Here is a 106642-nt window from a genome sequence, read left to right as displayed (position 1 = left end):
ATGCCTGGCCCCCCAGCCTGAGGTGGGGTGCAGAGAGGAGGAGGGAGCTGGTCTGCAACAGCCACAAGACTTTCATGGTTCCTCTCTGTCATCTCTGTGTCTCACAACCTCTTTGCCCGGAGCTGAGCCCACCCACAGTGCCCTTAGCCCCAAGCCGCAGTGCCCAGGACCCCCTGGCACCACCTCCCCTTCTCTGTTCTCAGTCTCCTACCCTCTGAGATGCTGTCAAGGTCCATTTTTCCTAAGGTGGGATTCCAGGACTCTGGATTCGACTCTGTGGAACAACTCATCAAAATGATAATTTCTGATCCCTTACCCCCAACCACTGAATCAAAATCTCTGAGGGGGAAACTTGGAACCTACATTTTCAACAACCCCCCTCTCCTCCCAGGGATTTTTCTATGTACTGAAATTTGGAGCCACTGTGACCTCTATGTCCCAGGTGAACTCACTAACTTGATCAGCTCACCTGGGCCATGGGGGAGGATTAACAAGCTTCCATCCCAGGGTGCACAGCCCCGGCTGCACATCAGAGCCACCTGGAGAGTTTTTAAACGCTGATGCCTGGGTTGTCCCAGAGGTGAGTCTGGGGCAGCCTGGGCAGTGGGAGTTTTCAAAGCTCCTGGGTGATGCAGGACATCCAAGCAGCAGTCGGCGCTCACATCCCTCCCCAGAGCCTGGGGCAGCTTTGTGTATTGGAGCCACCCAAGTCCCTACCAGGGGAAGGTATTTCTGGCCCTAAACGTCATCACTCAGGAAAGATCAACTTTACCTCCGCCTCTGTTCTCCTGAGGGATGGTGTAGGGTCCCCTCAAAGACTGAAAGAGGAATAGAAGTGGAGTTTAAGTGTGGGTGACGCACGCCCCCTGCTGGCACCATATGGTTTGACCTCCGTGGTTAATTATGCATTCGGTTCTTCAGGCTGGAGACCTTAAAAGATTACTGGGAAATCACTAGGGAAATAACATTTTTCATGAGGATCCATTCAGAGAAAAAAATGAAATAGAGTGTTCATTTTACATGCGGACCCATTCAGAGAAAAAATAATTTAAATTTTTATTGGAATTTTTTCAAAAAACTGAAACCAAAATATTTTTAGAGAATCCCATGGCCTTAGAACACAATGATTAAGAGAGCAGAGTCTGAAACCATACCAAGTGTTGATGGGGACGTGGAGCAACTAGAACTCTCACACCGCTGGTGGCAGTGCAAAATGGTACCACCACTTTGCAAAAGAGTTCGTCACTTTCTTATAAAGGCCCTTCCCACACAACCCATAATTTCCACTCCTGGGTATCTACCTAAGAGGAGTGAAAATATATGTCCATACAAAAGCTGCATTTGAATGTTCACAGAAGCTTTATTCACAATAGCCACAAACTAGAAACAACTCAGATGCCCATTGACTGGCCAAGACTATTCAGCCATAAAAAACGGAAGAAGAGGTGATACACGCCCAAACACGGATGAGTCCCGAAAGCATTATTCGTAGAGAAAGAAACCAGTCAGAATAAACTACATGCTGTCTGATCACATGTATCTGACATTCTAGAAGTGGTGAAACTAGCCTAGTGGTTGTAGGGGCTAGGCACGTGGGGAGAGGATTGACTGGAAGGGAGCATGAGAAGGCAGTGCTGGGCCTCGGGCTCTGCCCTGTCTCTCACTGGCCTGCCTCACCTGCTGTCTTCCACTATGAAAGTTTATCTGGGCCAGACCCCCGGTGCAGTCCTGGCTGCTGACCCGATCCCCAACCCAGGCTCTTTGGTGTGAGGACCCTGCACATGTTTGACTTGGGAAAAGGTGCTCAGGGCATGATTTGCAGACCTACCTTCCATCCCAGGCAGAGCGAGGTCTGTGTCAGCCACCTTGTCCAACCTAGGCTTACCATGAGGCCCTGAACATGGACGTATACTTCTGCACTCTTGATAAAGCTGACACAAAGTGCAGACAGGATAATTATTGGGACCCCAAACTTCTGGTTGAAGGAGGGGCCTGTTTATCCCATTGACCACTGGCACGTGTGCACAAATGCATGCTTGCACACACATGTTCTCTCACATACACGCTCTCTCACACACACAAAACGATCTCATTGCCCAAGTCTCCTTCCCCTTTAACTACATCCCTCTGCTGCTGAATCAGTTCTCCTAAAGCTTGCCTTTGGTCGTGTCACTCTCCAGTTCAAAAACCTTCAGTTACATCTCAGTACAGCCAGATTTTATCAGCCAGGATTCTGGATTGCAAGCAACAGAAACTAACACTGGCTAGTTTAAGTAGAAAAATTATTTATTTAAAAGTTAATGGGGGGAAGAGGGGTTTCAGGATTTTCCAGAGGGCTAAGAACCATGCTTAGGGGCTGCACCCCGGAAAGATGCCTGAGGTCATGTGGTTGGGTAAGGACCCCGCTGCCACCGATGCTGGACCAGAATGGACTCTGCTGCCTTGTGCCAATTCAGAGTCTGGGGCTTGTGCATCTGATTTGTTGAGCCTAAGTGGTGTGCCCACACCTTGCTGGAAAGGAGGCTGGGAAAGTGAGGATTTGGCATTTTCAGCTCTTACCCTGGGACCTGTGCTCTCCTCACACTTTAGAAGGGCATTCAGATGTTGGGTTGCCAAAAAAAGAATAACAAATACCCCCAGCACTAATAGAATTCCATGGCATTGGAGGTCCTGTAATCTGACCCAACCTCCCCCTTAGGAAACCCACACTACAATTAAACTGAAGAAGTTCTGTTTTCTAAACATACCTGGTGCTTTCCTTGTGTGAGCCTAGTCTACTCTAACATCGGAGCTAGAGTGTGCACCTCCGTACCAGCAAGCTCTGTGACACAACCACCACAGAAATCTCAGTGGCATAAGCATTATTTCTCACATGTCTGGGGCTCAGCTGGGGTGACATCTTCACTGAGCTCAACTGCTCTGCATCCAGCTACAGGACCAGCTGGCTGTGGCTAGGGCAGGCCTGCGCTAATGGGTTCAGCTGCCTAGAGAAAGCTCTTCTCATGGCCATGGTCGAAGGGCAAGGAGGGCCACCCTGACAAGGCAAGCACTTTCATCAATCTGCTAACATCCTCAACCAAGCAAAGCAATGCACATGTCCGAGCCCATTGGCAAGGGCTGTAAATGTACATAGCAAAGGGTGTGGACACGGTGAGGGGTGAGAACAAGGGCAAAAACTCAATCTTCCCCAATGACTTCTCTCTTCCACTAGACACAGCTCCTTCCCAGGAGGTCCTGTGTATCCCCAGTGCCTAGCAGAATGTGAGTGTGACTCAAGCAATGATGAGTGAATGAGTGAATTACAGGTATGTGTGTTGGGGGTGGCTACAGAGCATATACAAGTGCAAAGAACAGGAGTGCTCGTCCTGGCGGCTCCGGCTCCCTCCCGTGGCTCCCTACCCACCTAGTGTCCCTAATTTCTCGTTCAAGGTACTAGCTGGTCTGGTATCTCAAAATGAACCACCTCTTATTCTGGGAGCAGGACAGGTGATGCAGTGATGTGGGATTGGTGGTTTTCCTGTTTCACTGAAATGTTAGTTCTCACAGACATTTTAGGCAAACCCTGTCCCTGTTCCGCTACCTGGTGTATCAGGAAAGTACATCTTCAACCGCTTCCGCCCCCTTCCCTCCTATCCACTCTGCTCAGAGCAGCCCGAGGGATTTTACTAGAAATAAATCAGATCATGTCACTCCCCAGTGTATATGTTCCAAAGGCTTCTCATGCACTTAGAATAAAGTCCTGATCCCTCCTCAAGGCCCGTAGGCTCTCATCTCCTCACCCCTCCCTATCCCCCCCCCATTCTCCAGCCATGCTGGCTCCAACCCCCTACCCCCATTTCCACCCACTCCTCTTCCTGTCCCAATCAAAAAAAGTGCACGCACACACACACCCATTGTCAAGGGCAAAACCCCTTAGAGCACATCTTTGCAGTCAACTCCTCCTCTCTGTCCCCTGTGCCACCTTCTTAGTCTCCACCTTCCTCCCCTCTCACTGGGACCAGGTCCCCTAGCTGGATGCCCAGCAAATCTCTGTCCTCCTGCCAGGTTGCTTTTCCAGAAAATTGATGTGGACACATTATTCCCTTGTTGCCCCATCTCCTAGAAAACAAAGTACCCACTCCTTAGCTCCACTGACTAGGACCCCAAATCTGGCGCTGTCTACTACTCCAGCCCAGTCCCAGGCCCCTGCACCCCACCCCACCCCGCCTGACCGCACTCACCAAACTCATTCTTTGTGATTTTCACAAGGTCAGGGAAGGGGGGAGGTGCAGAACATCCTTCTATCCCTCTGACCTCCTCCCTCTCTTGGGGACTGGAGGTCTGACCCCACCCCACATCCACCCCACTGCAGGGTTGGGTCCCTTGGATATTTAAGGCCAACTCTTCCTTGGGAAACTTTGTGTGTTTGCTCCCAGGACTCCTTCCAACTCAGCTCCCTGTCCCTCTTTTGGATGGACAGTTCCTAATCCCACCTCAGCTTCTGCCCCAGCAGTGCATCCCCACAACCCCCTACTGCCAAGGGTCCCTCCCCCTGGCAGGCTACCCTCTTCCACAGAAATCCCCTGTCAAATGACCTCTGGCTGACCTCTCTGCCGCACATCTCTTCCAGGACTCTATTGGAACTTTCCCCACTCACTGGACCATGCCGCCCCGGGCCACTTTATCTTCCCCAGGCAAGAGTGGGGCTCCAGTGCCCTGCATTCCAGGTGCAGGGAATCCATGACATGCTCCCCAGGTGGTCCCATGGAAGCCCCTCTCACTAAGCCTGGGGTTAAGAGGTATCGTTGACCCCCACCCCACCCCTTTATCTTGAGAGGGGGGGTCACTGGTCTCTACATTGGAAATCCTTCTCAAAAACCAACTATTCTATCAACTCTGCCACCTCTTTTATAATCTTCAGTCTGCATGAAGGGGCCAAGAACAGTTTAACTAGTTTTGAGCTAATTTGTCTAAAAATTGTGTACATGGTCCAGCACCTCTTGGGGAGGTGGCTTCCATTGTTGGTTGGTATCTCGGTTGAAACTTCCCATTTGGTGACTTCGTCACACTTGCTGATCTCTCTCCTCCAACGGGCAATCCCATACTCGGGGCAGAGCTGGTGTCTCAGCCTTCTGTGTCTCTGCTGAGAAAGTGTCATCCTTGACACCTCACTTCCCCTCCCCCTCCCCCATCCAATACATCTCTGAACCTGATCCATAGTCTGCTTACTCTGTTTATCTCCTCCAGAGCTCTCAGCTCTGCCCCTTTGCTCTACCCTAGTCCTCATCACCATCAGTAGCCTCCTAACTGGTCCCCAGCAATTCCACACTCCACATCACAGAAGGGAAAATTGTCTTTTTTCCTTTGTTTAAAAATATTTTTTAATTGAAATATAGTCATACATATTATGTTTGTTTCAGGTATACTATATAGTGATTTGACATTTGTAGACATTTTGAAGTGATCACCATGATAAGTCTAATAACAATCTGTCCCCATACAAAGTTATTACAATATTATTGACCATATTTCTTATGCTGTATATTACACCCCCATAACTTATTTGTTATATAACTGGAGGTTTGTCCCTACTAATCCCTTTCACCTATTTTACCCATCTCCCCACTCCCTCCCTTCTGGCAACCACTTCCGTATCTATGAGTCTGTTTTCATTTTGTTTTGTTTGTTTGTTTTATTTTTTAGATTCCACGTTAGTGAGATCATGCAGCATTTATCTTTCTCTGACTGACGTTTCACTTGACATAATACCCTCTAGATCCATCCATGTTGTCACAAATGGCAAGATTTTATTTTTTGTGACTGAGTAGTATTCCATTATTTATCTATATCTATAAACTTCTTTATTCACTCATCTATCAATGGACATTTAGATTGCTTCCATATCTAAGCTATTGTAAATAACACTGCAATAAATATTGGGGTGCATATATATTTTTGAATTAGTGTTTTTGTTTTCGTCTGGTAAGTACTCAGAACTTCTGGATCATATGGTAGTTCTAGTTTTCATTTTTTTGAGAAAACCCCATACTGTTTCCAATAGTGGCTGCACCAAATTCCGTTCTTACCAACAGCACACAAGGATTCTCTTTTCTCCACATCCTCGCCAACACTTGTTATTTGTTGTTTTTTCTTTATGATAGCTATCCTGACAGATATGAGTGGTATCTCATTGCGGTTTTTGATTTGCATTTACCTGATGATTAGTGATGTTGAGCATCTTTTAATGTGTCTTTTGGCCGTCTGTATTTCTTCCTTGGGAAAACATCTCTTCAGGTCCTGAGGCCATTTTTTAATCGGGTTGTTCATTTTTTGTTGTTAAATTATAAGAGCTCTTTGTATACCTTGAGTATTAACCGCTTATCAGATATCTTCTTTTATTCAGGAGGCTGCCTTTTCATTTTGTTGATAGTTTCCTTCGTTGTGCAAAAGCTTTTTAGTTTGATGTAGTCCCACCAAGCACAATTGTTTAAAGTTGTGCTTTTGTTTCCCTTGCCTGAGGAGACAGATCCAAAAAATTTTGCTAAGATTGATATCAAAGAGCATACTGACTGTTTTCTTCTAGAAGTTTTATGGTTTCAGGTACCTACATATAAGCCATTAATGCATTTTGAGTTTATTTTTATTCGTGGTGTGAGAAAGAAGTCCAGTTTGATTCTTTTGCATATAGCTGTCCTATTTCCTAACACCATTTATTGAAGAGGCTGTCTTTTCCCCACTGCATATTCTTGCCTCCTCTGTCAAATTAATTGATCATATAACTGTGGGTTTATTTCTAGGATTTCTATTCTGCTCCATTTATCTATGTGTCTGGTTTTGTGTCACTCCTATACTTTTTGATTACTATAATTTGTATATATAAGCCTAATACCTACAGCTTTGTCTTTCAGTCTCAAAATTATTTTGGCTATTCACGATCTTTTGTGGTTCCATACAAATTTTAGAGTTATTTGTTCTAGTTCAGTGAAAAATGCTACAGTTGTTTGGATAGGGATTGCTTTGATCTGTAGATTGCCTTGAATATGTAGATTGCCTTTAATAGTATGGTCATTTTAACAATATTAATTCTCCCAATTCATGAGCACAGTGTATCTTTCCATTTGTTTGTCTTGTCTTCAATATCTTTCATCAATGTCTTATAGTTTTCTGAGTACATGTCTTTTACCTTTTTGGTTAGATTTATTCCTAGGTATTTTATTCTTTTTGATGCAATTGTAGATGGGATTGTCTTCTTAACTTCTCTTTTTGATAGTTTATTTTTAGTGTATAGAAATGTAAAAGATCTGTATATTAACTTTGTATCCTGCAATGTTATTGAACTCATATACTAGTTCTAATTGTTTTTTGGGGATGTCTTTACGACTTTCGATATATAGTATCATGTCATCTGTAAACAGTGACAATTTTACTGCTTTTCTAATTTGGATTCCTTTTATTTCTTTTTCTTGTCCGACTGCTGTGGCTAGGACTTCCAATACTAAATTGTCAGTTGAATAAAACTGACAAGAGTGGTTCCTGATCTTAGAAGAAATGCTTTCAGCTTTTGACCATTGAGCATGATGTTGGCCATAGGTTTGTCATCTATGGCCTTTATTATGTTGAAGTATGTTCCCTCTACATCCGTTTTGTTGAGGGTTTTTATCATAAATGGATGTTGAATTTTGTCAAAACTTTTTCTGCAACTATTGAGATGATCATGTGATTTTTAGTCTTTAATTTGTTAATATGGTGTATCACATTGATTGAATTACAGATACTGAACCATCCTTGCATACCACTTGATCGTGGTGTATGATCCTTTTCATGTACTGTTGAATTTGTTTTGCTAATATTTTGTTGAGGATTTTTACACCTATGTTCATCACTGATATTGGTCTGTAATTTTCTATTTTTTGTGATATCTTTGTCTGGTTTGGAGATCAAGGTGATGCTGGCCTCGCAGAATGAGTTCAGAAGTGTTTCTTCCTCTGCAACTTTTTGGAATAGTTTGAGAAGGATAGGTGTTAACTCTCTTCTAAATGTTTGGTAGGATGCACCTGTGAAGCCATCTGGTCCTGGACTTTTGTTTGTTGGAAGTTTTGTTTTGTTTTGTTTTTTACTGATTCAATTTCATTAGTTGTAATTGGTCTGTTCATAATTTCTATTTCTTCCTGTTTCAGTCTTGGGAGATTGTACATTTCTAGGAATTTGTCCATTTCTTCTAGGTTGTTCATTTTATTGGCATATAATTGTTTGTAGTTACCTCTTATGATCCTTTGTATTTCTGTGGTGTCAGTTGTAACTTCTTTTTCATTTCTAATTTTATCGATTTAGGCCCTCTCTCTTTTTTCTTGATGAGTCTGGCTAAATGGTCATTCATTTGGCTTATCTTTTCAAAGAACCTGCCCTTAGTTTCATTGATCTTTTCTTTTTTCTTTTTTTTTTTGGTCTCCATTTCATTAATTTCTGCTCTGATCTTTATGATTCCTTTCCTTCTACTAAGTTTGGGTTTTGCTTGTTCTTTTTCTAATTCCATTAGGTGTAAGGTTAGGTTCTTTGAGATTTTTCTTGTTTCCTGAGGTAGGCTTGTATTCCTATAAACTTCCCTCTTAGAACTTCCCTTTTGCTGCATCTCATAAATTTTGGATCATTGTATTTTCATTTTCACCTGTCTCCAGGTATTTTCTGATTTCTTACTTGCTTTCTTCAGTGATCCATTGGTTATTTTGTAGCATATTTTTATCCTCCATGTTTTTGTGGGTTTTGCCTTTCTTTTCCCCCTTGTAATTGATTCCTAGTCTCATAGTGTTGTGGTTTGACAAGATGCCTGATATGATTTCAATATTCTTTCATTTACTGAGATTTGTTTTGTGGCCTAGCATGTAACCTATCTTGGAGAATGTTCCATGTGCACTTGAAAAGAACATTGCTTTTGGATGGAATGGTCTATATATATCTATCACATCCATCTGGTCTAAGGTGTTATTTAAGGCCAGTGTTTCCTTATCAGTTTTCTGTCTGGGTGATCTGTCCATTGATGTAAGTGGGGTGTTAAAGTCCCCTATATTATTGTAGTATTGTCAGTTTCTCTCTTTATGTCTATTAATATTTTCTTCATGTATTTAGGTGCTCCTATGTTGGGTGCATATATATTTACAATTGATTGATCCCTTGATCACTATGTAATATCCTTCTTTGCCTCTTGCTACAGTCTTTGTTTTAAAGTCTATTTTGTCTGATATAAGTATTGTTACCCAGCTTTCTTGTCATTTCCATTTTCATAGAATACCTTTTTCATCCCCTCACTTGCAATCTATGTGTGTCTTTAGATCTGAAGTGAGTCTCTTGTAAGCAGCATATATATATATATATATATATATATATATATATATATATATATATATATATATATGTAAGATTGATTTGTATCTGTTCAGCTACTCTATGTCTTTTGATTGGAGAATTTAGTCCATTTATATTTAAAATAATTATTAATAGATATGTACTTATTGCTATTTTGTTAAGTGTTTGGGGGTTGTTTTTATAGTTCTTTTTTTCCTTCCTATTTTGTTCTCTTCCCTTGTAATTTGATGACTATCTTTATTGTTATGTTTGGATTCCTTTCTCTTTTTTGTGTATCTATTTTAGGTTTTTCGTTTGTGGTTACCATAGTTTGTGGCTTATATATAACAACATAGTTAGCTAGCTAGCTAGCTAGATAATAGAGATAGATATAAATATATATTATATATATATACATGTAATTATTTTCAGTTAATGACTTCTTAAGTTTGAACACATTCTAACAACCCTACTTTTACTCCCCCCCTCCATGTTTAATTATTTTGATGTCATGATTTAATTCTTTTTGTTTCATATATGCCTTAACTACTTATTGAGGATATAGATTATTCTACTACTTTTGTCTTTTAATCTTCCTACTAGCTTTATAAGTGATTGATTTTCTACATTTACTGTATGTTTGCTTTTACCAATGAGATTTTTCCTTTCATAATTTTCATATTTCTTGTTGTGGTCTTTTTTTTCTGCTTAAAGAAGTCTCTTTAACATTTCTTGTAAGACTGGTTTAGTGGTACTGAACTCTTAGCTTTTGCTCATTTATAGAACTCTTCATCTCTCCTTCAAAACTAAATAAAAGCCTTGCTAGGTATTCTTTTTAAAATTTTTTTATTAGTTTTTTTTAACATCTTTATTGGAGTATAATTGCTCTACAATGGTGTGTTAGTTTCTGCTTTATAACAAAGTGAATCAGCTATACATAAACATATATCCCCATATCTCCTCCCTCTTGTGTCTCCTTCCCACCCTCCCTATCCTACCCCTCTAGGCGGACACAAAGCACCAAGCTGATCTCCCTGTGCTATGTGGCTCCTTCCCACTAGCTATCCATTTTACATTTGGTAGTGTACATATGTCCATGCCACTCTCTCACTTCGTCCCAGCTTCCCCTTCCCCTTCCCCGTGTCCTCAAGTCCATTCTCTACATCTGCATCTTTATCCCTGCCCTGTCCCTAGGTTCTTCAGAACCATTTTTTTTCTTTCTTTTTTTTTTTAGATTCCATATATATGTGTTAGCATACAGTATTTGTTTTTCTCTTTCTGACTTACTTCACTCTGTATGACAGTCTCTAGATCCATCCACCTCACTACAAATAACTCAGTTTCGTCTCTTTTTATGGCTGAGTAATATCTCGTTGTATATGTGTGCCACATCTTCTTTATCCATTCATCTGTCAATGGACACTTAGGTTGCTTCCATGTCCTGGCTATTGTAAATAGAGCTGCAGTGAACATTGTGGTACATGACTCTTTTTGAATTATGGTTTTCTCAGGGCATACGTCCAGTAGTGGGATTGCTGGGTCATATGGTAGTTCTATTTTTAGTTTTTTAAGGAACCTCCATACTGTTCTCCATAGTGGCTGTATCAATTTACATTCCCACCAGCAGCGCAAGAGGGTTCCCTTTTCTCCACACCCTCTCCAGCATTTATTGTTTGTAGATTTTTTGATGATGGCCATCTGACCGGTGTAAGGTGATACCTCATTGTAGTTTTGATTTGCATTTCTCTAATGATTAGTGATGTTGAGCATCCTTTCATGTGTTTGTTGGCAATCTGTATATCTTTTTTGGAGAAAAGTCTGTTTAGATCTTCTGCCCATTTTTGCATTGAGTTGTTTGTTTTTTTTGATATTGAGCTGCGTGAGCTGCCTGTATATTTTGGAGATTAATCTTTTGTCAGTTGCTTTGTTTGCAAATATTTTCTCCCATTCTGAGGGATGTCTTTTCATCTTGTTTATGGTTTCCTTTACTGTGCAAAAGCTTTTAAATTTCATTAGGTTCCATTTGTTTATTTTATTTCCATTTCTAGATAGAGTATTCTTGGTTGTAGGTTTTTTTCCTTTCATAGCTTTGAATATGTCATGCCACTTCTTTGGGTCTGCAAAGTTTCTGTTGAAAAGTCAGCTGATAGTCTTATGGGGGTTCCCTTGTACATAGCTAGTTGCTTTTCTCTTGCTGCTTTTAAGAGTCTCTCTTTATCTTTAATTTTTGCCATTTTAATTATAATGTATTTTGATGTGGACCTCTTTAGATTCATCTTGTTTGGGACTCTCTGTGCTTCCTGGAACTGAATGTCTGTTTTCTTTCACAGCTTATGGAAGTGTTCAGTTATTATTTCTTCAAGTAAGATATCTATCACTTGCTCTTCTCTCCTTCTTGGACCCCCTATGATGTAAATATTATCATGCTTGATGTTGTCTCAGAGGTCTCTTAAACTACCCTCATTTTTAAAAAATTCCTTTTCTTTTTTCTGTTCAGCTTGGGTGATTTCCTCTACTAGGTCTTCCAGCTCACAGATCCATTTCTCTGTATCATCTAATGTACTGTTGATTCCTTCTAGTGTATTTTTATTTCAGTTATTGTATTCTTCAGTTCTGTTTGGTTCTTCTTTATATTTTCTAAGTCTGTTAAAATTTTCACTGTGTTTATCCATTCTTCTCCCAAGTTCATTGAACATTTTTTGTTTTTACTTGAAATGCTTTATCAGATATATTGCTTATCTCCACTTTTCTAAGTTCTTCTGTGGTTTTATCTTGTTAATTTATTGGGAACATACTCCTTTGTCTCCTCATTGTGCCTAATTCTCTGTGATTATTTCTATTTATTAAATAGACCAGTTATGTTTCCCAATCTTGGAGAAGTAGCTTTATGTAGGAGATGTCCTATGAGGCCCAGCAGCATTCTCCCCTCTGGTCATCAGAGCTATATGCTCTAGGGACACCCCCATGTGGGTTGTGTGGGCGCTTCTTTGTGGTGGGGTCAACTACTGTGAGCATGCTGGTAGGCTGGGCTGGACTCTGGCCCAGTTGGCTGCCAGGTCTTGCCTTGAATGGTGGCTATCAGCCCACTGATGGGGAGGGCCATGTCCTGAGGCAGCTGGCTGTATGACCCAGGAGCATCTTGGGGTTGTTGCCATCCCCGTAGTGGATGGGGCCTTGTCCTGCTGGTGGGTGGGTAAGCTCCCAGCACTTATAGGCTAGGTAGAGCACTCCAAAATGGCGCTTGCGAATGCCAGTGTTTTCGCAGTAGGACAAACTCACAAAAATGACTGCTGCTATCATTCCCATCCCCAGGGGGAGTCCAATTGCCTCCTGCCTCTCCAAGAGGCTCTCTAAGATCAACAAATAGGTCTGCCCCAGGTTCCTTTCAAATTACTGCCTCTGTGCTGGGACTCAGATTGTGTGAGATTTTGTGTGCACCCTTTAAGAGTGGAGTCTCTTTTTCCTGCAGTCCTCTGGCTCTCCCCTGTGCAAGCCCCGGTGGCCCTCAAAGCCAGCCATTCTGGGGGTTTGTTTTCCCAGTGCAGGATTGGGCTGGGAGTCCATTGTGGGACTTGGACCCCTCACTCCTTGAGGAGAACCTCAGCAATTGTGATTATCTTCCCCCTATTTGTGGGTCACCCACCCAGGGATGTATACCTCATCTCTGCCCCTCCTACCCATGTCATTGTTCCTTTTTTATATCTTTAGTTGTGGAAAATCTTTTCTGCCAGTCTTTAGGTCATACTCATAGATAGTTGCTCTGTAAATAGTTGTAATTTTGGTGTGCCCATGGGAGGAAGTGAGCTCAGGGTCTTCCTACTTGCTACCTTGGCCACACCTCTCAGAAATTTTTTCAGTGTAAATCTGACTATGTCCTCTTCCTCAAAATCCTTCAAGGGCTACTTGATTCTCTTTGAATCAAAATCAGAATCATTAACATGACCCACCTCTTCCCCACAGAGTCTTGCCTCCATCCAGCCCTCCAGACTTATCTCCTGCCATGTACCCCCTCCCTACCCTTGCAAAATCCTTCCTCCAAGGTCCCAAGCTCTCTCTCCATCCAGGGCCCTCTACCTGGACTTACTTCCCGCACAACTCCACCCTTACCTTTCACCTAGTTAACCCTTCCTCACTCTCCAGCTCTCAGCTCAATTGTCCCTTCTCCAGCAGAGTGCTCTTTGTGCTCAACCTCAGGCCAGGGACATTTGCCCAGCATCTCGCAGCACCGCACGCTCGTTTGAAGCACTGTCTATAATTAAACATTGAACTATGGAATTTTTTGATTACCTTAATTGCTCTGGCCAGACTCTATGTCCTGTAAGTGCAGAGATGGCATGTGTGTTTGCTCACCTTTGTATTCCCAAATTCTCAAGTTGCCTGGCCCAAAGTAGGGGCTCAAGAAATGCTTGTTGAATGAATGAATGAAGTGACAAATTGTATGCATCTATTTATTAAATAAATGAACTACATTCAACTTCTTTCCCCAGTTCATTGGGTCATTCATTCATTCATTCAAATATACATATTGAAGTCCTATTTCCCTGACCCTCAGCTCTTTTTCTTCCTATAATAGACAGTGCCCAGGTCTCAGGGATAACCCTCAAACAGTATCCTTAGGTTCCATAGTTGCTTGCTTGAGTGTTTGACATTTTAGAATGGTAATAAGGAAAGTTTAAATATCTTCCAGCTAGCATGGAAATTCTTGTTAGGGGGTAGGTAAAAGGCGAGCTGAGATCTAGGCTCTGCAGGAAACCAAGCACACAGAGGATGTTTAAACAGCTCCAAAGAGAAATAGCAGAAATGTGTTCTCCATTGAGAGGGAGTTGGGGAGTAAGAACAGGAGGCCAAAGAAGGGGAAGGAGAGGAGGAGCCAGATAGATGGACTGAGGCTGGGGCCACATGAAGTATCCCCCTTGGGAGGTTGGCCAGTGGGTTAGCCAGAGGACACCCAACATTACATTTGAGATTGCTTGTTTGGAATGTTTTCCATCCCTTTCCCATCTCTTCCCACATCACTCTGGAATGCATTATATGATCACTGATGTCAAGGAAAGGTCTGCATCTAATCTAGGTGGTTAAGGGTTATAAAACAGAAACATGCTCAGAAGCTCAAAAGTCTGAAGGCCGCGGGATCATGAAAATGTTAGCCCCTGGGAGCTTGCAGAGATCATAGGAAAGGCTTTGGACTTCCCAAAATGCAGATCCGTGGAATCCAAGCCATTTTATCTGCATCCCATAGGGCAGGCCAGACCCAGCCAGGCAGTTTGTGCATGAATATTTTTTTTATTTATTTAATATAATCCTATTTTAAACACACTCATGGATATTGGCATTGAAAGAACTTTTTTTTTTTTTTTTTTAATAAGAGAGTTATTAGTGTTCAGGTTCCTTTGCTGTGACTCCGGACCTTGACAGAGCTAGTTTGCTTAGAGAGAGACAAGTCTATGTAGCTAATGGATCTGTTTCCAGGTGTGAGCACATCTCAGATCCCACCTGCCCTAGCCCTCCAGCCCTCAGGGACCCTCCTTCCTTAGTGGAAGCCTGCGGTCCTCCATGCCCTCCTGCTCCCTGTATACTGTCAATTCAGCACTCCACCCAAATTAGTCTAGATCTTGGTTTCTGAGCCCTTCCTGTGAGCCCCTATGCTTACATTGCCACTCTTGTCATACACAGACAGGCCAACACTGCCCAAAGATGGGCCCCAAGTGGCCATGCCTTCTTCACAAGAGCTGGGAGCCTCCCCACATTGGGCTGTGCTGCTTCAGCCTAGTCCAGCCTCCTCCCCAAACACAGACACACACACACACACACATGGCCACAGCCAGAGAGTCTTTGCTAAATGAGCCATTTGACTGGTTTTACTGGATGGAAATTGAGGGCTTTTCAAACAGTGACAGATACAAATTACCCTGATTATGTTCTTAGGCATAAGTCACACCACTTCAGGATCACTCAAGGACAGCCACATACATACAAGCTAGAATTATGCTGCAGGAGTTCGTATAAACCCCTGCTCCTCAACAAAATTTGCATGACAATAAGATAACGGCTGCAGCCCCATCTCCCCAACGCTTTGGAATGGCACAGAGTGTTTCTCTCCAGGGCAAACAGAGGGAGCAAATCAACCAGAGGAAGGGAGGGATTTTTTTTTTTTAAGCAATGCTCCAGCTCCACACCCAGATCGAGTTTCTCTACATCGCAGCAAACAACATCTCAGTCTCCCTTTTCTTCTCCAATGGGAAAGGCTCTACAGAACACAGTGCCATGTGATGCGGCCCTTGAGAGAGGAAAGCAAGGGAGGGATGGGGCTGCAGAGCACATGCATGTCACGTCCGCGTGGCCACTTTTGTCTTCACACACGGTGGCCACTTAGGGATGAGTCCGTGCCACCAGCCCCTCGGAGGTACTGTGCTGGCTGCCTTCACATGCACTCCTGGAAACTTCCATTAAGCCTGGCTGAAAGCACGTGCAGGCGCAGGGCAGGGAGCACGCGGCTGCAGGGCCGAGATTTCCGCAGCTCCCCTGTGGTCCGCCATCATCTGTCCTGGCTTCACTTGGGGAGCAAGGTGGCAGGGGCTTCTGAATCCAAACCGTAGCACTGAACAGTTGAACGCTCATTGAGTTAAAGTGTTAGTTTAAAAAACACATATGCATTTACATATATTTCACAGTTCAAACAATACGGCTTTGAAGAAGAGTTATGGCTTTCTGAAGGGAGGTCAGTTGGGTCCAGAAAGGGAATTTTCAGGCCACCAAGATCCTGCTTCACCCCTAAAACATGTGTGCAGAGCGTGGAAGCCTCAGGGAGGACCAGCTGTCCCCCAAACCTTGGGAAGAGGGACTGGCTCAGAAGCCTGCCACAGTGGGGCCAGGGTCCTGCCCGAGAAGGTGCAGGAGGGCTGGCAGGAGCTGTCACTTGGGATCCCAGCAGCACCCCCCGCGCCCCGCAAACGGCCACAGCACCAGGGGGCTGTGTCGCTGTGTCTGCTGCCAACGCCCTCCACACTCTTGCTTTGCCGCGGCCTTGGGTGACCCTCTGCCCAGGGCAGCTGCCACCTTCCGCACACCAGGTACAGCCCCCATGCTTGGGGCCTGGAGGGGAACGGAGCCCCTCACCGACGCTGGGCAAGGCATGAGGCCAGGGGTAAAGCTCAGGCCTGAACCACACTGCAGTCAGCATGACAACCCAGAGGGAAGAAACCACGAGGGCTTCAGGGGTGAGAGCAAGACACGGCTGTCTCCCCCTGCCCCTTGGGGAGCTTGGGCACCCAACCGGAGCTCACCACCATTCCATGTGACCCGGGGCATGCCTCCGTCACCTTCCTGGGCCTCAGTCCAGTCGGGATGCCACCACCTGCCTTACCCTCCTCCTAGGAACACAGCGAGGACTGGTGAGAAATTAGATGATGAAGACGTGTAGAAAGTAGAAGTGTTCACTTTCATAAGAATATGAAAAAAATAGTCATATTCTTAAAATCACAAATAAATCCAGGCCAAGTCACTGCAGAGCCTGCCCTGGCCCCGGCTAAGATCCGCATCCCCCTCCCACGAGCAACAGAGACACAACAGGTGAAAGCAGAGGTGCAGGAAGAAGACACCCCGGCCACCACAACCAGCCCTGCTGCACGTCCCCTTTAAGATGGGAAAGTAGAAGGGGTGCCCTTCTCCCTCCTCCTCGGGGGGGGGGGGGGGGGCAGCAAATGTCAGAGGGAAACTAAGTCTAAAAGAGTGAGTTTGCCCATCTCATGAAGCCTATATTATCAGATAACGAACTAGTTTACCTACCTGAACTTCAAGATAACTAAGGGCTAATCCTTTAAGCACCAAGACATCTATGAATGTGTTTTAAGTGTTTGGGGATGGAAATAATTCCAAGTGGATAAAACGCTTCTCTGCCTTCTTAAACACAGTCTACCGAACGTTGTTTGAGCGTGTTCGTCCCTCTACGTGGTTGTGGATACCGCAGGCTGGGCTGCTCTGAGGGGTCATTTGGTGCCCTTGGGGTTATTACTACATGTTGGGCCCTCCACGAAACTACTTGCCCCTCCACTAGCCTCAGATCACTTGGTATTTTCTGAGATGTATAGATTTGGTCTTTTTAACGCCATTATTATTAGTCTATTAGCTGCCACTTCTTGCTAAATCTAGCACCTGTTATCATTCTCTTAATTTGCTTTATTATTAGAAACCAGAATCAAGTTCACTAGATTTGAATTTAAAATTAAAGTGAATGCCATGAGGGATTTGCTGTTAGCAAAATATTTGCTCTTTGATACAGAGCTTTATAGCAGCTACTTTGGGGGCTTAAAATTAATTTTCCTTTCCCTGAGTCCACAGCTGCCTGGGGCTGAGCGAACTTGCTGGGTAAGTGGCCCTGGGAAGTGAGGTGTGCTTTGACCTTGTTTCAATAACACAGTAACTATTTCCTCCCTTAACAAATTTTTGTGGCTGAATGAGGAATTGTGAGCTGCCATGGGGATAAAGTGCTCGCTGGGACCACACTGCTGGGGCATCTTCAGAGGGAAGGGGCAGGGGACTTGCCTCCAGTTGGAGACGGACGAGATTGAGGCAGGTTCCAGGCACTAGCTCGCTGGTTGCAACTGGAGCCTTTTCCAGCGGAAGGTGGGAAAGGAAGGCGGAACATAATGCAGGTGTGAGCCCTGGGTCACATGAGCCCATTTCTGTGAGATGTTTCCTCATCACCACCTTCCTTTTTTGTTTTCCATGGGCATGGTAGGCAGAGTGCCTGGTCCACCTTTGTGTTAAAGAGAGCATTGTTGTGCTCTGATCTTACCCCAACATCAGTTACAGGGTGACCCTCAGCTGGTCACAGGTTGGTTCCAAGCTCCAGAGACCCAACCCCTTAGCTCTGATCCCAGAATGCAGCCTGATCCTGGGCACAGATGAATTCTTAATTCAGGTACTCTGAGCCTACTAACCCTGGGAGAAGAAATCTATGTAACTTTGCTTTAAAAAGATTTCTAATGTTTATTTAAATGTTGAAAATGTTCAGAAAAAGAGCTGCTTGGTACCTTTCAGAAATCTCAAGCATGAATCGATGCTCCCAACCCCTAACCAGGAAACAAATGCAGCAGAGCAGGGCTGAGCTTCTTACAATATCATGTAGAGCAGGGCTCCTCAACACGTAGTCCCAGGAGCAGCCGCAGCACCGCTTAGGAACCAGCGAGGAAGCTCCACGCCAGGCTCGTCAAATCAGACTCCAGGGAGGGGCCCAGGAACCAATGAGCTCTCCAAGTGATTCTGACACAGGAGCTGCTGACCTAGAACAACAGTTCTCAACCTCGGCTGCATAGTGGAATCATTTGGAGAGTCAGAAAAGCCCTCATACTCAGATCACACCTTAGACCAACTGGGTCAGAACTTCTGGGTGCAAAGTTCAGGCACGAGTGGGTCTTAAAGCTCTTCAGATGACGCCGATGTGCCACCAAGGCAGACACCTTCTGCCTCAGGACAATGAGCCTCAACCACCGCGCAACAGAGTCACTCAAGGAGATTTTAAAAATAAGAATATGGGGTCCCATCCCCAGGCCAAGTGAATCAGATTCTCTGGGAAGATGAGGATCTGGAATGGGGGTGGGTTTTTTTTGTTTTGTTTCGGTTTGGTTTTTTTTGCGGTACGCGGGCCTCTCACTGCTGTGGCCTCTCCCGTTGCGGAGCACAGGCTCCGGACGCGCAGGCTCAGCAGCCATGGCTCACGGGCCCAGCCGCTCCGCGGCATGTGGGATCTTCCCGGACCGGGGCACGAACCCGTGTCCCCTGCATCGGCAGGCGGACTCTCAACCACTGCGCCACCAGGGAAGCCCATGGGGGTGGTTTTATAAAGATCCCCAGGTGAATCCAATGTGCATATAAGGTTGAGAACCATAATTCTAGAGGAAATAAAACTTTTACCTTAAAGCTGAGCAAGTCATTTAGTTGAAAAAAAATGAGTTACTTGGTTGCCAAGGGAACCGTCCCCCTACTGGAAGGAGAGACAGTCACTGATTTCTGGCTTTTGTGTCAAGAGCTAAGTCACGGTAATGTATGTACGTATGTATGTATGTATGTCTCTCTCTCTCTCTCTCTAGTGAAAAAAAGAAGGTTCACTGAAGAGACCATGCAGGGGAAATATCTAAACACTTATAGAAGCTGTGCTGTTGCCTCTTAGGACACTGGCTGGCCAGCACAGCTGAGCCAAGCTAGCAAAGCAAGACCAGGTCTGTTCTGACCCTCAGCAAAGGATGCTGAGGCTGCCAGAAGCTAGGGACCAACCAAGGGCCCAGGACAACTGCTCCAGGCAAAAATCAAAATCAGAATCCTATTCTAGGGACACTAAAAACAGTTCATGTCATTTGAGAACAGCTTATATCTAAGTGATTCTATATGAAATAAGTCGCAAAAAGTCAGATATTGTACAATTCCATTCATACGAGGTCCCTAGAGTGGTCAAATTCAAAGAAACAGAAAGCAGAGTGGTGGTTGCCAGGAGCTGGGAGGAGGGGAAATGGGGAATTGTCCTTTATTGGGTATAGAGTTTGAGTTTTGCAACTAAAAAAGAACTCGAGATTGGCTGCACAACTTAACACTACTGAACTGTACACTTAAAAATGGCTAGGATGGTAAATCTCATGTATATTTTACCATAGTTGAAAAATAGAAAAAAAAATCTCTGATAGTGTCGAGGCCAAAACAGATTTCATAAATGTTATAGATTCCTGAGCAGTTAATTTTTGTTGCTAATTTAATAGTGGACTCTATTTTATGTTCATATTTCCAGAACTCGCTGAAGTTATGTGCCAGATTCTTGGTTTTGCTCTTTTATCACTTTATCCAGTCTGAATATCAAGCCAGACGTCACCACTCACCTGGCAGAGCCACTGACCCACAAGCGGTGCAGAGCCCAGTTCTCCAGCCGACATGGGCTCTAAGACCACCCACCGGGGGATGTCACAGTGCTGGTTGCTCAGCATCACCACCCCTCCCCCAGGTTCTGAGTCCAGAGGCAGGGGTTTTAACACTCAGGGGATTCTGACATAGGTGATCTACAGTCTACCCTTTGAAGAACACACTGCTTTATCAGGACGCCTTGTAGGATGTAATCAACCTCAGACTGTCCTGGCTTGACCAGCCCTCCAAAGAACAAGAGAACAGGGCACACCCTGGGCTTCAGCACACCCCGAGCCTGGCCTCACCTGGCTGTAAGCCACAGCCAGCCTCCTCCTAGAAGGGTGCCCTGGTTGCAGGGAGAGAGGCCAGGGTGTGTGTTGAACTCAGAGCAGCACCGTCCCCTCCCCACAGGGAGACCCCCAAGCTCCTGCCTTCCACTGGGCAACTGGAGTGGACATTTTGCAAAGCTCAGCTCATCTGTTTCCCAGCCAATAAATAAAGCACTTTGCACTTGTTCTTGAGCCATTATTGAAAAGTCCCTCGTATACTTCTACCCAGCCTGTACCTCAGCACAGCAGTTTCAGCTCCTGACAAATCTCTATGGTTCTGAAGGAAGGAAGGGCAAAAAGAAAATCTTTCCCTCTTTTGTTTAAACTAGAGAAAGAGGGTTGAAGAACAGGCAAGAAGCAGACGAGCAAGATTATAATGGGAGGAGGCAAAAAGAAGGTAGCGGAGACTGGGTGATGGAACCGACAAGCAACTGCAACAGGGACATTTCAGCCTCCTGCATCCCAAACTCCCCAAAAGCAGGTGGGCAAGTCTTTGTATAGCTCAGTGCTTCCCACATAGAAGGTACCAGGCAAAAAAAATAATGAGCAGAGTACTCTCTTAAGCTGACAATTACCCCAGGGTGTTACTCGGTTTATTAATGGGGTCTCCTGAACCACTGGAACCCACCAGCTAACAGAGACCCCACTGCTATAGTTAACACATGGCTCTGTGCCAGTGCTGAGGGCCCCAAGATGAGCCAGATACAATGCATTCTCCTGGGGAAAGGACAGACCCTCGGCCAAGGACACACGTAGTATGCTGTGAGGACGTCCTAATAGAAGTCAGTGATGGTTGCTACAGAAGCACAGAGAGTGCCCAGCCCAGCTTCACAGAGGGGAAGAGGCGGGGACCATCACCTGACATTATCTGCAAAAGTGGTGGGGTAAAGGGGAGGAGGGAGGAGGTTGGAATGTGGAGCCATTCCAGGCATTTCCAATAGCTTGTGCAAAGGCACAGCACCTAGAGGAGTATTAGAGGGATGGTGCTGGCAGGAGGGTCTCTGGAAAGGTGAGTGAGCCAGCTTGGGATATACTCTGCACATCTGGGTAAGGAATCTGGACTATATGGTATAAGATGGCAACAGGCTCCACCAAAGGTGTTTCCAGAAGTTAATTCTCTGGAAGCAGAATGGTCAGTCAAAAGGGTCTGAGTTAGGGCAGTGGCAGAAGGAATGCAGGTAGGGAATGAATTCAAGGGATATTTATGAATCAGAACTGATAAAATTTGGTGAACAAATAGACATAGAAAGCCAAGAGTGACCCAGGTTTGGGGCTGAAGGGCCATTGATGTGGTAGAGCCATTCAGCAGGGGAAGAAAGGAGGAAGAGGGAAACTGCTCTCTGGGTGTCTAGTTTGTGCCGGCACTGTGCTAGGCATTGTGCAACCCTATTCCACAGCTGGTGAGGCTAGTGTCCTGGCCTCAACCTCAGATGATGAGTCAGAGCCTCCAGGGGCTTTGGTTGCTCCCCCAAGGTCACTAGTAAGTACGGGCACATGACTTTGAACCCAGACTGCCCTTTCAACTGTACCAGTTGAGGACATGTTGAGGTCTGAGATGCTGAGCAGGTACAGACATTCAGACGGCCACGGCAAGCGTGTTCCTGATGTTCCAAGGGAGAAATGGCCTCCAGGAGAGGGGTGTAAGATGCAAGGACAGGAGAGATGTGAGGCTGCGAACAGATGTGATTTCTGCAGAAATGCTCCTAGAAAGAGAAAGGAACCCTGAGGAAGCTTCACGGAAGATGAGTCCACAAAGAAGCCTGAGCAGGAGCGTTCAGAGAGGCAGGAGGAAAGTCGGGGGAAAGTGGTTCCTTATAAAAAAACAAAAAGTAAGAGAGGACTCAAAAGACCAGTGTGGTCACCCTGTCACACATCACATGGATGTTGAGGATGAGGCCTGACGTGGATCCACTGCTTTGACAATTACAGTCATTCTGCCAACCTTCGGAATTCAGGACTGACCCCGGCATGGCCAGGTGTTCCTCTCGTGCTAACTGTCCCTGAGCCCAGCCTTGCTAGCACTCAGCTCAGCTCCGACGTGTGCCTGGGGGACTCAGTTCAGCATCTGGACATGCCCACCGGACCATAAGCTCCAAGAGGGCTGGGGCTACATTCTGCTCATCACTAGTTCAACGGCCCCTCGCACGATGCCCAGCACAAAAGGAGCGCTCAGTAACAATTTGCTGAATGCCTGGCTGCAGCTAGCTCTGTGCTGTCCTTCAGTCGTCAGGAAGTGCTGCCACTGCTTCCCCCCTTCTCCACTTACTCAGCAGAGTCAAGGGCAATGGGCTCCCTGCTCTCTGCAGCACCAGGTGATTAGTGGGCAGAGCTGCCGCAGCAGCATTGCTGAAACGGTCTCAGAGGCCACATCTGACCTTGCGCCACCTTCCTTTTTGCTTGGCTGAGCACCAAGTCGTTTACTTGTTTTTGCTGCCTTTCAAACCTGGAGCAGTGAGCTTAGCACAAAGGAAGACACGATGGTTGCTTTGTTTTGGGGAATTGATTTCCCTTATACAAGAGTGTCACTGGTAGTCTGCATGGTGGGATGGGGGTGGAGTTGCGAGGAAAGTGGTGGGGTGGGGCTTCCTGAGTCAACACCCAGGTCTCTTCGAGCCTTTGAAAGGGTGTATTGCCTACAAACACTGGCTGCAGGAGAAAAGTGTAGCCTGGCAGTCAGGAGGCTGAGTCCCAGTTGAGTCACTAGCCAGCCATGTGGCCTTGGGCAAGTCCCCCAACATGCTATCTTTTAATATGTACCCCTTCTGCAAAATGTGGAGACGGCCTCAACTCCCCTGCATACATTGCACTGTGGGTGCATCTGTACTGCGGCCAGGGCCAGGGCTGGGTGGGTGGGGGAGCACCTACAAGCAGCCTCCCTCCTGGACCCATAACAGCCTCCCAGAGCACTGTCCCTAGAGCGGGGCCCAGCACCACCCTACAGTGGCCTCTCAGTCAGGATCCCTCTCGTTCCAGCCCTGGTGACACTGGCTAGGAAGCAGCTAAGACAGGTTTGGAGCACAGGCTTTGGGGTTCTACAGACGCGGGTGCGGTTTCCTCCACCGGGTGCTTGGCCATCAGCCAGACACTGAATGGCTCTGAGCCTCAGTTTCCCCACCTGCCCAATGGAGTCTTCTTACCCAAGGGGGTTTTGTGATGATCACAGGAGACAGTGCAAAGAAAGTGCCCAGTGTAGGGCCTGACACAGAATAAGCGTACAGTAAATCTTAGCTATTATAATAATAAATATTATTTATGGCTTAGATCCATACATCATTAGTACTTCCAAAAACTTAAATAAAATTAAAGATTACAGAGACCCTAGGGGTATTTTTTAAGCCTTTAGTTGTAGAGATGAAGAAACGGAGACCCTAAGGGAGGGGAAGGGACTTGCCCTAAGACCCAGCGACTTAAACAGGACCGAGAGCAAGGAGTCCAGCTCCTTCACAGGATGGGTCATGAGGCTCCATCCCCAGCCCCTACAAGGGACCTGGCTGGGGCAGACACCAGCCCATGACACCCTTGGCTGTGAGAACCATGGTATTTGACTCACCAAGGCTCTTGCCCCCAAACACTGCCCCATCTGGAACATAAACAGAGGGCTTCTGGCAGAGGGTTCTGTCCTCAGCAGGCATTCAACAGAGCCCCTGGCACGACTTGACCCAGGCCACCTCCCTGTTCTGGGCCTGTTTCCTTATGTGGGACAAAATGGTCTTTAAGAGCCTTCCAGTTCTGACATTCTGTAGTTTCAAGAAAGGAGCTCAATTAACCACAAACAAGTGGCTGGAAACCTCAGTTAACTGGAATCTTTCCAGCCATTCCTTCCTTGGGAGAAACAGGCAGAGCACAGGGAAGCATAACCACCCACCGTCCTTAGTAGTGTTTCCTGGTTCGCCAAGTGCTTGGGCCTAATTTACCTCATTGGCTACCTCCTTGCTCTGCAGACAAGCAGACGGGTTCAGAGCAGCCCCAGGTTTTCCCAGTGAGGACCAGAGCTCAGAAGCAAGGCCAGCATCTAGAGCAGTGTCGTGCATGGAGTACTTGCTCTATATTGGCCCACCAACATGAAATCCAGGCAAGAGGAAGGGGTTCTGCCCTGGATGGGGAGCCTGGGGGCCCGGGACAAGGCCTGTGCCCACCTGTCTCTCACCAGCTGGGCCTATTGCTCTGCCTGTAAAATGAGGTGATCAGATGAAAGGTCCCGTTCCCTGCTGTGCTCTCACAGTCCCTCCCCCTCTGAACACCCAGTGGGCGGGGCCAGAATTTGCCTATGTTCTGCCCTCCACTCCTAGAAGACAGAGATACTGCCTTTATGTGTCACCTTGTCTTCCCAAGCCCAGCCCCAAACCAAAGCAGAATAGGCTTCTGGAAATATTTATGGGAAGGAGGGGAGAAAGGAGGAAGGGAAGAAGGGTGAGAGCAAAGAAGGGACGGGGGAGGGAAGGAGGGAGGAGGGAGGGAGCTGAAGGTCTTTCAGGACTAATACTCTACGATTCCACAAAGCTAAATTCTAAGGTAATTCATACCACGCAAAATTCTAAGGCAAAACACCACGGGGGAAGCAAAGGGATGTGAAATGACATGTGAACCCCTTTTAGGCTAGGTCCAGCTGATTTCCCAAAGCAGAGGCCCTGTGGGTCCGTGTGTGTGAAGGCCACCAGGCTGAGTGCTGTGGGAAGTCCCGCCTTTACAGTAGAACCTCAGTGATGCTGGTGTCAGAGACCATGGCTCACTTCCATCGCTAAGCTCACCAGTCACATGTCAGCGTTTTCCAGTCTGGAGCCTTACGGTTCCAATTCAGGAACATTATACAGCACGATTGTGCAGTATTCAGGAACACACAGAGGGATGGATCTTATAAATAACTCCTGGTTAAAACAGAGCTGAAGATAGGGAGACAGAAGAGGAAGCAAGTCACTAAGCACTTATTGAGTCGATAACATTGGCTTGGAAACCTTAGTGCAAATGGCTGGTCTGGTTTATTTCCTTCTCATCAACAGATCAAACGCAGGACTGAACTTGGAGGCGCCAAGACTTATGTGTGTGCCTGCGGATGCGTTTGAAGGGTGTGGCTCTCCTTGGCTGACGGTGTCTCGGCGAAGATCGGAACACACAGGGCTTGCATCAGATCTCACAGTGCCGCTTAATGGACTCGGTTGGTGAACCTTGGTTGGTAATCCCTGGACCTCTCTGAGCCATTGTCCCCACAGGAAGGTCTGGCCGCTGGGTTGGCCTCTAAGCTCTGAGGTTCTCTACAACAATTCAGGGCTGAGGCCTGGGTATAAGGCTCAGGAACCCAAAATCCTGAGTTAAATCTTAACCACGCTCATATGTCCTGTCTCCCTCTTTTCCGTTCCCGCCGGGGCCTTCCTTTAGCTGCAAAGAGGCCATACAGTTTGTGCTCTCTTGGTTGCTAAAACTGAGTGGAAATGTGCTTGATTCACTTGCAATCCCCAGGGCCGCGACCTTGAGCTGTGGCCCAGCAGGGCGCTACCCATGCGCAGGTGGGGGGCGCTCGGCATGGAGCTGACTCCGCCTGGCCCCCAGCCCAGCCTCCCAGCCCACGGGACCCAAGCCCGAAGCCGAGCGTCCGAGGGCGTGCCAGCCTCAGCGCCAGGCCTTCGCCCTGCCCTGCGGGTGGGCGGGCGAGGAGGAGCGAGGTTCCGTGTGCCGGGCTGGCGGGCAGCCTGCGCCGCCCTCAGCAGCAGTTGCAGGTGCCCGTGTGCACGCGCAGGATGCCGCGGCTGTGCAGGTGCAGGAAGTTGAAGATCTCGGAGGGCATGGCGTGGAAGCCCGGGCGGGGCTTGACGTTGTCATAGTAGTGGTGGGTGATGTAGAGGCCCGAGGGGTTCATGGGGAAGGCCCAGAAGCCGAACAGGTGCACCTCCTCGCACAGTTCCAGCGCCGCCGTGACCAGGATGAGGCCGGTGCTGATGCGCTTGGCGCGCACCCCGAGGCTAAGCCAGTAGCGCGACACGTTGACCAGGTACTGCGGGTGGAAGTAGTACACGGCCTGCGGCGACTCGAAGTCGTCCAGCACGTACTTGACGCGGATGGACACGTCGGTGTTGCGCGTGTTGTAGAATGCAGGCAGCAGCACGGACGCGTTCTCGTACACCTGCAGCACCCGGTAGAAGGGCCGCCGCCACTTCTCCAGCTTGTGGAACCTGGCGGGGGCGCAGGGTGAGACGGGGCCCCGGGAACCCTCCGTTTGCCCCACCCCTGCACCCTGGGGTCTTTTCAAAGGACGTAGGAGCCCCTCAAGGCCACCCCCCTCCTCTTTCGTCTCAGTCACTTAGCAGATGAATGTCCACCTTCCTCCGGGACGGTTATATTTTTGTAAGTGAGTGCCGGAGAGGGCAATCTGGACCCAAAGGGACAAATATCTAGTGTGTGGTTGCAGGGGAAGGGTAATACTTAACCCATACGGCTGAGGGTGCCGGGGGCGGGCTCAGAGGGGAAGGGGCGAGGGAGTGGAGGCTTTCCCTAGAGCCCTCAGGACTCACCTGTCCTGCCTTCCCCAAGGACTCACCTGTCACTGCCTTCCCCCGGTGAAGAACACCAAACCAGCTGCCTGTCCTCTGAGCCCTTCCTCCCCTCGCTCGCCTTTCTCTTTACACTGAACAGCCCTCCCAGCTGGCTCACTGCGCACCTCTCTGAATGCTCCCTCACTCAGCTGACTCCTTGTAAATGTGCCCGGGCATCTGACCGGATTTAACAACTCCCCCTCCTCTTACCCTTCATCTGACCTGGAGGTGTGACTATGCCCCAGTTGGAGTTTTAACCCCATCAGCCCCTCCCCCAGGCCTCCCAGACAGACCCCAGGAGGGGAGTCAGGAGCGGGGGTTGAGGTCTTTGCATGAGGCTTCTCCCCACTGCCGGGAGGACACACTGTGTAGGGAGCTGCCTGCCCCCGTCACACACTGGAAAGCTCTCTGGCCCATCTCTAGGGAAAGAGAGTCTAGACCAGTGCTGTCCAAAAGAAATATAATGCAGGCCACAAATGTAATTTTAAATGTTCTAGGAAGCACATTTAGAGAAGTAGAAAGAAGTAGGTGAAATTAATTTTTACAGTAGATTTTATTTAACCTGATATACCCCGAATACTATCATTTTAATATGTAATCAATATAAAAATGTAATAAGGCACGGCCCATCCTCTTTCTCATATTAAGCTTTTAAATCAAGTGTGTGTGTTGCACTTACAGACGGCACATCTCAACTGGATCGTGCCCCGTGGCCACACATGATGAATGGCTATCATATTGGACAGCACAAGTTTAGAAAGAGGGCCACTCACCTCTCTGTGATGATGCTGGGGTTCACCGTGACCACATCTGTCTTCACCCCTACATCCATGGTGTACTTCTCCGAGATGGGGGGTAGGTTGCACCTGCAGAAGAGATGAGGCAGCCCGACTGCATGTGGTATGTCATTCTAGATAGAGCTGGGGAGCTGGGGTGTGGCGAAGAAAGGGCTGGTGATCGTGTGGGCAGAGGGACACAGAGGAAACCAGCTGGGTGGAATCTTCGTGCCTGGGCATGGAAGGGCAAGTTCAACCCCTTCCCTCACCAACCCTGGGTGACCCAATGGTTGTAGATACACGACCCACGAGATCCCACTGCAGCCTCAACCCAAGTCTCTTTGCTTTAAACTCTCATTTTCAACCTATCTTCTTCACCCAGGCTAAAGAGGGTCCCCAAAGAGATAAGAAGGGCTTCTACATAAGGAAGAAGAAATACAAGGACAAGTGTCTAGCTTAGGTAAGGCCAGGGTGAAGCTCACATTGGTGTCAGCCACAAGACTACCCTGGTTCCAAGCGGTGCTTCCAGAAGAGTGGAACCCAGCCAGAGAGGGTTCCAGGCCTTGAGGTCGCTGCCCAGGTGACCTCACCAACAGATCCGCATGACCCCTGGGAGTCCTCAGTGTCTTCACATCTATTATGCCATTTGCTCCCATTCTGCAGATGTGGAGACTGAGGACCTGAGAGATTCAACCCTTGCAAGGGACAGAGCTAAAGGGGGAAGGGACAACCCAGAGCATGAGGTCTGCAGGGGTGGGGAGTGGGGAGTAATCACGTAAATGGCAGCACTAGCAGGCTGGGGAACCAGAAAGGGGGCAGGCACGGAGGGGGAGGGCCATGGGGGTAGAAGTGGCAGGTGCAGACCCGGGGCAATTCTTACCGGAAGACAAAGTCGGCGCTGTTGATCTCCCTCCCGCAGCGGCTGTTCTTTAGGATGCCCCCATTGCCCACCACGGCACATTTCTTAAATTGGGACCGGTAGTAGGGCATGTCCTGGGGAGACAGGGGCACAGCTGTCAGAGGCGATGCCCCCCCGCCTTCATCTGGTGCTCTCACCTCTGAGCCCACGTCCACCTCCACTCCTCGTAGCCTCACAAGACAGCCTTGTAGTAAATGTGGGAAAAAAGTGGTTATTCCACTTTGCAGATGAAAAGAGAGGTCAAAAGCTTCGTTCTCAGTTCCACGGGCAATTAGGAATGAGACAGAACTGGAAGCCAGATCTCCACAGCCTTTTTCAATAAGCCCTGGGATGCCTCCGGTTTCCAGAAAGACAAGAGTACGAGTTATGGCTAACCCTGCTTGCCTTTGGTTTTCCCAGTGGAAGCTCAGCTTCTTTTACTTCTAATCCACATATTTTAATGGTTAATGCAGACCTTCTGGGAGATGACAGCAGCAGAGATGTGGCAGAGCCACCAGGGACCAGGGCCCTAAACCTAGCCCTCACCCCTTTCAGCTCAGGGTAAGGTACAGACCCTCCCTCTGCTCCATGGGGAGGGCACAGGCCTGGGATAGAAAGGTCATATAGACTGGGACAGATGCCAGGACTTGGTAGCAGCAGAGACAACTGACGAGGGGTGGGCAAGCAAGGCCACACCAGGGGAGCAGTGAGAGGCAGGGACACTGGGATCTCTGTCAAGAAAAAGCGTTGAGCACAGAGAGCCCAGGACTCACTCTAGTAATGATGACAGCCACGGGGGCACTGGGAGGGAGCATCCCCCAGCGCTCCAACCTGGTCATACCTCGGCTGGTGGTGTTACCTTGGTCTGGGCGCTGGCTGCCCACAGACTCCCTGGGCATGCTTTCCAGGGGACCACAGGCAAGTAGGCAGGAAAAAGCAAATACTGGCCTGATTAGGAGACCTGGTTCTAGGCCACGTCCCCATTCTAGGCCTCGTGGGCATCCTGAGGCAGGTGGGACCAGGCAGGCTCAGGGCACGAGTGTAGACCTGGAGTCCAGGGTAGGGTGACCAACCATCCCAGTTGGCCCAGGACTAGGGCACTTTGCTTGGGATGCAGGACTTATATTTAGTCAAACCAGGATTGGGCACCCTAGTCAATGGACCCAGTTCAATCCTGGTTTTGCCCCACAATGAGGTGAGGAAACCACGGACAAGTGTTTTGAGCCCTCGGTGACTTGGTTTTGTAAATTTTGTAAAGCTTATTACAAATTAAACTTTGTGATTTGTAAAATAAGAATAGTAACGTGTATTTCCTGTGACTCTGCATTTGAGATGATGTAAAGCAGAGCTTCTCAACTTGGCACTACTGATACTTTGGAGCAGCTCATTCCTCGTGGCGGGGCTGGCTGTGCAGTGTAGAACGCGTAGCGGCATCTCTGGCCTCTTCCCACTAGATGCCAGGAGCACCCCACCCCCGCCCGTCATGACAAGCAAGAGCATCTCCAGACGTTGCCAAATGTCTCCACCTCCCTGCCCCCCACGTCGAGAACCACTGGAGTAGATGAAAAGCTTACCCACTGCAGTGCTTGGCGCAGAGGTGTCTCTGCAAGGGGACCAGGTGGTTATTACGGGATGGCCCTGAAGTTACCCGCCATCTCTGTCACCCAGAGGCTGCCGGGCAGCTTTCCTCCTATCTCACACCAGCTGGCCAGCCCTGCGTGACAGTGGCCCTGGTCAGCACCTGGGGCTTACGTTGGAACCAAGTGCCAGACAAGTGTCACGGAAAATCCCAGTACAATGGGATCATCAGCAATTAGGCTAAATCCAAAGGAGATGCTGCACCTGTCTGTGGGAGACTGTCCTTCCTCATGGCACATTTTCCCTGGAGGGCCAGGCTCCGGGAACCGGGACGGGGAAAACAAGGGCGTCTCATGGCCAGTGGGGGGAACTGCACTGTTTGACTTTGACCAGAGAAAGAATAAAAACAAAGTCCTTTTTGGAGAGATCATCAAGGGCTTTTTATGTTCTATGTCAGTGTTTCTCACACTTCTGTAAATCAAAAACTACCTGGGTACTTTCTGAAAATACACATTCTTAGCTCCATCCCAGAACCACAGAATCAGAATCTTCAGGGTCAGGGTAGGAGCCCAAGAAGCTGCATATTTTTCAACGCCCCCCAAAAAAACTCACCTTAGGGAAGTTTGGGAAATACTTCTACATCACATGCTCTAATTCGGGGGTGGTAAATTACGGCCTGTGGGCCACATCTGACCCTCCGCCTATTTCTGTACAGCCAGCAAGCTAAGAATAGATTTTATATTTTTTCAAGGGTGGGAAAAAAGAATACTTTGTGATGTGTAAAACATATAAAATTCAAATTTCAATGTCTAATGGGAACTAAAGCGTTATTGGGATCCAGCCACACTCTGTTGCTTACTCGTGTCTGTGGCTGCTTCATGCTAGAACGATAAAGGTGAGTAGCTGTGACAGAGACCATATGGCCTGTGCATTTGGCAACCCCTGTTCCACTTCCCTGGGCCTCAGTGGCCCATCCCCATGGCCCTCCTTGCATCCATATGTTATACCTGAGCTGTATGTCACCCACTGGCATTACCTGCAAGTTCACCTGCTGTCACCAGTCTCACGTTCCAGGCCTTGAAAGACCCACCTCGTAAAGACGACTCACACCCCATCGTCCTCCAGCGCTGCTGTGGGAGGGTATGTTTGACACCCGTCCACCTCCAGCTCCTCCCCATTTCTCCCCTCCCCCCCCAGGCCCAGTCATACCAGTGCACTCTGGTGCTCGGAGCAAGAAGTAATTATACTCCAATAAAGATATTTAAATAAATAAAAAAGAATGCAGGGAACCCCTGGACTTTACTTCATTAGCACTCCCCGGAGCAGGGCAGCCCAGCCCCGCACATTTCATCCAGCAAGAACTGAACCCGCCCCACCCCCTAGTTTGCTAGAACGCCAGCAGTTCTACAAACTGGACCCACTAAACCCTGCCCTGGGCTGGCACTCTCCAGGGGGTGCCTATAAACACCTTGCATGGAACCGTCCTCTTCAGGTGGTAACCATCCTCATCGGCTGAACATACAGGCTCCAGGGTCCCTTCTCCAAGGGTCTGGTGCAACGACTAGGCCAGAAGTGCCTGCCTGTGCCTGGGTTCTGTGATCTGAGCACTTTGCTCACGTGGGCCACTCATTCTGTGGTCCCCCTGGCCAAGGAGCCTCGTGCTGGCCCTGAATGAACAGCCTCCCTCCAGGCTTCTCATAGGTGAAGGAAAAAATAATAATAAACGTCTCTCTTGTTTAAGTCTCTGATATTTTGGATTTTCTGTTCTAAGCAGCCAAACCTATTCCTAGTCCAAACCCCAGTGTTACAGACAGTGAGAGTGGAGGCTTGAAAGACAAAAAGGACTGCCCAAGGCCAGCCAATACGAGATCAACCTTTCAGCGCTTTACTTTGTATGGTTTGCGCTCTTGTGCACACAACCTTTGCATGTACATGTTTTTTAAATTATTAATTAATTTATTATTTATTTTTGGCTGTGTTGGGTCTTTGTTGCTGTGCGCGGGCTTTCTTTAGTTGTGGTGAGCAGGGGCTACTCTTCGTTGTGGTGCACGGGCTTCTCATTGCAGTGGCTTCTCTTGTTGTGGAGCACGGGCTCTAGGCGAGCGGGCTCAGTAGTTGTGGCTCCAGGGCTCTAGAGCACAGGCTCAGTAGCTGTGGCGCACGGGCTTAGTTTCTCCACGGCATGTGGGATCTTCCCGGACCAGGGCTCAAACCCGTGTCCCCTGCATTGGCAGGTGGATTCTTAAGCTCTGTGCCACCAGGGAAGTCCCTGCATGTACATTTTTGCTCTTGTGCCTCCCTCGGGTTGGGGACAAATGCTTAATCCTGCTCCCAGATAGCTTCGGGATGTTCTCTGCAAGCAAGGCAATAACCAAAACTTCACAACCACTTTCTTGCCAACAGTCATTCAAATAACAGCCAGTTGGCATTCTTTGTGCTCCGACAGAACCCCCAGGAACCCCGGAGGACGGTCTACTGAGCCTACGAGAATGGCAAGCCAGGACCAGGACAGCTGGGTGCAGGGCACAGCTGAGTGATGCCACGCCACACGGGCATGGCCACAGAGGGCCCTACTGGGTCAGCTCCATTGTCCCACCCGGACCGCCCTGCCCAAAGCAGCACCTTGGGAAACATGTGGAAGATCTCCCGGTTGATGTGGTAGATGCCGCTGGTGTCCACCTCATACTTGAGTTTCGTCCCCAGGGGCGTGTTCTTCTGGGTGGTGAAGAGGAAGGAGGGGGCATTGCAGCACCTGGACAGAGTGGACCTGCCGGGCAGGAGATAGACAGAGAGAGACCAGTGACACAGGGCAGAGCAGAGCCTCTCAGAGGACAGAGGGGTCATGGAACTGAGGTCCCTTGAGGAGGCCAGGGAGTGCCATACTTTCCCACCCACCCCTGCCCCTGCCCCCGCACCTCTGCTTCAATACTCCTCCCAATGCCCAAGCTTTTCAGGGTCCAGCCTGGTCTCCCTCTGTGAGCTCCCAGCTGCCCTGTCCCCACTGGCCGCATTGGCCTCCAAAGGCCCAGAGCACAGACTGGGCATCCCTCGCTTCATCATCTGTCAACTCCTTCTCCGCTTGAACGAAAGCCCCTGCGTGGCAGGGACCCTGCCTCTCTGGATCCTGCACAGTGTCAGACACGTGGGGGTCAACTACCAAAGTCCTGCCAACTGCGGGCTGAAGCATTCCCCACGTGAGATTTCACAAGAGCCGCTAAGCCTTCTACTACTTCTCAGAAATGCTTCTTCATCCAGCTCTAAAGGAAAACACAGGCATAAGAGCTCTTCCTTGGTTTTTGGCCCCCATATCTGACTCTAGACAAGGCTAACCCTGTCTGATGGGGTCAAAAAGCAAGACATACACAGTCAACAGAAATGTGCCATTTCAGTGATTTACAAACTGTCTTAGGAACAGGGGAGGGTCAGAAATTGGGGTGGTGGGTTGATACTGGATGACTGCCTGCAGAAAGTGGATCCTGGCTTCCAGAAGTTTTAAGGAGTTCATTATTTAAAAAAAAATCGCTGTGGTTTTCACTGACAAAAACACTCGAACATGAGCTACAGAAAGGTTAGAGCTCAGATGATGCAAGCAGGCTTAAAAAGATAGCCTTCAAGGGAGAGTGGGGCTGTGAGGCAGGCTTGGGAGCTAGCCAGGCCAGAGAATCCCGATTTCCTCTTCTCTGCAGCTGGTGTTCCGCCCGGCAATGTATTCTCCCAGGGTGCCTGCAAGGCTTGGTGATGGGGTCAGATCCTAGGCACACGCTGCTCCCCTATCCTGGGGACCCAAAGCCCCACCCTGGCTGCAGAGGGGCTGGATTTGACAAAGGATGCAAAATGCCACCCTCTCACAGGGGGCTGTGAGCCCACGAGGACCCACTTTCTCCACAAACAGCAGCAGGGGGTCAGTACACACTGGCCTTCGGCCCCCAACACTGGCTCTGGGCACAGTTACATCCAGCCTCTGGGCAGCCCTGGGAGGAACGGAACGCCATCCCCATGGAGTCTGGATGACGACCACTAACTAAAGTTGAGGACGAGCTTTCTGGAAAACCCACACCGAAGGTGTGGCATGGAAACTTGAGCCGCCAACCTGGTGTCAGGAGGCCGGGCTTCTAGTTTCTGCTCTGCCCCCACCAGCTGTGGGGCTTCGGGCAGGTCTCTTCCCCTCTCTGAGCCTCCGTTTTCTCAAGAATTGCAGGGCTGACTCTTCTGACCCTCTGTAATCCTGTGACTCCAAATTGCCAAAGCCAGGAAGGCTGCACCCATTGTTTTTTGTGACTTTATCTCTTGCAGGGACTTCACTGGGGAGCTCAGTTGGCTGCTGGCCATAGAGAGCGGTCTCTGCTGGGGAGGGTTGGGTTTTAAAATGTGACTGAGGCTTCCCAGGGGCAAGGCCAAAGGCCTGGCCAGGCAGGAGCCATAGGTGAGCATTACAAACCAGCATCTGCCTGGTCCAGAAACGCCATTTTGTCAGCCCACTGGCGAGTACCCAAGGGAGGGAGACTGACAAACTAACCAAGCTCACGAGCGACTGATATATAAACCAGAATGCCAGAGTGTCCATTTGTAAGCAGCAGGCGGGGGAGGGCCTCTGTTACAGTATTCCTTTCCTGTCACTGGAATGCTCATGCCTGTGTTCTAGCACGCTCCCGCATCCCACCCCACTTCACTGCACCATGTTCTTGCACCTAAATTAAGAGTCTCATCATCATTCAATGAGCTTGTAATGAGAGCAAAGGGGGACGACCAACTGGCCTTGAAGCTTTTCCCATTCAGAGCATAGCAAGACTGATGTCGCTTCTCTTTCCCCCACCGCCAGAAAGGTCTCAGCTCCCCCAGAGCCTCTCCCCGGATCGTGCTGGCTGATCCCTGCCAAAGGCTCCCCCGCGGATCCTGGTTTTTCTCTTGCCACATCATTTTCCCGTTGCTACATTATTTCCTTAGGTATGTGAATCCCACTGGCGAGCCTTCTGTCCAGCTCTCAGCCTGGACAACATCCTCTGGCATCTCACTGACCTTGTCCACGCTGAGTTCGATTTCAGCATGCCCTCAGTGTGCTTGGGTCTCCCCGTCATGCACCACCCTCAGTATCGCTTCGCTCTAAGGGCGGAATTGGGGCTGCGTTTACAGCACAGACCCGTTGCCCACATTCCAGTCTATGGTACGTGGGTCTCTGCAAACTACTGCCGGGCCTTAGCTGCGTTTCTGCAGTCTCCTAGAGGCATCTGGTTGGGGGCTGCTGGCACCTGCAGCACGTTCCTAAAACGTGCCACTTAAAACTGCCTCTCAACTTGGCCCAGAATTGCAACAAACTGGAACAAATGACTTATACAGAAAATACAAAATACTTAGTGTTATTTGCTTTTCACAGCTTCCCGTGTAGGATTCCTTCATGCAGATGGCTCTTCAGCACATTCAAACTACAGCCTGAGTTGCTAAAATCCAATTTATACACACATTCCCAGGATTCTGTCAATTCCATTCAATAAGGTCTACCCTGCACTAAAAACCTACCATTAACTCCTAGAATTTTAGAGTGGAGAGGCCCCTATAGCTCACCACTAATCACAGAGACTGTCTGGACATCTGCTAGGCTCTCAAAGACAGGAGAACATTAAGATACAGCTCTTGCCTCCTGGGAGCTTATAACCTGTCAGTTTCGGTTAGAGAGCAGTTAGGGAATAAGCTACAGCAGGGCTCAAGTGGCTGGTCTAGGCTGTAGAAGCCCAAGCGCTCTGAGAAGGAGAGGACTGCTAAGTTAGAGCAGCTGCCCGAGGAGCAGGGTGGGGCACGGGGTGAGGCCATGGAAGATGCTTAATGTACCTGAACGCACGGGCCTCCTGGAGACCTCAAGCACCTCACCTCACAGTCAGGGGCTGTACTGGAGACAATAGCACTGACCACACAGGGCTGCTGCTAGGACTAAGGGCAGGGACATGCGGACAACACTCAGCAAGATGCCAGCCTCAGCCTGTGTGCTGAGTCAGAACCTCCCCGCTCCCAGATTCCAAAGCCCAATCAGAGCCAGCTCTGGGGAAGATGTCCCTGGGGGCTGGCCTTGCAGGATGAGGGAGCTCTGAAGAGGTGCCTGGGAGGACCATATGAACAGAAGGGCTGGGGAGCACAGACGAGTCATAGATACTTGAACTGGTTGGCTTCAGAGATGTTCATCGCCCATTTGCACATCTGGAGGCTCTTCCACCTGTCGAACAGCTCCAACTGCTTCACCCTTGGGAGCGGAGGACAGAGAGTGCATGAAAGGGCCAGGCTGAACAACGTCATCATCCCCACACATGCTCCCTTCCTCTTCCCCCTTATGCCAAATCCTGGGCTGGTCCCTTGTGTTAACTGTATTTTCTAATTTGCTATACTCTTGATTCTCTGACATCTGGGGACTTGTGAATCCCTAGAGATCGCAAACCACTCTCCTGCAAGCATGCCTTCCATACACACCTCAGCTAGTCCAGAGCCCACACCTTCAGTCACCTCCTTTATGAACAGAGCCACTAGTCCCTGCCCTCATCAGCCCAGAGCTAAGGATCAGACAACCAGGGGCAGTCCTTATGCCCCAAAGCCAACTGAAATTACTCAAACTAGCCAGTCGTGAACCTTTTTATCCTGCCTTGTCCATTCCTTTCCACGAAAACCACAATAAAGGGTCTCACCTCTGCTTTCCCCTCATCCCTTTGCCTCCTGACCAACGCTGGTGCTTCCCCATGTGTCCCTGCATGGTGTGCCATGCCTCCTGTCTCTAGGAATCTGTGAGCATAAGAACGTCTTCCTTCACATTAGCCTTTTGCATGTCTGTGTGTCTTACTATACGTGATCAAAACAAATCCCGGCACATTTTAAAACACCTTCCTCACGTGCCCACCCCCAAGGGCCTTCACAGTTCTCCCAGGAACATCTGTCTATAGAGGGTGTAAGACCACTTCCCTAAGGTCTGTAGATCACCCCACACTGTGCTCAGCACACAGTAGGGCTCATTGCAAAGGCACAATGCCCTTCTCTTTCTCTTTTCTCAAGGGCAGATCACAATTTCCAGCGACAGAGAAGGAGAGGTGAGAAGTCTTTTGTCTGAACCACCATCTGCAAAGCTTTATGCCAGTTGGGTTTAGACATCTCAGCATTGTGACATCCCAAAGCACTCCCTGGAAAGGGAATGTCTAAATCATGTAGGATTCTTCCTTTGACTGAAACCAGCAAAAAGAATTGGATCATGGAACCCTTTTCCCATTGAGCGGTGCCACTGACTGGAGTTCTCAGGAATGCTGGGAGATGCTGGACAGACCATAAGTTCCTTAAAGGCAGAGCCATGACTTTTGTCTCCTGACCTCCCACATTCCCCATCCCACAGTTAGGCATTATACAGTTGTCCAGGGTTACCTGGCTGTGGCCCGGTTCAGATGCTGGCTTGTCTTGGACACTGATGCAAGGGGAGCCCTTTAAAGGTCATTCTGGTTTGGTCATGAATGGGAAAGTGACAAGCCCCCAGGAGCTGAGTGTTATCAAAAAACTACAATTAATTGTGGTTCTTACTTTGAGGTCCACCAAAGGTCTTAAGGAAACCTATGAACCCTCTGAATTATAGGCAAAATCCCCTGTCTGTCCACCCATGTGCACATCTTAGGGAAAATCTGAAGCTTTCATCAGCTTCCAAAAAAGGTGCATGATTTCAAAAAAAGGCAAATACTTAACTGTAAAGTAAAAAAACAGGTTCATTCTGCAGAGCTGTGTCCTGCTGTGTTTAACTGGAGGGGGAAACAGTTGTTCCCAAACTAGGCAAGCCTCACCTACAGAGAGAGTATATGACTGGTGCTGGGAGGAATGATTGCAGGAAAAGTCATACAGGATAGTGACTAAGTACCTAGATTTTGGAACCAGAAGGGGAGTTGGGCCTCAGACCCAGTTTAGGCACTTCCTAACTATGGGACCTCAGGCCGGCTATGTGACTGCTCTGAGCCTCAGTTTTCTCGCCTAGAAAATGGTCATAACACGAGATTATTGCTCACCCACCCAGGTTTGTTAAGACTACTAACTAAGACGATGCAATAAATGACTAAGAATGGCGTCTGGCACGTGGAAAGTGCCCTGCAGGTATAAGTTATTATTACTGTTAAACTAAGCTGTCTTGACAATGCCGACTCACAGCCCCCTGTACTTTCCCCTTCTGTAAAACCCATAACCTGTCATTACCTATGCCTGATACTTCCCACTAAATAGTAAATACCCTGGGGCAGGGGATCATGCCTGACTGTGACTCCAGTGCTAAGGCACATAGCAGATGAGTGGTAAATATTTGTTGAGTATATCAATAATTAATGAATGAATCAATAAGTCTGAGTTCAAATACATTCTATAACTATTTACTGAATTCCTCGATATGGCAGGAACTGGAGATACTGTGGTGAACAAAAAAACTCCCTGCCCACACAGACCTCACAAATGGGAAGCAAATATCCAGGGATACAACACCAAAAGCACAAGCAATAAAAGCAAAAATGGACAAGTAGACTCCATCAAACTAAAAACCTTCTGCACAGCAAAGGATATAATCAGCAGAGTAAAAAGACAACCCTACCAAACAGGAGAAAATATTTGCAAACCATATATCTGATAAGGGGTTAACATCCAAAATACATAGGAACTCCTACAATGCAATAGCAAAAAAACAAATAACAGCAATAGCAAAAAAACAAATAACCTGATTTTAAAATCACGTTAAACACGGCAAAAGACTTGAAAAGACATTTCCACAAAGAAAACATACAAATGGTCAACGGGTACATGAAAAGGTGCTCAACACCACTAATCATCAGGGAAATGCAAATCAAAACCACAATGAGATACTACATCATACCTGTTAGAATGGCTATTTTCAAAAAAACAAAAGATGACAAGTATTGGCGAGGATATAGAGAAAAGGGAACCCTCATACACTGTTGGTGGGAATGTAAAATGGTGTGGCTGCAATGGAACACAGTATGGAGATTCCTCAAAAAATTAAACATAGAACTATCATATGGTCCAGCAATCCCACTTCTGGAATTGAAATCAGAATCTTGAAGAAATACTTGCACCCCCATGTGCACTGCAGCATTATTCACAATAACCAGGATATGGAAACAACCTACATGTTCACTGATGAATGAATGGATAAAGAAAATGTATTATATACACACAATGAAATATTATGCAGCCTTAAAAAAATGGAAATCTTTCCATATGTGACAACTTGGATGAATCTAGAGGACATTATCCTAAGTGAAATAAGCTAGTCACCGAAGGACAAATACTGCATGATTCTACTCGTATGAGGTATCTAAAATAGTCAGTCTTATAGAAACAGCGTAGAATGATAGATACCAGGGGCTCGGGGAAGGAGAAATGAAGAGTTGCTATGAAGTTTCAGTTATGTAAGACCAATAAGTTCTAGAGATTTGCTGTAAAACTTAATGCCTACAGTTGACAATACTGTATTGGACACTTACAAATTTAAGAGGGTAGATCTCATGTTAAGTATTCTTACCACAACCAGAAAAAAAACAAACCCAGATATTTAATGTCATGTTAGGGAGTGGTGAGTGCTACAAAGAAAAATGAAGCAAGGGACTTCCCCGGTGGTCCAATGGTTAGGACTCCATGCTTTCATTACCGAGGGCCCGGGTTCAATCCCTCGTTGGGGAACTAAGATCCCACAAGCCGCTCGGTGCAGTCCAGAAAACAAACAAAAAATCAAATTAATCCATTTAAAAAAAGAAAAAAAGAAAAATGAAGCAAGAGGCTCTAAGGATATATCATACAGCACAGGGAATATAGCCAATATTTTATAATAACTATAAATGGACTATAACCTTTAAAAATTGTGTATCACTATATTGTACACCTGTAACTTATATAATATAGTACACCAGCTATACTTCAATTTAGAAAAAAAGAAATAATAAAAATAAAAGGAAACTGAATCAGGGGTTGAAAAGTGACTATTTCAGATGGGTTGATCAGGGAAGCCTTCCCTGAAGAGGGGAATCTTGCACAAAGAACTGAAATGATGCATGAGTGAGCCACACAAACATCTGGGGAAAGAGTATTACAGGCAGAGAAGAGTGAGTGCAAAGGCCCTGGGGCAGGAACCTGCCTGGCAGCTTTAAAGAGCTGGAAGGAGTCCCTCCTCTCATCCTGATGCCTTCCTTCCAGCTTTCCCAAACCTCCCACAGTAACTCTTGCTTATTTAGCTCATGTGACATTGGAGGAGAGGTGCCATTACACAGCGGCAGCCTTGCTCACCCACTGCTGCCCTCCCTCACTCCCTGCAACCCACAGGCCCCTAGGGCAGCACCCAGAACAGCCAATGCCTCTAACGCCTCCAGAAACACAACCTTGGCAACACTGAAGCCCAGGGTCCCAAGTTCAACTGTTACCAGTGTCCAGACCCCATTCTCTGTGCCTCCAATGTCCTTGTCACACACTGGATCAAGGTCGGGGCCTGGTTATCCAGCCTGGAATCCTGGTTCCATCTCTCACTGACAATATGACCTCAGACAAGTCATTTAATCTCTCTGAGACTCAGCTGCTTTATCTGTAAGACAGATATAACCTCTGCTCTGCTGATCTCAAAGGTTGTCAGAAAGATCAAACGAGGCAATATGTATAAAAAAAATTTTATAAGTTGCTTTACAAAGGCACAGATCACCTTTACTCTAAGATGAGGGTTGAGCCAGCCACTTGCCTCCTTTCACCCAAGACATGACTAACATTCCAGAAGAGGGATAAAAAAAGACTAGATTGCTCTGAGAACAATCTAAAAAGAAAGCGCTCTTGGGGAAAAATGAAAATTCATTAGAAAAGTTGGAAGGTAAAGTCAAGGAATTTCTCAGAAAATAGAAACAAAGGGCAAAGAGATAGAAAAGATGAGATTAAAAGATATTCGAGGAGCAATCCAGAAGAATACCACCCTTAGAGGTACCGGAAAGACGAAGTGGAGCAAATTGGAGAGGAGGAAATATGAAGAAATCCAAGAGAAAGTTCAAGGGTTTGGAGTGAGCTCCAGATTAAGAGGTCTCCATGAGCGTGTATCCTGAGGTCCACCATCGGGCTATTCCAGAACTGTCATGATCTGTAAAGACTCCAGACAGAAGAAAACAGGTCACCTCCAAAGGAACAACTAGTACCGTGCTCATACAGCCCCGGATACCAGGAGATGATGGAGAAGGTCTTCAGCGTTCTGTGGGTGAATGATTTTCACCTAAAATATCAACCCCACCAAACCAAAAATTAAGAGAAGAATTAGGTCATGGAGACACAGAAGGACAAACCCTTACCTTCCACCCACTATTTGGGGGGAATTTACTTGAAGATGGGTGGAAGCAAAATGAAGGAGTAAACCAAGAAAGAAGCAGCTCCAGGTGAATCTAACCTACGGAGGCAGAGAAGGGAAGTGACAACAGTGCGTGACCCACCAAGAGAGCAGCCTGTCCAGGATGGAGAAAGAGGATGAGGGGAAACCCTGGGGGAATGCCTGGTCGATGGACAGGCAGGAAAAAAAAAGGGGGGGGGGGCATGATAGAGACAAAGTGTTCAAAGGGAAAAGATGACTAGAAGCTCGAGAAAAAAAGGGGAAAAAATGAATAGGAAAAGAGATGAGAATCACTGTTTTCTGATCTTCAAATTTTAGAGTCTGCCCATAGCAGGCCCCAAAGAGGCTTGCTATGGTTACAAATGGAATGTAAATGTTATCAGCCTTGACATTCTAAAGGTAAACTCACGGATGACTGAAGCCAGAGGCTGGAATTAAAAAGTTGGGGTAATTTTAATAGCCTCATCTTACAAAGTACAGGATCAAGAGATACTGCCAACATTTGGTAGAACAAAAAATAGGTTACTTAGGCGATCTATAGATAGAAGAACTAAAAATAGCAGTACCCCTCAACTGGGAAAAGTGGGGGGAATGGTTTGGGCTGGGTAAGGGAGCTGAATCCTCACCCACCACACCAGGCCGTCAGTGAATGCTAAACACAGCATACATGGCACGCATAGGACTGAGAGGTACAAGGTAATTCCCAGAAGAAACAGCCGAGTAGCAGGCCTGGGGGAGAGGCTGTGGGGAAGGGGATCTTTGCTTTTTATTATTATAAACTTTTGTATTCTACCTGATTTTTCTAGTCGTGTGCAGGAGATGCTCACCTTCATCTCGTTCTCCCTCACTGTTCTCCCCCTTTTCCGCCATGGCCTCTTCTGTTCCCACCTAGGTTTTGTCCACTTTCTCACTCATTTAACAGACACGTCCTGAGCCTGGGTAGGGTCAGGCAACAAGACTCAGAAAAGTGTGGGCACAAAGGGACATCCAGCCCTGAAAGCTCTGCCCAGCCAGCCCTGCTCCCAGCCTCTCTCCTGGTCTCAGTACAGGGCTCTGTGCAGGGTTCCCCCGCCCGGAAAGATGGGGAAGCGGTGGCAGGAGACACCAAGGGTGAGGTCCCAGGCACGGCCCCCATCAGTGTGTGAGCACAGGCAGCAATTGGCTTAAAAATAAAGAGGCCCTAGAATGACTAAAAGTCAGCATAAATAATTTTTACAAGTATTAGGGACAATGTGATTTCGTAACAAATCATCACAGAGTAAATCCTCATTGTATTGGATATTGTCTGGGAACGAGGCCTTTACCATATGGGAATTTTCCAGCTGACTGATTTTTACCATTGACTGGAGCAATTTTGGATCAGAATCATTCCCAGATGAATCACACACCCCACTGTCTCCTCAGATGGAATGCCAGCTGACGTTCATGTACCGGAAGGGCCTCTGGGCACGTCCGTCCAGCCCCTTCCATTCACAGATGGAGATCTAACCTTTTCCGGATGACTCAGGGTCTCCGCCGTGAGCACCACTCCTGGCTCTGGGCTGGAGCACAGTGACGTCCACAGGTGCCCAGGTAGCATCAGAAACAGTCGGATTAGAGACAGCCTCTGGCTTCTCCGATTCCAGCCCTGGGGGAGCCCACTGACCTCAGCTTGAGGACTCAGGAAAGGTATCACTCAGGAAAGGTATCACTTGGTATCACTGCTCCCTGATGACCCAGCAGGCTCACATGCCCCTTGAACAGCCCGGCCTCTCTCCTCTCAGACCCCCAGTACCACCAGCGCCAAGACTCCAGGGCCAGGGGACCACATGGAGGGCAACTGACATGGAAGAGACAGATGGGGTAAAGCTCACAGGTCGCCAGCTGGGATGGCCGCTCAGCTCAGGAGAACCGAGAGGGTGCCCCAAAGGCAGAGACAAGTAGAGCCAAACACGCAGAGGACCTTTTGTCACCAACACAAGTCCCTGACAAGGGACAAAGGGTGGCCACAGATCATGGGGGGAAATGAGGTTCCCATCACACCCCGCAATGTTCAAGACTTAGGCTTGAAACAAAGAGCCCGGTAACTTCTAATATGGTCCCTAAATGGAAGCTGTGATAAGGATGATTATGGGCTGAATTATATCTCCCTCAAAATTCATATGTTGAGCCCTAAACCCCAATACCTCAGAATGTGACTCTATTTGGAGGTAAGGTCTTTAAGAGGTGGTTAAGCTAAAATGACATCACCAGGGTGGGCCCTAATCCAATATGACTGATGTCCTTATAAGAAGAGGAAGTTAGGACACAGGTACGGAGGGAAGACCCTGGGAAGACAGAGCGAGAAGATGGCCACGTATCAGCCAGAGAGAGAGGCCTCGGGAGCAACTAAGCCTGCCAACACCTTGATCTCAGACCTCCAGCCTCCAGAACTGTGAGAAGATAAAGTTCTGTTGTTTAACCCCACCAGTCTGTGGTACTTTGTTATGGGAACCATAGCAAACCAAAACAAGGACTTATACTAATGCAGAGAAAATATATGGGTAGAGGGATGCCATGTGACAGAAGGATGGCCCATTTATAGGGTCTCTCAGATTTCCTGTCTAGATCTTGAAGTAACCATGAAGAAACTGTCTGCATTTTATAATTTAAAAGATTAATTCTTTACCCTTTGAAAACTCTAAGGTATGCTCTCAGTGAAGAGTGCTCCGGCTGTCCCCAGCGAGACATTTAAGGGTCCGAGATCTTTGAGTTCTGAGAAAAGATCAGGCCCTCTGCTTATACCTTTGGCTCCTGCCTGCGGGCTGGACAGACGTCTTCATCACTAAGTCACAGTTCCTCGGCAGAGCAAACACCAATCACATTATCCTCCCCCCGCCCCCACTTGTTTAAAACCTTTCCCATGGGTGCCCATGGACCTAAGAAAAGGATAAAATCTAAATCCCGGTCCACACTGCAAGGCTCCACAAGGTGCAGCCCTGCCTGCTCCTCCAGGGACATGGCTCCTGCTGCCCCTCAGGCCAGCTCTCAGAGACTGAGACACAGTGGGCCTCTCCTGACACAGGCCTTGGCACAAACTGTCCCCTCAGTCTAGAATCCTCTTGGCCCAGTTAACTCCTAGCGCCCTCCACAGTGTGCTCCGCTCAGGGCTGGGTGGGATGGACAGAGGGTGAGCTGCCTCCTGCGGTCCCTCTAGAAGCTATAGAGACCCTCGAACAGAACAAGGACCGTGAACAACGCAGCTGATCCCAGCTGGACGTTTGGCCTTATCCCTGGAGCTTTCCCGCACTACTGAGCTGATGGGGTCTGTGAATGTCAGCCCAGAAAAGCTGCTGCTGGTTCCAAAACGGAAAGAAAGGGGAGGGGGGAGAGAGGGAGGGCACATTCACATTTACTGAGCACCTATTACGTGTGCTGCCGTAGATGTGCACTGTTGGGCTATCTATTTCACATATGTTACTTCAGCTAGTCTTTACTGCAACCCTTAAAAGTAGGTAATTGTGTCCCCATTTTTATAGGTAAGGAAAGACTCAAAGAGGTTAAGTAATTTGTATAAAGATGCAGAGCTTCTAAGGCCCAGAGTCAGCTTTGGATCCCAAGTCTGCCTGACCCCAAGCTCCAAGCTCTTTCAATGACCCACATGACTTGGAAATCACGTCAAGTGGCTAAAGGAGCAGTGGATCCTGCCTGTGGGCCATGGATGGAAGTCCTGGGATCGTGTCAGGGCCCGTGAGTCCACATAAGCACCCAGCACTGCCTGGCTCCAAATCAACTGTACTTCTCCACATCGGATGCGCAGTTGTCCCTTGAACAGCGCAGCGCTTGCAGTCAGCCCTCCCTGACCACAGCTCCTGGGCATCCGCAGATCCAACCAACATCGGACCAAGCAGCACTGCAGCGTTTACTCTCAAAAAATGTCTGCATATAAGTGCACCTGCGCAGTGCAAACCCATGTTGTTCAAGGGTCAGCGATAACTGTTTTCAAATAAACATGCATCCTGCCATGATTAACATGACACAAATTCCTCTCAATTCGTGGCAGTGCTGTGAGGGAGGCACATACACACTAGTGAGTCCAGCACGTAATGCGTTTTCCCTCACACGGGTTGTAGAAGAGCCACAGGTGATACACTGTTGGTAGGGAGTGGGGAGCACAGTTCTCTGGCTATTTGTATTAATAAAAAAAAAAAAAGGTAAAAGACATCCACCCATGGGTGCTGGTTTATGCAGACCCTCTGGAAGGATGCGCGAAGATACATGGGTGGCCTCTGAGGGGCAGACTGGAGGGGGGTAGCTGTGGGAAGGGGACTTCTCACTGTATGTCTTTTTGTACCACTTGAATGTTGTATCCTTTAAATAATTTTTAAAAATTTAACGAATAGCAAGAGGGCAATGCTTAAGCCACAAAGTACTGAATTTCAGATAAGATACTCGGGTGCCCTCTTCGATTTCTATCCAAGAGGAGCCCAGTGATGATAACCATGGACGCTGGTAATTGAGCCGGGGACTGGAACGCCCAGTCACCAGAGGTAACCTTGCAAACTTGGCATTTTTCATAAAACACGAACAGTCATCCCTGTATCGAGCCCTCCAGAGCTCTCCGAATGCCAGAGGCCCCAGGGAAGCACCTAATTCTTTCTCTGTAGTGATGCAGCAAGTTTCCAGTTTCTTTGGGCCAATCCCTCACCCCCCACCCCACCCTGCCTTGCCCGTCCCCACATGCCCCACCCTGCACCCACCACCCACCCGGCCACACTCACATGGAAAGCACCTTCACTTCCAAGATCTCGTGCCTCAGCTCCAGGCATCTCGTGGAGTTATACTCAAAAGGGCCCTCGTAAAATTCAAAGTACCTGGGGACCAATAGGGACAGAGGTTACTACGCAGAGAAGCGGCCAGACTTTCAGGGACCTGTCGGGGCTCTTGTTGTCGGGGGGCGGGGGGCAGAGGGGTGGTATCTGGCCAAATTAATAGAGCAAACCAGCCCACCCCAGCAGACGACCTGAAGAGGGTCTGTTTCCAGGACTGCTGGCGCCCTCTGGCCTCATCACTGGGTGGCTAATTACTCTCAGCACCTCCATCAACCTGGAAGTGTAAGCATGAACCCATTTCAGTAAATCATGACGTTTAGAAGCAGGTTTGGCTCCACGTGGTGGCTTCGAAGAAGAAAGAGGATGCTCCGGGCATGTTCTCATTTGCGTTCTTCCTCTGACCAGTCATTGATGGAGGCAGCCCTGGGAGCCAGGGTAGTGAGGCTACAGGTCTTCAGCTGGTCCTGCCCTTTCCTGCTCTTTTCTCCTTTCTCCTCCTCTTGGGAGAAGTGTCACACAACGACAGCCACAAGCATAGCTGAAAAAACACAAGCTGCTTTTTCTACTATAAAAAGCATTTGTTTCCATTAGCTCACTGATGTCCATGCTCGCGCTGTGACTAGGTGAGACTCTTTCTTTCTCCCCATTTGGCAGCTGAGAAAACTGAGGCTAAACAGGTGGCACTCCAGGTGGTGCTGTCAGTGTAGAGGGGCCCGAGCCCACTCCCACACCAGCTGGCTCCAGGCGTGTCAGAGTCACCTCGCAGTACCTTCTGCAGCTTCACGCAAAATAACAATAGCAACTTAAGCCAATACTGCTGAGCCCTTGTCATGGGCCACGTTCAGGGCCCGGCACTCTACGTGGAAGCATTCACTTTTCTTTCTTTTTAATTGAAGTATAGTTTTTTACAGTATTATGTTAGTTTCAGGTATACGGCATGGTGATTCAGTATTTTGCAGATTCTATTCCGTTATAGGTTATTACAAGATAATAGGTATAGGGCTTCCCTGGCGGCGCAGTGGTTGAGAGTCTGCCTGCCGATGCAGAGGGCGCGGGTTCGTGCCCCGGTCTGGGAGGATCCCGCGTGCCGCGGAGCGGCTGGGCCCGTGAGCCATGGCCGCTGGGCCTGCGCGTCCGGGGCCTGTGCTCCGCGGCGGGAGAGGCCATGGCGGTGAGAGGCCCGCTTACCACAAAAAATAAAAAAAATTAAAAAAAAAAAGATAATGGGTATAATCCCCTGTGCTATACAGTATATCCTTCTTGTTTATCTATTTTATATACAGTACTTTGTATCCGTTAATCTTATATTCCTAATTTATCCCTCCCCCCTTCCCTCTCCCCTTTGGTAACCACAAGTTTGTTTTCTAAGTCTGTGAGTCTGTTTCTGTTGTGCATGTACAATCATTTGTATTACTTTTTAGATTCCACATATAAGTGATACCATACAGTATTTGTCTTCCTCTGTCTGACTTATTTCATTAAGCATCATATTCCCTTTCAATCTTTATTACTAGCCCCCCAGGAGGAGGCTCTGGGAGTTAACTCACTTGCCAGCGTCGTGTGGGTGGCAGGTGGCAAAGCTGCGTTGTGAACCAGTGCATACAGTCAAGACTGCTCTTGTCCACCCACTTACGAGGACAGCTGGTATCCCCTGGAAAGTGCCCTATGGCCTCCCTTCGTCGCACCTGACAGTTTGCACCAGCCCAGGGAACATCCGCCTGCCTGGGGGGTGGAGGAGTCGGAGGCGGGGAGGTGAGGGAGTCGGGGGGAGGGTTCCCACCAAGGTAAAACACAGTAGTTCACTGCTGGACTTGGCCACAGAGGCAGAAGGGGCCTCCAGGGCAGAGGCCAGGTGCACCCTTTCCTCACGGCCTCTCTTTCAGAAGATGCTTGGGCAGATTAAGCTGGGAGGGTGGGATCCCGTGACAGCCCAGAATCAAGAAATCTGCAGGGTCAGCCTCTCTAAACTTGGGGCAGTGGCGTCTCAACAGGTAGCCCTGGAGAACAGGAGGTGGGGATGGAGCCCCAGGACTGCTGCTGGGCACTGCAAGCCACAACCAAGGATTTAAAATAAAGTCAGTCCTTGAGCATTTCCCACAAACCTCCCAAAATGTGGCAGCAGCTAGTTCACATATATTCTCACTAACTTATGTAGACAAACTTATGTCTGTGCTGCTTTAGAAATATTGAGACATTTATCCAATAAATTGGCTTCTTTTTAAAATGTCGGTATTTTAAATAATTTAAAAATACAATTTAATATTTAACACTTTAAAACTATTATATTTGTAAATATTTGTTCTTTCATTTTAATGTGATTTAAGTTAATTTTTTAAATATTATAATTATATATTTAAGAAATTTTAAATAATATTTTAGAATATTAAAATATTTTATACAACAAATTGGCTCCTATTTATACAAAATAAATCCTCTCCTTTCTCTCATGTCTTAAAAGAATTTAAGCAGATTTCATAAGAACTAGGCACTGAGGATCCCCAAAATATCACACTCTCCTTTCTCTGTTTCTCTTGTGTTTTACAACTCCTTTCTCTGTCTTTCTCACCTGGCAAACTCATATTGATCCTTCAGTACCCAGCCCAAATGCCCCCACTTCTGGGAAGCCTTTTCTAATGCTCACTCTCAGGGTCCCTCTATACATTTGCTCCTAATTAGAGCAGATACCATTGTATCATAATAGTCTGTTTATATATCTATTTCCCCTTCCAAATGAGGAGTATCTCAAACACAGGGACTTTGTCTTTGGTATCTCTGCACCTTTTGTACTACAGAGACAAGAAAGCTAAAAACTACATTTCCCAGACTCCCTTGTAGCTAGGGTCCTTGAAGCAATTTAGGTTCAACAATCAGTAGCATGAGACTGAGTCAGAGCCATGTTCTAGAAGAATAACAAAGCTCAATGTATTGTTTTGCTGGTGCAGAATGTGGCAGAGGTGGCATGGCTCTTGGAAATTGTAGTAGTGGCAGCACCTTTGCGATTATATCAGAGGCAGCAGCTTCCACGGTGGCCCAATTTCACAATGCAGTCTGCAGAGACATTCCTGGAAGCTAGCCTAGAGTCTTTCTTCAGCTTTCCCAATGATTCTGTGCTATCTCTACCCTTAATAAATCCCTTTCTGCTTTAGCTAAAATGGATTCTGTTATCTGCAACTAAGAACAAAGGTGTCAGCCTGGGGCTACAAAAAAGTCCATGACCTTGGCTCCAACTCATGTCATTTTTCCAGTCACATAACAGTAAGTGAGGTCTGGTGTCTTATCACAAAGATCATCATTTGCAACCAGAGCCAGTGACACAAAGCCCTTTGGAATCCACTGGGTCATCTGAAGCCATGATCTCAGGATGCTACTAAGAAAAGCTCTAGATTATAATGACACAGAAGATTATTAAGAGGAGGCTTATCCTAGCGTTCTCAGGCAGTTGGGACACTTGCAGACACATCTAGGATATGCCTCGAAACCAGCTGTGTGGCTTTGGGTAAATCACTTCCCCTCTCTGGGCCTCTTTTTTCTCCTCCTAAAAATAATCTGAAAGAGGTGGTATCTAAAGTCCCACCCAGCACTTAAATACAATCCCCAAGTTTCCCTCAGTTTTTCCCACTTACTAACCAAGCCAGAACAATACTATGAATTAATGATCCACAAACAGGAGAAAGAAACTCTCAAAGGACGTTAAAACCAAGCAGCACCTCCCTTTGATCAGCCAGCCCCTTCATTGCCTTCACAAGGCCATCCTGGCCTTACCTCTGCAGCCTCCACTCAGTCTTCCTTTTTCCTGAATCCCCAACATCACTCATATGCACATCACTAGGCAGTTCAATGATTCCAAATGGTCTTGTGTGGTGTGTTTAGTGGCTATTAGGTGGAGAGGATTTCGGAATAAGGTTCACATCCTTCTTTGCCCCTCATTAGCCACCTTAGGCCCATCAAATGAAGAGCCTTAGTTTCTTCATTTGTAAAATCAGCATTAAAAATGCAGTACACTTGTGACAGGGCTGAGAGAAGATATTGATGAGAATTTCAGAGAAAGCACTAGTACAGTGCCTGGAACACAGGAAGTGCCCAAGGCATGTCCATTTCCCTTCTTTCCCTTTCTCCTGCCGTTAAAGGGTAAGAGCTGCCAGTGGATGCCCAGGGAGTCAGAGACATGCTTACAGTCCCTCAGCTAGTTGATGGCAGAGCTGAGTCAGAGATGAATAACTCAGGAAGTTCTCCACCATCTGGACTGGCTGCCATCCTCCTTCTGCTGCTATTAGTAAACCTCTCCCCTACCACCCTGAGGATAAAGCCCATGCTGAATTCTGCTTAGACGTGGGGATGTCCCTGATCACCCATCTCTGCTGCAGACTCCATAGATTAACTATGTGTTTCTGATGCTTTGACATCTGGGGCCTTGCTGGCCCTGGAGAGACTGCCTCTCCTAGAACGAGTCAATTCCTAGAGATGGTAAACAGCCCATGAGCACACCTTTCATACGCAAACCAAGCAATCCAGAGCTTATACTCCACCACCACCACCACCTCCTCCTCTCACACTTAGGGCCACTTAGCCCTCTGCCCTAATCACCCCAAGGCCAGCTGCCAAACAACTAGGGACAGCCCTCTGCCCCAGAGCCCACTGAAATTATTCACACTAGCCAATCTTAAGTCTGCATACCCTGTCGCATCCATTCCTTCCATATAGGCTTTGCCTATATGGCTCTTGCCCCCTTTTCCCCTTCACTCCTCCTGCTGCTTGACCGACTCTGGTGCTTCCTGTGTGGTCCTACATGGCATGGTGTGCTTCCTGTTTCTAGAGATCTGTAAGTATAAAAACCTCTTCCTTCATGACAGTCATTTCCACGTCTGTGTGTCTTACCACACGTGATGATAACAAATCCCAGGTACTCTGAAAACACTCCATGTGGTACCTCAGCCACGTCATCAAAATCACTCCAGGCCTGGGTCTAAAGCCTAGTTTTCCATCTGAAAAATGGAGCTAATAGCCCTTGCTTCTTTCTCCAGCATATCTGCGCTATGCTTTGGGGAGGCTGTGCTGCTCCATCTCACTCTTTAAAGACGAATGACTTGAGGAAATAAGACTGCAAGAAGCATTGCCACACGGGTCATCCCTCGATTCTGCTTCTGACAGGAGGCCCAAGGACGGCATTCTGGAGGAAGCCATAGAAATCCCTTTTTGGTCTGGATACTGACCATCATGCAGACATCAAAAATGATGCTTAAGATTTTGTGTGTAATGGGAAGATGCTCATGATAATGTTGAGTGAAAAAGGCAAGTTACAAAACTATGATCTCCAAAACGAATTCTATATACATACGTGAACACATGGGAAAAGGGAAGGACTGTAACAAGATATTAATAGTACGTTTCTCCCATATTTAATTTAATTAATTTAATCTCCCATATTTAATTTAGTTAATTATTTAAAATAGTACGTTTCTCCCAGTTCAAAAAGAGTCATGTACCACCATGTTCACTGTAGCTCTATTTATAATAGCCGGACATGGACGCAACCTAAGTGTCCATCAACAGATGAATGGATAAAGAAGATGTGGCACATATATACAGTGGAATATTACTCAGCCATAAAAAGAAACGAAATTGAGTTATTTGTAGTGAGGTGGATGGACCTAGAGACTATCATACAGAGTGAAGTAAGTCAGAAGGAGAAAAACAAATACCGTATGCTAACACATATATATATGGAATCTAAAGAAAAAAAATGGTTCTGAAGAACCTAGGGGCAGGACAGGAATAAAGACACAGATGTAGAGAATAGACTTGAGGACACAGGGAGGGGGAAGGGTAAGCTGGGACGAAGTGAGAGAGTGGCATGGACATATATACACTACCAAATGTAAAACAGATAGCTAGTGGGAAGCAGCCGCATAGCACAGGGAGATCAGCTCAGTGCTTTGTGACAACCTAGAGGGGTGGGATAGGGAGGGAGGGAGGGAGGGAGATGCAAGAGGGAGGAGATATGGGGATATATGTATATGTATAGCTGATTCACTTTGTTATAAGCAGAAACTAACACACCATTGTAAAGCAATTATACTCCAATAAAGATGTTTAAAAAAAAATAGTAGGTTTCTCTGAGTAATGGGATTATGAATGATTCAAAAAACACTTTTCTATATTTTTATAAGTTTTCTCTTACTATTGGAAACCACTAAAGAAAGGCCCCTTTAAATCATGGATCTCTCTCTAAATATCTCAAGCTTTCCCTTGAGCTGCTATAAGACTGAGAGCAACAGTTTCTCCAACTTCCTCGACTCCATTAGCCTCTCAAGGTGACTTAGTCACTGTCTCTTCTTTCAATTCTGGAAAGGCGATCTCTACCCACCTCAAAGGGGAGGGGCACCACATTCGGGCACCTCACAGGTATAAATAGTCCCAGCCGCTCAGATCAGGAGCCCAGCTCATCTCAGATGCCACTTGGCTTCTGGCAGCCAAGTCCAATGCTGGTGCCAGGCTGCATCCATCCTGCCCCCGTCTCTGTGCCCTCGGGAGCGTGGGGGGCATAGCTGGGCAGCGCTGCTGCCTGACCAGCAGGCGAGGGCCCCTACTAAGCGAGAAGACAAATGAAGACGTGACCGCAACGGTTCTGAATATTGGTTCCCCTCCTCCCACGCAGGCTTGGGCTCCCGCTTGGAGGGCTGAGGAGGCCTCGTTTCAGCACGCCCAGGATCCAGTGTGCAGAGTCTGGCTCTGTCATTCCTCCCAGCCCCTCCACATGAGCCTGCCCCACAGAGGGCTCCCCTGTTCACCTGATCCCACCTCCAGAGCTCCTTCAGGACCGTGGGACCTTCCTTAGGGGCCACAGTACTTTGAGACCCAGAAGCCACTGGCTGGTACAAGATGAAGCCCACGCATTCAGCTTTCTATCTAATACGCCGCTTCATCCCTAGATACTAATGCTGTTCAAGAAAACAGGAGCCCAGGGCAGTCCTTGTGTCATGCAAGAGCACACCTCTTGGACCTCCACCAGCCCCAGGAATAGGGAAGCTGCCCCAGCTCAGCAATCTGAACCCCTGGGCCCCTGTCAAGCCTGGTGCAGAGTCTCAGAGAACCACAGAGTGGTTTATTTATCCCACACTGAGTAGGAACAGTGCAGGTAGGGCATCTCTGTGTGAATTAGGAAAAAGCACCTTTTTCTCCACATGCCAGGCACGTGGCCTGTCAAATGAGAGTGAGCTGGATTGCAACTCCACTTGGCTAGCTACTTTTGTGCAGTGCCCACCTGGCACAACTGTATGTGGTAGCCTGATACTAGATCCTTAACTTGGCCTCACTTAACCCTCCCAACAGCCCTAAAAGGCAGGCATTACTGCCCCGGTTTACACCAGAGACTCAGGCTACAAGAGGTAAAGTAACTTGCCCAGGGTCATTCAGCCAGTGGATGGAGGCACTAAAAAAGGAACCTCACACTTTCAAGAGCCCAGAACCCACGTCCTTAGTCACCTCAGTGCAGCCCGTCTCCCTGACCGGCATAAGCCACGGTCATTTGAGAGCTTCTCAGTAAGCAGCCTCCTTCCCTTCCCAAGGCCAACAGCCCTTCAGTGAGCTCAGTGCTATTTTAGAGCAGAACAGCTGCCATCTTGAGATACCATACTAACCGTGAGGGCAAACACACAGAAATCAAGGTCTGAAAATTACAGCCTGACACACAAAGGACTGGAGTGTCTTCTCAGATAGATGCAAGGAGAGGCAAGAAGGGCTTGGCTGTTAACAATAGCAGGGCACAGCTGCCAGGACACACTGCCCCTCCTGGGTGGTGGAGGGACCTGACCCAGACCCCTGCATGGACCAGGGCCCTCTCTGGACCAGTGTCTCTTCATTTGTCCACAGGAATCCCCAGAGCTATTTTGAGAAATCAGAACTGAAAGCTACATAGCCTGACGCTCTGAGCGCAACCCTTGATTGTCTTGTGATTAATCTGCTCCCATCGTGAACCTCAGTGGAGCGTTATTCCTGGCACATGTTAGGGGGAGGGTCAGGGACAAAGTCTCATGCTGACACTCCTCCTCCCCAGCCAGCAGCTCTGCAGGGCCCCAGATCCAATATCTAGCACATTCCCTGCAAGAGTACATACATGGCAGCCTTATTTTCTGGGCCAGACCAGGGAGCCCTAAGAAGCTCCCCTTTGGGGCTTCCCTGGTGGCGCAGTGGTTGAGAGTCCGCCTGCCGATACGGGGGACACGGGTTTGTGCCCTGGTCCGGGAAGATCCCACATGCCGCGGAGCGGCTGGGCCCGTGAACCATGGCCGCTGAGCCTGCGCGTCTGGAGCCTGTGCTCCGCAACGGGAGAGGCCACAGCAGTGAGAGGCCCGCGTACCGCAATAAAATAAAAAAGTGGGAAGGAGGAGAGGAAGGGATGAAAGACCCTAAAGATCGTCTTGCCTCTAGTGCTAATGACAGTACTCGAAGAAGATATGCACGTAATCACCTACTTAGATCAATATGGCCATTTTAGTCCAGTCTAACAGCCAGGAGCTGAGGGCAGGAACAGGCGGTCTGAGAGGACTTGGCAAGGAGAAACGAGGGGACCCAACCCAACCCAACGTTGGATGTCTGTCCACAGCCCAGAAAGAAGAATCCCTCCGTCGTGCATGGCCCACTAGTGCTAGGACTCAGAGTCACACTGCATGGGGTGTGCTCCAGCTGCACCACCCACCACACCTGGAAGTGGGGACTCAGTTCCTCCTCTGTAAAATGGGGGCAATGACAGTACCCACCTCAAAGCTCTGAGTGTGAGGATTAACTGCAGTAACACGTGTCAGGCGCCCAGCACCATGCCTGGCACACAGCCAGCCCCCGGTAGCACTCGACCACAGGCATCACCCATCCACATCCAAGCCAGTCTAGCCCCTCCATGGAAGCGCCTCTGACTTCACTAGGCTCCTGGAGCACTTGTATCGCACAATTTATTCCTTAATTATACACTGTCTTGAAACAATTAGGGAGCAATTCAATATAGCATAACAGAATGCTAAATTGAATTCAGTCTAGTTCCTTCCAGCTCTGAAATATGACGATTCCACACCCCATACTGCACAGTAGCTGCTAGGCACAACACAGACCTTGATCAGAGGGAGAAGCTCTAGCCTTGACGCTTACTTGGCCTGCTGTTCTACAGAGCGAAGAGGCTTTTGTGTCACCAGTTTGGGGCCTGCCCTTTACTCCTGTGGCTGGTGCCACCTTCCTCTGTAGAAAGTCCCCAGCACCCCAGTCAGAAGCCCAGCAGCACAGGGAAAACGCTGTCCCGGGAACAGACAGCTTGGGCGGGCGACAGTCTGGGCCAGCTCTGCCCTAGACCTCAGAGAGAAGTGTTCCTTGAGCTGTCTTTGCAAGCCATCTCCTGCCATCCATCTCGGACCAGGGGGCCAAGGCTGTGTGCACCCTGGGAGGAGGGGCTGAGGAGGCCAGCCAGCCAGGCCGCCTGTGGGCTGTGTCTGAAGCTATTGTGTCCGGAGGGCCCTGAAGTTGCATGCACAGGCAGTCCAGCCCAGTTCCCCAGGGTAGGAGGCTCCTCGAGGTCTGGGGGATGCCCGAGCAAACACAGAGTGGTTCGTGTGCACTTGCTGGAGAGTTCTCTGCCTGCGTAATGATAGAAATAGCCCTCTGTGCAGACACATCTTAGAGTGAACACAGAGTGAAAGGGGCTATCAGGGAAGGCTTCAAGGAGGAGGCCTAGTGGGAGGTGGATCCTGGCAGGAGGACAAGGGCTGGGATATGGAACAGGATCTATTTGGCAGAAGTCGAGTGAAGCCTTTTGAGCTGTGGCTACAAGCCAGGCTGCGAGTCAGCCCCTTGGGGACTCCTGCCTCAGCTGCCCTCAGCCCTTGTGACTGGGGGACCTTTCCTTGGGATGTCCTGAGGCAGCGGAGGCAACACTGCCTATCCACTTTGCAGGACAGACGGGTGCTGTGCCTCCCCTTGCCCTCCAGGTGGTCACTGGTCTTGCAGGCAGCTGGCCAGGCTGGAGAGGTCAAAGCAGTGGGCTGACAGGACAAGTGCCCTCCCTCCCCTTCCCCTCCCCTATCTACCCTTTCCAGAATCACCATGCGCCGTGGTGGGGGTGGTTTGGGGGGGTGTAGTTCTCAGTCAGTTATTGCAAAAGTACATCATCTGCCTTCATTGCCTTCTACTTTCCTACATACCCCTCCTCCACTATCAGTTTCCCCTTTCCCACCCTGCCACCCAGAACTCTCACACTTCCTTACTACCTGCTCTTCTCAAGAGAAAAAATTCTCTGGTCATTCCAAACTGTGAATGAGTTTTTGATTCCAAAGTGTTTCCCTTCCCCAGGGATTAATTTTCAAAGACAGTGCCAGAAGACAAGGTTTAATCCAAAGGAATAAATCTCTAAGGGAGAATTCCAGGACACTGACATTGAAGTTTGCGTTCTTAACAAAAGTCTATACTATGTTCTTGCTTAATGCATTCTTTTATTCAATTAACATTTGTTGAGCCTGTGCCATGCTGGGTGCTAAAAATTCAAAGATGGAGAAGCACCATCACTGTCTAGGTTGGGAGACAGAAACATAAACACATAATTTGAACATGATGAGAGCTGTCTTCAAAGACCTTCCTGCTTGTTCAAAGCACCCACTTAAATAGAAGCATTGGCTGATTAACAATTATTCCTATCTGTTCACTAAAGCAGTTCTCCTAGGAATGCTTATTGGATGCTTTTAGATCTAGACTTGAAATCAATAAAGCCATATGTCAATGTATATTTTGTAACTCATACACTTTCCAGTTGGGTCTGGACTTCCCCCAGCTTATGTCCAAAGTGAAGACGTGGCCACAGCCTTTATGAGCACCATCTGGCCTGGATTTCCTTTGCGGTCCTGTTCGGAGTGCTCCAGACGGATCATTTGGACCTGCTCCTTCTTGTGGCTCCTGGTTGAGTATTCAACTTATGAGTCATTGCTTTTTTTGCCCCTCTTTATCCTCTGTTATAAATGGTGCCTCCCGACTTCCCTTCCAACAGTGTTAATAAAAAATGACATCAGGTGCGCCACGCTTCAACATACCACACAGCTACGGATAGCAAAATACGGCATACGCTGAATTATGCAGTAGGTGAACAATACCACAAAGCTCATCCCGTATTGCAGGCACAGAGAGCTGTCCGCTGGGATGATGCACTTTCACTCTGCAGAGCCCTTTTCACGGTGTCATTAGGTCCTCCCCCCAGCCCTGCACGTCTGCTGCCAGGAGCTGTCCTGCCCATTTTAAAGAAGGCAGAAGCTGCTCCCACGCCAAGGAAAAGAATCACCAACATACAGGTCAGTTCTACTTACATGAACCATTATTTCCTACACGTGTGAAATACATACCATGTTTTCTCACATATGTGGGGAGTTTGGGGGTCAACTGGAAATTGCGATATGAGTTGGGAGTGTCCCAGAAGAACTTGGAATGTGTGGCCATCACATTTATTCAGTGGCTAAGGGAGCTCTTGGTCAAATGGCGGCTCTCTGGAAGGAAATCAACTCAATTGGTAACAATGTTGAATAAAGGGCACCTGACAGATGCCAGAGGTGTCTCTGGCCCTGAGGGACCCCAGGAGGCAGGGAAGGGAAGGCTGGCCTGAGTTGCTGAGAGAGGGAGAGAGGATAAAGGGGAAGGGAGATGAGAGGGAGGAGGAGAGAGGCAGAACACAGGGGCTGAGAAAGAAAAGTGGACAAAGAATGGGTGACAGGAAGAAAGGGAGAGGAGAGACTAGGTGGGGTGAGATAGGTAGAGAAATTAGAGACAAGATTGCAGGAAAAGGGCAGAGAGAACAAAGCCGCTGGCAGGAGGAAAAGTTAGAATTTGCTCAGCCCCTGCCCGGGACATCTGCCCAGAATGGCCTCCAGGGGCCTGCTCTGTCTTGCTCAATTTGTTAGCACCTTCTAGCCAAAACCTCTCGGTGAGCCCTTCAAGGAGTCCTTCCCAGGGAGACACCTGAAGACTTATCTAGACCACCCCCCATCTGTGCGGGCAGGTCACACAGCAGAAGGACCAACACTGGAGGCTCAACATACGGAACAGACAACTCTGGACTTGTCACTCTCACTGGGTGACATCCCAGGGGCCAAGCGGCTGGCCAGGGCTCCCACCACGCATATGTGGAAAGAACTGGGCTCCTAAAAGGCCAGAATAAGACCTTGATCCCAGGCCACGGCCTGAGGCCACCCACCACAGCCCAAGGCCTGTCTGTGGACACCTTCCCAAACAGCTGCCGACACTGGAGCCACATCTTTTCTTTTTCAAAGCATTGAACAAAATCAGATGTATTGAGGTCCCTGAAAAACATGCTACTTCTCCTCTGCAGGATCGATTTGATGTTTTGGTGTCAAAATTAACAGCAATGAAAACTCAGGCCTCTTTCCCAGGGAAACTGATCTGAAAGTTAGCCCATACTTATAAATGCAAAAATTAAGGAGACAAACAACTTAGCCCCAGGAAACCCTTAGCTGGGAAGTTCCAGCCACACCCAGCTCCAAGCAGAGAGAGCATCCCGTCTTATCAGAAAAATTCCCCGCAATGCTCCCCGCTGCCCCCCGCAATGTGTGTGCCCTGCCTGAGAATATTCCATTTTCATTCATTCTACAAATAGTTTCTGAATTCCTACTCCGGAATATACAGAGTGCCCTTAATGACTTATTTAACTCCAAACACTACAGCCGATCAAGAAGAAATAACCACGTGGTGGTAGACTGTCAATTCTCAGCATTGTATCTTTTTTTTTTTTTAATAAATTTATTTATTTATTTTTGGCTGTGTTGGGTCTTCGTTGCTGCGTGCGGGCTTTCTCTAGTTGTGGCGAGCGGGGGCTACTCTACGTTGCAGTGCGCGGGCTTCTCATTGGGGTGGCTTCTCTTGTTGCGGAGCACAGGCTCTAGGCACGTGGGCTTCAGTAGTTGCGGCACGCAGGCTCAGTAGTTGTGGCTCACGGGCTCTAGAGCACAGGCTCAGTAGTTGGGGCGCACGGGCTTAGTTGCTCCACAGCATGTGGGGTCTTCCCGGACCAGGGCTCCAACCCGTGTCCCCTGCATTGGCAGGCGGATTCTCCACCACTATGCCACCAGGGAAGCCCTCAGCATCGTATCTTGATGAAAACGTTTTTCCCCAGCCAAGGTCAGCCTCACAGATAGGCAGAGTAGGGATGGCCTGTCCAGTGGGATTGCAGAGGAACAGGGAGCCCACGACACTCACCCACCCTGATTTCACCCCCCACAAACCTACACACATCCGTGGCCTGGTATCCGGAAGCCTTGCAGCAGGGGTGGAATGTTGCCCCCATCTCAAATGGAGGCTGGAGACCCAGACTCCCTCTCCAGCCTCCATCCCAGCTCCCACCCCAAAAGAGAGGGGCCCAGGAGTCCCTGCTTTGTTCTGGCTGGGTTCTAGCCCTCACCCCTCCTGTCAAAGCAGACAAGGCAGGATCCCAAAGTGAGCTCTGGGCCACTGTGCTGAGACTGCTTCTTCCCTGAGGGCAGCCCTGGGGGGTAGGCCATGGGGCAGGGGATGCAGGGTCACCCTGGGATGAGCTTCCCTGGTCGTTCGCCGGGGTCTGTACCTGGAGCTGGAGTCACTGCCACTCTGCACTGCTGGGTCGTCCATGACATTAAAGAGCCCCGTCCAATTGGCCAGCTGGTCACCACTCTGCCAACCAAACTGGAGACCTCTGGCAAGAGAACGAGGCAGTCGGTACTCATGCTCACGTGCTGGGTAAGCCCATCACCAGACAGTCACATTCTGGCGTGTGCCACGTGACACCTCGCCTTGATCACGCCTAGTGGAGACGAGAGGGATATCCATCCAGGAGGATGACGGTAATAGATCACAGCCCTTTACAGTGTTCTCTGCTCGTCTACATCCGTGCCCTTACTTCACCTCTACGGGCAGGGCAGGGTTACACATTATACACGCAGGGAACCTGAGGCTTAGCGAGATCAAGGTCGCAGAGCTCCCCTACCCCATCTGGTGCGCCCTTCAATTCCGCCTCCAGAGACTCACACCAGAAGAGCTCCAGCTCGCCAGCTCTTTGCCTTCCCCAGAGGCCCCACACACGGCAAAGCTTTTAATGAAATCTAGTTTTCCAACTCATAAGGACACACCTCCTGGTTTAAGATGATGGACTCAACACACATGGTTCTCTTTGCTCCCTCCCCCAACCTGACTGAAAGGACAGCAAAGGCATTAACAAGGGCATGAGCATGGATGGAGACGAGTAGCAGAGGCCGCAACAACATTTTAGAAGATGCAAAGCAGATGAGTAATTGCCTTAGGCCAGAGACAGTGGAGCCCTGACCGCCTATAAGAAGTAAATCTATTCTCTGTGCAGGATACGGGAAGGCTCGGGAATTCACTGCACCGCCGGGGCCACTGAAGGTGGGGTTGCAGAATGGAGCCCCCCGCAGAAGAGTTGCTTCAGGTTTATAAGGAGCGTTAAACACTCCCCACCTCCACACATTCAAGTCCCCTGCCTTAAGCCCAAGCAGTCCGGGCCTTCTGCCTGCCCACCCTGCAGACGGCAGTCTTCATATACCGAGATACTAGGTTAAAAACAGCTGGGCTGACCTGGAAGTCAGCTTACTGAGCACGCCCGGTCCCAGCCACCCTGCCCCCAAAGGTCTGGGCATGGATGGGTTTCCCGGAGGGAACCTGACCAAGTCAAAAGAGAAGGCTACAGAGGAAAGGGCTGCCGCCGCCCCATCAATGTGGCACTGCTGGCATTTGGGGCTGCGCAGTCCTTGCTGTGGGACTGTCCTGTGATCCTCTGGTGAGCAGCACCCCTGGTCTCTACTCTCTGAGGCCAGCAGGTCCTCATCCTCCACCCTCCTGCTGTGATGACCAAAACTGTCTCCAGACGTCGCCAAGTGTCCCCTGTTGAGACAATCAACCCCGTTAAGAACCACTGCCCACAACACGGAGCTTCAGTGCACCTTCTAGAGACTGGCTTGCCCTTAAATGTGAATTTTAAAGTCCCGTTAAAGACCCTGGTACGTGGGGTAAACGTTAACTTTTAAGTAGAGAATAAAGCAAGCAAAAATAAAACCGGTAACCCCCTAAAAATAAAGCCCTCTAATAAAGTCTCTACACTAAGGGAAATGGGGCAGCGACAGTGGTTGAAGCTGGGCTCTGGTCCACCCGATCGGCCACTAATGAGCTGAGTGACCTCAGTGAAGTCTCTACACCTCTCTAGGCCTCTATTCTCATCTTTCAAGTTGGGAGAACTGTCTCGATGTCTCCAAAGTTCTTGACCGGAAGTTTTATAGGGCTGAGCTGTGTCCTCAATGGCAAGGCCAGGTCACCTCCCGCCTGCGAGTCTGCCCCATTTCCAGCCAGACGCTGGGCGGAGGACGCCCTTGGGGCCCCGTGAGCAGAAGGCTACACACAGGAGGTGCTCAATCGATGCTTTTGCCAAGTGACTCGGATTCTCTTCTCACACTCTCCAGCCTCCTCGGCAGAGCGGAGCTGGCCTGGGAGAGGAATAGGCACAACTCACAGGACAGAGCCCGAAGCCACAGCAAAATGCCCGTCCAGTTCTTAGTGTTCAGGGAACAGCAGCGTTCCACTTGGTCCTGGCTCAAGTTCTTTATATATTTATCTATTCATAATATAAATATTATATACGTATAATATATAAATCTATCTTATATGCATTTATAAAGATATTATAAACGCCTATAATATAAATACCTTTATTTATGTATCTGTTATGTTTCCTTTCAAAGAGATATTTCAAGGTAATATTGCAAGATATTTCTTAGAGAGAATTTGGGTTTGGTTTATCAGGAAGGGAAACATTTACTGAGCACCTACAGTGAACCAGGCCCTTCACATACGTTATCTCTATTCCAACAACAGGCTAATGTGTCAAGTCCCATTTTCTGCACTTATAGGTGATGACATGTGCAGCTCAGAGAGGTTTAGTAACTTGCCCAAGGCCAGAAGGCTAACAAGTGGCCAACCTAAGGTTTAAACCCAGCACTTTCTGGCTTTCTGACTGTAAAAACTTTTATTCCTAAAAGCTTGTACCAGACTGTCTATAGGCCAAGAAAAGAGTAGTATTTCCACCTGCAATTTTGAAAATTAGCTGGTTCACAAGCATATTCAAGCAATTCCCAGCCCAGCACTCAGCTAGGAAACTCACAGGCTCCTTAGAGAGAGTCCGGCCAGAGAGACTCGTGTCCACCGAGTGCACGAGGGGTGACCCAGAAGCACTCTCACTCTCCTACCCAAACTGGTCCCTGTGAGAGCCGGATGTCCCTTCACAAGACAGTCCTCCCAGGGTCGTAGAAGTGACAGACTACTAAGAAGATATCAATTATTACAATATTTAGCAGGAACTATGACACAGAAAGGTGTGCATAATAAATTCAGTGAAAAATGCAAGTTATAAAAGGGGATATGCATTAATGATCCCATTTTTGTAGAGTTTTAAACCATAAAGCTTGTTATCTTTGAAAGGAGGATTCGGGTTTATTCCTTCTTTCAGTTTAGCAACATTTTCTAATTTATCTCCAAAAAACCTGATTGTGTAAGTTTCAAAACCAATATATTTTACACAGTAATTTGAATTCTATTCCTGAGCTAAGTGTAAGAATTGTCCATTATTAGCCAACGAAACACCAGTGAGGAAAGGGTACGTGGAGATATGAAGGGGGATAACAAAGGAAAAAGAAGCTTTATTCACTCATTCATTCATTCAACAAAAATCTATTGAGCATCTACTCTGTGCCAGCAACTGTGCCGGGGCCTGGGTCACGACCCCAAGGTGAGCAAACTCATGTTTTCTCAATGCTTACCCTACAGCTCCGGTGATTACACAAACACACATGAAAATATTAGCAAACAAGATAAAAAATATTAGCAATCAAGTGCTACAAAGGGTGCTCTGTTTTTTATGTCTAATTTATTTTAAAAGAGAGGAAAAGATTTGAAATACATAGGGCAGAATGTTAACATTTGTTAACATTGATCATTCACAGTCGTGACTACATGGTTGTTTGTCACATTGTTCTCCATCTTCTTCTCCATTTGTTCATGATAAAAACGTGTTAAAATAATTTTTAAAACCAAAGTGCAGAACTGAAATCACTAACAGGACTTGGAGTCGGTGCAGGGAACTTCCTGGGCTGTGGCAGCCTCAAGAAATCTTTGCACCTTCCTGGTGAAACTAACATTAAACGTTGTCTTAAACCTGGGGAAATGCGACATGTAAAGAATTATTTAAACTGAGTTATTCAAGACTGGATTCAGATATTTTAAGGCCCTGAGCACTGAAAAGCTTAGGGTGCCACTTCACACCTTGTACTTACTTAAAAGTTCTGTGACTGTTAAAATTCAAATAGCTCTGGTCTAGACTTTCTGATTATGAAATCTGTGATAGGCTCACTAAGGCTCAGCTTTACTCTGTTGTCGCTGACGACAGCCCAGCTTAGCTAGGTCTCCTGCTGTGTAACCCACAGTCATGTCTGTTAACCCCTGACTCTCATGGCAGTAATTCCTGCAGCCGTCGGAGGGTAGCAAAAGCAGCCCAGGCTTCCCACAGTCAACTACCAGGGGGAGTTTCAGGGCAAAAGACAAAATTATACATTGGAGAAGCAATTTAAAAACAGACAGAAGTGCCCATGAGAGTAGCATTATCTCCATTGATAATATCTTCCAAAAATTATGAAGGGTTACTAAGATGTATGGCAGTGAGTTAAAAAATATATGTTCCAGGGCTTCCCTGGTGGCGCAGTGGTTGAGAGTCTGCCTGCCGTTGCAGGGGACACGGGTTCGTGCCCCAGTCCGGGAAGATCCCACATGCCGCGGAGTGGCTGGGCCCGTGAGCCATGGCCGCTGAGCCTGCGCGTTCAGAGCCTGTGCTCCGCAATGGGAGAGGCCACAACAGTGAGAGGCCTGCGTACCGCAAAAAAAAAAAAAAAAATTATGTTCCAGGGAATTCCTGGCAGTCCAGTGGTTAGGACTTTGCGCTTTCACGGCTGGGGCCCCAGGTTCGATCCCTGGTCGGGGAACTAAGATCCCACAAGCTGTACAGCACAGCCAAATATATATATATATATTCCAGGCACCGTGATAGGTTTTTCCTATTTTGAATCCTCTCAACAGCTTGGAGGTAGGTATTATTATCCCCCCATTTCACAAATGAGGAATTGAGGCTCATAAGATTAGATTCATAATCTGCCCAGAACCTGGAAGGAGCAGAGAAAGTATTCAAGTCCATGTCTGATCCCAAGGCCCTTGCTTCTTCCTCCCCTTTTGTCCCCATGCTTTTTACACACACACACACACACACACACACACACACACACACACACACACACACTTTTCTAATATCCAATATTCTACAAAAAGATTTTATTGAAGTATAGTTGATGTATAATGTTATTACATAAGTTTCAGGTGTACAACATAGTGATTCACCATTTTTAAAGGTTATATTCCATTTACAGTTATTATAAAATATTGGCTGTATTCCCTGTGTTGTACAATATACCCTTGTAGCTTATTTTAAACATAATAGTTTGTACCTCTTAATCCCCTGCCCCGATCTTGCCTCTCCTCTCATCCCCTCCCCACTGGTAACCACTAGTTTGTCCTCTATATCTGTGAGTCTATTTTTGTTTTGTTATATTCACTAGTTTGTTTTATTTTTTAGCTTCCACATATAAGTGATATCATACAGTATCTGTCATTATCCAATATTTTTAACTATTTATAAATTTATATTATGATTATTATTTTAAGATTAGAGCTGCTGCCTTTGCCGTCAATCATTTAGTGATAATATTTTTATATAAAACAAACCATAGACTATAGTAAAACGAAGGAGTTTGCTTAAATATTCTCTGAGATCCTCCCCCATTTTGATGGGAGACCCAGAGTCACAGACTTCTAACCTGGGACTTCAGCACTGCAGGAGGCCAGTGGAGATGGCTTATGGGAACAGGGGTGTGGTGCCTCCATAGCGCTCCATTCACAGTGTGTGGGTAACTGCACCACCTGCCTTTGCATACAGCAGGCCCTGGGGCCAAGTGTCAGGAAATGCCATCTCAGATGTCGGAATCACCAGGGACGTTGAGCCAAAACAGGCTGAATCCGTGGGGTGCAGGGCACTGGGCACTGTGGACACTTGGGTTTCCTTGGGAAATCGCACCCCTGATGCCAGAGCCCAGGACTCCAGGCGCTGAGTGCCCAACCCAGTGGGGCACTGGGCCTGCAGCCCAGATCACGCAGTCTGGCCGGGTGCCCCCGGATGAAATGGCATCTGCATCCTGTCCTCACAAGCCACCTCCAAGGAAGGCCGTGCCTCCTCGGGCTCTGCAGGGGGAGACTGAAGCCACTGTCATTTCTACATTCCCCAGGTCAGTAGAGGATGGGAGGGCACCAACCTCCGAGCCTCATCTCCAGTCTTCACGCACTCCTATGCTCCCTCAGAGCCGGCTCCCTGAGAACCATGCCAGCAGCACCCCTCCTCTGTTCCAGAACCTTCCAAGAAGCCCCATCGCCAAAGGACAAGTTCCAAACCCTCAACTCAGGGGCCCTTCCAGCAACTGCCTGCAGCTTTGCCTGCAGACTCGTGACCCACCATGGCATTTCAACTCTCACGCCTTTGCCCTTGGCATTCCCACTCACCCTCATCCCATCCCCCACTTACTTGAGTCCCACCCAAACGTCAAAGTCCAGCTGAAGTGTCTTCTCCTCCCTGAGCCCCCGGCCCAGTCAGCATAAGCCGCTCGGCACCACACATTCTGCCGAGTCACAGGTCCCCTTTGCCTACCTCTCTGCGTGTCGTCCCCACATGCTTGTAGTCCTTTCTAGAGTAGAGACGTGTATATAAACCTGATGTAAAATTGTCTTACCCAAGATCCCTTAAGCAAGCAGAGCGGGGAACAGGGGCTGACTCGGGTACCTTTAGGTTCTAGAACTCCAGGATCCTGAATCCCACCCTCTCCAGGGTCCCTCTTGAGGAAAATTAGAGCAGGAGGTTTTCACGTCCCAGGAAAGAGGAAGAAACAAGGTAGGGTGGGGGGACACACCCCAGATGGCTCACTGGGTCCAGCCCTCCTGGGGTGGGTAGAGGGGTTGTAGACACAGAGGTGTTTCTAAACTCTCACCCTCCCAGGCAGGGAGAGGCTGGATTTGAAGGGCAACTGGCTAGGGGGCCTGAACTGGCCTGGGTTGGGGTGTGAGGGTACCAGAAAAGCGGAGAAGAGGAGGCAGGGCCAGGGCTCGGCCACATGCCACGTGCAGTGCTCACCTCAGAAACTGGCAGTTCTCAGACACTGGAATGGCCCGGCTGCGGGCCAGCCTTTGGTGGGATTTCAGGCGGCAGCAGCAATTTGATGAGGGAGACATTCCTGGATGAGAAGGCGCTCCCTCCCAGTCACACGTGCCTGCAGCTGCCTCATTCCTGCCTCCAAAGATTCCCGGATAGAGATACCCCCGGAGCTCACCCGCTTTTGCTAACTATGTGACTCCTGGCATTTCACCTCTTGAAGCTTCAGTTTCCTCGCCTGTCAAAGGGGAGAAATAAACCTCGACCTAAGGATAGAAACAGTCCACAGAAGCAGATATATAAATTCTAATGTGTAAGAGCTTAAATCTAATAACATACAACTTAAATGCATGTAACTCAGTGTTCAATTCCAGAGAAGACAAGAAAGCTGTTGGAGGACTAGGTGAGAAGGAGTCTTACTTTCCACATCCATACTCTTTTGTGCTTTTTGAATCTTACACATGCAAAATCAAGGTAAATTGTGGTGTGGGTTTAATCTCACTAGTAACCAAAGACTTGCAAATGAAAGTTATGCAATTCTTTTTTTTTAACCTATCAAGTTAACAAAATACATGTAATGTTAATACCTAGGGCTGGTCATTGGTGTCAATCACCTTTCAGGACGAGAATTTGGGAATATGTATCAGAGGGTATAAGAATGTTTATACCTTCAGTCCCAATGATAACCCTGCCAGGATCCTCGGGAAATGATTGAACTTTGATCTGATGAAATAAAATTTATATTTTAAGGCAGGACAAGAAAAATTAAACAAAAAATTCTCTCTGTGTGTGTGTTTGGGCCTTCTCCCTCCCTAATGTGCAGGGCGCAGCTGCATTAAGGTGCAGAGCTCCTCAAAGATGGGAGTGCCTGCTGAACCATAAAGATCAATTTTTTTTTCTTCCTGCTGAAGCTAGCAGTGTAACTTCTTAAAAGAACAGTGTTCTTTCCCACTTCTGTAGGCGGTCATGGTGACTTGCTGTTCGCTTTGTATGTGTTTACGTGGACTTTATGTAAAATACCAGTATGTCATTTTGATGTACAAACCTTTGTCTCAAAAACGTATATGACTGGGCTTCCCTGGTGGCGCAGTGGTTGAGAGTCCGCCTGCCGATGCAGGGGACACGGGTTTGTGCCCCAGTCTGGGAGGATCCCATATGCTGTGGAGCGGCTGGGCCCGTGAGCCATGGCCGCTGAGCCTGCGCGTCCAGAGCCTGTGCTCCGCAACGGGAGAGGCCACAACAGTGAGAGGCCCGCGCACCACAAAACAAACAAACAAACAAACAAAAACGTATATGACTGTGCCTTCGACTCCAACAGGTGGAACAGTTCCCAGAGCTTTCTTAGAATCTGCTTCCCTGGTTATAATCTTCAGTTTGGCTCAAATAAAATTCCCTTTTTTTCTTCTTAACTTGATAGTTAATTGAATTTTTGTCGACAGATCAGAGGGCTTCGAACCAGACACACAGTTGTCTGGAATCTTTTATTAATCAGGAAACATCCTAAATACCCAACATTGGGGAAAGGCTAAGGAACTGTGGTGCTAAATGACAGGTGGCCATGTGGCCCCCAAAACATCATATCTATGAAGTCATTTTAAATGGCGCAGGGAAATCATTAACTTTAAGTAAAAAATAAATAAATAAATAGAATATATGTGTAAGTTCATTTCTTTAAAAAAAATGCTCAGAGGAGAGCCTAGGAGAAAACATTCCCTAAAGCTAATATGTCTCTGAATGTGGTATGATGAGGGATTTTTTCCCCACTTATTTATACTTTTCTGTCCTTTCCATAAGCTCTAAAACAAACATGTATTATTTCTATAATCACATTAAAAAAGTAGAAACAATGCAAACTCAGAGCAATACAATAATAATGATAATAAAAATAAATAACTATCATCGCAGACAACTTTATAGACCTTTGGAAGCACTTAGTAGGTCCTTAGTAAATGATGCTTGGACTTTCTCAAGTAAGAAAAAGCAGATGCAAAAGCCTCTGGTAACTCTTTCGCGTTGCACAAATAGGAGGGATGGTGATGAGGACAGCTGGTATTCACACAGAAAGGAAAAATGGGGAAAATCAAGCAGGGGAAGTTTTTTCATGCTGAGATTTGAGAGGAGGAGCTGCTGCAGAGAGTTTTATGCCTTTCTCCTGAGTAAGTGCTGCCACCCAAGCCCCTCAGGGGCCAGTGACCTGCTGTGTGGGTCACCCGGACTGTGGCCCCTGTCCTCCCCCGGCATCATCAGGAGAGCCCAGGCCCCTGTGAGGATGGGGACCTAGGGATCAGCAGCTGGAAGTGGCCGCAGCAGTTGAGTTAAAAGCCCTTCTTGACTCAGGTCTTGACAAGAACAGACCCAAATCCACTTCTTTTCCTTGAGTCAACTTAGTCTCAAGCTGGTGGGCCACCAAGAACATGGTGCCCTTAGCCCCCTGAGGGACCCCGTGCTGGTCAGAAGGGCCACTCTCATTCCCTGACATTGATCTCTAAAGCAGGGGATGGTCCCATAATGCCCTTACTCTCCCTTAACCAATCATCATCTTCACTCTCCTTGGGCCATTTCACCTGTAACACACCTTGGATAAAACATCCAATAAAAACCCAACTGTACATCAATACTTGTGCTTCACTTCCACCAGTGAGCAGGCAAGTCTCCCGGAAGGCAGACAGTGAATGAAGTGAATGAGTGAAGCAGAGGCAGCAGGAGCTGGGATTCTTATGCTACCCCTGCCTGGGTAGGTGTCCTGAGCCCCAGCCCACTGCTGCCACATGAGAAGATAGGCCCTGTGTTGCCATTTTCTTCATTCTTCCAAGAGATGCTGGAAACCCAGACTTTTATTTTTAATTTCCCAACTTAAATGCTGTGCAGACCAAATACCCCCTGCTGAGGGCTGCACGCAGCCTGGGGACCCCCAGTGACGGCCCCTGACTTATATCCTTTTACTCGATGCTGCCCCTAGTCCTAGGAGGGAGACAGAGTGTGCATCATCCTTCCCAGTTGAGGAAACTGAGGCCGACAGTGGGAGTTACCTCTCAGCCAGCTGGAGGCAAAGCTAGGCCTGGAATTCAGGAGACTGGCCTCCCAGTTCAGCCACCAAAGTGCGGGATCCTATGCCAGGAGTCAGCACACCTTGGGGTCTTCCATCTCGGGGGCTGGGTCAGCGACCCTCAGCCTTTGCCTCCTGCACAACAGACGGCCTCATCATCACAGAAGGCACCCACAGAGGAAGCCCAGGGGTGTGCAGCTCCCAAGCCCTGCCTGCAACCGTCCTTTCCCTCCCACTGGACAAAGCATATATTAGGAATGCAAATTACTGAGCTGCTGTTATGACAAGATAACCTCGAGTCGGCTCTATTCGCAAAGAATAATAGAAGAAGAAAATCATTCACAAAACATCAGTACTTAACTTTCCTGGGAGGCTAACCTATTGAACTATTCATTTGTATTTTCCCTCCTCCAGTCCAAGAAGGTAGCTTGGCTTTTTCAACCTCTTACTTTAGGACCATGTGCGTTGTGGAGGCTGAAAGCTTCCCAGCTCACCGAAGAAACTGTGCAAGGCCAACCTGGAAGGCAGTGGGAGGCCCTTCAAGTCTGGGGATGGGTGGGTGGGACCATGGCTGAGCAGGAAGTTCCTCAAGTCCAGAAAGCCCATGATGGTGGTCTGGAGTTCCTCCCCATTGTCCCCTTCTAAATGGACAGCAGGGCCTCAAAAGGACTGCTGCTTGGGGCACTTTGGGAGGCTCGACCCAGGGTTCCAGAAGCCTCCAGGGAGCAGAAGTGGACTGGCTGAGGCCGGGATGGCCCGGGGAGCCCCCCAGCTGTTTTGTTCCACACAAGCCTCCAGGACCTTCACACTACCCTGTGGCGGGGTGGAGGGAAGGCACCTCAATAATGATAGACTAAGTTTCCCACCAGCTGGTGGAGACAGTTTAGTCTTTTTTTATTTTTAATTAAAAGAAAATGAGGAGGGCTTCCCTGATGGCACAGTGGTTGAGAGCCCGCCTGCCGATGCAGGGGATACGGGTTTGTGCCCCGGTCCGGGAGGATCCCACATGCCGCGGAGCGGCTGGGGCCGTGAGCCATGGCCGCTGAGCCTGCGCATCCGGAGCCTGTGCTCCGCAACGGGAGAGGCCACAACAGCGAGAGGCCCGCGTACCGCAAAAAAAAAAAGAGGAAATGAGCCATTTCTTTCACACCAAGCTTGTCAAATAAAATGTATAACCACTCTTCTATAACTAATCAGCAAAGCACTCATGTTGTATCTCACAGCTGACATGTGTGTGTGTGTATATATATACATATACATATATTATTTTATTATTCTATATTTGTTGAACAGCCATGCCAGGCTGGGGTTCAACAGTGAACAAACTAGCAAAGGCCCTGCCCCAGTGACACTTAATTTTGACCAGAGGGAGACAGATAAGCTAATAGGAGACACAACACATAATGTGTCAAATGGTAAAAAGCGCTGAGGAAACAATAAAGGGCGGCAAGGGGAGTAAGGAGTTTGGAGTGAGGAGATATTCCACACAGGGTGGTCTTCTCCCGGAGAAGGTGACATCTGAGCAGGATAAGAAGTAGGTGATGAGGAAACGGGTGGATCGGGAAGAGAATGGTCCAGAAGAGGACTGGAACCTGCAGTGGCCTGAGGCATGAGTCCAGTGGCTCGTTCTGGGGCTGGCAAGGGGTCCAGGGCAGGTGGCAGGTGAAGCAGCGCCACCTTTCTGCGGCCCCTCAAAGCCATCTAGGAGGGAGGTGACCAATGTCCTCTTCTGAGCAAAGATCTCAGCTGGGCCCCCAGGAGTCTGGGGGTTTGGCCTCCCCCCTCTGGGGCTTGCAGACTGCCCTCCTCCCTTCCCACAGTCCTCCGCTGTCCCCAGGTCCACAGAAGGAGCTGGGGTGGGTGTTCAGGAAGGCCCTCTCGGAGAAGGTGGAGGTCCTCCCCACCCAGCTCAGAGAAGGAGTGCCTGCCGGCTGGGAAGCCTTTGCAGGGGGATTAATGGGCATAATTACCAGGTTCCACGTACTCCCTCACCCGGTCTCCATCCTGACTCACTAGTGACTCACTTTACTTCCCAGACGGTAACATTACCCCCAAGAAGAACCTCAGGGGGAAAGGGAAGTGCGTTCATTCCCCAGGGTTTGCCTGTGGAGCCTTTCATTGGGGGCAACAGAAAAGATGCTGCAGGTGAAGCATCCTGAGGACAGGAATGGGGGGGCGCTCCCCAGGCTGACACCCCCACGCTCTCCACCCCTAGAGGGGAAAGAAGGCTGGGTGCAAGTGGTGGGCACTGGCATGGGTGGGGGTCCGCGGGCGAGTGGCAAAGGGCTGACCTCCTTGAAAGGCCCTTGGTGTCGGTGAGCCTCCTGGATGCCAAGGCCATCCATGGTTCTGCGGAAGCCTCTGGCTAAGGAGTGGCCCGCAGGGAGTCCAAGTACAGCCAGTGCCAAGGTGAAGGGAGGGGAGGGTGCACACGGGGGCACCAGCCATAGGAGGGGTCCAGAGAGAGAAACCAGATGAGCTCCAGGCACAACTCTGGGGCAACCTCGCCCCACCCCAGCCTCTGCGTCACAGAGAAGCTGGGCTCCCCCCTGGCCAACCCCCAAACAGTCCTGCTCCGCTGCCTGGCGTTCCAGACCTCTACTGTCAGGGCCAGACCCAAAGAGTGGGTACCCTAAGCCATCCAAAAATGTTACAGCCCTTCCAACTACTCTTTGTCAAATCTTCGCTCAACATTTATTTCAAGGAGAGGGGCCGCTTTCAGGAGGAACATGGGGTACCATGGGGGTGCGCACACCAGCCCTCCAGCTTCTTCCGGGACTCAGGCCGCAAACAGCACACCACAGAGAGCGGAGTGGGGGCCCCCTCCCTCCTTGGATGGCAGTGGAGTGATGGGGACATGGGGGAGGGTTCACTCACTCACCCAAGCATTCATTCCAACTACTCTCTCTGTCGAGAGCGCCCACTAATTCTATTTCCTCCATCCTGTGGCAGCCCCCAGATTCTCCGTGTGCAGGTGCCTCCGAGGTTAGCACCTCACACTGTTGGCCAGACCTGTGGAACCCAGTCCAGCTAAACTTCTCCAATCATTTCATTCCTGCCCCAGCCTTGCCTCCTCTTAGTTCCTTCGGCTGTTATGGGTTGAATTGTGTCTCCCTGCCCCCACCAGAAAATATCATATGTTGAAGTCCTAATCCCAGGGTGACCTTATTTGGAAATAGGGCTGTTGCAGATGTAATTAGTTAAATTAAGATGAGGTCACACTGGAGTATGGTGGACCCCTAATCCAATATGACCGGTGCTCTTATAAAGAAAGGGAAATTTGGACACAGACATGTGCACAGGGAGAAAACCTGTGTTAAGATGAAGGCAGAGATCTCCAGCCAAAAAATGCCCAAAATTACCAGCAAACCACCAGAAACTAGGGGAGAGGCATGGCCTGCAGACACCTTGATCTTAAACTTCAGCTTCCAGAACTGTATGACAATAACATTCTGTTGTTTAAGCCCCCAGACTGTGATACAGTCAGCCCTTCGCATTGGCAGTGTCCAAGTCCACGGTTGGTTGAAGCCATGAATGTGGAATCCGCAGATACAGAGGGCTGACTGTAAGGAAGCTGAGCGTCTGTGGATTTGGGTATTTGTTTCTCCCAATAACCCCACCCTCTATGCATGGCATCACACGGACACCTCCTGGCTTACCTGCCCCATTTCCATCCCTCCACAGTCCAGGGCCTCGGCAGGACCTGTGGGCCCCCTCAAAAGGTCTGGCAAAGCCCAACCTGTGACAAAAGCATCTAGGCCACCCACTCATACTACCTAAGACTAAACCGAGACCAGAGGGGCCATTGGCCTCAGAGCGCCAGGGAACACAGACAAATGTAAAAGCCTTCAGTGACTTCCGTCACCTGCTCCTCCAGCCTCAGCACCCCAGCCTGTCCCCCAGAGTATCTCCAACACCAGTCTCTGCAACCCACTAGTTCTCCAAAGCCCACATCAAGTCCCACCTCGCTACTCGCCATCCTGATTGCTGCCTCCTCTGAAACCTACAAGATTTATAGCCTTTGTCACACAATTCCAAATGTATTTATATACCATCTTACCTATTTTTCATGTTTGTCTCTTTCAGGGTTCTGTAAGTTCCTTAAGGACATGTAGCATACTTAATAATTCTTGAGTAACATCCCTTCTCGCCCAGCACAAAGCTGAATGAGTGTTCAATGGACATTCATTGACTGTAGGGCAAAAATTGGGGTATTCTCTTTGTTTGCAGCTTTCATTCAACAATTAATGTCTCGCTCTGTGCTAGGTCCTGGGAATTCAGAGATGAATAAAATATCTCTTACAAGGGTTTCATAAGCTGTGCGGACTTACAGAAGTTACTCATCCTCTCTGAGTATTAAATGAGGAGGATTGGATCTGTTTAACAGGACTATGGTGAAGATTAAATGAGATAATCCTCATTTAGGATTATCTGCTTAAATTAGAGTCTGGCTCATGAACCTTTAATGAATATTAATAATTCATGTAATTACCTGATGAAACCATCACCTGTAGGTGTATGTATGTGGAGGGGGGGGTGGTGTCCCTACACAGAGGGTTAAGAGCTAAACTTGAGAATTATTGGATGAGAGCCTATTAGATGAGAAGTGAATAGGCCTGAATAAGTCAAAGGGGAGAAACCAGATCCTCTAAGAGGTAAAATTTGCCTGGAAAGTACAAATATCAAAAAGAAAAAAACTAGAGAGAGAGATGAGCAAGGGCGAGGAGTGACAGGTTAGCTCTGCATCCCTGAGGGACATCTGGGGAAGGGACAGGAAGCTGATTAATACCCACCACCTAGTGCAAGCTGGGCACAGAGAGCCCAGGGCCAGGACTAGAGGGAGGCAAGCAAGGCACCCAGGGCACAAAATCGAGGGCGGCCCCACCCTCCACCTTGTGCAAGCGCAGGGTCGACACCTGAGAGGGAGTCTCCTTAAACTTTGTCCCTGGGTGCCTTGCTTGCCTCCCCCCAGTCCCAGCCCTACAGCAGGTGCCCCATCAAAACTTGCTCTGTTATAAAGCAGAAACTAACACACCATTGTAAAGCAATTATACCCCAATAAAGATGTTAAAAAAAAAAAAAAAAACTTGCTCTGACCAGCAAAACTGTAGCAGTTCTGCCAGCGAAGCACAGACCCCAGGCGGTGGTCAGCTCAGCCCCTTCCTCCTCTCTAGGGCTCCCTCCAACTCCACCCTCTCCCCGCTAGGCACCGTCCCCCTCCAGAGCCACCCCCGGTAGATCCTCCAGTCCCTGTGATCCCCACCTCCTGGGGCTGTGCCTGTCTCTCCAGGCAGTCAAACAGAGGGCTTTGCCCCTCGGTAGGCGGAGAGTTGGATCAGCGGTGAGAGCCTTCGAATGTGCACTTGAGATACAGCACGAAGTCAGGCTGTACTTTTCCTTGACCCAGTTTCATATCCTCAAGCTTCAGGCCTGCACCAGCCATACGCAGGCAGCCCAGATCTGCCCCCTTGAGGCACAGGAAAGAGGAAGGCTGGAGGGAAGACAGTATAGAAGAGTCCTGTCTACACCAGACAGGACAAGGCAGGGCCAGCCTGGGCTCCTGCCTGCTGTGCAGTCACACAGAAGGCAACAGGACAGTGCTGGGCAGCCTGTGCTAAGTACACACAGCACAAGTGCTGTGAATTCAGGGCAGGGGAAGCGCACTGTGGGCTGAGAACAAAAGGAGAAGCAGGATTTGGACTGGCACAGAGACAGTCGGGGAGGCATAGCAGGTGGGAACACAGTGTGGGTAAAGGCACAGAGTCAGGACAGACATGATGTGTATAAAAGACCCTTGGCTGGCAGGAGCGATGTTCTCCTTTAAGAGTAGGGCTTCAGGTGATCCTTTTGGGGCTTGCAAGGTGGGTTGTTCCGTCTTCACTAAAGGGGTGAGGTATAGTGGGCTCTTCAAGTTTTTGGAAAAGTCACTTTAATAAAGCTTTGAGAACTCTATTCTTTCAAAAAAATAGTGGGGCTTCAGGCACAGGCTGATCATGGGGGTAAGACTTTTGTTTGGGGAGGGCGTAGGGGATGGAGACATTCAAGGACTTCTATTTCTGGCAAAATGGCAGACTGAAAAACCCTCTGTGGCAGGTGCCCCTTCAGGAATGAAGGATTTCTTCCCCACCTTCTGGGGGTGCCCAGAGTTGACAGCCCCCAGCTCTCAGTTCCCTCGGGGAATTGCCTCATGTAAGGAGAGCCAACTTGGTCAAGACCACCCTCTTCCAGAGGCAGCTGCATCCAATGACTGAAAATTCAACCCAGAGGTACAAAGGCCCAGCCTCCTCACCCTGAGGAAGGCTCAACTCAGGGAATCCAAAGGGTGGCTAAGGCCTTCTCTGGGACTGCACTGCAGCTCAATTTCTCCCCCTGCTCAATCTTATTCCTTCTCCCTTCTTCAGGTGTTGATCCCAAGAGCACATCTTAATCAACCTTCTGCATTCTAGTCTCTGGCAAAGAGTCTGCTTTCCAGAGAACCCAATCTGTAACATCTCCCACTACAAAACACTAAAATACAACTAAAATATACATAATATGTGTAAAACTCCTTCTTAAATGGATGAATAATATGGCAAGGAAAGTAGTGGATGAGTTCTAAAGCCAGCGGCTGTCCTAGGGGCATCGCTCAATCCCCACGATTCATGCTTCCCTTGCAATGGCAACAGGGCCTACCTAAGATGAAGATTCTCGTTAGAAACCTCTTCCTACAGCCAGGAAAACACAAATAATCCAAAGGCAAGACAGAAAAAAAAGCAAAGCAGAATACATAAAAAATACAGAATATGATGGCAGAAATAATATTCCAATATCATATGGTATTCATCAGTAAGCACAATAAATGTAGATATACTAAGCTTTCCAGGTAAAAGATAAATATTGTCAGACTAGATATCAAAACTGTAACTATATGCTGGTTACATAGACATGGAATGAAAGACATGGAAATGTTGAAAAAAAGGATAGAGACAGTCATGACAAGCAAATACTAGCCAAATGAAAGCTGTTTCACTATATTAATATTAGACAACGTCAACTTTAAGGTTCAATGTATCAATATTACTAAAAATAAACTAACTACACTTTAACAAAAGATTCAGTTCACTAGAAAGACAATTTGTCTAAACTAGTATGCATTAAATAACATCACTTCGATATGTATAAGGTAAAAGTTGGTAAGTTGACAAGGAGAAACTGATAAATCCACTATCACAGAGGAAGATTTCTATACACATCTTTTAGAAATTGACAGAACAACTGAGCCAAAAAACAAAAAAAATAAGGATACAGAAGATTGAAAAATTAAAAAACAACTTGATAGAAAAGACAAGTAAGAATACTGCACCTAACAATGAGAGAATCACATTTTTTTCAAGTACACACCTAATGTTTATGAAAATCAACCACATACAAGATCACAAAGAAAATTTCAAAAAATCTCAAAGAATCAGCATTATAAATACCATATTCTCTTATTATCACAATGAATTTGGGTTAAAAATTCAAAAAGATAAATAAATAAAGTAGTTGGAAATTTTAAAACATTTCTAAATTTATGAGCAAAAATAAATAAATCATGAGAGAAATTAGAAAATATTTGGAATTCAAGACAATGAAAGGGGTTCCCCTGGTGGCGCAGTGGTTAAGAATCTGCCTGCCAATGCAGGGGATAGGGGCTCGATCCCTGGTCAGGGAAGATCCCACATGCCATGGAGCAACTAGGCCCATGTGTCACAACTACTGAGCCTGCGAGCCACAGCTATTGAGCCCGTGCACCACAACTACTGAAGCCCACGTGCCTAGAGTCCTTGCTCCACAACAAGAGAAGCTACCACAATGAGATGCCCACGCACCACAATGAAGAGTAGCCCCCACTCGCCAAAACTAGAGAAAGCCCGTGCACAGCAACAAAGACCCAACACAGCCAAAAATTTTTTAATATATAAATAAATAAAAAGTTTAAGACAATGAAAATATTTCTGGTAGTTACAAGCTGTATGACCTTGAACAAATTACTTAACTTCACTGTGCTTCTGTTTCCTCACCTATAAAATGAGAATAGTAATTGCATCTATTACTTGTTGTTAGAATTCAGTGTGGTAATATATAAACCACTTGGGCTGGTACCTGGCATATGGTAAATGCAATATAACACCAAATTGCTGTTATCATCATCATCATCCCAAAACACAGGGCTTTAACTAAAGAATTATTTAGAGGAAATTTTATAACCTTAGAAGTGTACAATGGAAAATACTAAAGACTGAAAATTAAAGAGATAAGCATCCAACTTAAGAAGTTAGAAAAATAATACTAGAATAAAACCAAAGCATAAAAATTAATGAAATAGAAAGTAAAGATACAAGAGAGGAATCAACGAAGCCCGAAGCTGGCCATTTAATAAACATCAGTAAAAAAATAGAAAAAGAAATAAACAATGTTAGGAATAAAAAAAGTGGCCAAAACTCAGATGTAACAGAGAGTATTATGAACTTTGTATGAATAAATATGAAATCTTTTGAAAATTTTCTGTAAAAATATAATTTGCCAAAAAATGATTGAAGAAATATAAAAACCTAAACAGTCTTAAACCATTAAAGAAACAGAATTAGTAATTTAATTTTAATAATTAGTAATTTAATTCTAAAATTCTAGTAAGTTTAACAAGGAAAACATTAGGTGCTGGTGGCTATACAGGTGAATTCTACGAAGCTTTCAAAAAATAAATGTCAAACTTCCATAAACCATTCCAGAAAACAGATAAATAGGAAACATTCCCAACTCATTTTACAAGACTGGTTTTAAAACTAGACAAAAACAGCATTTAAAAAATTACATGCCACTATCATTCAAGAACATGAGATACAATATCCTAGATAAAAATATTAGTCAATAAAATCTCACATCATATAAACCAAATAATGTACCATGAACAATATGGGTTTATCTCTAAAATTATAAGTTTAACATCTATTAGTACAATTTACCACATCAAAAGAGTAAAGGAGAAAAAGTCCATATCGTCCAATAGATGTAGAAAAAGCATCTGATTAAAATTAGTATCCAAACACAGTAAAACAACAAAACTTTTTAGCATACTCCACAAGGGAACCTTCTTTACCCTACTAGAGGATATCTACAAAACAACAACAAACAAAACAAAACCAAGCACACAGACTCAGTGGTGACACTTTACCACCATTTCTCTTAAAATCAGGATTAATGACACCATATACAAAAATTAATTCAAAATGGATCAAAGACCTCAACATAAGAGCTAAAACTATAAAAACCCTTAGAAGAAAACATAGGTGTAAATCTTTGTGACATTGGATATTGTACACAGGCAATGGTTTCTTAGATATGACACCTAAAGCACAAGCAACTAATAAAAACAGTAGATGAATTGGAATTCATCAGAATTAAAACTTTCATGCTGTAAAGGACATCATCAAGAAAGTGAAAGGCAACCAATAAAATGAGAGAAATGTTTTTCAAATCATATATCTGACAAGAGACTTATATTTGAAATCTATAAAGAACACTTAAAACTCAATAATGAAAAACAAATCATCCAATTTAAAAATGGGCAAAGAATCTGAATAGGCATTTCTCCAAAGAATATATACAAATGGCCAAGAATAAGCACACAAAAGAATGCTCCACATCCCCAGCCATCAGGGAAACACAAATCAAACCCACAATGAAATACCACTTCAAAACCACTAAGATGACTGATCAAAAAGACAAATAATAAGTGTTTCCAAGGATGTGGTGAACTTGGAATCCTCATACACTGCTGGAGGGAGTGTAAAATGGTATAACCACTTCAGAAGACAGCCTGGCAATTCCTCAAATGGTAAAACATAGAGTTACCATATGACCCAACAATTCCACTTGTAGGTATATACCTAAGAGAAATGAAAACGCATGTCCACAGAAAAACTTGTACACAGGGCTTCCCTGGTGGTGCAGTGGTTGAGAGTCTGCCTGCCGATGCAGGGGACACAGGTTCATGCCCCGGTCCGGGAAGATCCCACATGCAGCGGAGCGGCTGGGCCCGTGAGCCATGGCCGCTGAGCCTGCACGTCCTGAGCCTGTGCTCCACAGCGGGAGAGGCCACAACAGTGAGAGGCCCGCGTACAACAACAACAACAACAAAACTTGTACACAAATGCTCATAGCAGTCTTATTCATAACAGCAAAAATGTAGAAAGAACCCAAAAATTCCATCATTAATGGATAAATAAAATATGGTGTATCCATAAATTGAATATTACTCATCAAAAAAAAGAAGCGAAGTACTAACTTGGGACTGACATATACACACTGCTATATTTAAAATAGATAACCAACAGGGACCTACTGTATAGCATGGGAAATTCTGCTCAATATTCTGTAATAACCTAAATGGCAAAAGAACTTGAAAAAGAATAGATACATGTATATGTATAAATGAATCACTGTGCTGTACACCTGAAACTAACACAACATTGTTAATCAACTATACTCCAATTAAAAATTAAAAAAGGAGAAATGAAGAACTGACACATGCTACAACATGGATGAACCTTGAAAATATGCTTAGTGAAATATGCCAGTCACACAGGACCATATATTGTATGTTTCCATTTATATGAAATGCCCAGAATAGACAAATCCATAGAGACAGATTAGTGTAGTTATTCATTTCTAGAGCTGGGAGATATAGGGGTACTAGGGGATGATGGCTAAGGGGTACAAGGTTTCTTTTGCAGGGTAAGGAAAATGTTCTAAAATTGATTGTGGTGAGGGATGCATAACTGTGTGAATATGCTAAGAGCCATTTAATTGTATACTTCAAATGGGTGAATTTTATGAATTTATAGATGGGTGGATTTATGAGTATATTTCAATATAGCTATTCTTTTTTAAAAAAAATTTTTAAGGAAAAAATCAGAATTAAGGCCAGGATATTCACTATGACATTTTTGTTGAACATGATATCAAAGGTCCTAATCAGCACAGTAAGATAAGAAAAGTAAATTAAGGTATAAGGATTGTAATTTCATTCTTTTACACGTAGCTGTCCAGTTTTCCCAGCAACACTTATTGAAGAGGCTGTCTTTTCTCCATTGTACATTCTTGCCTCCTTTGTCATAGACTAGGTGACCATATGTGCGTGGGTTTATCTCTGGGCTTTCTATCCTGCTCCATTGGTCTATATTTCTGTTTCTTTGCCAGTACCATACTGTCTTGATTACTATAGCTTTGTAGTATAGTCTGAAGTCAGGGAGCCTGATTCCTCCAGCTCCATTTTTCTTTCTCAAGATAGCTTTGGCTATTCAGGGTCTTTTGTGTTTCCATACAAATTGTAAAATTTTCTGTTCTAGTTCTGTGAAAAATATCATTGGTAACTTGATAGGGATTGCTTTGAATCTGTAGATTGCTTTGGATAGTATAGCCATTTTCACAATATTGATTCTTCCAATCCAAGAACATGGTATATCTCTCTATGTGTTTGTGTCATCTTTGATTTCTTTCATCAGCATCTTATAGTTTTCTGAGTACAGGTCTTTTACCTCCTTAGGTACGTTTATTCCTAGGTATTTTATTCTTTTTGTTGCAGTGGTAAATGGGATTATTTCCTTAATTTCTCTTTCTGGTCTTTCATTGTTAGTGTATAGGAATGCTAGAGATTTCTGTGTATTAATTTTGTATTCTGTGACTTTGATTAGCTCTAATAGCTTTCTGGTGGCATCTTCAGGATTTCTATGTATAGTATCATGTCATCTGCAAACAGTGACAGTTTCAGTTTTACTTCACTCCCTAAAACCATACACAAAAATAAACTCAAAATGGATAAAAGACCTGAATGTAAGGTCAGACACTATAAAACCTCTTAGAAGAAAACATAGGCAGAACACTCTTTGACATAAATCGCAGCAGGATCTTTTTTGACCCACTTCCTAGAGTAGTGAAAATAAAAGTTAACAAATGAGACCTAATTAAATTTAAAAGTTTTTGCACAGCAAAGGAAACTATAAACAATACGAAAAGACAAGACTCAGAATGGGAGAAAATATTTGCAAACGAAGCAACGGACAAAGGATTAATCTCCAAAATATAAAAACTGCTCATGCAGCTCAATATCAAAAAAAAAAAAAAACCAATCCCATAATGGGCGGAAGATCTAAATAGACATTTCTCCAAAGAAGACATACAGATGGCCAAGAAACACATGAAAAGATGGTCAACATCACTAATTATTAGCGAAATGCAAATCAAAACTGCAATGAGGTATCACCTCACAGCAGTCAGAATGGCCATCATCAAAAAATCTACAAACAATAAATGCTGGAGAGGGTGTGGAGAAAAGGGAACCCTGTTATGCTGTTGGTGGAAATGTAAATTGGTGCAGCCACTATGGAAAACAGTATGGAGGTTCCTTAAAAAACAAAAAATAGAACTACCATATGACCCAGCAGTCCCACTACTGGACATATACCATATTCAAAAAGACAAATGCACCCTAATGTTCATAGCAGCACTATTTACAATAGCCAGGACATGGAAGTAACCTAAATGTCCATCAACAGAGGAATGGATAAAGAAGATGAGGTACATATATATAATGGAATATTACTCAGCCATAAAAAGAAACAAAATTGAGTTATTTGTAGTGAGGTGGATGGACCTAGAGACTGTCATACAGAGTGAAGTAAGTCAGAAAGAGAAAAATAAATATCACATATTAACACATATGTGGAATCTAGAAAAATGGTATAGATGATCTTGTTTGCAAAACAGAAATAGAGACATAGACATAGAGAAAAAAATGTATGAACAGCAAGAGGGGAAAGGGAGGGATGAATTCAGAGATTGGGATTGACATATATACACTATTGATAGTATGTATAAAATAGATAACTAATGAGAACCTACTGTATAGCTCAGGGAACTCTACTCAGTGCTGTGTGGTGACCTAAATGGGAAGGAAATCCAAAATAAGGGGATATATATATACATATAGCTGATTCACTCTGCTGTACAGTAGAAACTAACACAGCATTGTAGAGCAACTATACTCCAATAAAAATTAATTTTTTATAAAATGGTATGAGGATTGTAATGAAAGGGAAAAAAAGTCTACAAAGAAATCCCAGAAGACTCTACAGATAAATTATTATCATTATGTGTTGATTATTATTATCATCAAGCTTGCTGATTATAAAATCAATATACAAAAAAATAAAATTTATTTTTTATACTAGCTACAAATGGTTAGAAAATATAATTTTTTAAAGATTTTTTTTTACAGTAGCAGTAAAAACTATGTAGCTAGAGATAAATCTAACAAAAAATGTTCAAATGCTTTATGGAGAATTATAAAGCTCCACTGAGAGACAGTGGAGGAGGGCATTCAAGGCCCATGCCTATCTAGTCGTCCTCTGAGATTAAGTTTAAAAGGCAGGTTGCGACCAGATCACACAATGTCCTTTCTTCCTTAAAAAAAACAAAAAAACATAAAAACAAAAACATTGCCCTTTCCTTACCCCTCTGTTAAAGTATGAGTAACTGAAGTCCTTAACACTCCAGGGATATGAGTTTATGTGAAGGTTTTAGCACTAACAAAGGGAATTTGGAGCAGTGGAGGGCTCAAGGGGAGAGTTTCCTTTTTGTACGGTAGAAACTAACACACTTTGTAAAACAACTATACCACAATTTAAAAGAAAAAAAAAAGAATTTCCTTTTTAAGGCTGAATTTATGTTTTAAATGAAGTGAAACAGAATTTTTTAATGAAGTAGAATAGAAAATACTAAAGTGAATTTCTCATAATAAAGCCAAATATTCTTTCACAAAATGCTTGTTTCAGATGCATGTATATGTGAGTGTGCCCTGGATCCCTGGGTATAACATATTTCTTAACTGTGGATAACAATCCTAAAAGTTGGAAAAATGCTGATTTTGATGCTTGGCGACTCCAAGATCTCCACTGTTAGTCTGGCTCTTGTCCACCCACAGTTCCCGAGCTCCTTTCCAATGAGCTACTGGAGAGTTCCAAGTGGATTGCCTTGCAAGATCTGAGCAGATCTAGACTCGAACTCGTTACCCTCTTTGCTCCAGACAAGCTCCTTCTCACATATTTCCCACTTAGTTCTGCATAGCCCGGCCCTGCCTGCCTCACCCTGCCCCACCCTGCCCCCCAGCTATATAGGAGGTATGAAGAATTACTCAAGTCTCCCCTGCACTTTTCTACTGTTGTTCAACCTGGGTACCTTCCACCATCCTTCCACATTCCCGTGTTTTTATGGGTCATTCTCCTTTCCTTAAGACTTCCTTCAAATGTCTCCCTGCACCTTGAAGACACCCTGATTCACTATGGCTCCCTCCACATCCTTAGAGTTCCTTGTCCACAACTCCGGTGTGGCTCGTGTATGTGTTATGTGTCCTTCTGTCTTCCCCATAGACTGTGAGCTCCCGAGAACCCTGGGCTGTGTCTGTCTTGCACACCATTGTGGTGTTCAGCGTGTAGGAAATCTTCGTTAAGGATTTGTTCAATCAAGAGCAGATGTGGAGCCAGGAAGCACCAAGGGCAAACTTCACAGCTCTGTTTCTTGCCTTTCCCTCCTAATCCACATACAGTGCACCTTCTCCTGTAGAGACCCTGAGCCCACTAAGCCACCTGCGCTGCCACCTTCCTCCTCTCCTCCTCCCTCCCCCTCCGCTCCCTTTCCCAGCAGTGTCCCCTGTACAGCACAGGGAGAAGCCAGGGGCCCAAAAAAAGAATGCAGACTGACTCACACCCCCACTTCCTTCGGGTGTAATCTGTCCCTGATTCTCACCGGAACAGCTGGCCCTCTTTGTGCCCCTGAGCTCTTTGTGTCACATCAAACAATGAAGGCTCTGCCGAAGGCATCCACACAGCTCAGCACAGAAGCAAAGAATGGACAAATGAATCCCTGGCTCCAAAGTAGATCTGCCCCCAGCACCACGTTCTCCTCACTTCTGGCCAGGCTGTGACAACAGCTTCCCCTTCTCTCCCTTTCTCTACCCCTTCCTTAAAAGGCTTTGATCACATCCCTACTCTACTCAAGGACCACATGTGGCTCCCTATGGCCTAATGAACCAAATTCCAGCTGTCCTTCCCAATCCGCAAAGCACTTCACTGAAGCCGCTGACCCAATATTACGTCTGTCCCCTCCTTCCCTACACTCCCCCGTACGCCAGTGGGATCCACGTCTTCACTGTGTCCCTGTGATCACTACCCCTGCCCGTGTGCACGCACACACCACTTTCAATCATTACCCAATATTTTGAGAACCTACTATGTGCCAGGCACCATATTTGGCGCTCAGGGTACAGCTGGGGACAAAACAGACTGAACCTCTACCTCATGGAATTTTCATCTAGAGTAGGGTTTCTCCCCCTCAGCACTGCTGACATTTGGGGCTGGGTAAGTCTTTTGTCGTGGACAGGCCATGCATTGCAGCATCTTTAGCCCTGTCCCTGGCCTCAGCCTGCGAGATGCCAGATGCTCTCCTCTCCCCATTGTGACAAGCAAAAGTGTCTCCAGGCATTGCCTGGGGAAAAACACTGCCCTCTATTGAGAACCACGGGCCTAGAGCAGCAGAGAGGACTTGTTACAAATCATCTGAGGAGCTTGTTAAAAAAGCAGGTTACTGGATGCCACCCGCAGAGAGGGGCCCAGGAATCTGCATGTCAATGGCCATGCAGGTGACTCTGATGCAGGCTGTTCCAGGACATCTGCTGGAGGAACACTCAAGTGTTTCTACACAGGAGACAGACCAATAATCCCATCAAGTTGATTCATTACAGTGATGAGATGTGTAGGAAACAAGATAGGGGAGCAGGTGTTATTCGTGCTCCGATGTGGCAGCCGCAACCTGGTTCAGGGTCAGGACAGCCCCGGGAGCAGCTAACCAGAGGTTAAGCCAAGTGTGACAGCACAGGTAGGTCAACCTGGGAGAGGTGCGAGGAGGCGGTGCCACATCTCCGCACCTTTGCTCCTGCCCCCTTCGGTTCCTGATGTGCACTTCTGCTCACCTGCCCAAAACTTCTCCTTCCTTCACGGGCCCACTCAGGTCAAGCCTTCTCCGGGCAGCCTTCCCTAACAGCTCCAGCCCAGTGGTGTCTCCCACCTTAAACATTTCAACACTCATTCCTATCTCATTTGTGGCCATTGTGTTTCCCCAAGGAGACATCAAGCCTCCTGAACACCAGGACCACATCATCTTCTTTAAAGACCCCATGGTGCCCTTCCAGGATTGAATGCATGCAACTTTTGCTTACTTGATTGGATTCATTCAGTCCCTGGAGTGAGGCCTGTGAGGCGGCCTCTGAGACTGAGGGGCTCAGGGTCTCTGTGTGAGAGGATGGGATGCAACTGGTATGCCCGCTGAGCTCCGGGCAGCTGGTACATCCACCCAAGATCAGGGAGGGCCTGCCGGGGCAAGCACTTAGAAGCTGAGCTGCCATTTGCCGTGGGCACGGATATTCTCCCGCTGTTGACGAGACGGCAACGATCCCGGCAGCCCCGGCAGCTCTGGGTAGGTGCCAGCAGGGGGTAGGTACCCACAGCCATCCTGCTGAGGAGCAAGCAGGCCATTTGGGGCCCAGCAGGGTCATCTCTGGGGGGCAGCAGGCCCAATGGGCTCCGGCAAGCTGGGAGACTCTCTGAAAACGTCCTTTAAAGATACCAGCACCAGGCAGAGCTCGCCAGCTGCCCTCAACCAGAGAAAAATGCTCTCTGGGAAGGTCAGGAGCAGCGGCTGGTTGGAAACAAATGTCCTGGCCAAGGGGCCTCATCCTACCCAGCTCTGGGACATGGAGCGGAAAATGGCCTAACTGCTTGGCTTTCCTACTGTGAGCCAAGGCCCGGCAGCAATGTCACTCCCCCATCCCTGAGTGCCGCCCAGACCAGGGGCACAAATGACTGCTGTGGAATCCAAAGGATGAAAAGAGAACAACTGTTTTATTATTTAGAAGTTTAGAGGAGACGGGATGTTTATATAGCTAGCCAGGCATTTTGTTTTCTATCAGCCTCGCTGGGGAGGGGCAGCGAGAGTAGGAAGACAACTGACAGCAAAGGAAAAACCTCCAGCAGAAAAGAGAGGTGGGTTCTTTCCAAAAGAGGCTCTGAAATGGGAGGATCCTGGGGCAGCCCTCTCCCCAAGCCCTGGAACCAGGCAGAGTAACCCGAAGCTGTTCCCCTGCCAGCAGGGCAGGCAGACGAAAACGGTTGGCATTTCCATATATTTTCCGCACACACAGGGCCTGAGGCTGGGCCTGAGTTTCTGAGTGACGCCTCCTACTCCTCTGTCTCTTAATGGAGTTTGCCCGTGGATGAGGTGGGGTGGCAGGAGAGCCCAGGAGGGGAGGGTTAACTTCTGCTGCAGCTCTGACCTTCTGCGTAAGGATGAGAAAGAACCATCTGTTTCAGAGGGATCAGGTTGTGAGTTTCACAGATCCAGTGGTTACTGGTTTATAAGGATTCACTATCTCTGTCGCATCGTCCTAGCCCATTATCCCCCCAACCTAACCCGGCACTCCTGCGGGGAACAATATGCTTTTGCCCCTAAGGGCCCCCACCAAAGTTCAGGACTCGAGTGGTAAGCCTATCCGATTTTGAGCCCTCCACACCCGGCAGCCTCCCCTCCAACCAAATGGCCATGGCGCTGTAGATTTGGGGACATCGATCTGACCCCTGCGGCCGCTCAGGGCATTCACATGGATTTATCGTCAGCTTGGCCGCTCCGAACTCCAACCTGTCCCCCATTTTTCACAACAGAACAAAGTTGTTGGGCGCCTCCGGCCAGCGCTGGGCAGGCGTTCTCCTCTAGCTGGGAGTAGAGATGCGCTTCGGGCGCGGTGACCCGAACCTAACGCGGCGGTGCTCGAGGCTAAATTCAGACCCACGGTCGCTCACCCCGGGGACGCCGAGGCGGATGCTGCGGCCGCCACCTGGGGACTCACCCGCGGGCTCCGCGCACCCCGACCCGCGCTCGGACTTTCTTACCTCTTGATGTAGTTCCTGCCATACAAGATCTGTTGCAGCAAGGTCACCAAGGCGAAGGCGCAGATGAAGATGAAGAGCAAAGTTCGGTTCCCCAACAAATCCCGGTTCGCCGAGGGGTCCGCGTAGCGCATCCTGGCGGCCGCTCGCGCACGGCGGGTCGCGGCGTGCGCCAGGCGCCTGGGGGCCCCCGCAATCACGCGCGGGGCTGCGGGGCCCCTGGGGGCGCGCGGCCCACCAGGCGCCTCTCCACGCGGTCAGGAGGGTGGAGGACTTCTCCGGGCAAAGTTTCCGGCTGGCGAAGACGGAGCAGGGGCATCCGAGCATCGCCCGCGGCGGGGCGGCTGGCAGAACAGGGCAGGCCTCTGGGAACTCGACAGCGGCCCCGGGCCTTCCCTCCGGACGCCTTTCCCTCCCGGCGTCCGCGCCCGGCAGCCTCCGATTTCCCTGCGGAGCGGCGACGCCAGGTGCCCTGAGCGCGGGCGGCCCCTCCCGCCGAGGTGGCGGCCAATGGGGAGCGGGGCACGGGCAAGGTCCGCCTGTGCGCCCGAGAGCGCCGCACACCGCCCCCTCCGGCCGGGCTCCGGATCGGCCTTCGAGCGCAGTGCCCGGCCCTGGCGGGCCAAGTCCGATCTCCGGGCCCGCAGCGAGGGAGCGCGAAGGTCGGCCTTCAGTTCTGCAGATGGGAGGTAGGGGACAAAACACCCGGACAGTCTGGGTGAAGACAGGCGGGCGATGGAAAGGGGAAGGGGTGGAGCGGAAAATGCCGGGTTTGAATCGTGGAATTTAAAAAGGAGGCAGGAAGGGAAACCGCGGCTGCGGAGCTGGGCTGGCTGGAGGGGAGCGTTTGCATGCGGCGCGCAAGGCACCGAGTCACCGCCGCGGCCGAGTCCTCGCGCTCTCGGGGAGATTTCTCCGGAGAAAGCGGAGCAAGGTCAGCCGGGTAGCCCTTCAAGGACGGAGCGCGCGGCTCCTGCATGCTGATGGCCTGCGGGATCGCCCGCCCGCGTCCCGGGAGCCCCACTCCAGCATGGAGGAGATTCAGGGGCTCTCCGCCAGGGCCACAGGCCTCCTCGCATTCCCCAGCCGCAGCTCCCGCCTGTTCGTCAAAGACCTTATTGTCACCGAGACACTGGGACCTTGTCTCATCCTTGGAACCACTCGTAAATCTTAGGTCAGGCAGCTGGCCGCCTTCGGGAGCCACTGTCCCCCAAAGCTTTAGTAAGTCACTGTCTAGAAAGGTCTGTGCTTCAAGAGTGCACACCGGGGAAAAATAAACAAATGCAATGCCAAAGCCGTACCGCATCAGAAATCCTAATCTCGAACTGTGCTCCCCGCTCCTCCCCTCACCCCGCACCCCACCCCGCACGCCCAGCCACAGCCCTGGCAGCCTGGCACTGCGAGTCTCCACCGCCTGGGAGTCACGTGCCCCCGGCGGTCACCACGTAGCCCTCACTGGATGATTCTAGGGCGCCCCTTCCCAGGGCCCTCCAGCCAGTCGGGGAGGTTCTAGAGTCAGGTCGGGGCTTCAGCTTGGAACTTGACTGGAACTCGAATCTCTCAGCGAGAAAAAGAACTTTGACGGTGAAGTACCCAGACTCCAATATTCTGGTCTCGGCATTTAATAGTTCGCTCTTTGAACTGAAAAGACCAAAGAACACATGGTTAAATCTCATGATTAGGGTTCCACCAATGTCTTGGAATTCATGCTAATTTACAAGGTGAAAGTGGACCCTGTGCCATCTATGTATCAAATGCATATTGTCCATGAGGTTGCCAGTAGGCGTTTTAGCCAACGAAAGAAATAATACATAAACATTTAGATGGTCCATTATTATTATAATCCCCACATTTGATTGGTGTCTTGCACATCAAAATGCTTGCTTTTGCATGTACTAATGAGTTAGCACCTCCTAGGCTCCAGCTAACCCAGTCTACAGTCAATAGGGTCAAAGCTCAAAGACTGGAATCGGAGAGGTAGCTCTTCCTCCCACACCCACAGGCAGGGTTGGCTTCCAGGGAGTGGGACCAGTGCCGTAACCGCACCCTCAGCCTTGCCTTAACGTTCCACTCTTACTGTCTTCACATTCTCAATTTTTGAACAAGGAGGCCCAGTACTTCACTTTGCAATGGGCCACATAAATTATGTAGTAGGTCCAGCACGCAGGCTCAAGTTAACAGAGTCCTAGCTCTTCACTTAGTTGGCCCTTGCCCGCAGTGTGCATAAGGTGTATCACCATCACGCCAGGCAAGGCACTCTCTTGTCTCCTTTCCTTTCCTGCTTATTCTCCACTCACGTCAGGTACCGACACTTATAGCTGTCTCTGGATGCACGCTTCCCTGGAAAAACCAAACGACTCTATTTTAAAGTAATAAATCCAAATTATTCTAAAAATGTACAGCTTGCTGAGTTTTCACAAGTTAAATACACCATGTAATCGGCACACACAGATCAAGAAACAAAAACGTTATCAGTCCCCCAGAATCTCCTCCTGCAGCTTTCTAGTTACTACACACTCAAGAAAAACCACCATTTGACTTCTAACACCAAACATCAGTGTTTCCTTTTCTTGCATTTTATGGAAGATGGAAATGGAATCATACATTGTATGTTCTTTCATGTCTGACTGCCTTTGCCCACTATTGACTGTGAGATTCATCCCTGTTGTGTGGTAGGCAGAATTCTAAGATGGCCCCCAAGATTCCTCATCCTCTCTTGTACTCGCAGCCTCTCCCAGTTATTCAACTGAACATTAATCTAGGTGCTGCTGTAAAGGCATTTTGCAGATGTAATTAAGACCCACATCAGTTGGCTTTAAGGTATGGAGATTGTTCTCAGTGGGCCTGATCACATGAGCCCTGAAAAAGGATGGGGCTTTTTCCGGTGAAAGGGAAATGAAGTATGAGAGGAATTGACACAAGGGAAATTCCTCATTGCTGGTATTGAAGATCGAGGGGTCCACATGGATACAGACGGTCTCTAAGAGCTGACATTGGCTCCTGGTGACAGGCAGCAAGGAAATAGGGACCTCAGTCCTCCAGTCACAAAAAAAGGCCCGAATTCTGCCCACAACCCAAATGAACGTGGAAGAGGATCCTGAGCTTCAGCACCTAACACCTTAACTTCAGCCTGTGAGGCCCTCAGCAGAAAACCCAGCTACACCGGGCCCAGATTTAAGATGAGCACAACTGTGAGCTGGTAAGTGTGTGTTGATTTCAGCTGCTAGGTTTGTGGTAATTTGTTTCACAGCAACAGAAAACTAATGCCTTGTGTGTTAGAGTTCAGTTTATAGTATGCCATTGTTGGACTGTAGTACAACTTGTTTATCCATTCTCCTGTTGACGGACATCTGCGTAGTTGCAGCCATGAACATTCCAGCGCACGTCTTTTGGTGAATATATGCGTGCGTATCCGTTGGCTATCAGGATTTAGAAGTGAAATTGCTGGGGCATGGAGTACTTATGCTTAGCTTTAGTGCCTACTGCTGAACAGTTTCCAAAGGGATAAGTTATTTTTTCATAGGTAATTTATTCAGACTTGCCGTGACCTAATAAGGAACTGGTCCCATCCTAGCTGATACTAACTAGCTAATCTAATAGCAAAAAGCCCACCAAGCCAAGAGCCAAAATAGTCAAGAGAAAATAACAGCTTTAGACCCTGGATACTGTCTCTCCTCAATGGCCTGGTCACCTGCATGAATCAGCAGTGAAGAATATTGATGCTGGCATTAGCCATAGATAGAATCTCGTGGCAGTAGAGTGGGCCCTCCACATCCACAGGTTCCACATCCTCAGATTCAACCCACCAGGGATGAAAATATTTGGAAAAAATTCCAAACTCCAGAAAGTTCCAAAAAGCAAAATTTGAATTTGCTGTGTACCAGCAATTATTTACATAGCATTTAAACTGTATTTACAACTATTTACATTGTAGTAGGTAATATAAGCAGTCTAGAGATGTGCATAGGTTTTATGCAAATACTATGCTATTTTATGTAAGGGACTTGAGCACTGGTGGATTTTGGTGTCCACTGGGGCCCTGGAACTTATATATGGGAGGTATTTGGATTGCTTGATACTCTGCAGAGCAATAGTCTGGACTAGCAATAGTCCAGATCTCTGCTGACACTGCTCTTCTGATCCTAATGGCATTTTAAACCTGTCTCCACAGGAAGTCAAAGAAGTGTCTTTCACATACACACAATTGCAAGCATCTATGATGGAGTCAGAGACTGAAGATCTTGAAACATAGAGGTCTGCAGTCCCTGTTGTTTCTATTAATGGAAACATGGTTCTATTTTAAGCCAAACTGATATTCTGATTGTAGAATTGCAGCAAGTACTCAGAAGGCCTTGCAAACAAAAGAGTAAACACATGGCGAACTGGTCCCTCTGCCAGATTCAGCGAACACCATTTTTATATCCTAATTGCCGGGAATGGGGACAGCTGCATCATTGTTTAAAACACACACTCATGCACAATTAAGCCAAGAATAAATGTCAACACTGGCACAATCTGCTAAATAACTGATAACTGATGAGCATTACTCATGCTGTGAGCATTGTCTCCAATAGAAAATGGAAAGATTCCTATTTTGAAAAGACCTTAGAGGTTTCTACTGGTTTAAGAAAGCTGGGTTTACCGAGGGGGAAAGGGGGGTGGTGGGATGAATTGGGAGATGGGGATTGACATATATATACTATTGATACGATGTATAAAATAGATACTAATGAGAACCTACTGTATAGCTCAGGGAACTCTACTCCGTGCTCTGCGGTGACCTAAATGAGAAGGGAATCCAAAAAGGGGGGGATATATGTATATGTATAGCTGATTCACTTTTCTGTACAGTAGAAACTAACACAGCATTGTAAAGCAACTATACTCCAATAAAAAGAATTTTTTAAATACATCCACTATAAAATTTTTTAAAATACATCCACTATAAAAAAAAATTTTTTTAATTTTTAAAAATACATCCACTATATCCCTTATCAGATATATAAGTTGCAAAACTTTTCTCCTGTTGTATGGGTTGTCTTTTTACTTTCTTGATTTTTTTCCTTTAAAACAAAAGGTTTTTAATTTTGATGAAAAAAAAGAAAAAGAAAGCTGGGTTTTATAACAAACGGCACAACTGCAGCCTGCCAGATTATGTAAGTGGCATTCCACCCATGTGTTCAAGGAGTTTGTGATAAGAACACGCCGTTCTTGTGCATCTTTATATTTGTAGGAACAAGGCAGATTTCTGGTTTGGGGACACTTTTTCTGGGATGAGGGTGTCTTGTGGCCACTGACTAGAAATGCCCAGGGATGGCCTCGTAATCCAGAGAGCCAGGGTTTGCCACTTGCATGGGCAGCTTCAGACACTGGACTCTGTGCCATCAGTCTTGTTTTCAATAAATTATTATTATAAAAAAAATTATTATTATAGACTGTAACTATAACTTAAACTCCTTGTTCAGTTCCCTTATGAAGGGAACTGAACATGTTCATGTCCCTTGAACACGGATATGAAGTCACCATTGGCCTTCACATCTCCAACCTGAGAAACATCCTTCTTCTGTCTCAGCACCACCTCCCAGGTGACAACTGAAAGAAAAATGCACAACATAAAGTTGTGAGTTAAGTTTTATTTGGGGACCTTACTGAGGACTATAGCCCAGACAGCTCTGAAGAACTATGCCAAAGAGGTAAGGGAGGAGGCAGGATACATGAATTTTCTTTTGCTGGAAAAAACATGTAGTCAAACATCAAAAGGTGACTGCTAATTACAAAGAACAGACATCTCAAGTTGATTTTACTGCTTTTCTATGTATGGGAAGGTGCAAGAATCTGGGATCACTTGAAAATTTTCTTTAGATGCGCATCTTAACTATCTAGGGGCCAGTATATCCAAAGCACAGAATGCTTCCTGTTTTTCTCCATCCTGAATTTTCTTCAGGGCTCAGTGTCAGTGCGTGACTGCAGTGGCTAATGGCTTTATCCTTGTAGAACCGGAAAGGCGGGCGACACTTTTTGTTTACACAGGTATTTCTCTCCTGCACTTGCCCCAGTTTACCCAGTTTGCTTCAAAAGGTAGAGACGTTATTATTATTCCATAATAGTTTATGCATCCAGGGCACTGCAGTGCAGAGAGATTCATTGCTACTTCGGGCATGTCATATTCCCACAGATAGAAACAGCTACATGGTTTATAATAATGTCACTCAGAACACTTTTAGAGGGAATTCCCTGGCGGTCCAATGGTTAGAACTCCGCACTTTCACTGCCAAGGGCGCGGGTTCAATCCCTGCTCAGGGAACTAAGATCCCACAAGCCGTGCAGCACAGCCAAAAAACGAACACACTTAGATGACATGGTGGCCAAAAAGGGACCTGGTATCTCCTTTGCTCACCTTAAAGGCAGAGTCCTGGGGTAGAAACATTGGGATCAGGTCCTGTCCTTTGAGGAAGAGCACTGACGAATTCAGCTGAATGTTTTTCATTACAACCCAGGGCTGGCCCCGAGTCACATTTTGCTGCTGGTCTGTATAATGCCAGAATTTCAAACAATGCCTATCAATGTAGCTGCCTAGAAATGTTTAATGTTCCTTAGGTACCTGAGAAATGGAAAGGGATGACTGCTCCCCTGAGATCATCCATTTCTAAGGCACCAGGGGAGGTTCCCAGCCCTAACGCCATGGCCACAGCAGAGCACGTGCCATTTACCCGCCATCCTGGGGCCTAAAAGCTCCAGATGTTCGGTAGCCATGATGGAGGTGCTCCCATGTTCTTGGTATTGTATGACATGCCAGGGAAACGAGATCAGTAAGTCATAGTCTGTGCCCTTAAAGGAGCTCACAGCACAGTGAGGACAGACACACAGCGCCCTAGAGCAGGATAAGTGTGACTGTAAACCCAAATCGGGGTGTCAGGGGTAGAGAGGTGGGCAGGGGCCGAATGGCAAGGAAGATGTCCAGCGGAGGCGGTGTTTGACATGAACTGAGACAGGTAAGGAGGTTGGCCAGGTAGAGCACTGGGACGAGGCATGCTGGGCAGAGGAGCCATGTGGTCAGCAGCAGACGTGGCACAACCGGCTCAGTCTGGCTGGAGATGAGGCTGGGAGGTGGCAGGATCCAGAGCACAGGGAGCTGGGACTTATCCATGGAACTATTGCAAGATTTTTATTTTTTATATTTTATTTATTTATTTATTTATTTATTTTTGTGGTACACGGGCCTCTCACTGCTGTGGCCTCTCCCATTGTGGAGCACAGGCTCCGGACGCGCAGGCTCAGCGGCCATGGCTCACGGGTCTAGCCGCTCTGCGGCATGTGGGATGTTCCCGGACCGGGGCATGAACCCGTGTCCCCTGCATTGGCAGGCGGACTCTCAACCACTGTGCCACCAGGGAAGCCCATATTGCAAGATTTTAAGTAGGGGAATGATATGCTCAGATTTGCATTTTAGATAAATCAATCTGCAGGATGGTGGAGAACAGTGTGAGGGAGAAATGCCTGCAAAGACACGGATGTGACAGACCCCTCCCCACTGCTGCAGCGCCCCACACCGCATTGGCAGGTGGCCCCACCATGGATTTCTCATTACGGTACCAACTTGAGAAGGCATTCTCTGCCCCTTCCAGGGGAGCAGGCAAGGAGTAGAGGCACAGGCTCACTGCTTCATGAAAGCTGTCACCGAAGTCAGTGCTTCACCATCCAGCTCATTTGATATTCATGGAAATCGGTAAGCATGCTCGGAACAGGTCCACTGTACACTGGGAAGCTCAGAGCCCATCTCTGATACACTTTTTTTTTTTTTTTTTCACTTCCCAGGGCTCCCTCTGGTTCCTGGTACAAAAACACACTCTTTCCCCTCCCTTTTAAAGCCCTGCTCTTGGGAAAGGCTCTGATAGCTTTCGTTCAGTGCTCTTGATGGAAGGAAATTTAATGTGAAGTACCATCTGTGCCTGTAACAAAGGCCAGTCCCAGGAGAGCTGCACAGAGAGTACTGGAAGGAAACCTTCAGGTGAACAGCACCTTGACCACATCCTCCTGTGTCTTCAGTGCAATCTAATGGAGAGTGGTTTTCTGGAGGAACATGGATCTGATGTTATAATAGGAATTAGTGGAAACAGGACTCTTTAAAGGAAACTTCTTATAATGTTTTCTTGTCAGTACTTTCATATGAAAAACAAGAGGATTGATGTGTTCTGCCTGAAGACCCTGAAAACAGAGCCTCGTCCACGAGCATAGTCACCAGTAGGATGGCCTGGCCTTGCTATGTGGTGGGTTTGCCCAGACTGTTGTTACAGGCCAAGCAGATGGTGCTGTATACCAGGGGTCAGCAAGCTTTTACTGGAAAGGCCAGATTCTGTAGGCTTCATGGGCCATACCCCTTCTGTTGCAGGCAGCTCTGCCATTGCCCAATACAGAAATGAATGGGCATGACCAGAGTTGGCCCACAGGCTGTAGGTGGCTACCCCTGGTCCATATCATGAGATAGGCAGAGCCCTACGCAAAAGTCCTACTCCGTTGACATAAAGAGTCACTGTAAAAGGCATCCCCCTGGGTTCAGGCATTATGTCTACAAAGGCCTGATAGATGACAACATGTTAATCCATTATCCATTGTCAACAGGTTAGCACAGATTCATTTATCCTTGAAGTGCAGCCTGGAGATCACAGGATGACATTCCCACGCATAGAACGCCCTCTAACTTTGACAGGCTGTACCATAAATACATGCCCCTGGTCATCAGGAACCACTGAGCATGAATATGGGCTGCTTGATGAGACTCCATCTCACTTCTGGAGATAATAAATCTCGTGTCTTGAAGGTCAGTGCACCAGTTAAGAGCTTTTGAGTAAAATAACAGAAGCCATAGGGAAATGTATGTTCCCACATAACAGAAAAACTAGAGGTGAGGTGGGATCAACAATTAGCTAACCAGTATTTCTAGAACCCAGGTTCTTTCTATCTTTAGCTCTGCCATGCAAAGTATAGGCTTCTTCCTAAGCATGGCTGTCCTCATGGTTATATGGTGGCTCTCAGCAATAATTGAGACATTAGCAGAACAGAGAGAGAAAGAGAGAGAGAGGAAGAAAGAGAAAGACACTCTCCTCCAACCTGGAACCCATAATAATCACTGGACGGATGCCATGCACGGGATTGGCTTACATCTGGGTCCTTGAACCAATCACTGACAAGGCAATGGTGTTATCATAGTTGGCTTAGTCTACTAAGAACCCTTCCCAAGAGCTGGGGTCAATTCCAGAAACCACATTCCTGCTACAGGGTTGAAGATGGAATGAATGTTGGAGAGTCAATCACCATTTCCACCAAGAGCAGCATTTTTTTTTCACTTATGTTTCCCTTTTCCTCTTTTTAATAGGACACTGTTGCTGTGACCGAGTAGTGCTGAGAAAAAAGAAATGAGAGAGTAGGGAACTGTGCCCCTTCAACATCCCAGAAATGTCATTTCAGAAGCATGTACAGCATCACCCATGGCTCTGTCTCCTGCCCATCCCACCAACCCCCAACACAAGTTACTGGTTTACTGGTGCTACACCCATGACTACAGTCACCAAGCTCAGAGGAAAAGAGAGAAGCCAGGCAACAGGTCGGCCAACCTACAAGTGAGGAAGCAGATTATGTTTGTTTTCTGAACGCCCTGGTGTTTGGCTGCAAAGCCTGCCAGGAGGGAGAGAGTGGTTGACAGTGTCCTGGAGGTTGGGGATGCTGTTGGATGGTGGGAAAGAGCTAGGGATGGGGAGTCAGAAGGTGACACGCTTTAGGTCACAGCTCTGTGAGCTCAGGAGAGACAGCTACCTTCTGTAGCCCACTGGTATCTTCATATGTAAACCGGAAAATATACTACCTACCCCTCAAAGGAGGAGTCTGTGAAGATTGAATGTAAGAGCATTTTGTAAACTATAGAGCTGTGCAGCTCTAGACAGCAGTATTTACTACGGCTGGAGATAGAGGGAGTGTTGAGTCTTAACGAATTTGTGAAGGTGGTCAGGAATCCCCGGTGGCTTTCCTGGTCCAGCCTATCTGCTGGCCCAGCATCCCCACTGGAGCCCAGACCACGATCTGCCCCCTTCACTTTCCTCCCACCAAAGATTACCTGTCTTGTGTCTCACTACACACCTGAAGCTGACCTAAGGACGTATGGAGTCATGGAAAGAGCATGATCTAAGCATCAAAAACCTGAATCCTAGGTCTGGCTCTGCCATTAACTGGCCATCTGAATTCAGGCTTGATTAATCTACTGGCAACCTTGGACTTTGCGCCTATAAAAGAAAAGAGAGCTCTGGTTTTTAAAACTTTTTCCAGCATTAAAATCCTGGCTTCAAAGAAAAAGGGTGCTCTGTGTTCTTCATCCCTCCCCTTGCGCCCCTTCTCAGCCCAAATGGCATTCCCTAGGCACCCTCATAGAAAGGCATGGGCTTACTGAAGCATAGTTTGAAAACACTGGGCTAAATGATCCCCCAAGGTCCCATTCATCTTTAAAATTCTCTAACTCAGTCTCTACTTCTAAGATAAAAGCCTTCACGCTAATGTGAGAAGTAATATAATATAGTAAAGTATAGTACCCCTACTAGAATCATTTGTATTCGAGTAGGAATTCTCATAGCCATATAATCTTATGAATTAATACATAAAGATAGAATTTCAGGCACCATGTGTGTGAGAGAGGTAGTTGGGAGACCCCCTGGATCCCCTAAGATCATACGACTTGGGTTGTCCATTCAGCTTTCATTTAAAGCCTAATCTTTTGAAGTGGTTAATGGTATTTTTCAGGCTGGTGAGTGACAGCTTGGCTTCCCAACAGCTCCTTGGTTAACGGTGAGGCCCAAGGAGGACAAGGAAAAGCCATCATGTCTTTCATGGCGGGAATATGAATTAGAATCAGGTTCAGCTCTGAGGGACAGAAATCCAATAAAGTTATACATTCTTTTCTATTATATAACAGATATCCAACAGCAATCTAGGGCTAGGAGAATGGCTTCATTCAAAAAAGTCTTTGAAGATCCAGGCTCCTTCTAGCTCATCACTTTAATATTCCAAGGAAGTAGCTCTTGTCTTCATGTTCCAAAATAGACACCAGAGCTCCAGCCATCAGATCTAAGTCCCAGTTAACAAGATGAGGAAAGAGATAAAGAAATGGAGGTCTTTCTCCATTTAAAGACATTCTCTGGGTGTAAGGGATGGAGGGATAAATGGGAAGATTGGGATTGACACATAGACACTACAATATATAAAATACATAACCAATAAGGACCTACTGTATAGCACAGGGAACTCTACTCAATAATCTGTAATGGCCTATATGGGAAAATAATCCAAAAAAGAGTGGATATATGTATATGTATAATAGATTCACTTTGCTTTACACCTGAAACTAACACAAATTTGTAAATCAACTATACTCCAGTAAAAAATTTTTTTAAAAAGACATTCTCTGAAGTTTCACATAACACTTCTGTTCACACCTCATTAGCTAACCTGAGTTTTGTAGTCAACCTAAATAAAAGGGAAGCTGGAGGAAATCACCTTCTGGATGGGAAAAGAAGGAAGGATGACCTACGACCGCTGGTGGGTTCCATGTCAGGAGTTAGTCAGCCACAGGGAAGGGTCAATGATCCTCGGAATTTCAGTTCTGGGATTTATACATTGACCCGGGCGCTTGGGAATTTTACTTGGATACCTTCAGATTCTTAAACATAATTTTTTAGTGTCATTAGAATAGACGCAGATGAGATCTGCATAAGTAATAATGAGTATGAACTTTAAAAATACATTTGTACTAACTATGCTACAAAGTTCCTATTTTCTTTTTAACCTTTTAAAAAAGTATAACATATGTACAGAAAAGTGTAAAAATCATGGTGTACGGGTCCATAAATTATCACAAAGTGAAGACACCCAGGTAACTACCACTAAGAAAAAAAATAGAAACCACCAGCGCCCAGAGCCCTCCTGTGCTCCCCCCAATCCAATCTGCCCATCTGGAATCCTTCCCTTTTCTCCCTTTTCCTGCGCAGCTCTGTCCTAGCCCCATCTTCTCTTCTGCTCTCCTCATTTCCCGGGCCTCCCAGACAAGCTGGAGGTCGGGGGTGGGTGGGTGGTAATTTTTTGAGGCTGTTGTGCCTTCTGGCGCAGCATGACCTTTGGAGCCAGGTTCACCAAGATCTAGATCTCAGCCTCTCTGCTCACAGCCTCTGTGAATCTGGAAGAGACGTAACCTCTCTCACCCCAGCCCACACACCGTCCTGAGGGTCAAATCCGCTGGTTCCTGTACTCCGCACAGTACCCGTGCATGCTGGCACTCCACACATGGGGGCCCATATGACAGCCACTGCACTTTCATTTTTATACTTTTTGTTGGGCCTTTTAAAAACCCTGTGAGATGACACTCATTATGTCCATTCCACAGATTGACACTGTGACGCCCACTGAGGCAAGATGACTTGCCCATCATCACACAGCGGGTCAGCAGCACAGGTAAGGGTAGACCCTGGGCTCTGAGGCTGGGCCAGCCACTGCCTGGAGCTGCAGCCCTCCTGACGGGGGGTGGGGACACTGGGGAGGGAATTCTGACCTGCCCACAGTCCTGTAGCCATCCAGGTGCTTTTTTGGCCCAGGGATGCCTGGTTCTTTCCCAGACTCGCTGGCATCCTCACTAATACTTGTCTCAGCCTCGCCAGAATGTTTCCTAAACAGATGCACAAATACCAACCTTATGACACTTGCTAATAAAAACAGTTCCCTCAGCAGGATTGTGTTCCAACAGTGCCTAATAATAACTGCAGACATGAGTGAGGAAATCACTAGCCGTGCATAGTGTGTGGGACCCTCTGGAACCAGATGGAATGTGAAACAGTCAGGACCAAGGCAGTGTCTACAGCCAGGGCAGGGGCGGGGCTGGAAACTGGTCACCTGGCCGGATGCGGAGGGCAGTGGACCAAAGTCAGGCCGCATCCTGGCCACATGAGCTCACGCCGTCATCCAACAAACACCATGTGGACGGTGACCATGAAACAGGTGCCTAGTGATACCCGGGCATGGGTTCAGAAACCCATGGGAGTTTAGAGGAAAACTCCTCGCCCTTCCCGAGATGCTCAGACATTTACTTAGAAGGAGTCAGGTGGTTCCTTATATTATAAACATGAGACTGACAAGCAAGTGACCCAGGAGAGGAGGCCCAGGGACACATCCAGAGTGATGTGCAGAGGAGAAGGAAGAGAGTCTTCCCTGACAGGTGGCTTGGCCCCATGGTTCCTGCATGGAATCCTCTCACCGTCTGCCCTCACCTTGATCCACTCTATCCCTGCCCCTTCCCTTCTCCACGGAGCTCTGTGAAACAGCAGCGGCAAGAGTATTGAGTGCTCACCTTGTGGGCGCTGTCCATAGTGCTTCCCCGGTGTTAATTCATTTTATCTGCATAGTCTTATGAGGTAGGACCTACTATTATGCCCATACACAGGAGGACACTGAGGCACAAAAGGTTAAGTAACTTGTCCAAGGTGACACGGTGAGGAAGATGGGATCTGACCCTAGGCCATCTGGTTCTAGAGCCTCCCTTTCTTCTGCTTCAGCCGAAATCTAACTCACGCTGCAGGGTGCTGGCTCCCTAGGGCCCTGTGTCGTCTTCCAAGCCCTCAGAACCCCAGGGCCCAGCGCAGGGGTCTGTCGACTCAGCGCTTGGTGCTGTGACTCACTGCCTCCCCTCCACCTCACCTCCTGCCACCGTGCTGGAAGATTCGCACACCCAGCCTCTGGCCAGTCTCGCAGGCCTTCATCCCTCTGGGCTCACACGCTTCTCCCCGCTCTGCCCGGTGGTCCCCAGTGCCGTGCAAGGCAGAAGCCAGGGCTGGCTGAGAGCTTGGGCGCTGGAGTCACACCACCTGGGCTCTACTGCCAACCCAGCCAGTCACCAGTTTCGTCCCCTCAGATTAGTTTCTTGACCTCTCTGAGCCTCAGTTTCTTTATTTATGAAATAGGCTAATAAAAGAAACTACCTTCCAGAATTATAGTGAGGAGTGAGTGTAGGCACACCAATTACTTAAAAGGGAGCCGGTCGCACAGGAAGTATTTAGGAAACCTTAGCACTTACTATGACCACATCTTGTCACGCAGACTCTGAAACCATAAAATCAGAAATTCTGCTTTCTAACCACAACTTCCTGTTTTCCATTCTTAAAGATCCCTTGCTCCCAATAGACTACTCTGCTGCGTTAGTGCCCAAAGGGTGCTGGAGTCCCCATTCCCAGTGTACCGGCCACCTCCTGGCTTCTTTCCTACTTTGCTCAGACCCCATGGTCAATCACTTTACTGACATCCTTATAATTACCCACAATTTCCTCATACTTGATCTGTGTCTGTTAGAATTAGGTTCAGTGGCGTATAATAGAAAACTCAAAATAGCCGTTCTTAAGGTCATCAGGGTTTATTTTTCTCTCACATAAAAGGAATCCAGAGGTAGTTAGCCCCGAGGGGATGGTGGCTCTAAGTGGATGGGGGACCCATGCTCTTCTCTTAACTGTTTGCACGTTGTCTCATAGTCCAAGATGGCTGTTTGAGCACCAGCCATGGTGTCTACGTTCCAGACAGCATAACGGAGGAAGGAAGAGGAGGGGAGAACAAAAGGGAGAGCCCCAGCAGTCTATCCTCCTGCTCTGGAACCTTCCCATCCAACACCTTCCTCTTATCTCTCATCGGCCAGAACCTGGTCACATAGCCACACCTAGCTGCTTACTTACTTCCTGCTCCAAATAAAAGGGAGAAGGGGAGGATGGTCCTCCTGCTGTGCAGGGCTTGCCTGGCCAATGCACAGCCAGTGATGACTTCGCCACCCACTTCTGCTTCCAGGCTGTCCCCAGTGCTGGAGAAAACTACCCAGTCATGCTGACAGGGAGGTCTGTGGACGTGTGGTTTCCAGCCCCACTCCTGGACAAGGCCATGTCCCTCTCTGCTGCATGCCTCATTGCAATTTTTCCAAGTATTCAATCATTTTCCTGAAACCCTCTTCCCGCCCCTGTTCCCAGCCTTGGTCTTGCCTCCCGTCCTCCCGCTCATCTGTACCTCTTGTTTCTCTGAAGCTGCTCCGGCTCCAACCAGGAGGTTACTGTGCCCAGGCAAGGGCAGAGCCCCTCTCTCCCTGAGTCCCACAGTAGCGCTCAGCACACAGCTGAGCGCACCATCAACAGAAACAAACAATGAGAGCGAAGGCGCTCGTGGCTAACGGCTTAATCCCTCCACGCTCCCAGGATGCTCCAGAGCCTCCCGTGTGCATCCAGGGGAGGCCCTGAGCAGGCTGACTGGGGCCATCTCAGGGATACGGCTCCCCCAGCAGCCCCTCAATCCCTCCTCTGAGCCGATGAGTCTCGGAACAGAGAGAGTCCCCCTGCAGGAAGCTCGCTCCGCCAGGACACTTCTGGCCACCCCCAGGCTCAGTCCCCACTGGCACGGGGGCACCGGGCACTCCCTCTGCCTCTCAACAGAGGGAAAGCGCCTTGAAAGAGAAAGCCAGCATTCCCCCAGGTTCAGGGTACCGGGTCCATCTTCTTGTGAAAACGGCCCCCTTGCATTCTTGGCTGCTGGTGAGGGGCAGTGTGGGTGCGGACATCCCTGGGTTTAGGGGCTGACTGAGGTCGCCACCCTATTCTTCAGTAAACGGAGGGGAAGTGAGAAGAACAGTGGCCTTCGAAGCCCTCCAGCCCCCCCTGCTCAGAGCCTCAGATCGGCTGTGCCTGGCGCCTGGGCCTGGGGTACTGCTCTGAGGGCTCACACACTGTTCCCAGGGCCCCGACGGCACCCTCCCTCCTCCCCTGCCATCCGGGCTCATGAGTGCTTGGGTCAGGAAATCGCTCAGCAGCTAAGGTTCCTACTTGGTGTGAAAAGTCTGACTTAGATGTTGCTATAAAAAGGAACAAAAATAACAGATGTGCCTCTTGGTCTGTCTTTATGTTCCCTGCTTCATTTATCACACACATCTCGCAATAGCTACTCATTTTCACATTTTCCTCAGTCGCTTCCTCCTCCAGCATGAATTACTTAAAATAACAACTGCCGCTGGGGGTCAGCCTCATAGCTGTGCAGAGCAGGCAGCTGCTCCAGGAGAAGCCTCAGGTGACCTTCGCTCACCGCGGTACCCACTGCCTCTCCGGCCTGTCAGCAGCCAGAGGCAGCGCTGAGTGAGGAGGCCTGGGGACTCCCCTCCCACTGCAGAGGCTGGGATGACTTTGGAAATTTCCTGAGGACAAGGTTGGCTAAGAGAGCAAGAGAGAGCAGAACACAGACTGTCTGGCATGGAAGGAACACCTGACCAGAGATGGGAGCTGAGTTGCCATCCAATATATGCTGTCAGCATGCTGTGTGGCCACACGCAAGTTGCTTCCCCTCTCTGGGTCTCAGACTCCCCATCTGTAAAATAAGGGTATATGAGGGCCTTCTGTGCTGGGTGCATCCCTGGAGCCTCTCTAACGTTCAGTCCCACCTCCTAAACCTCCTCTTCACCCCTTACCAATTAGGCTTGTCAACGCCTTGTCAACTTCCTATTTACGTCATGCCTGGTCTAGTGTACTGGACTCTGGATGGTTCTTCCTGTCTCCCCTGTCAGCCCCTACAGTCTTTTCTCCTCACGGCCACCAACTGCTTGTCAATGCTGATCTCATGTGCTGTTTAAAATCCATTCGTCACTCTCCATTGTGTTCAACTCTTCAGCCAGGCATGTGACGACTGTCACTATCTTAATCTACCTCTCCTTCTATGGCTTTCAGCTTCATTCACAAATACTTTTTGAACACCTGCTATGTGCCAAGCACTGTTCTGGGAGCTCAGGATATAGTAATAAACCTTCAAGACTTGGTTCAAATGTCACCTCCCTCCCTTCACTCCTTCATGCCCACCTGCAAGCTAAGCTCTTTGCCTCCTCCTCTGTGTGCAGCTGCCCTACCTGGCCAGACTGTGGAGAGCTGAGGACAGGAACCTTTCTCTCCTTCATTACTATATCGCCATTAGGCATACCTAGGGATGTTACGTCCAGTCAGTGTTTGCTGAATGTGATGGTTAATTTTACGTGTTAACTGGGCTAGGCCACGGTACCCAGATATTTGGTCAAACACTATTCTAGAAGTTTTAGATGAGATTAACATTGAAATCAGTAGACTCTGAGTAGAGTGGATTATTCTTCATAATGTGGGTGGGCCTCACCCAATCAGGTGAAGGCCTTAAGAGAAAAAAGACTGACCTCCCCTGAGAAAAAGGGAATTCGGCCTCCAGTAGGCCTTCAGACTTCAGCTGCAACCTCAGCTCTCCTCTGGGTCTCCAGTCTGCCAACCTGCTCTGCAGATTTTAGACTCCCCAACCTCTACAATCGCAAAAGCCAGTTCCTTAATCTCTCTCTCTCTCTTTCTCTCTAAACACACACACACACACACACACTCACTCTATTGGTTCCTTTTCCCCTCCCCCCCACACACACACTTATCTGATACCTGTGGCTAAAGAAGGCGTTGGAGGAAAAGGAAGAGGAATTGATAGCTTTTTCATATGCTTATTAGCAGCTTTTATATCTTCTTTTATGAAGAGCCTGTTTAAAACTCTTGCCAAAAAAAAAAAACCAAACAAACAAAAAAAAAACTCTTGCCCTTTTCATAATGCTGTTATAGTTGTCTTTTATTATGGATTTGTTTGTAGGAGGTTTTCAAAATATATTCTGTATACATGTCCTTTTTCAGATCTATGTGGCTCATGAATATTTCCCACTAGAATGTGATTTTTTTTCATTTCTTAATACTGTCTTTTGATTATTAGAAATTTAAAATTTTGATGAAGTCAAATCTATTTTTTCTCTTTTCTGATTAGGTACTTTGGAGCTCTAAGAATTCTTTTTCCACCCCAAGGTTGCAAAGATATTTCCCTCTGTTTTCTTCTAGAAGGTTTACAGACTTAGCTTTTGTATTTCAATTTATAATCCATCTCAAATTAATCTTTGTGTGTGGTGTGAAGTAGAGGTAAAGGTTCATTTTTGTTCCATAAGAACATTCAGTTATTCCAATACCGTTTATTATTAAAGACGTTTTTCTCCCATCAAAATGCATTAGTGCTTTTATAGAAAATCAAGTTATACCGTATCTATGGGTTTACTCAGATTTGATATTCTATTCCATTCATCTATTTAATAATCCATATGCCAAGTACATATTGTCTCATCTATTGTAACTTTATATATGTCTTGAAATCTGAATGTATAAGTCCTCCAACTTCAATCTTTATGATTTTTTTGCTTATTCTAGGTCTTTTTGCAATTTCATATGCATTTTTAGAATCAGCTTTAATAAGTAGAAATTGTTATTTCTACAAAAAGTCTGATGGAATTATAACTGAGATGTCATCTATAGGTGGCCAACAGGCACACAAGAAGATGCTCAACATCACTAATTATTAGAGAAATTCAGATCAAAACCACAATGAGCCATCACCTCACACCAGCCAAAATGGCCATCATCAGAAAGTCTACATATAATAAATGCTGGAGAGGGTGTGGAGAAAAGGGAACCTTCCTACACTGTTGGTGGGAATGTAAATTGGTGCAGCCACTATGGAGAACAGTATGGAGGTTCCTTTAAAAACTAAAAATAGAGTTACCATATGATCCAGCAATTCTACTCCTGGGCATGTATCCAGAAAAGGCAAAAGCTCTAATTCAAAAAGATACATGCACCCCAATGTTCATAGCAGCACTATTTGCCAAGACATGGAAGCAACCTAAGTGTCCATCAACAGATGAATGCATAAAGAAGATGTGGTTTATATATACAGTGGACTAT

General features: G+C 47.5%; 1 protein-coding gene across 2 annotated transcripts; it reads right to left on the bottom strand.

Annotated features, from left to right (window-relative positions):
• Positions 1-14910: 14910 nt before the first annotated feature.
• ST8SIA5 (ST8 alpha-N-acetyl-neuraminide alpha-2,8-sialyltransferase 5) lies at positions 14911-89762 on the bottom strand. 2 transcript variants are annotated; one of them, XM_079942101.1, is made up of 8 exons: positions 87828-89762; positions 60051-60158; positions 46406-46498; positions 36453-36539; positions 32933-33077; positions 28715-28827; positions 27832-27924; positions 14911-26698 (listed from the first exon to the last, which is right to left on the bottom strand). In XM_079942101.1, exons 1-8 carry the CDS (start codon positions 87956-87958, stop codon positions 26230-26232), a joined length of 1239 nt encoding a protein of 412 aa, XP_079798227.1. In that variant the 5' UTR covers positions 87959-89762; the 3' UTR covers positions 14911-26229. The 2 variants fall into 2 exon arrangements, with proteins under 2 accessions (XP_079798227.1, XP_079798228.1); XM_079942102.1 differs by lacking the exon at positions 60051-60158.
• Positions 89763-106642: the final 16880 nt, after the last annotated feature.

Source organism: Stenella coeruleoalba (assembly GCF_951394435.1).
Source record: "Stenella coeruleoalba genome assembly, chromosome: 14".
In the NCBI taxonomy this organism is placed as follows: Eukaryota; Metazoa; Chordata; class Mammalia; order Artiodactyla; family Delphinidae; genus Stenella; species Stenella coeruleoalba.
This window is presented reverse-complemented; position numbering and strand designations above follow the sequence as displayed.

Coding starts and splice junctions, on each gene's coding strand:
- ST8SIA5 (XM_079942101.1), bottom strand. CDS start 87,958: ATGCGCTACGCGGACCCCTCGGCGAACCGGGATTTGTTGGGGAACCGA. Junction 46,499..60,050: donor GGCAGTGACTCCAGCTCCAG/GTACAGACCCCG, acceptor ATTGGTCCCCAG/GTACTTTGAATTTTACGAGG. Junction 33,078..36,452: donor TCTGAAGCCAACCAGTTCAA/GTATCTATGACT, acceptor CCTGCCCGGCAG/GTCCACTCTGTCCAGGTGCT.